This window comes from Salvelinus fontinalis, chromosome 29, assembly GCF_029448725.1.
Source record: "Salvelinus fontinalis isolate EN_2023a chromosome 29, ASM2944872v1, whole genome shotgun sequence".
Classification (NCBI taxonomy): Eukaryota; Metazoa; Chordata; class Actinopteri; order Salmoniformes; family Salmonidae; genus Salvelinus; species Salvelinus fontinalis.
In genome coordinates this window covers 25,905,168-26,011,416 of record NC_074693.1, presented here as the reverse complement: position 1 = coordinate 26,011,416, position 106,249 = coordinate 25,905,168, and the positions used below count along the sequence as shown (strand labels likewise).

Below are 106,249 nucleotides of genomic sequence, written 5' to 3'. Positions count from 1 at the left end.
AGCACAATTCTGAGTCTCATAGCAAAGGGTCTGAATTCTTACTTAAATAAGTTATTTAAATGTGCAAAAATGTAAAAAAAAATATTTTCGCTTTGTCATTATGGGGTATCCAGGCTCTATCACATGATTAGGAGTCCCATAGGGCGGCGCACAATTGGCACAGCGTTGGCCGGGGTAGGCCATCATTGTAATTAATAATTTGTTCTTAACTGGCTTGCCTAGTTAATATAAGGTCCCACAGTTGACAGGGAATGTCAGAGCAAAGACCAAGCCATGATGTCGAAGGAATTGTCCGTAGAGGTCCGAGACCGGATTGTGTCGAGGCACAGATCTGGGGAAGGGTACTAAAACATTCCTGCAGCATTGAAGGTCCCTAAGAACATAGTGGCCTCCATCATTCTTAATTGGGAGTCATTTGAAACCACCAAGACTCTTCCTAGAGCTGGCCCCCCAGCTGAACTAAGCAATTGGGTGAAAAGGGCCTTGGTCAGAGAGGTGGTCACTGACAGAGCTCAAGAGTTCCTTTGTGGAGATGGGAGAACATTCCAGAAGGACAACAGTCTCTGCAGCGCTCCACCAATCAGGCCTTTATGGTAGAGTGGCCAGACGGAAGCCACTCCTCAGTAAAAGGCACATGACAACCCGCTTGAAGTTTGCCAAAAGACACCTAAAGGACTCTCAGACCATGAGAAACAAGATTCTCTGGTCTGATGAAACCAAGGATGAACTCTTTGGCCTGAATGCCAAGCATCACGTCTGGAGGGAACCAGGCACCGCTCATCACCTGGCAAATACCATCCCTACGGTAAAGCATGGTGGTGGCAGCATCATGCTATAGGGATATTTTTCATCGGCAGGGACTGGGAGACTAGTCAGGATCAAGGGAAATATGAATTTAGTTTTTTATAAATTGATCAACATGACATTACAAAACACTAATAACAACAAAAACATAACACTCAACAAGACAGCAAACAAGACAGCACCTTTCAACCATATATCAGTGGTTGGAATATTAAACAGCAAATAAAAACAAATAACAATACTTTTTTTTAAATGCAAAAACCCCCACAAATTCTATATATATTTGTTCTAACTTATGCCCTAGCTTCTCACCCGCACGTCCCTTATATAATTCAAAAAGTGTCCCCATATCTTACTAAATTTCCCTTTCCTCTCCTGTAATTTTGCTATCATTGATTCATAAGATGCAGTCTCCACCATGAGTTTGAGCCAATCTGTTGATTTCGGACTATCTGCGCTCTTCCAGTTACGTAGTATGAGTCTAGCATGAGTCTAGTATGAGTCTATGAGTCTATGAGTCTAGTTGGAAAACCCACTGAGGCAAGACCAAACTCTTCTTTGTTAATACCTGGTGGTAAAATATATATATCCCCTAATAAGCACAGCTGTGGGGACTTACAGAGATATTATTGGTGAAAACTTACTCCAGAGCGCCAGGACCTCAGACTCAGACTGGGGAGTGGCTTCGGGACATGTCTCTGAATGTCCTTGAGTGGCCCAGCCAGAGCCCGGACTTGAAACAGATCAAACATCTCTGGAGAGACCTGGAAATAGCTGTGCAGCGACGCTCCACATCCAACCTCCCCAAATACAGGTGTGCCAAGCTTGTAGCATCATACCCAAGAAGACTCGAGGCTGTAATCGCTGCCAAAGGTGCTTCAACAAAGTACTGAATACATTTCCTTGTTTTTTAAAGAAAGTTTAAAAAATGGTCCATTAAAATAACATCAAATTGATCAGAAATACAGTGTAGACATTGTTAGTGTTGTAAATGACTATTGTAGCTGGTTGAGTATCTGGAGCATCAGCATTTGTGGGTTCGATTACAGGCTCAAAATGGCCAGAAACAAATATGTTTTTCTGAAACTCATCAGTCTATTTGTAACGGCTTTCCTCTTCCTCTTCATCAGAAGAGGAGGAGCAGGGATTGAACCAATATGCAGCGGAGTTTGAAGACATATTTATTAAAGAAAACACGAACTCGATTATACACTAACAAAACAACAAACGACGTAGACGCACCTGAACATAAGAACTTACATATAACGAAGAACGCATGAAACAGGAACAGACTGCATAAACCGAAAAAACAAACAAACCGAAAACAGTCCCGTGTGGCTCAACGACATACACAGACACAGGAGACAATCACCCACAACGAACACTGTGAAAACACCTACCTAAATATGACTCTTAATTAGAGGAACGCCAAACACCTGCCTCTAATTAAGAGCCATACCAGGCAACCCATAAACCAACATAGAAACAGAAAACATAGAATGCCCACCCAAACTCACGTCCTGACCAATTAACACATATAACAAACTAACAGAAATAGGTCAGGAACGTGACACTATTCTTGTTCTGAGAAATTAAGGCTAATCCATGCGAGAATTTGTCAAGAAACTGAAGATGTACTACTCCCTTCACAGAACAGCGCAAACTGGCTCTAATCAGAATAGAAAGAGGGGTGGGAGGCCCCTGTGCACAACTGAGCAAGAGGACAAGTACATTAGAGTGTCTAGTTGGAGAAACAGACGCCTCACAAGTCCTCAACTGGCAGCTTCATTAAATAGTACCCGGAAAACACCAGTCTCAACGTCAACAGTGAAGAGGTGACTCCGGGATGCTGGCCTTCTAGGCAGAGTTGCAAAGAAAAAGCCATATCTCAGACTGGCCAATAAAAATAGAAGATTAAGATGGGCAAAAGAACACAGACACTGGAAAGAGGAAGATTGGGAAAAGGTGTGTTATGGAAAGACTAATCTAAGTTTGAGGTGTTCGGATCACAAAGAACATTCGTGAGACGTAGGAAAAGTTTCAAGCATGGTGGAGTCAATGTGATGCTCTGGGGGTGCTTTGGTGGTGGTAAAGTGGGAGATTTCTACAGGGTAAAAGGGATCTTGAAGAAGGAAGGCTATCACTCCATTTTGTAACGCCATGCCATACCCTGTGGACGGTGCTTAATTGGTGCCAATTTCCCCCTACATCAGGACAATGGCCCAAAGCACAGCTCCAAACTATGCAATTACTATTTAGGGAAGTAGCAGCCAGCTGGTATTCTGTCTATAATGGAGTGGCCAGCACAGTCACCGGATCTCAACCCGATTGAGCTGTTGTGGGAGCAGCTTGACCGTGTGGTACGTAAGAAGTGCCCATCAAGCCAATCCAACCTGTGGGAGGTGCTTCAGGAACCATGGGGTGAAATCTCTTCAGATTACCTCAACAAATTGGCAACTCATTTCATGTATGTTGTCATGGAAAACAAGGACATTTCTAAGTGACACAAAACTTTTGAAAGGTAGTGTATGTAAATGTGACATTTCAGTGATTTTATTTTATTCATTTGCAAAAAAAAATAAAAAACTGTTTTTGCTTTGTCATTATGGAGTATTGTGTGTAGATTGATGAGGGGCAAAAAATATTTTATAAATTTTAGAATAAGGCTGTAAAGTAACAAAATGTGGAAAAAGTCAAGGGGTATAATTACTTTCCGAATGCACTGTAGCTTTGTCTAAATACTAGGCCATTGTAGGCCATTGTTGCTTTGGATAGAATGTGCTGGAAATGACTAATGACAACAAGCTAAAAGGAATGCAGAAAAACCGAGCATGATATGCATGTGTTCGACAAATGCACCTTAGAGCCAGCTCATTTCAAGACTGAATACTCTTCCAAATAAACAACAGCAAAGATCTCATTAAATGTATGGTTCATCACTACTCATGTGTTGTGCATTAGGGAGATGAGATGGACATAGCTCAATTAGGATTTTAAAGAAAGATTTTGAAAAACAGATGAGCGGAACAATGGAATGTCTGTGTGGAAGTCTGTATTTGTATCAGAAAGGCATGCCATTGTGGGAAACACTAATCAACTCAAAGAGATATTGCACAATGTTTACTCTATTCATGGCGTGTTTCCCTCCTGTCGTTCTCTATTTGTGTATCTGCGGGTAAACTGAAAACACACTACATGATTATCAGACAAACTGACTTAATCTGAAGATCTGCTTCCAGTTTTCACAAATATTACAGACTGAAGACTAAACTGGACTTGTAAACCTACATGATGGATTTGGTTTTCGTCCAAGATCTGTCAAAAACATCTTAGTCCTCACCGAAAATGTAATTGACTAAGTATGCCAACCATTAGGCAGAGAGAGAATGCCTGCATATTTATCCCTGCCAATCAAATGAAAAACTCAGTGAAACCAGCTCACCCGTGTTGCCACTGCATCAGGGAACACAGAGAGAACGCAATGCTGAAACCATCAGGGGGGCATGGGAAAAATGCAGAGACTACTTTGCCATAATCAATTCCGAGGAATGCCGCAGCTATTTATGAGCACAAACCCAAGTTTTTGGCAGGCTGCGGCGCTAATCCTGGTTGCCCAGACCCCTCTGGCTGGGTCTGGTGGTGCTGAAGCTTCCATTCGGAAGACAACACATCCCGGCCGCCAACCCACCAACGCCTGCTCTGTGTCTAGGATGCTCCCTGTCAACTGGTCCCCATGTTGGACATCACATCACTACTTCCTGTTGTCTGTCAGCATCAACCAGCCGTCCTCAGATCTGTGATGGTGAACGTGCGGAGTTCGGTTTTAGCCTCAACTCCTCTGGGTCTTATGCTACACAGTGCCAACATTTTCAGCACTTTTGTGTGGCTTAAATGATCATACATAATTCATGAATAAATGAATGAACGTGTAATCCCATCTCTTGTTTTCCCTTGTATTGATTTGCAGGCCATTCTCTTCAATGTCAGGCAACAGGGGCGGTCTGTTTAAGACAATGCAGTTACAGTAGAACAGCTTTTGGGGGATTCTATTGTCCAAATCAAATGATAAATTGGAGGGCTTTTATTTCTAGACCTCATTCTGCTTTGCCTTGAAACACTCTCGCAGATGCAATGCATTTTCTTTGCAGTCTAAATGGATTTTAGGAGTTTAAGTGAAAAAAACAAAAAGTGAAGACATTTATGTTCCCTTTAAGCCCCAAACTTCAGTCACTGTTTGTAGAGGAACCAGCTAATGTTTGCTGGAACTCTGATGGTCTATACACACAGTGATTCTTTCTCACACCCGTACGTACACCTTGTACTGCACCCCTGGAGTTTCCAAGTCCATTTTTGGGAGGAATCTTTATTTAGTTGCACTTATTGTTGCTTGTGATACTTCCTTGCTGCTTAAAGGTGGGGTGAAGCTCCAGCTAGTCTGTCTTTGCAGACAGCATCCCGGCCATTGTTCTGCTTCTAGGTGAGAGGAGGTGCGGACGTGACCCACAGTCCACCTTCTCGGGGCAAGGGGTCTGGGAATAGTTATTGGGCATTATTGTGTGGTGGATGGCTTCAAATGGGCACATGATAGGATTTCAAGCTGCTTTAATTTTCCCCTGATGAAGGGAATGTGTTTTGGCATGGTTTCAGAAGGCCCTCAATGTGTCGCCTCTGTTATAGTGATTAATGTAGAATTCTGCTACGAGGGGGGTGTCTGTATTTGTGGAAGTAGGATTTCAGGGAAGGGGGGAAATTTCATAAATACAATAGTTAAAGGAAAGAAAGGAAAACAGAGCTCAATAGGTGAGGCCCTTTAATTAGAGGCAAACTGGATGGGGTTTTTTAGGGTCCGTTTTTAGTTGTTGTTGCAGAGTCCATTGGGTTACCTGGGGCAACACGCAAACTGTGACTAACAGCTTGTTTTGTGTTGGCTTACAGTCAAAGCATTGTATTAATGATGCTTCATCACAAGCCCTGGGTGCTTCAGATGGCAGATTTATGTGTTTTTTTGTCATCTCTGTGTAGGTGGTTTATTAGTCATGTTTCTGATCACCAGGCAAACAATATACTCTGGTGATGGTGGGCTATGCTCACGACCTTGAGGAAAGCTGTTTTAGGGGCAACGTTCATGAGGAAAGCTGTTTTAGGGGCAACGTTCATGAGGAAAGTTGTTTTAGGGGCAACGTTCATGAGGAAAGCTGTTTTAGGGGCAACGTTCATGAGGAAAGCTGTTTTAGGGGCAACGTTCATGAGGAAAGCTGTTTTAGGGGCAACGTTTATGTTTCACTGTACTATCAAGATGGATGTTTTGATTTGAGAGGTTCTGTTACGAAAGACCACCGCCACTCAATTTATTTGGTTTCTGCTTTAACAATGTTTTATGTCTTTACTGGCAGAGCAGTTCCAGTAATTACACATTTCTCCTAGATCTATCCACTCATTGCATCATACAGTGCATTCTGAGACTATTCAGACCCCTTGACTTTTTCCACATTTTGTTACGTTACTGCCTTATTCTAAAATGGATTTAAAGAAAATGTCCCCTCATAAATCTACGCACAATACCCCATAATAACAAAGCAAAAACACATTTTTGGGGAAATATCAAATTTACATAAGTATTCAGACCCTTAACTCAGTACTTTGTTGAAGCACCTTTGGCAGCGATTACAGCCTTGAGTCTTCTTGGGTATGACGCTACAAGTTTGGCAAACCTGTATTTGGGGAGTTTATCCCATTCTTCTCTGCAGATCCTCTCAAGCTCTGTCAGGTTGGATGGGGAGCGTAGATGCACAGCTATTTTCAGGTCTCTCCAGAGATGTTCGATCGGTTTCAAGTCAGAGACTTGTCCCGAAGCCACTCCTGCATTGTCTTGGCTGTGTGCTTAGGATCGTTGTCCTGTTGGAAGGTGAACCTTCGCCCCAGTCTGAGGTCCTGAGCTCTCTGGAGTAGGTTTTCATCAAAGAACTCTCTGTACTTTTCTCTGTTCATCTTTCCCCTGATCCTGACTAGTCTCCCAGTCCCTGCCTCTGAAAAACATCCCCACAGCATGATGCTGCCACCAGCATGCTTCACCGTAGGGATGGTGCCAGGTTTCCTTGGCATTCAGGCCAAAGAGTTCAATTTGGGTTTCATTAGACCAGAGAATCTTGTTTCTCATGGTCTGAGAATCTTAGTTGCCTTTTGGCAAACTCCAAGCGGGCTGTCATGTGCCTTTTATTGAGGAGTGGCTTCCGTCTGGCCACTTTACCATAAAGGCCTGATTGGTGGAGTGTTGCTGAGATGGTTGTCCTTCAGGAAGGTTCTCCCATCTCCACAGAGGAACTCTGGGGCTCTGTCAGAGTGACTATCGGGTTCTTGGTCACCTCTCTGACCAATCCTGTCTCGGAGCTCTACGGACAATGCCTTCGACCTGATGGCTTGGTTTTTGCTCTGACATGCACTGTCAACTATGGGAACTTATATAGACAGGTGTGTGCCTTTCCAAATCATGTCCAATCAATTTAATGTACCACAAGTGGACTCCATTCAAGTTGTAGAAACATCTCAAGGATGATCAATGGAAACTGGATGCTCCTGAGCTGAATTTCGAGTCTCATAGCAAAGGGTCTGAATGTTTATGTAAATAAGGTATTTCAGTTTTTTATTTTTGATACATTTGCAAAACTTTCTAAAAACCTGTTTTCGTTATGGGGTATTGTGTGTAGATTGCAGAATAATTTAAGCAATTTTAGAATAAGGCTGTAATGTATGAAACTGTGGAAAAATTCAAGGGGTCTGAATACTTTCCAACGGCACTGTAGTTTATTGCAGCAATGGTGTCACATTGAATTCTGCCTGTATTAGAGTGCCATCCAAGGTTCATGGATGCATGTTAAAGGAATTGGTTTGTCGTATATTTTGAATTAACGCAATACAACTTCCATATCCATACCGTACAGTACACATTATGATAATATTTTATCAATATTCTGCACATTATTAGCTTCAAATGCAGTTTTTGCAATGTCAATTGTTTTAGGAGATTCCTATTTGACCTTACTCAGAAGTTATGACTGCTTAGTACTCACAAAGAGGCATTGTCTGTCCGGTGACCAGCCCTGAAGAAAGGCCCAGGGAGGTTTTCCTGCTTGTGTCTGTCTGTGGAAAACTACAGATGTATGATCTTAATTTGAGCCAGTTTGTTACAGCAGGAAAATAATCACACAGTAATAGGAAATGTGAACTATTACGTAAATTATAATTCATGGACATTTTTGTAGGGTTTGATACAGTTTTTGTTTGGGCAAATCAAGTCTGAAATTTAAAAGTGAAAATGACAAACTTTAGAAGCTTTTGAAAACTTTTGCATTTCCTGATCAAATTAAGATCCTACATCTGTACTAGGTGTGTGCGTAAATACTCAAACCCTGATGTGTTAAGGTCCCTAACCCCCAAAATGCTTCTCATGTTTGTTTACACTCTATTTTCCAGAATCAGTTTACATCGGAGCTGAACTGCTTGGCTTGAGACTTCAATTATCCACTCCGTTGGTCCTGTACATCAGGAGTGTTTTTGTTAAGCATTCTCGATCACCTATCTGTAAACACAGTGAATCTCCAGAGTGATGAGCGGAGACAGTGGAGAGCCCAACCTGTACTGCATGGCGTTCCCAGTGGACACACCCTGTGCCAGTAACATGGGTCGGGGGGGGGGGGGGGGGGGGGGCACCGTGGCCTCGTAGGAAGCCCCCTGCGTGGTGACGTACCAGGATGATTAAGGGCCCCTTCCTTTCCCGCTTCGAGGGGCATTGTCCCGGTGACAGGCACATTTTGCCCCGCTCAGGAAGTGTGTCTCGCTGGTCCATGGAGCAGGACGAGGGGAGAGTAGCCTACTGATGACACACACCAACGGTGGACACACGCCTCACCCATCCCCACATTCCCAGCCAGAGACAAGTTGTGCTACACACATTTTTAGAGTCTGTACCGTTGTGCTAGGTGCTCAAATAGTGTTGATGACCTGATGCCAGGACTTCAGAGGGTGGAAAACGGTAGAATGTCCTAGAGAAAGCTGAGGGTTGATATATTAATCAATGTTAGCAACTTCAGCAACTAGCAAAAAATATCTCTGGACTAGAAGTAATGCATAAATATATCGATCTTTATTCATTTATTCACTTCTTATGCTTAGTTAATAACACAAATACATTTAGAGTACAAAAATCTATATTTGATAGAAAACAAAATCAGTGCATACACTTTTTTCCTCCACAATGGACACAAGACCCAATCAGTCCACATTAACAATACAAACATCATTTGGCAGTATTTAAGGGTGTAGAGACAGCATTCATAATAAATCTTATAGAATTACGTATTGTGCGGCAAAATATTATCTAGCAGTTTACACACACAAGCTATTCCCTCTCTCATATGTGTAACGAAACACTAGCTGGAGTGACTGGAATTTTGATTGACCCAAACATTTTGAATTATCCACACCTTTAGACTCTTCATCCTGATCTTTCTCAGCCTTGTTTTAAAGGCAAGTAGGTAGGCTAAACGTGCTAAAGGAGTCACCAGTATAGTGACCAGCCTGGTGATAACAAGTAGGATTCCTGGAGCCTGCCCTGCAAGCTTTAGTCACACTTTTAGCACAACAAAATGCATCAGTAACAGAAGATCTCCATTACAAACATTCCTGCTTACAAACAGTAAATTCCTTCATCTTTACTAATGTAATTATAGTGTATTCAGCAGTGCAAACGGAATATACATCTGGAATTAAATACTGGAATGTTACATATCGGGTTGTCAAGGAGGCAGCGGGTACAAATCCTTTGGTTAAATCTTCAGTGTGAAATTAATAAGTGACATTGTAGAATATAAACCTAAATAAATATGCATTGTTTATTTCACTGGTGCTTTCATAGACACTCTTCATATGAAATTGTAACCCAAGCTCATGTTTTTAACTAGCTTTGTACACATACAAATAACCAGTCTCTCTCGTATCATCCAATTTCCCCTTTTCCACTCGGCCATAACAATAATACACAGAGTTAGTCCCATATCGGGATAGGGGAAGGAATCCAAATATAACTTTTCCTTTCAAATGGCTTCACGGTAGAGATATAGAATTAAATCCAAAGCAGTGTGGTCTTCCTCTCTGTTCTGCCCTCTCATGTCCTCTTCATGCCTTGACCCCATTCAGAGACGCTGGGAGCTGGGATTCTATTGGCTGTTTAAGGTATTACTACTCAGACTGAGCCTAAGGGACTGTGGGCCATATCCATCTACTGTAGACAACCCTGTCAACACATGTGTCTCTCCATCTGAGTTGAAGGGAAAAAAGATTCCAAACAACAACAACATGTTGACTGGGAATACTGGAGATTGGCGTACTCAAGTGAAAAATCTTTTCAGACGGGCACATTCGATTATTCACAAACTGTTCCTGTAATCTGTCTGACAGGCTCTTTTTTTAAATCAGGAGCTTTAGCTCAAGTCAACCTGAGGAATATGCTTGAAAAGATCAACTTTGTGACACAAATATTTCGTCAACCTTATATCAATAATCATTACATAATAAAATAAAATAGCACATTACTTTCCAGTTTTCAATTCTATAAAATATTTGTACAGAAATAAAATAGTATCAATGAAAACACCCTAATTCTCCCATCTTATTTCCTTCTCATCTACATTTTGTATCCCCATGGTAACACATTTTTCATTTACACTACAGTATAAACTGCCAATAATACATTTCATGGGACTGTCATTCGTTACAAGTCTGGAATCGGTTGTGCTTCTTGGTGTTGTTCACAGTGGATTATAGGAATACCTGAGGCTGTCTATAGGTCTACAGAAGTCTATAGGGATCTTTCTATAGGTAGCTGTATGTGTGGCTATCAGAGTGAGCTATGGAGAAGGCCAGCAGTACATAGGCGAACCTCTGGGTCAGGCTGAGACCTTTACAGAAGAGGGCAGGCTCTTCTTCCTCCTTCCTGCAGAGTGGGCTGATGGGAAGCAGGCAGGCTAAGTGCAGATCTACAGTAAGTTGTCTCAGAGTGTCCCTAAGTAACAGATCTCACGTTGTAATAAAGCGCCTCAAACGTGTCTCTCTCTCAAGCCTCGGGGAGGAGGAGAAATGGAAGAAGTTAAAAAGAGGGAGGCAGCAGCCGTTTTACAGTGCGCTGTGAGGCCCGGAGACAGAGTCAGAACAGAGGAGAACAAAGGAAAGGCCTCGAGGCATTTAGTCAGATAGATTCTCCCTGGGGCGGAGGGTGGACGGAGGGGCGTCTCCCACGGCGACGGCGTGGGGCTACACAGGTGGGGTGGAGTAGCGCACTACATAGCTGTAGTCAGGGGGCGGGCTGTGGCACTCCAGACCGGGCTCCAGGGACGAGTCGTCCAGGGTGAAGTCCAGAGAGGAGACAGGATGAGGGTACTTGTCCTTCTCTCCCTCAGTCAGCACCGACTCCTTACTCCTACTCACTGCCTTCATCCTAGAGAGAGAGAGAGAGAGAGAGAGAGAGAGAGAGAGAGAGAGAGAGAGACAGACAGACAGACAGACAGACAGACAGACAGACAGACAGACAGACAGACAGACAGACAGACAGACAGACAGACAGACAGAGAGAGAGAACGAGACAGAGACAGAGACAGAGACAGAGAGAGACAGAGAGAGAGAGAGAACAAGACAGAGACAGACAGACAGAGAGAGACAGAGAGAGAGAGAGAGAGACAGAGAGACAGAGAGACAGAGAGAGAGAGAGAGAGAGAGACAGACAGACAGACAGAGAGACAGGCAGAGAGAGACAGAGAGACAGAGAGAAAAACAGCACATACATGGTTAATAACAGACTCAGTAAAATATAATTGACTTAGCTGCTGCCTTGGCAGGAACTAATGGGGATCCGTAAAATACAAAAATATAACAATAATGCATTTCCATGGTAATTGTTCATAAAGCATATCATCAATCACGTTCTCTGGCCTCTCTCACGGATGTTGACTTCTTCTACTCCCGTAAATGCTCCAAATATGAGTAATTGACTACTATTGTCTTCTGGTTGCTAGGAGTTTCCAGAACCTCTCTCACAGGGGCCAAGGTCGGCTCTCAGTGGGGTAAATCGCATGACTGACTGGCTGCATTGACTATGAGAGTGGTGAAATGACAGGGTGGTGTATTACAATGATTATATTCTAGAATGGATCAGTAAATGTTAGATTGGTGAGTCAAGTACTGACAACAATACTATCCCAAGCATTTCCACACATCTACAAGGAGAGAGAGAGAGCTAGAGAGAGAGAGATAGAGCTATAGAGAGAGAGCGCTCTACAGAGAGAGCTACAGAGAGAGCTATAGAGAGAGCTACAGAGAGAGCTATAGAGAGCTAGAGAGAGAGCTAGAGAGAGAGAGATAGAGCTATAGAGAGAGAGAGCTCTACAGAGAGAGCTCTACAGAGAGAGCTATAGAGAGAGCTATAGAGAGAACGATAGAGAGAGCATTAGAGAGAGCTATAGTGAGAGCTATAGTGAGAGTTATAGTGAGAGCTATAGAGATAGTTATAGTGAAAGCTACAGAGAGAGTTATAGTGAGAGCTATAGTGAGAGCTATAGAGAGAGTTATAGTGAGAGCTAATGAGAGAGCTATAGTGAGAGCTATAGTGAGAGCTATAGAAAGAGCGATAGAGAGAGTTATAGTGAGAGCTAATGAGAGAGCTATAGAGAAAGTAATAGAGAGAGCTATAGTGAGAGCTATAGAGAGAGCTATAGTGAGAGCTATAGAGAGAGCTATAGTGAGAGCTATAGAGAGAGCTATAGTGAGCACTATAAAGAGAGCTATAGAGAGAGTGAGCGCTATAGAGAGAGCTATAGAGAGAGCTATAGTGAGAGCTATAGAGAGAGCGATAAAGAGAGTTATAGTGAGAGCTAATGAGAGAGCTATAGAGAGAGATATAGTGAGCACTATAAAGAGAGCTATAGTGAGAGCTATAGAGAGAGCTATAGTGAGAGCTATAGAGTGAGCTATAGTGAGCACTATAAAGAGAACTATAGAGAGAGTGAGCGCTATAGAGAGAGCTATAGAGAGAGCTATAAAGAGAGAGCTATAGAGAGAGCTATAGTGAGAGCTATAGAGAGAGAGCTATAGACAGAGCTATAGAGAGAGCTATAAAGAGAGTTATAGAGAGAGCTATAGAGAGAGCTATAGTGAGAGCTATAGAGAGAGAGCTATAGAGAGAGAGCTATAGAGAGACCTATAGTGAGAGCTATAGAGAGAGAGCTATAGACAGAGATATAGAGAGAGCTATAAAGAGAGCTATAGAGAGAGCTATAGAGAGAGCTATAATGAGAGCTATAGTGAGAGCTATAGAGAGATAGCTATAGAGAGAGCTATAGAGAGAGCTATATAGAGAGCTATAGTGAGAGCTATAGAGAGAGCTATAGTGAGAGCTATAGAGAGAGCTATAGTGAGCACTATAAAGAGAACTATAGAGAGAGTGAGCGCTATAGAGAGAGCTATACAGAGAGCTATAAAGAGAGAGCTAGAGAGAGCTATAGTGAGAGCTATACAGAGAGAGCTATAGACAGAGCTATAGAGAGAGCTATAAAGAGAGTTATAGAGAGAGCTGTAGTGAGAGCTATAGAGAGAGTTAGAGAGAGAGCTATAGAGAGAGCTATAGAGAGAGCTATAGAGAGAGCAATATAGAGAGAGCTATAGAGAGAGCTATAGAGAGAGCTATAAAGAGAGCTATAGAGAGAGCTATAGAGAGAGCTATAGTGAGAGCTATAGTGAGAGCTATAGAGAGAGAGCTATAGAGAGAGCTATAGAGAGAGCTATAGAGAGAGCTATATAGAGAGCTATAGAGAGAGCTATAGAGAGAGCTATATATAGAGAGCTATAGAGAGAGCTATAGAGAGAGCTATATGAGAGCTATAGAGAGAGCTATAGAGAGAGCTACAGTGAGAGCTATAGTGAGAGCTATAGAGAGAGAGCTATAGAGAGAGCTATAGAGAGAGCTATAGAGAGAGCTATATAGAGAGCTTTAGTGAGAGCTATAGAGAGAGCTAGTGAGAGCTATAGAGAGAGCTATAGAGAGAGCTATAGTGAGAGCTATACAGAGAGAGCTATAGACAGAGCTATAAAGAGAGCTATAAAGAGAGTTATAGAGAGAGCTATAGAGAGAGCTATAGTGAGAGCTATAGTGAGAGCTATAGAGAGAGAGCTGTAGAGAGAGCTATAGAGAGAGCTATAGAGAGAGCTATATATAGAGAGCTATAGAGAGAGCTATAGAGAGAGCTATAAAGAGAGCTATAGAGAGAGCTATAGAGAGAGCTATAGAGAGAGCTACAGTGAGAGCTATAGTGAGAGCTATAGAGAGAGAGCTATAGAGAGAGCTATAGAGAGAGCTATATAGAGAGCTTTAGTGAGAGCTATAGAGAGAGCTAGTGAGAGCTATAGAGAGAGCTATAGTGAGAGCTATAGAGAGAGTGAGCGCTATAGAGAGAGAGCTATAGAGAGAGCTATAGAGAGAGCTATAGAGAGCTATAGTGAGAGCTAGAGAGAGAGCTATAGAGATGTATAGTAAGAGCTATAGTGAGAGCTATAGTGAGAGCTATAGTGAGAGCTATACAAAGAGCTATAGTGAGAGCTATAGAGAGAGAGCTATAGACAGAGCTATAGAGAGAGCTATAGAGAGAGCTATAGTGAGAGCTATAGTGAGAGCTATAGTGAGAGCTATAGAGAGAGCTAGTGAGAGCTATAGAGAGCTATAGTGAGAGCTATAGAGAGAGTGAGCGCTATAGAGAGAGCTATAGAGAGAGCTATAGAGAGCTATAGTGAGAGCTATAGAGAGAGCTATAGAGAGAGCTATAGTAAGAGCTATAGTGAGAGCTATAGTGAGAGCTATAGTGAGAGCTATAGTGAGAGCTATACAAAGAGCTATAGTGAGAGCTATAGTGAGAGCTATAGAGAGAGAGCTATAGAGAGAGCAAAAGACAGAGCTATAGAGAGAGCTATAGAGAGAGCTATAGAGAGAGTGAGCACTATAGAGAGAGCTATAGTGAGAGCTATAGAGAGAAAGAGCTGTAGAGAAAGAGCTATAGAGAGAGCTATAGAGAGAGCTATAGAGAGAGCTATAGTGAGAGCTATAGTGAGAGCTATAGAGAGAGAGCTATAGAGAGAGAGCTATAGAGAGAGAGCTATAGAGAGACCTAAAGAGAGAGCTATAGACAGAGCTATAGAGAGAGCTATAGAGAGAGCTATATAGAGAGAGAGCTATAGAGAGAGCTATATAGAGAGCTATAGACAGAGCTATAGAGAGAGCTACAGTGAAAACTATAGAGATAGCTATATAGAGAGCTATAGACAGAGCTACAGAGAGAGCTATATAGAGAGCTATGGAGAGTGCTATAGACAGAGCTATAGACAGAGCTATAATGAAAACTATAGAGAGAGCTATATAGAGAGCTATAGATAGAGCTATAGTGAGAGCTATAGAGAGAGAGCTATAGAGAGAGAGCTATAGAGAGACCTATAGTGAGAGCTATAGAGAGAGAGCTATAGACAGAGATATAGAGAGAGGTATAAGGAGAGCTATAGAGAGAGCTATAGAGAGAGCTATAGTGAGAACTATAGTGAGAGCTATAGAGAGAGAGCTATAGAGAGAGCTATAGAGAGAGCTATAGAGAGAGCTATAGTGAGAGCTATATAGAGAGCTATAGTGAGAGCTATAGAGAGAGCTATAGTGAGAGCTATAGAGAGAGCTATAGTGAGCACTATAAAGAAAACTATAGAGAGAGTGAGCGCTATAGAGAGAGCTGTGGAGAGAGCTATAGTGAGAGAGCTATAGAGAGAGCTATAGTGAGAGCTATACAGAGAGAGCTATAGACAGAGCTATAGAGAGAGCTATAAAGAGAGTTATAGAGAGAGCTATAGAGAGAGAGCTATAGAGAGAGAGCTATAGAGAGACCTAAAGAGAGAGCTATAGACAGAGCTATAGAGAGAGCTATAGAGAGAGCTATAGAGAGGGCTATATAGAGAGCTATATAGAGAGAGAGCTATAGAGAGAGCTATAGAGAGAGCTATATAGAGAGCTATAGACAGAGCTATAGAGAGAGCTACAGTGAAAACTATAGAGATAGCTATATAGAGAGCTATAGACAGAGCTATAGAGAGCTACAGAGAGAGCTATATAGAGAGCTATGGAGAGTGCTATAGACAGAGCTATAGACAGAGCTATAATGAAAACTATAGAGAGAGCTATAGATAGAGCTATAGTGAGAGCTATAGAGAGAGCTACAGAGAGAGCTACAGAGAGAGCTATATAGAGAGCTATAGAGAGAGCTACAGAGAGAGCTACAGAGAAAGCCATAGAGAGCTATAGAGAGAGCTATAGAGAGAGAGAGGGCGCTATAGAGAGAGTGAGAGCTATAGAGAGAGAGAGAGCGCTAGAGAGAGCGCTAGAGAGAGAGAGGACTAGAGAGAGCGCTAGAGAGAGAGAGAGAGCGCTATAGAGAGCGCTAGAGAGAGAGAGGACTAGAGAGAGCGCTATAGAGAGAGAGAGCGCGCTAGAGAGAGCGCTAGAGAGAGAGAGGACTAGAGAGAGCGCTATAGAGAGAGCGCTAGAGAGAGAGAGGACTAGAGAGAGCGCTATAGAGAGAGCGCTAGAGAGAGAGAGGACTAGAGAGAGCGCTATAGAGAGAGCGCTAGAGAGAGAGCGCTGGAGAACGATAAATAGATCATTCTCTGTATACCCCATATGCCCACCTAGGCACAACTATGACAACATAACCAACAAAAACGGGTCACAACTCCTGCAGCTCTGTCGCACGCTGGGTATGTACATAGTCAATGGTAGGCTTCGAGGGGACTCTTATGGTAGGTACACCTATAGCTCATCTCTTGGCAGTAGCACTGTAGACTACTTTATCACTGACCTCAACCCAGAGTCTCTCAGAGCGTTCACAGTCAGCCCACTGACACCCCTATCAGACCACAGCAAAATCACAGTCTACTTGAACAGAGCAATACTCAATCATGAGGCATCAAAGCCAAAGGAACTGAGTAACATTAAGAAATGCTATAGATGGAAGGAATGCAGTTTGGAAACCTACCAAAAAACAATTAGGCAACAGCAAATTCAATCCCTTTTAGACAACTTCCTGGGTAAAACGTTCCACTGCAATAGTGAAGGTGTAAACTTGGCAGTAGAAAATCTTAACAGTATATTTGACCTCTCAGCTTCCCTATCAAATCTAAAAATCTCAAATAGAAAACCGAAGAAAATGAACAACAATGACAAATGGTTTGATAAAGAATGCAAAAATCTAAGAAATAAATTGAGAAACCTGTCCAACCAAAAACATAGAGACCCGGAAAACCTGAGTCTACGCCTTCACTATGGTGAATCACTAAAACAATACAGAAATACACTACGGAAAAAAAAGGAACAGCACGTCAGAAATCAGCTCAATGTAATTGAAGAATCCATAGACTCTAACCAATTCTGGGAAAATTGGAAAACACTAAACAAACAACAACACGAAGAATTATCTATCCAAAATGGAGATGTATGGGTAAACCACTTCTCCAATCTTTTTGGCTCTATAACAAAGAATAAAGAGCAAAAACATATACATGATCAAATACAAATCCTAGAATCAACTATTAAAGACTACCAGAATCCACTGGATTCTCCAATTACCTTGAATGAGTTACAGGACAAAATAAAAACCCTCCAACCCAAAAAGGCCTGTGGTGTTGATGGTATCCTTAATGAAATGATCAAATATACAGACAACAAATTCCAATTGGCTATATTAAAACTCTTTAACATCGTCCTTAGCTCTGGCATCTTCCCCAATATTTGGAACCAAGGACTGATCACCCCAATCCACAAAAGTGGAGACAAATTTGACCCCAATAACTACCGTGGAATATGCGTCAACAGTAACCTTGGGAAAATACTCTGCATTATCATTAACAGCAGACTCGTACATTTCCTCAATGAAAACAATGTACTGAGCAAATGTCAAATTGGCTTTTTACCAAATTACCGTACAACAGACCATGTATTCACCCTACACACCCTAATTGACAACCAAACAAACCAAAACAAAGGCAAAGTCTTCTCATGCTTTGTTGATTTCAAAAAAGCCTTTGACTCAATTTGGCATGAGGGTCTGCTATACAAATTGATGGAAAGTGGTGTTGGGGGTAAAACATACGACATCATAAAATCCATGTACACAAACAACAAGTGTGCGGTTAAAATTGGCAAAAAACACACATTTCTTCACACAGGGTCGTGGGGTGAGACAGGGATGCAGCTTAAGCCCCACCCTCTTCAACATATATATCAACGAATTGGCGCGGGCACTAGAACAGTCTGCAGCACCCGGTCTCACCCTACTAGAATCCGAAGTCAAATGTCTACTGTTTGCTGATGATCTGGTGCTTCTGTCACCAACCAAGGAGGGCCTACAGCAGCACCTAGATCTTCTGCACAGATTCTGTCAGACCTGGGCCCTCTCAGTAAATCTCAGTAAGACCAAAATAATGGTGTTCCAAAAAAGGTCCAGTCGCCAGGACCACAAATTCCATCTAGACACCGTTGCCCTAGAGCACACAAAAAACTATACATACCTCGGCCTAAACATCAGCACCACAGGTAGCTTCCACAGAGCTGTGAACGATCTGAGAGACAAGGCAAGAAGGGCATTCTATGCCATCAAAAGGAACATAAATTTCAACATACCAATTAGGATCTGGCAAAAAATACTTGAATCAGTCATAGAGCCCATTGCCCTTTATGGTTGTGAGGTCTGGGGTCCGCTCACCAACCAAGATTTCACAAAATGGGACAAACACCAAATTGAGACTCTGCATGCAGAATTCTGCAAAAATATCCTCCGTGTACAACGTAGAACACCAAATAATGCATGCAGAGCAGAATTAGGCCGATACCCACTAATTATCAAAATCCAGAAAAGAGCCGTTAAATTCTACAACCACCTAAAAGGAAGCGATTCCCAAACCTTCCATAACAAAGCCATCACCTACAGAGAGATGAACCTGGAGAAGAGTCCCCTAAGCAAGCTGGTCCTAGGGCTCTGTTCACAAACACAAACACACCCCACAGAGCCCCAGGACAACAGCACAATTAGACCCAACCAAATCATGAGAAAACAAAAAGATAATTACTTGACACATTGGAAAGAATTAACAAAAAAACAGAGCAAACTAGAATGCTATTTGGCCCTAAACAGAGAGTATACAGTGGCAGAATACCTAACCACTGTGACTGACCCAAACTTAAGGAAAGCTTTGACTATGTACAGACTCAGTGAGCATAGCCTTGCTATTGAGAAAGGCCGCCGTAGGCAGACATGGCTCTCAAGAGAAGACAGGCTATGTGCTCACTGCCCACAAAATGAGGTGGAAACTGAGCTGCACTTCCTAACCTCCTGCCCAATGTATGACCATATTAGAGAGACATATTTCCCTCAGATTACACAGATCCACAAAGAATTCGAAAACAAATCCAATTTTGATAAACTCCCATATCTACTGGGTGAAATTCCACAGTGTGCCATCACAGCAGCAAGATTTGTGACCTGTTGCCACCAGAAAAGGGCAACCAGTGAAGAACAAACACCATTGTAAATACAACCCATATTTATGTTTACTTATTTTAACTTGTGTGCTTTAACCATTTGTACATTGTTACAACACTGCATATATATAATATGACATTTGTAATGTCTTTATTGTTTTGAAACTTCTGTATGTGTAATGTTTACTGTTCATTTTTATTGTTTATTTGACTTTTGTATATTATCTACCTCACTTGCTTTGGCAATGTTAACACATGTTTCCCATGCCAATAAAGCCCCTTGAATTGAATTGAATTGAATTGAGTGCTAGAGAGAGCGAGGACTAGAGAGAGCGCTAGAGAGAGAGAGAGAGCGCTAGAGAGAGAGCGCTAGAGAGAGAGACAGCGCTATCGAGCAGAGAGAGAAAGAGAGAGAAAGAGAGAGAGAAGAGAGAGAGACAGAGAGAGAGAGAGAAGAGAGAGAGCAGAGAGAGCAGAGAGAGAGAGAGAAGAGAGAAAGAGAGAGAAAGAGCAGAGAGAGAGAGAGCAGAGAGAGAGAGAGAGAGAGAGAGAGAGAGCTACTACAGCCCTCCCTTGTAAACCTCCAGAAGGGCAAAGGTGACAGTGATCGAGCGGCGACCCAGTGAGGGTTCTCTCCCCTCAATAAATAGATCATTCTCTGTATACCTCTGGTGACTGGTTCTCCCATGGCAGCGGCCATGGCAACATGGGTAAGGCTGTGGCTGTGCTCACAGGTTGTGGTCTCGTCGCTCTCTGCCCAGCGTTGTGCATCACATAGGGGCACAGAGACGAGGGGAGCACTGTAAATTAGTTGATGGGTGTGTGGGGGTGGATTGTGGCTGGGAGGTTACAATGGTTGCCGAGGGAGAGGATCCAGAATATTTTTAATCATACCAACACCTTCTGGTATGTTCATTTGGGGTTCGGAAGAGTTTCATTAATCGTGGTGAAAGCCACCGGCCGGCCCCATAAAAATGATATCAAACTCCCCTCGCCTTTTTATTTCACGCTCCCTTTCTGTCAGTTTAGGATTATTGCATTAAAAAAAATCCTTTGTTAGTTGTCCTTGCTCATTTGAATATGCATTCATCCTAATCTTTTTTTTTGTCCAGGGAAGAGGTGTTTGTGAGCTGGGCATTTGAAAGATCTATATATCTATTTTTCACGCAATTCTGCTCCTTCAAGTACACAATGGATAATGTGTCATTTATGGCTGGGAGAGTATCTGCAGCCTAACCCGTCCTCAGCCCTGGTTCCTCTCTATTCCACAGGTACGACGGCTTATGACAAGGAGTGGTAGTAACTCTAAAAGTGGGTGGTTGCTCGCTGTATCACGAGAGTAAACTCTCTATAACCCGAACGCATCCCCTTGTTTACTCAGCTTGAACGCTGCTCGTTCTCTGAGCATGTTGAGGACCAGAGTGTAAGGAGAGAGAGCCCAGGGGTGTGACCGGCTACATTAACCCTGCGATTGGCCGACATTCAAAACGATAAACAATCTCTCAGACCTAAATCATCCACACAATGTACAGGCTGATCTGGGACAGTGGGTGTACAGTACATGCATAATTGAATGTTTTCTCTATCTGAACATCAGCTCTCAGGTCATTGCATAGTGGAGCCTCAAAGACGCAGGGCGATGGTAGACGTTTCCTCAGACACTACAGTCTGTTTATACCAGACCAGATAACATCCAGGGCGATGAGACACCTGAGTCCACAACTGTTCCTCAATCAATGACAGTGTTGTTCTGACGACATCTGTTATATTGACTCTGGACAGAGTCTGTATCACAAACCGCTTATGTCATCTCAAACTATGGCGGTTGATTGACGTATGAAACACTGCCTTTACTCTGAACCTTGACAAGTAAGCTGTCGGAGGACGTCTCAATCAGACCCGGGCAGCCTTTTGGCGAACGCCAAAGCGAGTTTTAGTGCATGCTCTTAAACCACCCAGGCACTGAGTCACACTTCCACTGGGCTTTTGTTCCCTGTCGTTTGGGTTGTCACCTTGGGGCAATATTCCTCCCCCCAAGTCCTTTGTCTCGCTGGGGCTATAGCACGCTTTCTTTTGACAAAAGTGAAGACCAGTCATTGAGGTTAAGGGGGTGAGAGGGACTGTGTGTGTGTGTGTATATGAGTGTGTGTATATGAGTGTGTGTGTGTATGAGTGTATATGAGTGTGTGTGTGTGACAATTCCAACGTCGACATTCCAGGCCAGCAGGTGGGTTTCCAAGGCAGGGCCAGCGGCCTTCCTCTCCTTTTCCCCCTGGCACTTTCTGCCTCCCCTAACTCTTTATCCTGCTTCTCTACCCCTCCCTGCCTCCAGTGCCTCTGCATGTGGCTCCTCTGCCTCTTTCTGCCTCAGCCTGTGTCTCTGGATGCTGTCAGTGACAGGGATAATGTGGACTCACGCCAGGGCCATGATGCTGAGTGGTCGGGCCAAGGACTCCAGGCGCTTCAGGGTGTTCATATCATCAGACGACAGGCCCATCCCACTGTCCGACTGGCCCCCCTGCACGTGCAGACAGAGGGAGGAAAATGGGAAAGAGAGGGATAGAGAGAGAGCACGAGAGAGAGAGAGCGATAGAGGGAGAAACAAGGATGAGAGAGAGAAAGAGAAAGTGTCAGAGTCCACCAAAATGGTCTTACATGTCTATTCTTATAGGCCAGATGTTTTACACCCTACTAACGTGGCAGCTCTGTACGGGTGGTTCAGAGAAATCATCATGTTAGCACGGCAAACCAAAATTGGTTCTGTGAAAGTTCCCAGAAAATTCATTAGGTCGTGGCAAATGTTCTCATAAGGCAAAAACTTTCCAGTCTGCTGATGATCATAGAATGTTTGTATAAAACATTCGCCCAATGTTGCGAGAACGTTCCTAGAAAAACATTTAATCTGTTCTTTAAAGGTTCCCATAATGTTTCATCAGGTGAATATTTTTTGCAACCTAAAATAAACATTGTAAATTCAGCAAAAAAAGAAACGGCCCTTTTTCAGGATCCTGTCTTTCAAAGATAATTCGTAGAAATCCAAATAACTTCACAGATCTTCATTGTAAAGGGTTTAAACTCTGTTTCCCATGCTTGTTCAATGAACCATAAACAATTAAGGAACATGCACCTGTGGAACGGTCGTTAAGACACTCACAGCTTACAGACGGTAGGCAATTAAGGTCACAGTTATGAAAACTTAGAACACTAAAGAGGCCGTTCTACTGACTCTGAAAAACACCAATAGAAAGATGCCCAAGGTCCTTGCTCATCTGCGTGAATGTGCCTTAGGCATGCTGCAAGGAGGCATGAGGACTGCAGATGTGGCCAGGGCAATAAATTGCAATGTCCATATTGTGAGACGCCTAAGACAGCGCTACAGGGAGACAGGACGGACAGCTGATCGTCCTCGCAGTGGCAGACCACGTGTAACAACACCTGCACAGGATCGGTACATCCGAACATCACACCTGCGGGACAGGTACAAGATGGCAACAACAACTGCTCGAGTTACACCAGGAATGCACAATCCCTCCATCTGTGCTCAGACTGTCCGCAATAGGCTGAGAGAGGCTGGACTGAGGGCTTGTAGGCCTGTAAGGCAGCAACGTCGCCTATAGGCACAACGTCGCTGGACCATTCAGGACTGGCAAAAAGTGCTCTTCACTGACGAGTCGCAGTTTTGTCTCACCAGGGGTGATGGTCGGATTCGCGTTTATCGTCGAAGGAATGAGCGTTACACCGAGGCTTGTACTCTGGAGCGGGATCGATTTGGAGGTGGAGGGTCCGTCATGGTCTGGGGCGGTGTGTCACAGCATCATCGGATTGAGCTTGTTGTCATTGCAGGCAATATCAACGCTGTGCGTTACAGGGAAGACATCCTCCTCCCTCATGTGGTACCTTTCCTGCAGGCTCATCCTGACATGACCCCCCAGCATGACAATGCCACCAGCCATACTGCTCGTTCTGTGCATGATTTCCTGCAAGACAGGAATGTCAGTGTTCTGCCATGGCCAGCGAAGAGCCCGGATCTCAATCCCATTGAGCACGTCTGGGACCCGTTGGATCAGAGAGTGAGGGCTAGGGCCATTCCCCCCCAGAAATGTCCGGGAACTTGCAGGTGCCTTGGTGGAAGAGTGGGGTAACATCTCAAAGCAAGAACTGACAAATCTGGTGCAGTCCATGAGGAGGAGATGCACTGCAGTACTTAATGCAGTTGCTGGCCACACCAGATACTGACTGTTGCTTTTGATTTTGACCCCTCCCTTTGTTTAGGGACACATTATTCAATTTCTGTTAGTCACATGTCTGTGGAACTTGTTCAGTTTGTCTCTGTTGTTGAATCTTGTTATGTTCATACAAATATTTACACATGTTAAGTTTGCTGAAAATAAACGCAGTTGACAGTGAGAGGACGTTTATTTTTTTGCTGAGTTTATAATTATCCACACCACTGGACAGTTTTTTGTGTTTTGGGAACATATCTTTTGTGATGTTCCAACAATGTTTCCACCAGACTCTTCCCACAACCTAATGAAACATTCTGGAAACTTTTAAATTACAGATAAAATGTGTTCTGGGAACGTTCTTGCAACATCAGGCGAATGTTTTATACAATCATTGTATAATAATCAGCACGACTTGACAGTTTTTGTGTTATGAGAACATCTACCGCAACCTAACGAATGTTCTGGGTACTTTCACAGAACCAATTTTGGTTTGCTGGGAAAACATTAACACTCGGCTCCCGAGTGGCGCAGCGGTCTAAGGCACTGCATCTCAGTGCTAGAGGTGTCACTACAGACCCTGGATCGATTCCAACATTCTTTGAATGTTTTTGGGATGTTATCACGCTAATGTTAGATACAACCCTAACTAGAACTTCATGGGAATCTTAGCTAATGTTCTGGGAATGTTCCCGGTTTGCTGGGAGGTTTGGGTCACTTGGTGTTCAGCGTGAGAGTGGGATAGGGGTGATGGGTTAATTCACCTCATGGTTGTCGTTAGAACCGTTCTCCATGGTAACCTCATCAAAGGTCTTCACACTTGCTGGACGGATCTTAATGTTCCTGAAAGAAAACAATTTCTAAAGTCAGATCCTAATGTAGGAAAAATGTCCCAGTCAGGGAAATCCAAGATTACACAGGCGCCAAAAAGCATTGAAAAAACACAATAATCGGGAACCTAATCAATTCAATCAACAATTACATAGTGTCGGGGGAATTGATCTTTAAAAATAAACCCTATTTTCTTGGCTTTCCAACACAGAGAGAGAATCAAATAACTGCTTAATTCAGCTTAAGGGATAACTGACATTAAAGCATTTTAATACATTCTCAATAAACCCACTCGTAGGACCTGTGAAAATACGAGGGTTTAACAAATATTATTTTAAGTGGACATATATCCTGGTGCAGGGTCTGTGGTTTGGGAGGAAAATCTTCGAAGGGGCCACAATGCTTTGGGCTCCCTCACCATCAGACTGCCAGGTTATATAGTTCTCATCCCAATCTTTATCAGGTCTTTCATTGTCCTCAAGCAGATCTACTTGCACTTCTTTAAGAGTAATTACCTGACCCGCCAAGCAAAGCATATGTAAAGAAAATGGAGTGTGCTTTGGACAATGTACTGAATAAAGAGTGGGGAAATGATTGGTTGTTATCTTAACACTCAGTTCAGTTAAATATAACACAGATTTAAAGAGAGATTAACGTTACCATTAAGCCAAGATGCCCGTGGAGACATTACATTTCACTGTTGAAATTTCTCTATTAAATGGTATATAATGTACATAGACTTACGGCAGAATTCTTCAACTAAGCGCTCTTCAATATGTATATCGCTGAAGCGTTACAGATTGCGTGATAGAAATGTTAAGATCATTTCCCATTGAGCCGACTTATGCAGTGTTTACCGCGAATGCAGTCTCCACTAATGCGGGAACATTGCCTTTAAAATTCAATCACGCTGTAATGCTGAACTTCCACAATACAGATTGAATAGAGCCCTAAATTGCAATACAATAAATGTGAGAGCCTTATTCAATACTGTTGTGAGCCACAGGTGTGAGTGTGATCTTGTGTGTTAGGTTGAGGGTAATATCTCTCTGTTAGGTTGAGGGTAATATAGCTGGGTAATGTAGTGTACCGACTGGCCAGCTGACAGACTCATCCTTCTTACCAGGTGCTCCCTGAGTCGCGGTAAGAGAGTGGCCTGGTGTTGGTCTCCTCTGACAGGGCCGTATTGGAGGGGTCTCCCTCCTTAGACAGCAGGGCTGCTATAGGGATGTAATGCTTTCCCTCCTGAATGGACAGAAAGAGGAGAGAACACAACATGTCAGACCAGAGGCCTAGCTTGCAGCTATCATAGACGAGAGGTCTAGCTAGCAGCTATCATAGACCAGAGGCCTAGCTAACTGCTATCATAGACCAGAGGCCTAGCTTGCAGCTATCATAGACGACAGGTCTAGCTAGCAGCTATCATAGACCAGAGGCCTAGCTAGCAGCTATCATAGACTAGAGGCCTAGGTAACTGCTATCATAGACGAGAGGCCTAGCTAACTGCTATCATAGACCAAAGGCCTAGCTAGCAGCTATCATTGACCAGAGGCCTAGCTAGCAGCTATCATAGACCAAAGGCCTAGCTAGCAGCTATCATAGACCAGAGGCCTAGCTAACTGCTATCGTAGACCAGAGGCCTAGCTAACTGCTATCATAAACCAGAGGCCTAGCTAACTGCTATCGTAGACCAGAGGCCTAGCTAACTGCTATCATAGACGAGAGGCCTAGCTAGCAGCTATCATAGACTAGAGGCCTAGCTAACTGCTATCATAGCATGACGGAAAGCACATGTGTGTGATAAGCGTGTGAAGCTTAGGGAGATTTGAGCTTGATACTGTTTGTGTGCTTCACAAAAATCCATCCAGGACTAGCAGGGAATGTTGCCAAAGAAACCAAGGTCATGCCTAATAAATCCAATGTGGAATGTCTGAGGAGGGGGTGATGATGCTGGTGGAGACAAGATCGCTGACTGGCCTGTAAAGGAATTAGTCTGTATGTAACAGACCTATATTAATGAAAGGGTTGAAATCCTCCCTGTTCAGCTCTTTTCTGTTGTCAGGATGGGTTCCCATGAGGTTGGTTTTCAGCGAGAGGGATCTGTTATGTTATAGAGTGTTTTAGTTCTGTGGTTTTATTCTGATGGGAGGTCTGGCCTGCTATCATCTCTTTACTATCCCCACCACAGTCTGGTCTCATTTTAGTCCTGTCTGTGTGTGTCTGGGTCTGTCTGCAGTTAATGAACTATCTGGACCTGGGCCCAGTTGCATAAAACATCTTAAAAAAAAAATATATATATATATTTTTTTTACCCCCTTTTCCCCCCAATTTCGTGGTATCCAATTGTTAGTAATTACTATCTTGTCTCATCGCTACAACTCCCGTACGGGCTCGGGAGAGGCGAAGGTCGAAAGCCATGCTTCCTCCGAAACACAACCCAACCAAGCCACACTCCTTCTTAACACAGCGCGCATCCAACCCGGAAGCCAGCCGCACCAATGTGTCGGAGGAAACACCGTGCACCTGGCGACCTTGGTTAGCCCGGCCCGCCACAGGAGTCGCTGGTGCGCGATGGGACAAGGATATCCCTACCGGCCAAACCCTCCCTAACCCGGACGACGCTAGGCCAATTGTGCGTCGCCCCACGGACATCCCAGCCGCGAGGCCGGCTGCGACAGGCATAAAACATCTTAAGTGTTACCTAAGTGAATTGTTTAATGACGTTGCATAGAGCCCCTCAAATATTTCCTTAGGTAAGGGCATACTTAAGGGGTTTTACGGTAGTTTCAAGGCATGTACGGCAGAAAGAGTATCTGTTTACCATGGATACGGCCTGAGTTCGCATGTATTTTGTGAGATGGCAAAATAGTACTTCTACAATCAAGACAGGATAACCAAATTGATTCAGAAGATAATAAAGCATGTTCTTGTAGGGATTTTTTCTCTCAACTTGTTTCTATTACTTTCTAGCACATCAAGCGAACTTACAGAGTAGTATCTGTCCTTCTCCCTCTCTTACTATCTACGCAGCTCCTATAGCTTTGTAGCCATGGATAGTGCACCTTCCATTGTTTAGCTAAGTAGCTAACTGTTAGCTAAATAGCTAGCTGGTTGATGTTTTCCTTTTGAAACCAGGGCAGAGGAAAGCAAGATTCACCTCCATTCTGAATGAAGCACCCGTAACTTGTTAACTTCATTTAAGGGGGAAATGCACCTTACAATATTTTGTGCAACTGACTTAAATTTAAGGAATCTTTAAGTTAAAATGAAAGCTAACTTAGGGTGTTTTATGCAACCGGGCCCTGGGCCTTATGTCTGGGAGAGAGGTGAAACTGGGAGCATGGCTGTAGATATCTGAGGAAGTCTCTTCCATTCTCTCAGTGACTTTGTTTTAAACTGTCTTTTAAACTCAAAGTTTTGGGCATTATAAGGACTTGATGGGAACCTATTGTTTTGTTCTCGCTGGGGAAACAGACAATTTTCCATCAGCACTCACAATCGCTAATTTCCTTCTCCCTCTCTTGATTCCATCCCTCATTGTCAAAATCATTCCATTACCACAAAAGCAGCCCTTTCTTTATTGATAGTGAAGGAAAGTATAACACAAGACTATATTTTTGTGTCATGGTTTCATGGCCTAAATGATTTAGATGTGTTCAATCTGGTCATCTTTCAGCTGGTGGTTGGGGCTGGTGATGAGGAGTGATGGTAATGTGAAATCTGTAATCCTCCAGACCTTCTGTCAGTTTTTACGATAAAAAGTGATCCTCCTCATTCCCTGCTGGGTTTGGGATGTTTCCATTGTCATAAATGGCCGTTGTGCTCAAGTTCTCCAATGTTAAATCCTCCCCAAATGTACAGCCTCCCTCCCACATATACTACTGCTGCACTAAATTGACCACATTGTGAATACCTTAATACAGAGCTTATGATATTGTGTCATATTAGTATTACTGTTGTTTTTCCTACAGTTTTGAAGTGTGGTTCCTCTTACGCGCTAGCTACTTTTTCAAAGGGAGCCGAGGGGGATGTTGAGTGTGACTTCCCCTCCAAGTTCCCGTGAGCACCCCCCCGGGCCAGACCCCTTCGCATCATCTCCAGTCTGTAGTGCTTTACTCAGAGGAGCCTGAATAGTTGCAATTTGTGTGAGTCACCATCCAGAACCAGGGACTAATTTCATTGTTAAAAGTGGTTTTGTAAGGACAATGTGGCTCAAGTACTTCACTGGGTTTTAGCTTACCCCACAGAAGTGGTTTTGAGCTATTTGCCTAAACTTGACTTACTTAAACCCTTTTACTCCGTGAGGAGCATACGTCATCCACAAATGTTCTCCTCCACACTGTTTTGGCTCTTGCCTCAGCTACAGACGTTTGGTCAGAAGAAAAACAGTACGTCACACAAGCCTTAAGCACTTAGATGAAACAAGGCCCTATCCACAACTCTGCTGACCTCTGATCTCCTGGTCACCTTGAACCTGGTCTTCATCATGTGACACACCTTAACCCTTCATGGGTTCAACCACCTTCACCTAGTCACTCATTTCAGATTAGTGGTACCCTCACGGGTGGAAGGAATGATAGAACAAAGCCATGGGGATCTTACCTGCTGTACGCTGGCCTGTAGCAGGTCTCCTAGTCTCTCCACCAGTTCAGTGAAGGTTGGCCGGTCTCCTGGCTCAGCCTGCCAGCAGTCCAACATGGTCTGGTATCTGAGGAAAAATACACATCATGTAATTATGCTGGCTCGCAAGTGCACATTAATAACAAAGACACACTGTGTAGCTATACTGTTAAGCTAAACTCAAATAAATTATGGTAATAACATGATAATCGCAAGTATTCACATCCATGTGGGTTGCTAGACTTGCTTCGCTCTGTAGTGCCTTGAGAAATTTAACCATAAGGCAAACAATACTCAATCTTTTACAATCAGGAGTGTTTTGACATTCATAGAAACCCAATGCTCTCCTCCTCCACCAGACATGCCCTGTGTGTGTGTGGACGCTGACTGACACGAGAGATGACCTGTAGCTGGAATTCACCCAAATCAACTGTCATCTACAATACTCATATACCAAATATTTCATTTTCCAACGATCATCTGGTCTCTGGGGCTGTATCTCGTTCTCTAGGTCTCGGTGTGAACATTAGGAACCCCCACCCCTCAGCTCTTTGACGAGCTGTCAGCGTCTCTGCCCATGTGGGAAGACTCAGGGCCGTTATGTGCTGTGTTTTCACTGCAGCAGTGGCCTGTAATAATGGCCGGACTCAGACGTGGAGGAATTCAGAGACGGAGCGCCGGCCGCTGCTGCTGTTTAAATCAAACCCCATAGCCAACGTGGTGAACGAGCTCGGCCGGGGTGTTGATGAATCCCTAGCTCGCTTCATACCATGAAGCGCGGCCCCCAAACACAGAGGCCCTTACGTAAACACAGCCAGGTGCCCATTAGCTCCATTATGTTCCTCTGATTGGCACCAGATTGAGTCAATTTGAGTTTGGAGAAAATTACAGTAAAAAGCAGATGGTCCATTACGCCCTCGATCCTCCCCCATACCCTCGCCTTTTGCCCTCTCCATCTGTGTTTGTATTCAGGACACCTAGACCTTGGCTTGGCAAGACGTCTCCTCTCCCCTCTGTGCGGTGGAGATTGGCTGGAGGAAGCGGCTGGGCTGTGATTCCCATGTTCATGAGTGTCCTTGGCCAGGTGGAGGGACTCCTAACATCCTCAGTGACAGGATGGAAGCCCAGAGTAGACCACCATGGCCCACATGGCCAACAAATCAAGAGGAGGGGATGTAGACAGCATTGTAGACAGCACAATTTCAACCCTGCTTCCTGTCTGCTTCGTAATGGGAAAAAATTGGTTCCACCCCTCTTCTGTCTCTTTAGGGAATACGCTGCCGTGGGGGGCCATTGTGGTGGTACGAATTCCAAAGTCCACTTCTCTCTTCCCTGCAGGAAAGCTGTGGGACGTTGGGAGGTGGACATCCGTTTTTCTTGATTCCTGCGTCTTGAGGAGCGTCTTGCACATTCTGATGAGGATGCATCAGATCAGAGCGCCGTTAGGCTGATGGAGGAAGTGGACCTTCCAATCTTCTAAACGGAGGGACACATTCCTGATGAGCCAGTGCAGCAGCAGCAGGGTAGATTTACCACCCCATATCGCATGGCCCTACGGCCCCTTTCATCATCCATATAACGGGGGGTTGGGGTCAAGGTCAGGGGCTCTGGATCCCAGGCTCCCACACACATGATCAACATCAGGCCTGGGAGGCTCTGAGGAGAAGTGTGGGAGACAGGGGGGTATTACCCCTGTAGAATAGAGTGCGTACCGTGTGTACAATAAAGTGCGTGCGTTTCCATTTAAACTGATATCAGCAGGTTGTAGTTCATGGTTCCTTGGCATGAGCTTAGCAGAGTGTTATCTGCTCTCTCTATCTTAATTCGGTCAATGGAGCACTTTGCTTTGAACCAGAATTGAAAAGATCTTAGAGAGGAGAACTTGGCACCAGTGGGTCTGACTGGATCTACAGAGGTGCTATTTAGTTCTATTCCCAGTCCCCACGCTCTAAGACTCCAGTCTGGATCATATTTTTGCAGGTCAACTCTAATCACCATCTCCCACGTCTCCGTGATACATCCATTCAATTGGCTGCAGTTGGCACAAGATGTTTTAAACATTCTGGACATCCCGGTGGTAAAGGGTTATAAAACATAAGTACAGGATTGATCCTTTCCAAATGAATAAGACAGAGGGAGTTTAACTCCACCACGCTTTGTCACAAATTAAAACCAAACGCTACGCACAGAGACACACACACATAGATTGAGAGCAGTGCTCAGGGTGTGAGAGCGAGGGGTCCGTTGGGAGTAGGTTGTAAAACTCGCAGGGTTGGGTGCGTTACTTTCTAACTGTAATCCATTACAGTTGCTAGTTACATATTCAAAATTGTAATTAGTAACGTCATTTTTGGATGACAAAAACTCTGTAACATAATCTGATTACTTTCAGTTACTTTTAGATTACTTTCCCCATAAGAGGCAATATTACCAATTGAAAAACATCTATTGCGGGATACATCAGTGTTAGAGTTTACATAGCTGGCCTTAAATGGATATTGCATGTTATTTTATGGGTTGGTTATGTAGGCTTCTTCTAACCCATTGCTTTCTACTACAGATAATAATATATTAGCTAGGTAATATCTTTACATTAAAAACCAAAGTCTCTCAGATTTACAGTCATTCCAATTAACACCTTGATCTTCAAGAATACGAATTGGAAATAAAATGTTAAATAAAATGATTTGGGGCGTGCTTATATTTAGACTATTTCACACATGTTCAAGTGTGTATTAATGCACATGTGTGAATTGGACATGTGATTTTTGCATATTCCACTCTCCCTGAGACACCCTCGGAGAGTGGGGTCACAACCAGGGAGCAATTAAGGCTATGTGCCTTGCTCAAAGGCACATTGACCTATTTTCACCTTGTTGTCTTGGGGATTCTAACTAGCGGTCTGACCTTTCGGTTACTGGCCTAACTTTCTCAGTGCTAGTTTACCTGCCACTACCTGGAAATATAGATTAGCCAAATTGTTTTACCGGAGCATAACCCAAAAACTAAAGACTAATTATACTACTCTGTTGTTTATGATTTTGTTGTCATGGAGCAAGGTTTCCCAAACTTAGTCCTGGGGCATCCCCTAAGAACATGCTTTTTTTTGTTTCCCTAGCACTACACAGCTGATTCAAATAATCAAAGCTTGATGATGAGTTGGTTAATTCAAATCAGCTGTGTTATGCTAGGGCAAAAAAATAAAATATGCCCCCAGGGGGGCCCAGGACCGAGTTTGGGAAACCCTGTCATGGAGGACTGATTGGGCTCATTGCTTCAAGTTGAAAAATAAATGCCGCTCTCATGGAGTGGCATGCTTTGAGCAGTACCGATATCTCAATCATTTGCAGCTGTTGAAGTCTATCAAAAGTGTGTGAGTTTGAGCATTTGTCCATTAGGCCTATGGATATTAAACAAATTATATCAGCAAGAATTAGATTGAGCAATAAAAGCCCCACTCGTGGTCTTCTTAAATGAAACTTGTTGTTGACACTGTGGAGCACAATACCACGGAGGAGTTTAGAAGGGAGGAACTCCCTCAAACTTTGATTCCACAGGCTGGGATCCGCACTGTGCAGCTGTTGCAAAAGCACATTTTTAACTGTCTGTCCACTGGTCGCAAAAACAATGATTGATAGGCAGCTTAAACCTCTTGAATTCATCATTGGGTTAAAATACACTTTTGTGAACAGCCATCCACAACATCCACAATTTGCAAGGCGCAAAAAATAACTTAATGAGAGAGTAGCAGAGTGATCCACATCTTTGCACTATGTACAGTTGAAGTCAGAAGTTTACATACACTTAGGTTGGAGTCATTAAAACTCGTTTTTCAACCACTCCACAAATTTCTTGTTAACAAACTATAGTTTTGGCAAGTCGGTTAGGACATCTACTTTGTGCATGACACAAGTCATTTTTCCAACAATTGTTTGTTGGAGGTGTACCTGTGGATGTATTTCAAGGCCTACCTTCAAACTCAGTGCTTCTTTGCTTGACATCATGGGGAAATCAAAAGAAATCCGCCAAGACCTCAGAAAAAAAATTGTAGACCTCCACAAGTCTGGTTCATCCTTGGGAGCAATTTCCAAATTTCCAATTTACTAGGATTAAATGTCAGGAATTGTGAAAAACTGAGTTCAAATGTATTTGTCTAAGGTGTATGTAAACTTCCGACTTCAAGTGTAGATACTATATCAATAATAAGTGATATCTGATATCTACACTCTTAGAAAAAAGGGTTCCAAAAGGGTTCTGCGGCTATCCCCAAAGGAGAAGCCTTTTTAGTTCCAGGTAGAACTCTTTTGGGTCCCATGTAGAACCTTCTGTGGAAAGGGTTCTACATGGAACCCCAAAAGAGTTCTACCTAAAAAAAACAAAAGGGGTTCTTCAAAGGGTTCTCCTGTGGGGACAGTCGAAGGACCCTTTTTGGTTGTCGTGAGCATCTTCTTTTTCTAAGAGTGTACACCACTGCTGTCGTCCTTACCTCCAAGCGTTGTATAAAGTGTATGCATAATCTTTGGACGCCGACATCAGTCGTAAGACATTAGCCTAAAAAAAGGCTATTCCTTCTCTTTTCACTCGATCAATCAAACGCATTTTGTGAGTCATCATAGAGGTCTCTGACTTGTGGTCACACTTGCTCAGGGGGAACAAACAAAAATGTTTGTCTTTTTCAATTACGCTATTGTCTCATCGCTGCAACTCCCCAACGGGCTCGGGACAGGTCGAGTCATGCATCCGTGACCAGCCAAACCGCGCTCCTTAACACCTGCCCGCCAGCTGCAGCAATGTGTCGGAGGAATCACCGCTCAACTGACAATCGAAGTCAGCCTGCAGGCGTCCTACCCGCCATAAGGAGTCACTAGAGCATGATGAGCCAAGTAAAGACCCCCCGGCCAAACCCAACTGTGCGCCAACCTAAGAGATTCCCGGTCTCGGCCGGTTGTGACACAGCCTGGGATCGAACCCAGGTCTGTAGTGACACTACAAGCACTGCAATGTGCCATAGACCGCTGTGCCACTCGGGAGGCCAATATTTTCCCTTTTTTCAATGTTGTCATTGAGAAAACAGAAAGGTGTCATAGGTTCCTTTCTGAATTTAAAAGTAATCCTAGAAGTAATCATCTAGTTTTTCAAAAGTATCTGTAATCTGAAAACAATATTTTTGCTGGTAACGTAACAGATTAAAGCTGCAGTTTAAAAAAAATCTGTTACATGTAATCCATTACTCCCCAACCCTGTAAACTCGGACGTGTGCCATAGCCTGGGACAGTGAATGAGAGAGAGCCCCAGGACTTCGTCCTCCCTGCTGAGAAGCCACCCAGTCACCTCATAAAGGCAACAACAACCCCAGATCCCCCTGTCCAATGACCTCATAAAGGCAACAACCCCAGCTCCTCCTGTTCAGTCCACCTCTCTGCTAGACTAACAGCACTGACACCACAGGGGCAGGAGAAACCACCCTAGACTCCCCCAAAGATATTCTGTTTCAGCAGCACCGTCCACATCTGCCCTGCGTCTGATCCCCCTTGTGTGGACAAGGGAGGGGAGTCTCCCGCTCCTTGCTCTCATTACCCTGTGTCCGGCTACCCCCTGGCCACTCCCCACTCCCACAGCCTTTAATGTGGGGCTCAATTACGACCGCATCGATGTCAGTCTGAAAACGGATCCGCACCTCGCCGCCCACCACATCCCTCGGTAAACTGCCAATCAGCAGCACCTGTCTCTCCTCCGCATTCAGAGCTGGATTACCCATGATGCCTATCAAGCCCTGTCACTCATTCAGACCAATGAAGGAGCAGATACAAGCACTCTTTTCAGCTCCAGTATATCGATATGGGAGGCTTTTCTTTACTGCCCTCTAATGTGTTGCCCTGAGTAAGAGTTCCTGGTGGATAATTACCCTCAGGAGAGGTTGGGGGATACGTTGAGAGGACTAGAGGCATGCGTCGGGGTCTTTACAAGTTTCACGAGCCAAGGGAGCTCGATGCATTATGCACTGCCAAGAGGTGAGAGAGCTTTCTGACATGGGCCACTCTTCAAACTGCAAGTGTGTTTTTTTTTGCCCTGAGTTAGATGATGAGATTGGGGTTTGTATGTTAAGTAATGGAGTAACAAAGATCGCTTGATCCTTACATTTCAGAGGAGGAGTATTCCGGAGCTCTCATCCTGGTCCCTTCCTTCAGTCGGCAGCAGAAGTCCTCGTCGATGTGTAAGCCGGGATACGGAGAGGCACCTGGGGGGTGGGGGATTATCAGACACAATTTGAATTTATGCTTGGCTCAGCCGAAATGAAAACAATAATACACGACTAAGCCAACTTGCATCGAATATCCAATCCAGTTGGAGTTTTGGAAAATATTGCCCACGCCATCTAATCCATAAAAATGTCCAGACTCATGAACCAATATTTTCATGTACCCGACTGACATCCCTGACACAATATCAGATAGCATCGAAAGCTCCAGAGCACTATGTCGATACGATGTAACATCTACTAGTACGCCATGTTATACTTTCTCTCCATCACATCAACCGAACATGCTAAGTAAATAGGCAGATTACCGCGTAACACATGTCTAACACAGAAACCGAAGTGTAGTTGAAGGTTTGGCACCTAAACTAACAAGACGGTGAAATCCAAAAACACAAGGCAAAACTCAAGCTGCTAGACTGCGGGTCACGTTGCGATATGCACGTTCCAGCACCTTGGGACTGCAGCAAACTTTTGACCTCTAAACACCTATCTGTAACAGATTGCCAGACTTGAGTGTTTGAATTTTTTTTGCAGTTGTTTTCGTGTCCTAATTTATCTTTCTGAGACCATGTTAACACCACCCAGATGTGTGAGTGAGTGGTTCTTTGAAGGTATATGTATCAGTGTCTGTGGTTCTGTGTGTGTGGTTCTGACAGAGAAAGATTATGGGAGAGTGAGAGAGAAAGAGAGAAAGAAAGAGAGCGAGAAAGAAAGGAAGAGCGAGAGAGAGAAAGAGAGAGAGAGAAAGAAAGAGAGAGAAAGAGAGAGAGAGAAAGAATGAGTGTTTCAATGCCCCCCATGTCTGGGTATTTGAAATGTCACACTTTCTTTTGGACCGAAGTCCTCGAAAATGATGGCAGAGGTGGCAGAGGTTGAAGTGTAGATGCCCAATGAATCCCCAAGCCCTGAATCGATGTACTGTTCTTTCCTTACACTTTTGTAACATTTACTCTGAATGTTGTCCTTGCTACGTATGGTGACATTTGAGCATACAATATGTCATGTGGAGTCTTGCTATAGAACAGCTTGGTCGGGTGAGGTGCACGGTGCATAGACAGTCATGGACCTACATACAATGGCATTTTAAAGGTGTCAGTGGTTTCACAGCAGGGGCAAACATTTACATTGATCGGCTGCTTGGATACACGGCGTTTGCATTGCCAGCTGGGAAGGCAACGGCCGGCTTAAATGGGAGGTATTCTTTCTTTTTAATGGCCCTTGCCTGTGATAGAATTCACAGTCCAAGTTCACTAATGTTTTTGCAGGAGCAGCATGAAAATAGTTTTCGCAAGCTGACAATGCGCCCCTGTTTGTCCCAGAGGCACAATTACGCAGTAGCCGAAGCCAGTTATGACCCAGTGCATCTGGAGGAGCTGCATGGCTAGGGGCACCTTGCCTCGCCTGGCTAGCTGACTAGAGACTTGTCTCCTCGCTGAACCTTGCTGGCTGATGACAGAAAGAAACCTCTCCCTCCTTTGGAAGGAATACTGTGTGCAAAATTTTAAGATTACGTGTGCAAATAATTATACAGACAATAGTGTTTTTCAAACTATTTTGTGACTATTTTATAAAAAAAAATTATAAGCAGTAACATTTTTACTGAGTAATAAAAAAATCATAAATAGGGTCATAAGAATTCTCTGATATAAATCCATTACAGGCCAGAAAAGATCAAGTGTGCACCAAAGCAGTCTAAGTTTGCAGTTTCATTAACAATCCTAAAACAATAGTCCTCGTAGACGTGATTCAGGACCTACACAACAGAGGAAATCTGCATTGAATATGTCTGTATTGTTCCAAATGGCTGTGCACAGATGTTTGTTAATTTTTGCTCATTCATTCTGCTAACGGGGAGGTCAGGTGAGGTATTTGTTTTTGTATTTGTATTTATTATGGATGACCATTAGTTCCTGCCAAGGCAGCAGCTACTCTTCCTGGGTGGGGTCCAGCAAAATTAAGGCAGTTACACAATTTTAAAAACATTACAATACATTCATAACAGATTTCACAACACATTAAGTGTGTTCCCTCAGGCCCCTACTCTACTACCACATATCTACAACACAAAATCCATGTGTACGTGTGTGTATAGTGTGTATGTTATCGTGTGTGTGTATGCATGTGTCTGAGAGACTACAAGGCATGGTGAGTCATTCCTGGTATGTATATTTACCCAGAGAGAAGATCTCCCACATCAGAACTCCAAAGGACCACACATCGCTCTGAGTGGTGTAGATCTTATCAAAAATGGCCTCTGGCGCCATCCACTTGAGGGGCAGTCTGGCCTGTGAGGGGAGAGATGGAGATAAGAGACAAAAGCTCTTTTAAATGAGTATCTCATCTCACCTGTGTGACTGGCTGTCTCATCAATACCATCAATAACCAACCTGTCACATCTGAGGAGAAGCAGAAGGGCTTTTTGAGTAAAGTAGGGTAAATGCCCTCATGGCATAGTACTACCAAACATCCTCAACAACAAAACGTCCTCTAGTCTATGTAGACAGACACGTTTAATAAATATTCAGACAAACAGTGAAATCTGCCCAGAATATCTGGCATTTCCCAGATCTCCTGCATTTATTCGATCGCTCTTTTGTTTTTGCCAAGTCGGTAGTAACAGAACACGTGTTCTGGTTCTTTTCCATCAAGCTGAGTGTTTTTGAATGTCTCTCTCTCTCACACAACAGGCGATAATCGACGTCAAGTCGTTGGTGCGTTTCATCACGTGTAATTGACTTATTATGTCAGATGAATAGCAGCACAGCATAGCATTGTAAAAAAGATCAGATTGCTGTTCATACTTACATCTCCTTTGCGAACGTAGTCTGGGTCTTTGTAGATGTCTCTGGCCAGTCCAAAATCGCATATCTTCACAACATTATTCTCAGACAGTAGGATGTTTCTTGCAGCCAGATCACGATGAATACACTAACAAAAGGAAGAGAAATCATCCAGTTAGATTTGGATTGACATCGATGCATGACTTTACATGAACGTTTGAGTTATGTGGACATATCTCAAGTTACGATTCAGCCTAATGTGATAAAGCATGGCTAGGACTATTTCCTGACCATGTGACCTGATAGGAAACACTCAATGCATGCATGTGCATGTCAGCTAAGACAACCATATGGAACAGTCATCAATTGTATTCGGAATGCGAAGTGTTCCATACCCAGGTTAAAGCCTTCTCTCTAATATTGACAACAATGGGTTCACTAATTAGTACCATCCGCTCTCTCAGAGCTTGTGACAGACCTTTAAATCTGAATGAGTTTTAGACTGATTATAGCCAATAGACTCGCAAGGAACATAGTGTTCTATGAATAAAAAATGTGAACAAAACAACTTCCCCAGCTGTCAAAATACAACAGCCTTTTAGTAAATCTAAAGTCAACTGGACTGAATAAAGCTTTATAAAGTGGTATTAGATTAATACCCAACATGTGTGTCACAAGACTACCTTTAGCAAAGTATTTTGATACTGTCATTTGCCTGGAGGAGGTACATACCTTGCGTGAAGCCAGGAACTCCATGCCTTTTGCAACTTGGAAAATGTAGCAAATCAAATCTTCCATTGTCAGCACTCTCTTGTACAGATCCTCTGGCTCTGAGGGCAAAACGGAACATAAAGTGGAAATGAATAGTACGGTGTAACACGTACAGTGACCTCCAAAAGTTTTGTCATGAAATTATATGATACAATGACTATGAGGTTAAAGTGCAGACTGTCAGCTTTTATTTGATGGTATTTTCTTTATCCATATTAGGTGAACCGTTTAGAAATGACACCACTTTTTGTACATAGTCCCCCATTTTAATGGAGCAAAAGTATTGGGACAAATTCACTTATATGTCTATTAAAGTAGACAAAAGTTTAAATAAAAAATGTAAATATAAAAATAAATAATAAATAAATTGTTTCCACATTCCTAGCACGCAATTATCACATTTGTCACATCAAGCTTGTGACTTTACCATTTTTATGCATTTGCAGTTTGTTTTGGTTGTGTTTCAGATTATTTTGTGCCCAATGGAAATTAATGATAAATAATGTATTGTCTCATTTTGAAGTCACTTTTACTGTAAATAAGAATATACTTCTACATTAATGTGGATGCTACCATTATTACGGATAATCCTGAATGAATCGTGAATAATGGTGAGTGAGAAAATTACAGAGGCATAAATATCATACCCACCCAAAAATGCTAACCTCCCCTGTTATTGTAATGGTGAGAGATTAGCATGTCTTGGGTGTATGATATAAAATGCTAACCTCCCCTGTTATTGTAATGGTGAGAGGTTAGCATGTCTTGCAGGCATGACCTTTGTGTGCCTGTAACTTTCTCACTCATCATTATTCACGATTCATTCAGGACTATCCGTAATCATGGTCGCATCTACATTAATGTGGAAGTGTTTAGAAACATATTCTATTCTTATTTACAACAAAAGTGACTCCAAAATGACAATACATTATTTACCATTCATATATATTGTTATATATTATATTTAAAATGGCCGACGCGCCAGCAGCAGGCAAACAGTCAGGACAGAGGAGGATGTCAACAGAGGCCTCCTCCTCCACTCCATCTTTTCCTCCAGGCCCAGTGGGTATCAGCCCGGGGTTCCTGTCCTATCGATTTAATTTATGAATAGGAGGAGGAAACGTCCCATCAGGCCCAGGGAAGAAAACAATCAGGGGGCATGGGAGTGTGGGTGGAGGTGAGAGGGAGGGGTGAAGGGGGCGGTGAGGGGAAGGAAGACGCTGTTGGCTCATTTAGTTTACCTTCCTCCTCTTCCTCTGAGTCGCAGTAGCTCTTATCTTCCACAAAGCCGGAGCTGGCCGAGCTTCCGGTGCTGGCCACGCTCTCCAGGCGCCGCTTGATGAGCTCGCTGAGGTCACAGCCCGACCCCGACGTCACCACCTTACCGTCCTGGCTCTGACATACGAGACACACACCAGATCAAAAATACAGATGCAAACCTTGAGTCACTTTAGAAAACGGTTCTTCTGACAATCTGGGGTTTTCCTATTAGGTTGAGAAATGTACTGAATCATGAAGGTTTTGACAGCTAAGTAGACTAAATCATGAAGTTTTTGACAGCTAAGTAGACTAAATCATGAAGTTTTTGACAGCTAAGTAGACTAAATCATGAAGTTTTTGACAGCTAAGTAGACTAAATCATGAAGTTTTTGACAGCTAAGTAGACTAAATCATGAAGGCTTTTGATTTGATGAGAAAGCAGGATTTCTGAAAGCTGCTGATTTACCTTATAAACGATGAAATCAGCCCTCTTGCTTCTCAAGTAGTTTGACAAGTTTCCATATTTGCAGTACTCCACTATCATCATCAATGGACCTGAGAAGAAAGAAGCACGGAATTCAAAGAAGATTCCAAACAAGTAATGATTCATAAACAGTAAAAACAGGATTTTCTCTGAGATTCCATCAATTTATAAACGTACTTCACAAATTGTATGCAAGTCATACAGTGTGACTAAGTTTAAAGAAAAGAGTTAACCCTCTCTCACCTCCAGGCTTGGTGCAGGCTCCCAGCAGGTTGACCACGTTCAGATGATGACCAATGTGGATCAGGATCTTCAGCTCCGACATCAGAGCCTTGCGCTCATTTGTCGTAGCTCCTCCTGTTTCAACATCAACACAGACTATTTACAGAGATGAAGGTTAAATGTACATGTCCTACTGCGGGGATACTGTTTCATACAACTCCACAAAAGAGTGGATGTTTTTTGGACTTTAAATTAAATGTCATATAAATTCTTTATCTTCGTTTAAGATTACTCCAACTGATGTACGTTCATGGACGTCTGGAAACCAAACAGTATAGATGGAAAATAAAGAACAGACTTGTACGCATGCGGAGGAGATTTTAGATAGGCAAGACATTTTTCACATAAGGTAACATGATTATCTGCATGAGAACATTCAATGTGCAAAATTAAGATGGTATGCAAAGATGGACAGCGGGAAATAAATTAAGTCATCATGGGAAAATATAGGACTTAAAACACAAACATCAGCATTCTCTCACATTAAATGAGATACTTGCATACATGAGGGCACAACCCAAAGCACAGCAATACATTACATCACAATAAACACTGCAGCACACATGGAGAGTCATAATGACAGTAACATAATTTTTTCCCAGATTTAAAATGCTGTTTTGTTTCTCAGTTGTATAGCCAGTCTACACATCATATAAGAGGCCGATATCTTGGTCAGGAATGCTATGAGGTCAGAGGGAGGGTTTTTCTTAACCACATAAACTAAACACCATCAAAGTGACTCATCCTTTTTTTGGGGGGGGTATGGGGGGGGGGGGCATCGACGCAAAGATTAACGGTCCCTCGAAACCTCTCAGTAACATTGATCTCAAAGACTGTGGAATACCAACTAGTCAATGTTGGGTGGCAGCCTAATGCGTCCAATGTGCCTGTGTAATGTCTCTCTTTTATTATCTGAAAAGCTCTTCTGGACACAGGTGGTTGGAGTTAGCGTTGTAGTGGTAGTGGTACCAATAATGTCCCTAACTGATAAACAGAATGAAAACATTGACTGAACAAAATGGTGTTGCGAAATAATCTTGCTCTCAGCCATCACGGACTCCCTGGATGTGGTTTACTCTAACGGGGATTTTGGTCGATTTAAATAATGAATCAACGACTTGAATTTTAAAAATGAATGAAGAACTTCCGATGACCAAATTACCAAAAAATGGAGGGGAAAAAACAACCAAATTGTCCTCTAGTGGCCTCATGGGTGGAAGGTTACTCATATTTTCCATAATTTCATAATTAATAAACATGAATAAACATGTTATATTTCAGTCTTCTGTGATGTATATAAAGTGTAATATTGGGATGCAAACTCAAAACTGAATACATTTCAACTCTATATCTGACATGGCACAGGTGTCTTCTTTTTAAAGCCCATAACCATGTGTGTGAGGTGTATACTTTATTTGTTTAGAACTACCAAGAAACACTCTGTGCGACCCTGATTTAGCCCACTGCAGTAAAAGGTTTTAAACAATGAATCAATTACTTGGATTTAAATAATAAATGGAGAACTTGTGAATTGTGGGACTGTACTTCTGCTCTGTCTTATGTTGGCTCATCACAGTTGTTCCAGTCTGCTCTGGAAGCTGGAGTTGACTGACGGTGAGTCTACACGGAGGGTCAGTTTAGGGAAGTGAGCTGCTTTTCATTATGTTTGACCTGGGGGGCCTGGAGTAGAGCAGTAGAGCAGCGTAGCAGCAGCCGGCCTGGTGAGCTTGGTTCCTCCATGATTAATGGAAAGAGATGATTAATGCCTTGACACTGACAGAAATATCTAACAAATGGCCTGATTTATCATCCCCATGTAGCTAGATCTTTCACAACACCATCAGCATCCATCTGTGGTCCCATTACTCTACAGAGTTAGAGTTGAATATCCTAACAGAACCAGGAGGAAAGTTAGTTGGACCACATCAACCCTAAGGGGATACAGTCAGTGTCAGTGATATTGGGCTGAAATGTTTATTCTGCTAAGATCACTAGGTAAAATTCCTTGGACAGTCTCTCTCTCTCTTCCCCTCCCTCCCTCCCCTTCTCTCGGAGTCTCTCTCCTTCTGCATTGCTTTTGACTGCTTTTTACTCAATTGTTGATGGGATAAATATGCTCTGCCAGATTTAGAAAGACTGAAATGACCATAATTTATGATGAACATAAATCATATGTGGGAAGCAGGTGGGGGGGGGGGGGGGGGGGGGGGGGCATTGTTTCCAATTGTTTGTGTATCTCCAAAGCATCTGGGTTACAATTATTAATAACCACTTTTATTTTTCAAACCTTTATTTTACAACTTTTTTGTTTTTTACACTTTTAAACTTTTCAATCGCTAACACCAAATATAATGCTATCCTGATTCCTGTCTTATCTGCTGACTGTCATCCTCATCAGGGACACCAAGGTCCTAATCTCACTCAGGCCAAACAGTGAGAAGCAGCCAACGCACGCCTCCTTTGAACAAATAGCCTGTGCGCGACTGTTAATTACACGCACGTGTGCTAGCACGGCTTTTGAATTCGTATCATGCGCGAGAAACCAAATTGTCTGCTGAAATGACAGATGGCTGTTTTACATCTGTTACACCCAAAACAATGGATATTGTGTTTGTATTTGGCGAGGAGCACCTTTATCAGTACCATTTCCACCAGGTGTGAGCAAAAGGAAGCTATGTGGAAGACAGCCTGTATGACTTTTCAACATGGTTTTTCAACATGGTTTTTCAACATGGTTTTTCAACAGAAGTGCACATGAGAGTACTGTAAATTAGCATATATAAAATGTTCATATGAAAGTCTTGATAATAATGTTTCTTCCATACCTTTCAGCATTTTGACGGCCACAGTCTTGCAGGTCGAGAGCTTGTCAATCCCAAAAGCAGAGGCCTCCACTACTTTCCCGAAGGCTCCATGGCCCAGAGTTTTGCCTGGAACAGAGAGCGAGAGAGAGAGAGAGAGGGGCCAGTGGGTTACAATAGGTCTACATGTAAATGAAAGTGGCTGGCCCCTGGGGAGTAGTAAATCTGGTTGGGTCCTCTATCAGGGGAATTATGGGTAATTAAAACAACCTGCTGAGGTTCTGACCACTGGGCCCGTGAAGCGCTCCTCCAGGGGATTTATAGTGCCGTTAAGACCAGGCGACAGTGGAGGGTCGCTAATGAGCAAAGACGCTACACCCTCTTCACAGGGGGGTGACACCTCTGCCACATACCATCCTCTCTGGCACTATATTCCAATGTAATGGGCAAACAGGGTCACAGTTTAAGAGGACCCAGAGTTATGGGTGCCACCTTATCACCATGACATTAACCTGTGGATGTGAAATGTAGGCTGGACAAGTAAATACGCTTACAGTAGGTGCCAATTCATGGTGCGTATAGGCCTTTGAGTTACAGCGTGGTCATGGTGAGTGACTTCTTAGACTGTACCAGTGCTGTATGGTGTAGTAAGGTACTCACCCAGTCTGAGGCGGTCTCGGGGAAACTCCCACTTGCTGCCATCGTACTGCAGGCGTTCACACTGCTCGTCCAGAGGACACTCGTCTGGGTCAATGATGATGGATGGACCCATCATGTAGTCCGGCTGGAAGGGGGGAGAATAAAATAGAATGTAATAGAATATAATAAAATGGTGATGGAGCGCATTGTGCAGTAAGTATGTTAACTAAAAGACAAGAACACATGCTCTACTATCACTGTTAACATCAATATACTATTACGGAAACTATTCAAATCAAATTAACGTTTATTTGTCACATGCACAGAATACAACAGGTGTAAACGATTCAGAGAAATGCTTCTCCCCCCAAAATAAAATCCAGAATAGAATCTAAAAAAAGCATGGACTGGCCTCCCAAGTGGTGCAGTGGTCCAAGGCCCTGCATGGCAGTGCTAGCTGTGTCACTAGAGATTCTGGTCTTCAAGTCGCAGCCGGCCGCGACCAGGAGACACATGGGGTGGCGCACAATTGGCCCAGCGTCGTCCATGTTAGGGGAGGGTTTGGCCCGGCAGGGATGCCCTTGTACGATCGCGCACTAGCGATTCCTGTGGCGGGCCGGGAGAAGTGTACGCTGACACGGTCGCCAGGTGCACGGTGTTTCCTCCGACACATTGGTAACGGCTGGCTTTCGGGTTAAGTGGGCATTGCGTCAAGAAGCAGCGCGGTTTGGTTGGGTTGTGCTTTGTGGGACATATGGCTCTCGACCTTTCGCCTCTCCCGAGTCCGTACGGGAGTTGCAGCGAAACAAAACAATACACGCAAATCCACCAAATCTAAAGAAAGGAATTAAGAAATATATATATGTATATATGTTAGAACGAGCAATGTCAGAATATAAATACAGTATACTGTATATGTACAGTGCATTCGGAAAGTATTCAGAACCTTTTTTCCCATTTTGACACATTCGAAAGAATAGTCCATAGAGCTCCGAGACAGGATTGTGTCGAAGCACAGATCTGGGGAAGGGTACCAAAAAATGTCTGCGGCATTGAAGGTCCCAAAGAACACAATGGCCTCCATCAAATGGTAGAAGTTTGGAGCCACCAAGACTCTTCCTAGAGCTGGCCGCCTGGCCAAACTGAGCAATTGGAGGAGAAGGGCCTTGGTCAGGGAGGTGACCAAGAACCCGATGGTCACTCTGACAGAGCTCCAGAGTTCCTTTGTGGAGAAGGGAGAACCTTCCAGAAGGAGAACCATCTCTACAGAACTCCACCAATCAGGCCTTTATGGTAGAGTGGCCAGAAGGATGCCACTCCTCAATAAAAGGCACATGACAGCCCGCTTGGAGTTTGCCAAAAAGCACCTAAGACTCTCAGGCCATGAGAAACAAAATTCTCTGGTCTGATGAAACCAAGATTGAACTCTTTGGCCTGAATGCCAAGGAAACCTGGCACCATCCCTACGGTGAAGCATAGTGGTGGCAGCATCATGCTGTGGGGATGTTTTTCAGCGGCAGGGACTGGGAGACTAGTCAGGATAGAGGGAAAGATGAACGGAGCAAAGTACAGAGAGTTCTTTGATGAAAACCTGCTCCAGAGCGCTCAGGACCTCAGACTGGGGCGAAGGTTCACCTTCCAACAGGACAATGATCCTAAGCCAACAGCCAAGACAACGCAGGAGTGGCTTCGGGACAAGTCTCAATGTCCTTGAGAGGCCCAGCCAGAGCCCGGACTTGAACCCGATCGAACATCACTGGAGAGACATGAAAATAGCTGTGCAGTGACGCATATATATATATATATATATATATATATATATATATATATATATATATATATATATATATATATATATATATAAATAGTTGAAGTCAGAAGTTTACATACACTTAGGTTGGAGTCCTTAAAACTAGTTTTTCAACAACTCCACAAATTTCTTGTTAACAAACTATTGTTTTGGCAAGTCAATTAGGACATCTACTTTGTGCATGACACAAGTCATTTTTCCAACAATTGTTTACAGACAGATTATTTAACTTATAATTCACTGTATCACAATTCCAGTGGGTCAGACGTTTACATACAATAAGTTGACTGTGCCTTTAAACAGCTTGGAAAATTCCAGAAAATGATGTCATGACTTTAGAAGCCTCTGATAGGCAAATTGACATCATTTGAGTCAATTGGAGGTGTACCTGTGGATTTATTTCAAGGCCTACCTTCAAACTCAGTGCCTTTTTGCTTGTCATCATGGGAAAATCAAAGGAAATCAGCCAAGACATCAGAAAAAAATTGTAGACCTCCACAAGTCTGGTTCATCCTTGGGAGCAATTTCCAAACACCTGAAGGTACCATGTTCATCTGTACAAACAACAGTATGCAAGTATAAACACCATGGGACCACACAGCCGTCATACCGCTCAGGAAGGAGACGCGTTCTGTCTCCTAGAGATGAACGTACTTTGGTGCGAAAAGTGCAAATCAATCCCAGAACAACAGCAAAGGACCATGTGAAGATGCTGGAGGAAACAGGTACAAAAGTATCTATATCCACAGTATCGACATAACCTGAAAGGCTGCTCAGTAAGGAAGAAGCCACCTCTCCAAAACCGCCATAAAAAAGCCAGACTACGGTTTGCAACTGCACATGGGGACAAAGATCGTACTTTTTGGAAATGTCCTCTGGTCTGATGAAACAAAAATAGAACTGTTTGACCATAATGACCATCGTTATGTTTGGAGGAAAAAGGGGGAGGCTTGCAAGCCGAAGAACACCATCCCAACTGTGAAACACGGGGGTGGCAGCATCATGTTGTGGGGGTGCACTTCACAAAATAGATGGCATCATCAGGCAGAAAAATGATGTGGATATATTGAAGCAACATCTCAAGACATCAGTCATGAAGTTAAAGCTTGGTTGTAAATGGATCTTCCAAATGGACAATGACCCCAAGCATACTCCCAAAGTTGTGGCAAATGGCTTAAGGACAACAATGTCAAGTTATTGGAGTGGCCATCACAACGCCCTGACCTCAATCTTATAGAAAATGTGTGGGCAGAACTGAAAAACCTGACTCAGTTACACCAGCTCTGTCAGGAGGAATGGGCCAAAATTCACCCAATTTATTGTGGGAAGCTTGTGGAAGGCGACCCGAAACGTTTGACCCAAGTTAAACAGTTTAAAGGCAATGCTACCAAATACTAATTGAGTGTATGTAATCTTCTGACCTACTGTGAATGTGATGAAATAAATACAAGCTGAAATAAATCCTTCTCTCTACTATTATTCTGACATTTCACATTCTTAAAATAAAGTGGTGATCCTAACTGACCTAAGACAGGGAATTTTTTTAAATGTCAGGAATTGTGAAAAACTGAGTTTAAATGTATTTGGCTAAGGTGTATATAAACTTCCGACTTCAACTGTACATATAAAGTGGGTAAAACAGTATGCAAACATTATTAAAGTGCCCAGTGTTCCATAACTATGTACATACTGTAGGCCAGCAGCCTCTATGGTGCAGGGTAGGGTACCGGGTCGTAGCCAGGTAGTAACAGTGACTAAGATCAGGGCAGGGTACAGAGCGGAGGCTAACTAGTGGTGACTATTTAACAGTCTGATGGCCTGGATATAAGAGCTGTTTTTCAGTCTCTCGGTCCCAGCTGTGATGCACCTGTACGGTCTCCTCCTTATAGATGTTAGCAGGTGAACAGGCCGTGGTTCGTGTGGCTGAGGTCCTTGATGATCTTTTTGGCCTTCCTGTGAAATAGGGTGCTGTTGATGTTCTTGAAGGCAGGCAGGCAGTGTGCCCCTGGTGATGCGTTGAGCAGACTGCACTACCCTCTAGAGAGCCCTGCGGTTGTGGACGGTGCAGTTGCCGTACCAGGCAGTGATATAGCCCGGCAGGATGCTCTCAATTGTGCATCTGTAGAAGTTTGTGTCCCGAGGTTGAAGAGATGTTGTTGCGCCTTATTCACCATACTGTCTGTGCGGGTGGACCTTTTCAAGTTGTTCGTGAAATGTATGCCGAGGAACTTGAAGCTTTTCACCCTTTCCACTGTGGCTCCGTAGGTGTGGATGAGGGTGCCCTCCTCCATCTTTCTCCTGAAGTCCACGTTTAGCTCCTTCATTTTGTTGACATTGATGGAGAGGTTATTTTCCTGGCACCACTCCGCCAGGGTCTCGTCGTTGTTGGTAATCAGGCCTACCACTGTTGTGTCGTCTTCAAACTTGGTGATTGAGTTGGAGACGTTCGTGGCCATGCAATCATGGGTAAACAGGGAGTTCAGGAAGGGGCTGAGCATGCACCCCTCTGGGGCCCCCGTGTTGAAGATCAGCGTAGTGGATGTGGTGTTGCCTACCTTTACCGCCTGCGGTCGGCCCATCAGGAAGTCCAGGACCCAGTTGCACAGGGAGGGGTTCACACCCAGTGCTCTGAGATTAATGATGAGCTTGGAGGACACGATGGGGTTGAAGGCTGAGCTGTAGTCGATGAACACCATTCTTACATCAGTGATCATCTTGTCCAGATGGGCTAGGGCATTGTGCAGTGTAATGGCGATTGCCTCATCCGTGGATCTGTTGGTGCGGTATGCAAATTGTAATGGATCTAGGGTGTAGGGTAAGGTGGAGGTGACATGATCCTTAACTAGCCTCTCAAAGCACTTCATGATGACAGAAGTGAGTGCTACGGGCGATAGTCATTTAGTCAAATCAAAATCAAATCAAGCGTTTTCCTTGTCCGGGAGCAACGCGTTCATGTTCACGACATGGCTAGTTTTCCCTTTATAATCCGTCTGGAGTCCCTGCCACATACGTCTCGAGTCTGAGCCGTTGAATTGCGTCTCCACTTTGTCTCTGTACTTACATTCAGTTACCTTCGCTTTCTTGGGTACAGGAACAATGGCGAACATCTTAAGCAAGTGGGGACAACAGACTGGGATAGGGAGAGATGTCCAGCGGCAGCGGCGGCACTGTGTTTTCCTCGAAGTGAGCAAAGAAGGTGTTTAGCTTGTCTGGGAGCAAGGCGTCAGTGTCCGCAATGTGGCTAGGTTTCCCTATGTAATCCGTGATTGTCTGGAGTCCCTGCCACCTTTGTCTGAGCCGCTGAATTGCAACTCCACTTTGTCTCTGTATTGACGTTTTGCCTGTTTGATTGCCTTGCTGAGGGCATAGCAGGACTGGTTGTACTTGTCCATGAGGGGGGGTGTGTGTGTGTGTGTGTGTGTGTGTGTGTGTGTGTGTGTGTGTGTGTGTGTGTGTGTGTGTGTGTGTGTGTGTGTGTGTGTGTGTGTGTGTGTGTGTGTGTGTGTGAAAGTGTGTGAAAGTGTTAGTGTCTGTATCGTCAGTATGTGTGTGTGTGTGTATATGTGTGTGTGTGCGCGCGAGAGTGAGAGTATAAGTGTTCAGAATAATGGAGCTGTTTGTAACAAATTTTACGTCTGTTAAGACGAGGGGTGGGAGTGTGTGTCTATTTGTCAATAAATGCCTGTGCACGATGTCTAATATTAAAGAAGTCTTGAGGTATTGCTCACCTGAGGTAGAAAACCTCATGAGAAGCTGTATACCAATCTATCTACCAAGAGAGTTCGCATCTATATTATTCGTAGCCATCTATTTACCACCACAAACTGATGCTGGCACTAAGACCGCCCTCAGCAAGCTGTATAAGGGCCTAAGCAAACAAGAAAATGCTCATCCAGAAGGGGCACTCCTAGTGGCCGGGGACTTTAATGCAGGCAAACTTAAATCAATTTCATTGAGGAGTATACCACCTCAGTCACCGGCTTCATCAATAAGTGCATTGACGATGTCGTCCACACAGTGACTGTACATACATATCCCAACCGGAAGCCATGGATTACAGGCAACATCCCCACCGAGCTAAAGGCTAGAGCTGCCGTTTTCAAGGAGCGGGACACTAATCCAGATGCTTATAAGAAATCCTGCTATGCCCTCAGATGAACCATCAAACAGGCAAAGTGTCAATACAGGACTAAGATTGAATCCTACTACACCGGCTCTGTCGCTCGTCGGATGTGGCATGGCTTGCAAACTATTACGGACTACAAAGAAAAACCCAGCTGCGAGCTGGCCAGTGACGCGAGCCTACCAGATGAGCTAAATGCCTTTTATGCTTGCTTCAAGGCAAGCAACACTGAAGCATGTATGAGAGCATCAGCTGTTCCGGACGACTGTGTGATCACGCTCTCCATAGCCGATGTGAGCAAGACCTTTCAACGGGGCCAGACGGATTACCAGGATGTGTACTCAAAGCATGCGCGGACCAACTGGCAAGTGTCTTCACTGACATTCTCAAGCTCTCCATGACCGAGTCTATAATACCTACATGTTTTAAACAGACCACCATAGTCCCTGTGCCCAAGAAAGCGAAGGTAACCTGCCTAAATGATTACCGCCTCGTAGTACTCACGTCGGTAGCCATGATGTGCTTTGAAAGACTGGTCATGGCTCACATCAACACCACCATGCTAGAAACCCTAGACCCACTCCAATTCGCATACCGCCCCAATAGATCCACAGATGACGCAATCTCAATCGCACTCCACATTGTCCTTTCCCACAGTGACAAAAGGAACACCTATATGAGAATGCTGTTCATTGACTACAGGTCAGCGTTCAACACCATAGTGTCCACAAAGCTCATCACTAAGCTAAGGACCCTGGGACCAAACACCTCCCTCTTCAAATGGATCCTGGACTTCCTGACGGGCTGGCCCCAGGTGGTAAGGATAGTCAACAACATATCTACCACGCTGATCCTCAACACTGGGGCCCCTCAGGGGTCTGTGCTTAGTCCCCTCCTGTACTCCATGTTCACCCACGACTGCGATGCCAAGCACTACTCCATCACCATCATTAAGTTTGCAATGACACAACAGTGGTAGGCCTGATCACTTGACAACGATGAGACAGCCTATAGGGATGAGGTCAGGGACCTGGAAGTGTGGTGCCAGGACAACAATCTCTCCCTCAATTTGACAAAGGAACAAGACAAAGGAACAAAGGATCTGATTGTGGACTATGGGAAAAGGAGGGCCGTACAGGCCCCCATTAACATCGACGGGGCTGTAGTGGAGCAGGTTGAGAGTTTAAAGTTCCTTGATGTCCACATCAGCAATGAACTATCATGGTCCAAGCACACAAAGACAGTTGTGAAGAGGGTACGACAACACCTTTTCCCCCTCAGGAGACTGAAAAGATTTGGCATGGGTCCCCAGATCCTCAAAAAGTTCTACAGCTGCACCATCGAGAGCATCCTGACCGGTTGCATCACCGCCTGGTATGGCAACTTCTCGGCATCTGACCGTACAGAAACTCCAGCTGCTACTCGCTGCTTATTATCTATGCATAGTCACTTTACCCCTACCTACATGTCCAAATTACCTCGACCAACCTGTGCCCCCGCACATTGACTCGGTACTGGTACCCCCTGTATATAGCCTCGCTATTGTTATGTAATATTCTTGTGTTACTTTTTTATTATTTTTTTAACTTTATTTTATTTAGTAAATATTTTCTTAACTCTATTTCTTGAACTGCATTGTTGATTAAGGGCTTGTAAGAAAGCACTTCACGGTACACCTGTCGTATTCGGCGCATGTGAAAAATACAACTTTATTTTATCATATTTGAAGTGTGTGTGAGTGTGTGGATAGAGACCTATAAGTGTGCATAGAGTCAGTGCAGATAGAGTCAGTGCAGATAGAGTCAGTGTGTAGGTAGCCATTGATGAGCTATTCAGCAGTCTTATTGCTTGGAGACAGAAGCTGTCTCTGAACCTATTATTTCTCAACTTGCAGTACACAAGCACTTCTCCAATGACAGGAAATGTGGAAACCGTAAACATAGAGATAAAATTATCCAAAGTAAATTGCATTTCGCAAGAGAAATGACTCAGTGATGGCAGTTTGTGGAATTTGTATAACGAGATTGCTTCCACTCCTGAAACACATACAAAAACCTCAAAAATGTAGTGTGGGTGTTTGAATAGGTCTTGAGAAGAATTTTCTTTAAATGGCATGATGCAAAGTGCTCAGTGCAGTATCCAAACAGTTTACACTCTCAAATGTCTTCACAGTCAAGAAGAGTGAGAGACGCTAGAGAACTAGCTGTGATTGCTGGGAGATCTCTTGTTACCTTCCTCAGCTTGCGGATGAAGAGGATGAGCATGAGCCAGAGGAAGGTGGCAGCAGCTCCTGTACACACCAGGACGATCACCTCAATGTTGGGCTTCCCCTCATCACCTGGAAGGAGACCACAGGAACCGTTAGTCAACTGTTGTTGCATTGGGTGTTTTATATGCTTGTTGAAAAATGAATACGATATGATAACTGGCAACAAATATATACAGGGAAATACACAACAGAGGAATGGTTTTGTTTGTATTACGACATATTAGAGTAACATGACACTGACCTACTTATGCAGAACTTGAAAGTCCATTTTGCCAAGTGAATCCAAGGACGGGAATTAAACAACGCATTTCTCTGAAAGTTCTTTGTTTTTTTTCTAGATTAACTTATTTCCGACAAGTTGGGTACGCACTAAAAGTCAAAACACACTCCATTGTTTATTTCTTAGTTTGTTTGGGCTATGCATCCGACATTGTTGCACATTCATCTCACATGAAACTATTTTCTTAACTATCCATCTCAACATTCACTGTCCTAGCCAGCTCACATTCATAAAGCGTTACGAAGTTGTCAAAAAGTTTTGATAGAGTAATGCCACATTTTTGACATTTTCTTCTAGTAATGTAATGGATTGTGCTGACACTGGGGTTGGACGTTGAGGGAAATTGACATTTTTTAGGGGAACAGGAATTCATGTCTGGTGCCAAGTCTAGTCGTCAGAATACCGTCACATGACCTTGCCCCCCCCCCTCCCCCCTCCCTCCCAGTCTGTGTCATCATGTTTCCAGTCCCATGGTTCTTTAACGAGAGGACTTCTCCCCTGGCCGTGCCCACAGTCATTAGTGGGAACTCTTCACACACTTCTTGCAGGTCACGTCCCATGGGTGGAGACCTCAGAGCTCCATGAGCACCCCCCCCCCCCCCCCCCCCCCCGGCCAGTGGAGGAATTCGCTGGGCATTCTTGGCAGACTCTTGGCTTCTCTCTCTGGGGAGAGTTTTCATATTGAAGTCTGGCCAGAGCTATTTGTACTGGTGACAAGAAAACATAGCCCAGTTTGGCCAAGAGCTGTGATTGGTCCGGCTTTGGCTGTGCTGGTTGAGTTCATGGTGTGTTTGTTCACTGGTGTGTTTGTTCATGGTGTGTTTGTTCACTGGTGTGTTTGTTCACTGGTGTGTTTGTTCATGGTGTGTTTGTTCATGGTGTGGTTAATGTACTGTAGTTAGATTCATTGTGTTTCGCTACCAGCATGACATGGATTATCGTAAAGACCATAATGACAGAAATAAAGAGGTAAGTGACTCACCCACGACAGTGACGACAGCGCTGGCTTTCACACTCCCCTCATCGTTGCTGGCCAGACACTCGTACAAGCCCTCATCATCTTTCTTCACTCTCTCGATCGTCAGCACCCCATCCTCCCTCAGAGTAATACCTGGAACACAGCATGAAGTCTACAGCTCAGATTTTATGGAGAAAATTATAATCAAACACATTTCAGGGGATGGGGTGTAGATATATATATATATATATATATATATATATATATATATATATATATATATATATATATATATATATATACACACACACATATATATATATATACACTACCATTCAAAAGTTTGGGGTCACTTAGAAATGTCCTTGTTTTCCATGAAAACATACATGAAATTAGTTGCAAAATGAATAGGAAATATAGTCAAGACGTTGACAAGGTTATAAATAATGATTTTTAATTGAAATAATAATTGTGTTCTTCGTCAAAGAATCCTCCATTTGCAGCAATTACAGCCTTGCAGACCTTTGGCATTCTAGTTGTCAATTTGTTGAGGTAATCTGAAGAGATTTCACCCCATGCTTCCTGAAGCATCTCCCACAAGTTGGATTGGCTTGATGGGCACTTCTTACGTACCACACGGTCAAGCTGCTCCCACAACAGCTCAATCGGGTTGAGATCCGGTGACTGTGCTGGCCACTCCATTATAGACAGAATACCAGCTGGCTGCTACTTCCCTAAATAGTTATTGCATAGTTTGGAGCTGTGCTTTGGGCCATTGTCCTGATGTAGGAGGAAATTGGCACCAATTAAGCACCGTCCACAGGGTATGGCATGGCGTTGCAAAATTGAGTGATAGCCTTCCTTCTTCAAGATCCCTTTGACCCTGTAGAAATCTCCCACTGTAACACCACCAAAGCACCCCCAGACCATCACATTACCTCCACCATGTTTGACAGATGGCGTCAAGCATCTTTCATTTTTTCTGCATCTCACGAATGTTCTTCTTTGTGATCCGATCACCTCAAACTTAGATTCGTCTAAATGGACAACAATACTTAGTCTTCTACTTCCAGCTTCAGCTCCCCTCAAACCCCTCCCATCTATCTCTGAGACCATCCAGTCCCACCCTTCAGCTCCCCTCAAACCCCTCCCATCTCTCTGAAGACCATCCAGTCCCACCCTTTAGCTCCCCTAAACCCCTCCCATCTATCTCTGAAGACCATCCAGTCCCACCCTTCAGCTCCCCTAAACCCCTCCCATCTATATCTGAAGACCATCCAGTCACACGCTTCAGCTCCCCTAAACCCCTCCCATCTATCTCTGAAGACCATCCAGTCACACGCTTCAGCTCCCCTAAACCCCTCCCATCTATCTCTGAAGACCATCCAGTCCCACGCTTCAGCTCCCCTAAATCCCTCCCATCTATCTCTGAAGACCATCCAGTCCCACGCTTCAGCTCCCCTAAATCCCTCCCATCTATCTCTGAAGACCATCCAGTCCCACGCTTCAGCTCCCCTAAACCCCTCCCATCTATCTCTGAAGACCATCTAAAAACAATGAGTAGGGCCCGACCATGGAAACCTCAGGGCCCCTAATCACGAGTCATTTCCAGCAGTCCTTACCTGGACCCTCCTGTACTGGTAGCTTGTCTTTGTACCAGGTGATGTAGGGTGGCGGCACACCCAGGGCGTAGCAGGCCATAGTCAGAGTACTGCTGCTGTTTACATCCTGATTGGTCAGGTTCTGTCTCAGCCACGGCCTCTTCCTCTCTGAATCAACCACAAAAACATATCTGAATTAGATCACTCTGCTTTTCAAGACTTTCCCAGACAAACTCATCCCCTTACTGGGTTGCATAATCACGAGTGTGATTATATCCAGCAACAGTCACCTTTTACCGAAATACGATGTAATACAACCATATTACTCTAAGAAAGAGTTGAGCAATACCCGTATGACATGACAGTGGTGCGGCAATTACTGTTCTGATAGATCTCATTGATCACCCAGCAGGCAATACTCCTCCTGTCTCCTACTCACCATCCACAGTCAGCACAGTCTGGACTATGACCCTCTTGCTGTGGAGGTTACCCGCCCAGCACTGGTAGCCTGTTGTGTGACTCCTGGACACGTTGTGTAGGGAGAGGGAGAGAGAGATAGCGTAGGGGCTGAGCTGCAGGGCCGTGACGTTGTCGGGGGTGACAGTGTAGTTCTGAGGGTTGTGCCACTGCAGGTCTGTGTACAGGTACCGAGTGCCGCGACAAGTCAGAGTGACGTCATCACCCTCGATGGCAGTCTGGGGCTCGATGGCCAGGTGCTGAGGGTGATCTGGTGGGGGAGAGGGGAAAAACACATTAGGTCATAAGGAGTGTTAGAGCATCTTTTTTTTTGGGGGGGGGGACACCCCATTTGGGTACCTAGTCAAACTATCAAGCATAAGTATTGGTTAGATTATGCAATACATGAACACATTGTCCAGTATGTAAGTGGGTTACAAGAGCATCAATGTTACTACAACTCTCTCTTCTCACTCGGGGAGATAGACACGTAGCATGAGATAGTCAGCTGACTGAAGCTGTTCTATCCTGGGAAAGTACATCTCTAAAACATCAAGCTGCACATCACCATGTTAGGAATTTCAAATTTGCAGTTATTTCCTGTTTCATCACTGTGTTAATTGGAAGCAGGTTGGTGGTGTACAGCTGTCCATTAGGAGTCAGTCTGGGGGCCGGGCCTGAGGTGAGCCAGACTGCTCTGGGAAGCATTCTGTGTTCCGTAAAAGAAGACAGCTGTTATTACAATTCCGCCGTCCTCTTTTTCAGCAGCAATCCAGCGCTCTCAGTCACCTCCACCTCAGGAATGGTGGTACATTTCAGCGCTTCTTCCTGAAAATGATCTATATTCTCATCCGGGTCTTCAGAGTTTGGCATCAATAGCAGTGTCCCCAATCACAGTGTCACCACCATTCTCAATTCCAAACTATCATCAATCAGCTTTCTACTTCAAATCGTTCAAGTTTGTAATTCTTGAGGACAAAAAGTGATGACTGGTTGCATGGCCTGCCAGCTGATTTCTCTTGTCATTACACAACTGGACTAGATGGAATTTTCATTTCATGAACATTTGGAACTGTTCAGATGCATATAACAAGTGAATTATGCAGCAGCAGGCTCAAAGAAGAAGATGAATGACCTGCCGGCGCTACAGTGAATGCTCAAAGCTGTTTTTAGACTGTAGCATATGGCTCAGGACGTTTGACCTCTTCCGTTCGGTCCTGAAGCCTGCCTGCTCCGGAGGAAGACGGTTTCAATTAATGTCCACCCGGAGCAGCTCTCCTTATTACACAATAGATCCTGTGCATTTTAGCGATTGCCTTGCGATTCATTACAGTGCATATGTGTAAGTCATTGGAAACTAAACGTCATGTATGTTACAGCTATTCTGTACGCCTGGCCCGTAGAAATAAAAACCAACCAGCATTTTGCCTTATGCTATACAAAAAATCTCCAATGTTGATCTTTCAACCAACTCCCCATGCTTTATAGTGTTAGGTTGACCCACTTACCGTCCACATAGAAAGGGGTTCTCAGTGTGCAGGTGCCAAGTTCATTCTCGGCCACACAGGAGTAGATCCCCGAGAAGTGAGCCACTCCCACCACTAGCGTACTCACAGTCTATGGAGGAGAGAGAATAAGTCAATCATTAGATCTACAGTACAGCCAGCGAATGCTGTACCTATCTGCTGTACATGTATCTCCTGCAAAATAGATTTCACCTCAGTGAGACCAACCTGTATAAATACAGTTCATTAACATTTTTCCGATTGGCTTCATTATACAGTACCAGTCAAAAGTTTGGTCACACCTACTCATTCAAGCATTTTTATTTATTTTTTGTATTTTCTTCATTGTAGAATAATAGTGAAGACATCAAAACTATGAAATAACACATATGGAATCATGTATCAACCAAAAAAGTGTTAAACAACTCAAAATATATTTTATATTTGAGATTCTTCAAAGTAGCCACCCTTTGCCTTGATGACAGCTTTGCACACTCTTGGCATTCTCTCAACCATCTTCATGAGGTAGTCACCTGGAATGCATTTCAATAAACAGGTGTGCCTTGTTAATTTGTGGAATTTCTTTCCTTCTTAATGCGTTTGAGCCAATCAGTTGTGTTGTTTCAAGGTAGGGGTGGTATACCGAAGATAGCCCTATTTGGTAAAAGACCAAGTCCTTTTTATGGCAAGAACAGCTCAAATAAGCAAAGAGAAATGACAGTCCATCATTACTTTAGACATGAAGGTCAGTCAATCCAGAAAATTTCAAGAACATTGGAAAGTTTCTTTAAGTGCAGTCGCAAAAACCATCTAGCGCTATGATGAAACTGGCTCTCATGAGGACCACCACAGGAAAGGAAGACCCAGCTTTACCTCTGCTGCAGAGGATAAGTTCATTAGAGTTACCAGCCTCAGAAATTGCAGCCCAAATAAATGCTTTACAATATTCAAGTAACAGACACATCTCAACATCAACTGTTCAGAGGAGACTGCTTGAATCAGGCCTTCATGGTCGAATTGCTGCAAAGAAACAACTACAAAAGGACACGAATAAGAAGAAGAGACTTGCTTGGGCCAAGAAACACAAAATCTGTCCTTTGGTTCCAACCGCCGTGTCTTTGTGAGATGCAGAATAGGTGAACGGATGATCAGCGCATGTGTAGTTCCCACCGTGAAGCATGGAGGAGGTAAGATGGTGCTTTGCTGGTGACACTGTTAGTGATTTATTTAGAATTCAAGGCGGACTTAACCAGCATGGCTACCAGAGCATTCTGCAGCGATACGCCATACCATCTGGTTTGTGCTTAGTGGGACTATTATTTGTTTTTCAACAGGACAATGACCCAACACACCTCCAGGCTGTGTAAGGGCTATTTGACCAAAAAGGAGCATGATGGAGTGCTGCATCAGATGACCTTATTTAACACTTGTTTGGTTATTACATGATTCCATATGTGTTATTTCATAGTTTTGATGTCTTCACTATTGTTCTACAATGTAGAAAATAGCAAAACATTAAGATAAACCCTGGAATGAGTAGGTGTGTCCAAACTTTTGACTGGTACTGTACCTCAGAAGACTTTCCATCAACACCAGTGTGGTTATTTGCCATTAGCAGGTGGGTCAGAGGTCTGCCTTAAGCCTGTTTTATTCTCTTGAGTTAGTTCACATTAATGGAAGGATACATCTGGACTTTTTAAAACCTGCCGCGTCTCTCCTAGCAGCACCGCTCCACAGAACGAGCGCCTGGCCCTCCATGTTATTTCCTGAAGAGCATTTACAATGCCACACTAGATTCTATCGCCGTTGGAGTGCAACCCATTTAACGGCTTAAGTAGACATAATAGTGAGTAAGATTTGGGCAAGGGGCCAGATTGCGTGGGGTTCTGTTTTGTGTTCAGAACGACATCTGTTTTCAGAGCAGCTACATCAAAGGTGCTGAATGCTGTGGCTGTATTGTCTAGGTGGTGTCAACTTCCTGGGTTTCTAGCGGCATTGTGCTCTGACCCTCAGAAACAGGGCTTTGGTAATGAGACTTGACTGTATGTGACACATTTTCACTGTTTCAGTACGTTTTTAACATCCCAGCTCATATTGTGCGGTGTTTAAACATCTTTGGATGGAAAAGCTAGCTAAGTTGTTTAAAGTTGTGTTACGTTGTCTACCCTGAGTTGCGATGACATTGGTCAGAGTATTGATGGAGTAGTTGTGTGGTGTTGCGTTACTGCCATTACCAATGATAATGTAACTTGAGCTGGAAAACAGTTGTTTCAGAAAGTGCACTCTGTCCCTAAGTGGTGACTTGACCAGACGCACTGTGACCCTCTGAGGCCAGCCCTGCAGCCCTGACCAACACTTTACTCTCGTTCACGGAGCACGGCGATTTATGAGGGGTGACAGAGAGGAATTCACTCCCAACAAATCCCTCTCTTTTAAACCGCCACTTGTTATCACTGACCCTTAGTCCTCACCCCTATAAAGCACCGGTGTTTGGGCCGCAAGCGCTTGTAAATAAGGAGAGCCTCCCTATTTATGTCAAACAGAGATCGGTAGTGCTGGAAGTGAATGAGGCCTAGACTCTCTATTACTACTTGTGTATGTATACAATTAGCATGATTCTAAATGCCATCAACCATGTATCATCAGCCGGGGGAAACGCCTTCATAAATCTCCCTTTAGGGTAAAGCAGGAGAAATACCATTTAATAAAAGTTTACTACACCAGTATATGTGTTTGGGTAATGGCTAATTACCAGTATTTTCTTCACTGGTTGGTTTGCTTGTGCTGTTGAAATATTTATATGCTGACTGGATTTATGCCCCAATTTGACCCAGTGTGTTGGAACGGCTGTCTTTCAACTAATCCAATAGGCTTTTGGGGAAAGCAGTTGAGGCCTGCACTTAATTATGTTTGGGGTGAATGGTTTTGGTAACAAGCTCCCCTAGGATATGTGCTGCAATGTCTACAGTCTCCATGTTCAGCTTTGGGAACGCATGCCAAGATGTGGGCCATTTTCAGTGAGAGGAGATTTAACCATTACCTTCAGCTATACCATAGTAATACAGATATGACAAAAACTATGAAAATAACATATTATTCCAATTTCCAAACTTAGTTTCAATATTTTCAAATCAAATCAAATGTTATTTGTCACATGCGCCGAATACAACCCTTAACCAATAATGGAGTTCAAGAAAAATAGTTTTTACTAAATAAACTAAAGTGAAAAATCTAAAATCTAAAAGTAACACAAGAAAATTACTTAACGATAACTAAGCTATATACTAGGGATACCGGTACCGAGTCAATGTGCAGGGGTACAGGTTAGTCGAGGTAATTTGCAAAGTGACTATGCATAGATAATAAACAGCGAGTAGCAGCAGTGTAAATAGTCCGGGTGGCCATTTGATTAATTGTTCAGTAGTCTTATGGCTTGTGGGTAGAAGCTGTTAAGGAGTGCTTTGGTCTTACACGGAACCCAGACCGGCTGCGCGCGTGCGCCATCGTGCATAAATGTATTTTGTCCCCCCACACCAAACGCGATCACAACACGCATGTTAAAATATCAAAACAAACTCTGAACCAATGACATTAATTTGGGGACAGGTTGAAAAGCATTAAACATGTATGGCAATTTAGCTAATTAGCTTGCACTTGCTAGCTAATTTGTCCTATTTATCTAGCCTGCTGTTGCTTGCTAATTTGTTCTGGGATATAAACATTGAGTTGTTATTTTACCTGAAATGCACAAGGTCCTCTACTCCGACAATTAATCTACACATAAAACGGCCAACCGAATCGTTTCTAGTCATCTCTCCTCCTTCCCGTTTTTTTCATCTTTGAACTTATATGGTGAATGGCATCTAAACTTTCATAGTATTACCACGAAAACCGGCAAAACATTTCGTCTTTCAATCCCCCACGTGGGTATAACCAATGAGGAGATGGCACGTGGGTACCTGCTTCTATAACCAATGAGGAGATGGGAGAGGCAGGACTTGCAGCGTGATCTGCGTCAGAAATAGGAATGACTTCTATTTTAGCCCTTGGCAACGCAGACGCTTGTTGACGCGCGCGAGCAGTGTGGGTGCAATAATTGAATAACATAGATTTCTACATTTATTTTGCAACGCTCGCGCACGCGACGCTAGCGGTGTGGTCAGCCTATTTAGGCATCAGCGTATTTGGTTTCAGCGTATTACAGCTGATCTGTTCACAGGTCAGTGGAGTTAGGAGGGAACCTATTAAAGGCCATTCTCCTCTGTCTGCACACGCATGGCTTGAGCCGTATGGCTGTATTGTGCCATCTACACAGAGCTCCACAGCCCTCAGTGATCCAACAGACAATGATCCAGTGATGTCAGAACAAACGCTGCTCTCTGGCTGAGCAGGCAGAGCCTTGGCTGGAGCTTCAGGCCTAGCTTCTTTAGATCCAATTACCTGCGTTTTGTCTGAGGGTGTTTTTCACTCCAGCAGGGTGAAATGAATGGTGTCTGTCAGTTGAAGGGCAGACGAATGAACGACTCAGGAGAGCAGCCCTGAAGAGAGCCAACATGCTTTTTCTTCATGGCAGTTCTGGCGCTCAACTTGCTTTGACTATAATTGAAGGTTAAGGGGCTTCTTTTAATCAAAAGCAAATAATGACAGATTTGATGGTCTATTTGTTGCTGACTATATATGATTTGACTTGTGAGTTGCTTATAAATGCCTGGCAGTTAAGACAGCGTAAACAATAAAGTGGGATTCCTTGTCATAAATATACCTACTGATATACAATAAATGTCCTTTACCATATATTGCTTTCCCCCTGTACATACTGTATTTTATACAACAATGTATAAATTAACTGTATTTACGATGTACTGTACTATATTTCATTATTGACCCTTGTGACCTAAATAATTATGGCCTTATTTATAAACGTTCTTGCCAAGCTAAAATATTAGAATCCTTGATTAATTCTCAGCTAAGATCTTCCTTATCTAAGAAATGTAATCATTAATGTACATCAGTCAGGTTCTAGACCAGGTCATAGCACTATCTCTGCTGCATCCCTAGTTATAAATGATGTGGTTAACTGTGTGGATAAAAGGCAACGTTGTGCTGCCCTCTTCATTGACCTGTCAAAGGCCTTCGATACTGTTGATCACTCGCTGCTAATTCAGAGGCTTTCCTTAATTGGCCTAGACCAGGCTGCATGTTATGGTTTAAAAATTACTTGACAGAAAGAACTCACCCATTTACCGATGGTGTTAAATTAGGTTTCCTGAAAATTACAAAAGGTGTCCCGCAGGGGTCGATTCTGGGTCCTGTACTTTTTACTGTTTACATTAACAATATCGACTTGTCTGTAAAAAATTGTAACCTGTACTTGTATGCCGATGATACTGTTGTGTATGCTATTGCCCCCTCGGTTGACTAGGCTCTATCTGAACTACAGTCTGCCTTCATTGTATTAGAGAAAATCATTATTGACCTGAAATGAGTATTGAATGCAGGTAAAACTAAGTATATGCTGTCCTCTAGAGCGCATCAAAATAACTGATTATTTCAGCATATGTACTTTGGATGGTGTCCATATTGATCATGTCCCTGCTTACAAATATCTGGCCATATGCATAAATAAAAAGCTGTCTTTTAAAAAGCACATTGATGAGTTAGTTAAGAAGCTGAGAATAAAAATGGCTTCTTCTATAGAAATAGGTCCTGCCTCTCGCTAAATAGTAGAAAGCAGATTATTCAGTCGACGTTCCTATCGGTCCTAGACTATGCCACTTCATTCAAGCCGCTAGATGCAGTTTATCATAGAGCACAGTGCTTTATTACGGGCAACAATTTTAGTACTCATCACTGCATTCTCTACCAGAAAGTTGGCCTTCTTTCATTTCAAGTAGGTTGATACATTGCTGTGTTGTCATCTATAAAGCAATTGTACAAAAACTCCCACTTTACCTAACGTCATTACTAAACTTAAGACAGGATTTACCACACCTGGTCTCAGGGACGGCTGCCTCTGGACATTCCTTTGCTCTCTACTGAGTTAGGTAAATCAGCTTTTAGTTTTCTTGCACATTATTTGTGGAACAATCTTCAAAACATTCTTAAAATGTGATGTTCTGGTGCCTCTAGGGCAATTCAGAAAGATGATAGAGGACCTTATTAGTGATGAATATGTTAGTTTTTTTATGCCCGTGGTTTTCTTTCTGCTTACATTTTGTATTTATATTTTGATGTGTCTATTTTCTGTCATTTACGGTGCATTCGGAAAGTATTCAGACCCCTTGACATTTTCAACATTTTGTTATGTTACACCCTTACTCTAAAATTGATTTTAAAAATGTTTTTACTCAACACTCTACACATAATACCCAATAATGACTGATCAAAAAACATTTTTATTTTTTTTTAAATTAAATAAAACAATTATAAATGCATATTGATGTTCCTTCCATAACTTTTGGCTACATTTACATTAGTCGAAACTATTGCAGATAGAATGAACCATTATAATAAAGTGAAATAATAAGGCATATTGTAAAGTGTAGATGTTGGCGTCTCAAAGAGAACGATCGTGGAGAATCCCACTTCAGTGTTGATCTCTCAGAGAGCTCTCTCTCTCTATCTGGACATTTAATCTAGATCCATTTTTCATATAAATCTTTAAGTAATTGTTGTATTGACCGACCCTAAAGGACTATTTTGTCATGGAAATTGATGCTCAGTATCAAACATGCATCATATATGACAAGCACACATACATGAGTCATTGTTCTATGTTGTCCAACGTTAAGAAGTGTCAGTTTCTCTGAGTATATAACAAATCTAATGACATCAAAACTATACTATAAGCATACCTTGTTCTTCCCTTTTACCAGTTCAGTTTTGTTGTATATGTTCTCAATCCAGTTGTGTGAGTAGTTCCCCTTATCGTCCATTTGAACTGGGATTGGCTCAGTGTAAAGGGTACACCTATAGGACAGAGGAAACCAGTCATTACTGATCTAGATGAAACGGCTGCAGGTTACCTAAAGTTTAAAGTCCGTTTTGAAAATTAGTACAGAACAGTGGACAAATCAGAAGACATGCTTTCCTATATTTCATTAGTGGGAATCAGAAATGACACTATGGACCAGCGAAAGCGGTACAAACAGTTTTACAACGTGTCGCTCTGAACGGTCAGGCATTTAGCCTTATGAGGCTCTGACTAACATTATAGATTTTGTGTGGCCTTTTAGGGCGGGTAACAGCACAGGCTGCCTAGGCTTGTTAAACCAGACAAACACCAGCCAGCCTCTCCTCCTCTCCTCGCTTTCCTCCTGTCTACTGAGGGGAACAATCAGACTGATGAGGAGTGAGGCGGCCAGGCCAAGCGGGCTGGGAGGCAGGAGGAAACGGCAGGGTGATAGGAAGGGCTGTGCTATGCGTCACCTCGCACAGGAAACCCCCTCATTCTCTGACTAGAGAAGATAAGGCTAATCCCCAGACCTTGGTGGGTCAACAACAGACAGCTGATACCTTCTTACCCTGCTGCTGATAAAGAAAGAACCCTTCCTGCCTCCTTCACCTCTTCCATCCCTCTTTCTTGCTATCTAAGACGTTACGCTTCCCCAACCACAAGGGGACTGTGATTTATACGAGGTCTGATCCTGAAATGGTAAATGGTAAATTTGCAATGACAGGTACTGTACTTGAAGGGGGTCTGAACTGTATAAACAAACATTTGGCTCAATCTGCCTCCAACTAGGCTGTGGCTGGGCTGAAACCTCTATTTGATGCACCTCCCTCATTAGCTGTTGAAAAAACAGGCCCTTTTCAGCTTCAATCGTTTATGAGCAACTTTTTCCAATGCCAGAGCTGATTATCTTTAGGGCTGCAGAAATGAGGCACCTTGACACAGCTTGAACCTCCACCATAATTTCTGTTACAAATTTGGCAACCAGGAGTGTTATTTTATTATTTTAACGATATGATGGATAATTAACAGAAGCATTTGTCAAGTTACAGCGCCTGAAGTGTAACATAATTCAGGCCCTCCATTGTGAGGCCGTCCCGAGCCGTGTTATTCTAGCGGTGTTGGGTCCTGATAACCAACACTTGATAACCCCGCGGTAATGGCCCATTGTTTGCCTGAGTTTTCGCCTCAGAAAGGACCCCTGCTGTCACTGACAGGGGTATGGCAGCTCTGGCTCTCAGGGAATGTTCATGTTGTTTATGAAGGTTCACTAGCCGCCCAATCACTCATACCACAAGCTCTGTCCCGTTCAGCTTTATAAATATGGAACGCTGTTGGGTCTTTGCATGTCAAAAAACATATACTTCAAATAAGCTTGTTGACCAATCAGAACCTGCATATGACTACACGCCACATAATCATTTAACACGCTGATAACATTTTAAAGTGGTTATTACATATTGATTACACTATCACTCATATTTCATATGTCACAGCGATTTACCGATACGTATGCTATGATGCTGGTAAAGTTTTGTCTCACACACCTGCCGCTGCGGCACAAGCTCTGGGACAGTGCTGGTCAGAAAAAAAAGATAGCTAGTTGATGGACGCAAAAATGTTCTTCCCCAAAAACATAGCAAAACGACATAATCTGTTTCAGTAGCTATAGTTAGTTAGCTGACTATCTAGCCAGGTGTCATCATCTAAAAGACCCCTAATTTATACAACTGTTTGTATTTGATTAATGATGGTCGGACCCACCTATGTGAAGCTAGCCAAAATAATGATTGGCCCCAAAAGTGGAATTTGTATTTCGCCTTCAAAATAAAAGTCACTCATAGAACGTGATGCAAATTAAAACAAATTGTGGAATCATACCATAATGGAATAGATCATGCTAAACAAGGTTGGAATGTTTGTTATATAAATTCAACAAAAGGCAATGATTTGTTCATTTGACAAAAATCTGTTGAAATCACACTGGTTGTATTAGACTTTAGAATTGCATTGGGGGCATACTTATTTCACTGTACAGCCTTACCTATGGATTGTGGATCAATGACATGGGGTATCAGTCTTCTCAGTGACACACCACAGAACCCAATTGCGAAGAGATTACACAAATATTAGCATTTTAGCTCTTATTGCAGGACTCTCCAGAGGAAAAACAATACAACGTGGATGTTTTGGAGTCTGAGAACTCTGAGGAAGACTTTGGGGAAAAAGCACTTGGGTACAGAGTAGACTGATATGCCATTTTATTGACCCCCAATCCGTATGTGAGGCTGTACAGTGCAATATGAAAGTCAATACGTACAATAGGGTGACTGGAGAGGTGATTTCCATTAGTCAAAGTCTCGCAATGAGAGCTAATATTTGTGTAAACTCTTCACAGTTGTGTTCTGTGGATGTCACTGAGTAGACTGATAACCCATTACATTGCTCCACATACCAACACTCCAACCTTGTTTAGCATTATCTAGTCTAAATATGGCATGATTCCACTATTTGTATCCATTTGCATCACGTTCAAAGAGGGACTTTTACTTGGAAGGCAAACCACAAATTCCACTATTGTGGCTTATCCTTATTGTGGCTAGCTTCACATAGGTGGGACTGCCCATCATTAATCAAATACGAACTGTCTTATAAATTGTTCATGTTGTTTATGAAGGTTCCCTAGCAGGTCGACATTCACGCCCATACCACACGCTCTGTCCCGTTCAGCTCTATAAAAGCTTGGGGAGTCTGAGACTAAAATATCCTCTCTCCCCACCCACAGAGCCACTGGCCACAAATGAGTGGGGAATTCTCCGGGGCTGCATTTCTTTGACAAATGTCTGTATTTTGGGACAGAGTCAATTAAATGGATGCAAGCCTGTTTCTGGAGAGGGAGCCTCGGGCTAGCCCGGTGGTTCTGGACTCCAGACTCACAGACTCAGTGTGTGTGTGTGTGCGTGTGTGCGTGTGTGCGTGTGTGCGCGCGCGCGCGCGTGTGTGTGTGTGTGTGTGTGTGTGTGTGTGTGTGTGCGTGCGTGCGTGCGTGCGTGCGTGCGTGTGTGCGTGCGTGCGTGCGTGCGTGCGTGTGTGTGTATGATCCAGTTCCAATACTCTGACAGCTGAGCTCAGCATCAACAAACCCTAATGTAACGCAGCAGGCGTAAAAGTCCTGATCAGAAGAAATAAACTGCCGGGGGAGGTTCTCTTCTGCACTGTAGAACCAATCCAGTAAATGTGGAGGAGGAGTTAAGATGGAGTGTTGCCTTGTTAACACCCAAAAGCGTAAGTCGCGTCAAAGGCTCTCTTTCCATTTCCCCTGAACACCTAATGCATCCGCTTGTTGCCGGCCCCCCTGAGGGTGATCAAACGTAAACACTCGTCCAAAACATAACCAGGATGTGCGCTGGCAGGGACAATGCTGGTCTGCTTCACTAATCATGTCCATTGATAGAGACCAGAGAGAGGACAATAAATCTCAGGGTCTGTGTGGACATATGGACGATACGGGGATGTATGACTGTCTTGCACTTCCAAGAACCAAAACAATAAACTCAGAATACCCAGTTTATGTTACAGAAATAACTAGAAATGCGCAGTGACCCTCCCCGTGATCCGGTAGTTTCTGTCAGTCAGATGATTCTGGTGACTCAGAACATTTTGATTCATAGACTGGATTTTTGAGAAAAAAAGATATGACTTCATCACAGTTCGGAATTTAGTGCTTTGTTCCCTGGAAGTGGTGCCTTGTGGTTGTTTCCTGGAAGTGGTGCCTTATGGTTGTTTCCAGGAAGTGGTGCCTTATGGTTGTTTCCTGGAAGTGGTGCCTTATGGTTGTTTCTTGGAAGTGGTGCCTTATTGTTGTTTCCAGGAAGTGGTGCCTTATGGTTGTTTCTTGGAAGTGGTGCCTTATGGTTGTTTCTTGGAAGTGGTGCCTTATGGTTGTTTCTTGGAAGTGGTGCCTTATGGTTGTTTCCTGGAAGTGGTGCCTTATGGTTGTTTCTTGGAAGTGGTGCCTTATGGTTGTTTCCTGGAAGTGGTGCCTTATGGTTGTTTCTTGGAAGTGGTGCCTTATGGTTGTTTCCAGGAAGTGGTGCCTTATGGTTGTTTCCAGGAAGTGGTGCCTTATGGTTGTTTCCAGGAAGTGGTGCCTTATGGTTGTTTCTTGGAAGTGGTGCCTTATTGTTGTTTCCTGGAAGTGGTGCCTTATGGTTGTTTCCTGGAAGTGGTGCCTTATGGTTGTTTCCTGGAAGTGGTGCCTTATGGTTGTTTCCTGGAAGTGGTGCCTTATTGTTGTTTCCTGAAAGTGGTGCGTTATGGTTGTGCAAGATATTGATACTACACAGTTCTAACATATTCTTATGGTTTACAATAAATAACAGAATATATCGAAGTACATCAGGAACGAAGGAACATTGTGAAAACTTAAAACAAGAAGTGCAGAACACAGAATTGTGTAACTGGAAGGCTCAAAGGCACTGACACCGTAGGTGAATACCAACAAAATGGTCTTCACAGTTTAGTTAACGATTTAGTTAATATAACCACCTGGATTGCCCAGGATAAACAGCCTAGGATGGCTCACTCTTTGTTAGTGACTCACTCTTTGTTGGTGGGGTCAGGATGGCATGGTTGCCAGAGCCACGTGATGTCGGGCATGGGCACTCCAAAGGCGGTGCAGGTTAGCTGGTGCTGCTTGCCGAACATGTAGGGCTGCACGTCCTCCGAGGCCACCTCCTCTTCGGAGATCTTTGGCCTCACTGTGGGAGACACATACACACATACAGACAAAGAGATCAGACACTGTTGCATCAACAGTTACACCTGGCCATTGGCGGTAATAATGTCTTTATAATGAGAGAGAGGTTTGTCATCATGATGAATAACCATGGAAAAGGTCCCATGGACACCAGTTGTCTTCTAACCTCTGAGAGTCGGCTGTGAAGTGCTTGAAAAAGGTTGAGTAATTACATAGCCCTGATACCCTGGGGGTTGTCCATCACATCAGGGTGTCAGTGTCTCAGAGCTTGGTCCAGTCTCTACCCAGCTGCCTTTGGGCCAGATGTGGCCCTATGCCCCGTCCCAGGTCAGTGGATCAGCAGTGTGGGAGAGCACAACAGTAATCAAAACCAGACTGACGGCCTTACTGACTGGATGCCACCTCAAGAGGAATGCTCTGCTCACATCAGTTAATCATTCTCCACCAGTCAGTGTGTGTGTTGTGTGTGTGCGTGCGTACATGTGTGCGAATGTGCAAAGTCGTGACATGGTTTCTCTCAGTAATGTCCTCAGTTCAAGCCCCGGCTGCTGAATCCATTTGAGATCTGGAACACTGGGGCTGGACTTCAAACGCTTGATCAACGATGTTTAAAATAGTTCCCTAACTGTTCCCAGGAATTTCCTTTATATTTCTCCTTCCATTGTTTGTGTCTGTGAGAGTGAGTATTTGTTTTTGTCATTCAAATAATAATGATTCGTGGAGCAAACGGGAACGTGAGGGACTATAAATACAATTTATATGGGGCTGACCTTTACACTTTGGCAGAGTAAGGGGATTCTTGGATAATGTGCAGGGAACGGAATGGAATACTTTGTGATGCATTTTTTTGCCCCCCCCATCGACAGCTTGGAGTAGTATCTGAGTGGCACGTGTTGCTCAACACAGTTCTTAACGGCAAGCACATTGCACTCCCCGACTCTCCATCCAACACACTATCAAAGCCCCATAACATAATACCGACCACATTTATAACCGCTAGTGTTAACGACCATCAGTATTTACATGGCAATCATTACAATATATTTGTTTCAAATGCTATGCTAAATCATATACAGTACACATATAGCCCTGTATCATGTTGTTTACATGAGCGGTGCTGTAGGCTACATACACATAAATAAATGTAATAAATGTAAATAAAGGTCTAGAGTGGGTAGAGTGAAGAGACAGGGCCGTTTACACAACCCGCGAAGCCTCTTCAAAAAGAGCCTGGCTAATCAACACCAGCTGGCCCGGCTACGTCAATCCACTGCTGGAAACAACAAACCCCACAAGCCCCCAGGTTCCTGTCATGCTGGAGCTTTTGCTACCTGCAGCCCTGCACTAACCAGGGGGTACACAACCCAAAGTGCTGAGACTGCTCGAAATGCTGAGGCCCAACGTCCAGGGCATTGCTTCATTTCCTCAGGATCGCCAGTCATTTGGAGGGATAAAGGACGGATATAAGACGGGATATCATGGGGATATAAGAGCTTTACCTTGGACTATCAGAGTGTAGCTGAGATTCCTGTAGAGGCCTCTCTCTTTGTTGCCCAGGGCGATGGTGAAGACCCCGGCATCCTTCTGCTTCAAGTCCTTGACGAAGAGGTTGTAGCCTGAAAACTCGTAACAGGTGGAGTTCTCGTTGATGGGGATGCCATCCTTATACCTGGGAATGGGATACACCCACATTTACTTTAGAAGTTCAGCAAACCGTAACATACTGATATGAAAGTTGTGATGATAATAGATCAGCAACTCTACGTCCCAAATCGAACACTCCAGTTTAGTGCACACAGTCACAACAGTGCCATTATACCACCCTGCATATCACTACTGGCTTGCTTCTGAAGCTAAGCAGGGCTGGTCCTGGTCAGGCCCTGGATGGGAGACCAGATGCTGCTGGAAGTGGTGTTGGAGGGCCAGTAGGAGGCACTCTTTCCTCTGGTCTAAAAAATATCCCAATGCCCCAGGGCAGTGATTGGGGACACTGCCCTGTGTAGGGTGCCGTCTTTCGGATGGGACGTTAAACGGGTGTCCTGACTCTCTGAGGTCATTAAAGATCCCATGGCACTTATCGTAAGAGTAGGGGTGTTAACCCCGGTGTCCTGGCTAAATTCCCAATCTGGCCCTCAAACCATCATGGTCACCTAATAATCCCCAGTTTACAATTGGCTCATTCATCCCCCTCCTCTCCCCTATAACTATTCCCCAGGTCGTTGCTGCAAATGAGAACGTGTTCTCAGTCAACTTACCTGGTAAAATAACGGTAAAATAAAAATAAAATAAAAATAAATATTCATCAGGAGTTGACAATACATTCAGTGAATAGTCCCAGCAACTGAACTCAGTCTTACCATGTCATAGTGTCGGGTGGTGGCAGTGCATTGACCTTGGGTTCAAACATCAGCTTGTTTCTACCCTCGGTGTAGACCACTCTCCTGGCCCGTTCATTCTTATAGGACACATTCAGATATGGATGTTCTGAAATCACACAGAAGACCAATAGTGAGAGCATGAAAACGACTGTTGAAAAACAACACCATAAATGTATTATAAATGAGATCATAAACTGGGTGGTTCGAGTCCTGAATGCTGATTGGCTGACAGCCGTGGTATATCAGACCGTATACCACAGGTATGACAAAATATTTATTTGTACTGCTCTAATTGCGTTGGTAACCAGTTTATAATAGCAATAAGGCACCTCGGGGGTTTGTGGTATATGGCCAGTATACCACAGCTAAGGGCTGTATCCAGGCACTTCGCGTTGCGTCGTGACTAAGAACAGTCCTTAGCCTTGCTATATCGGCAATACACCACACCCCCTCTGGCCTTATTACTTGATCACACAATCGTTGCCGAAGATTAACATTACGATCGAGTTATGTCTGCCTCTGCCTTAGCTCATTGAGACCTTGCCTTCACGCAGTACCAGTTCCTAACACAGTGACCCACCGTAGATGGTGACTTTGGCTGAGGCGTGCTTCTTGTTCCGCATCTCAGCGTTCCCTATATCAGCCGTGCACCTGTACACGCCCCTGTTGTCCATGGTGATGTTGGACAAGGTGATTGCTTTGTACATACTGGTGACCAAAGCTGGATCTTCTTTGGACTTGTTGATGATAGGGTTCCGATTGACCTGGGGACACAAAGGCACTCATCAACAACCCTGAAACAGCGGATTCATCGACCAGTAATCTTAAAGGATGTTGAGTGACTTAGAACTTACCATCCTCTTTGGGTATTCCCAAGTCAAGTTGATCCTTCCATTGAAGGTGGTCTCTGCGGAGCAGTTGAGGACCAGGCTATCTCCCACTAACAGCTTGATACGTCTTGGGTTAATCTTCACGTTCCTCAGCAAGATAGCTATGCAAGCAGAGATAGAAGGGAAGACACAGTGAATTATCACCATCAGTAGTTTCCCTGTCGCTCTAAGAGCTCAACAAGAAAAGGAGAAGATACTCACTAGTCCTCAGAGGGATATAATTGGACTGGACCCGTTGGCCGTTGACGCTGGTGACACAGGTTAGAAGATTATAGGATTTGTAGGGACCGTATGGGATCTTGAAACCCATTTTGGGGTCCCATTCCTTCCCTTGTTCAACCTCCTTTGATAAGGATGGCCACTGAAAGAAGAGACAGGTAGAAAGGTGTTTATGAAGGAGCTTATATGTTTAGTGGAGCTTCTAGTTCTGCAGTCTTTAAAAAGCACTCAGCCAGTCAGACTGAAGTACGATGCGGGCAACTGGGTTTGGTATGAAACTCCACGCTCCAATGAGCTCAGCTGGCGACGCCTGCCCGTCAGAACCGACATCTAATTCCTTTTTGCGGTTTTATGGAGTGTAACCATCGCAATTATCCACGCAGTGATGCGCGGAGCACTGTTGACTTTGAACAAAGGATGAAATGGATGGATGTGGCCAAGGCCTACTACTGCGGCTGTTTGTTCTCCAGCCAAGTGTTATGCTGCTAGGAGAGAGAGGGGAAGGAAGGAAGCAGGCAGGAAGGAGAAATGCCATAGATCTTCCAATAGCAAGGTCACACAACCCACTATCTTTGCCCTCTGAATAAGACTTGTTTGTCCATGTCCAAGGCATTGTGACACGCAGCTATATATCAACCCTGTGAATACAAACACAGCCATCTATTGTTGAGGGCGGTGGCTCTGAGCTGTGTCATCGTGAAGGAAAAGAGACACTCTGTTCACTGTTGCACGTGATTTATAGGAAGGCTGTCTCGTGTTAAAGGCTACTGCAAAAAGACAAGGAGCTTGGTCACATCGAGAGAGATTTCCTCCTAATATAATTGTATTAAAAATCACTTAACTATACCCAGGAGCATCATCGGCCTATTGTTTCCTCTGATTGGATATGGATTGTTTTTTAGATCCGCATTTCCTGGACAAGATGTTTAAAAAGAGGTCGTCTATATTTAGAGAGAGATTCTATTCCGAGGAAAATCTGTCTTGGAGGACCTTCCTGTTCTTAACAGGAAGCAGACAGGATGACTCCCTTTTCTGTCCCTGCCCCTGAGCCTCCCTTCTCCCTGGCCACTGTCCTCCGGCCATTTCCGCATGCCTGAATGGCCTACCGTTTGATGGGTGTGAGAACTCCTATGTTGTCCATTGTGCAGAGGGCCTTTGTTTACCATGTCTCTTTGCGATCTTGGCTTTATAGATGTCTTTCAGACATTGTCAAGGTACACTCTGGTAAAGTAATCAATCTCATGCCCATACTATCTCATACAACTGGTCAACATTGCAAAGTCTCATAATAAATATTAACATTTGCTCTACTTTGAAAGACAATGTGAATGATATGCCCATTTCAAATTACGTTTTAAGGTACAGAAACAAATGATCATGAAAAGTCTTACCGCTTCAAGAGTGACGATCTGGTCAGGAGAAGTTGTCCTACAGGGAATCACTAGGGTGGCTTCATGTCTGTAGCTAAACAGGGTGGATGGATTGCGGAAATGGTGCTCCACAAATGGATGTTTTTCATCTGTAGAACAAATCAGAAAATGTCAATAATTATTTAAGGTCATAAGTTTATAATATCGTTTAATTTAACTAAATTATTTTGCTGTATTAAGTTGAAAGTTGTGGTCCTCAGCCTAAAGTGAAGCAGGAGAGAACATTTTCTTTTAAAATCAGGTTTTAAAAATCAGAGTGAGGGTAATGTTAGGCCATCCATCTCACACAGAGATCAAATAGAATTTTCCAGACCAGTGAGATCCGCTCCTACCCTAAACCCCCTCCTGCTCCTCCTGCTAGGTGCAGATCTGGATAAAGAAACAGGGTGGAGACAGAGCTATCATAGCTATCACAGCTCCAGTCTTTCTCACCAGGGCAGGCATCCAGAGCCTCTCTGACTGGCTGTTCCTTCACAGACCTGCTGTGGGAACTTCGTGGTTACACAAATACTTGAGTGATTTGTGGCAGGCTGAGCTGTTTAGGCATGATAAAGGGACTAGTATTTGAAAAATAAACATGGAAAATTATGTAATAAACAGTTGAAGGGCTTTGAAAGAGTCCTGGTTAGACTAAACACTTGGCTACCAGGCTGTCAGATCGCCAGGGGAGACAGAGAGAGGAGTCAGGCTAGGACCTCAGTAGGAAGACACTCAACCTGTCCAGTGCTTTTCTGCGTCACAGTGTTACTTTGGCCACGAATATCAGCATTTGTTCTAAAGGTCAAACATTAAGAAAAAGTAGTGCACGCACATCACAGGAGCTGGAGAGAAATATGTGCTGAACAGAAATGTGTCCTGGAGAGAAATATGTGCTGAACAGAAATGTGTCCTGGAGAGAAATATGTGCTGAACAGAAATGTGTCCTGGAGAGAAATATGTCCTGGACAGAAATATGTCCCGGAGAGAAATATGTCCTGGAGAGATAGAAAGGACCTCTCTGTTTTTCTTCTAGAAACGGTTATTAATCAGGCTTGACATATATATCTCTCTCTGCCCAGATATTCTCTGCCCATGAGACGTATCCCCACCACAGTCCCTCAGACTAAGACTAAGATTTTTAAAGGGACACTGATGTCAATCTCAACTATGACAATGTTTTAAGATATTTAGTGTTGTCCTGCATTGCTCTCACAGAGTAGAGCCAATTCTCCACGTTTTAAGGGAGGACTAGGCCTGTAACATGGGAGAGACCATAGCCGGTATCGTGAGAGGCTCCAGGACAGACTGACTGGAAAAACAGAAGCCGGAGGGAGCAGGAAATAATAGTCAATGACCAGGGCTTCCGATGCGATCACACTCTCCTTCCCTGTTCCAGAAGGAGTCGGGCAGCGGAGGAAACCTTCCTCTCTCTGTTAGAAGCACAACTCCTTCTGCCTGGCTTTGAATAAACCACCCCCCCACTTTTATATATACTCATATACCTGTAGTGACATCCTCTTTATAACATGTGGAGAGCTTGGCTTTTGTTGCTAGGCTAAATTAGGTGTGGAATGGATGGAGCCTCTCCTTTATAATTATTATTTTTCTCTTATTAAAAAACTTTTTTGGGGGGGGGAAATCATGCAGGAAAACGTCAGGCTGTTCAGTGACCGTGGCCCTACCCTGGCCGTTAAGAGACTCTAAGTTTTGTTGTATTTGTTGGCTCTGTTTACACCACACTGCGCTGGAAGGTGTCGGCCCATTTAACATCACCACCCATTCTTAGAGAGAATGTCTTGAACTTATGTTGCTGTGAAACAAACCAACTCAAACAAAAAAATGATGGAGGAAAACATCAAAAATGTGAAAAAGGTCCTTATCGGCGTTAAAGTTAACAGAATCCAACAACTGATTTAATGTGAGATCCCTTTCATTTCCATTTTCACACGCTGGATTTCAATGGACTTCATTGGAGAATGTCATTATAGAACTCAACAATGAGGATCTACTCTGTCAGCATGTACATGTAAAGCAATTTGGGATGCAAATACAGTATTGTATGTATGAAAGGTTCTATACCATCATCGTTACAATGTCTGAACGGTATAAAGCGGGTCTCACCTTTGACATATATGTAGGTAGAGCTGATGTTGGCGGAGAACTGGGCGTACCTGCAGCTGTAGAGCCCCGTGTCGTTTGGGATCAGGTTTCTCACCAGCAGCTTACTACAGTGGGCGTTCACCCGGGGCTCACACTCCTCCACATGAACCCCCTCCGAGGTCACGTTCCGCCAGGGCAGCCTCCAGTGCAGCTGGGCCGCACCTCTGATAAAGACAGCAGAAGTTATCCATAAGAACTGACACAGGATCAGATATTATTTATTATCCCTAATGGTTAAGATTTAGATTGAGGATAGGGACATCTGATTGGAGATCTGTGGTTAAGGGCAACTTCTAAGTCAAGTGACAAAGTAAAGAGGGTCCATCTGAGAGGGTCAGCCAGACCACCTGCATCATCACTATCTTATTATCTCTTCAAAGGGGGAGACACCCTGGACCCAAACTGTTACAGACCTATATCCATCCTGCCCTGCCTAGCTAAGGTCTTCGAAAGCCAAGTCAACAAACAGATCACTGACCATCTCGAATCCCACCGTACCTTCTCCGCTGTGCAATCCGGTTTCCGAGCCGGTCACGGGTGCACCTCAGCCACGCTCAAGGTACTAAACGATATCATAACCGCCATCGATAAAAGACATTACTGTGCAGTCGTCTTCATCGACCTGGTCAAGGCTTTCGACTCTGTCAATCACCATATTCTTATCGGCAGACTCAATAGCCTCGGTTTTTCTAATGACTGCCTTGCCTGGTTCACCAACTACTTTGCAGACAGAGTTCAGTGTGACAAATCGGAGGGCATGTTGTCCGGTCCTCTGGCAGTCTCTATGGGGGTACCACAGGGTTCAATTCTCGGGCCGACTCTTTTCTCTGTATACATCAATGATGTTGCTCTTGCTGCGGGCGATTCCCTGATCCACCTCTACGCAGACGACACCATTCTGTATACTTCCGGCCCTTCCCTGGACACTGTGCTATCTAACCTCCAAACGAGCTTCAATGCCATACAACACTCCTTCCGTGGCCTCCAACTGCTCTTAAACGCTAGTAAAACCAAATGCATGCTTTTCAACCGTTCGCTGCCTGCACCCGCACGCCCGACTAGCATCACCACCCTGGACGGTTCCGACCTAGAATATGTGGACATCTATAAGTACCTAGGTGTCTGGCTAGACTGCAAACTCTCCTTCCAGACTCATATCAAACATCTCCAATCCAAAATCAAATCTGGAGTCGGCTTTCTATTCCGGAACAAAGCCTCCTTCACTCACGCCGCCAAACTTACCCTAGTAAAACTGACTATCCTACCGATCCTCGACTTCGGCGATGTCATCTACAAAATAGCTTCCAATACTCTACTCAGCAAACTGGATGCAGTTTATCACAGTGCCATCCGTTTTGTTACTAAAGCACCTTATACGACCCACCACTGCGACCTGTATGCCCTAGTCGGCTGGCCCTCGCTACATGTTCGTCGTCAGACCCACTGGCTACAGGTCATCTACAAGGCTATGCTAGGTAAAGTGCCGCCTTAACTCAGTTCACTGGTCACGATGGCTACACCCACCCGTAGCACGCGCTCCAGCAGGTGTATCTCACTGATCATCCCTAAAGCCAAAACCTCATTTGGACGCCTTTCCTTCCAGTTCTCTGCTGCCTGCGACTGGAACGAATTGCAAAAATCTCTGAAGTTGGAGACTTTTATCTCCCTCAACAACTTTAAAAATCTGCTATCCGAGCAGCTAACCGATCGCTGCAGCTGTACATAGTCCATCTGTAAACTACCCACCCAATTTACCTACCTCACCCCCATACTGCTTTTATTTATTTACTTTTCTGCTCTTTTGCACACCAGTATCTCTTCTTGCACATGATCATCTGATGATTTACCACTCCAGTGTTAATCTGCTAAATTGTAATTATTCGATTTATTGCCTACCTCATGCCTTTTGCACACATTGTATATAGATTCTCTTTTTTCTACCATGTTATTGACTTGTTTATTGTTTACTCCATGTGTAACTCTGTGTTGTTGTCTGTTCACACTGCTATGCTTTATCTTGGCCAGGTCGCAGTTGCAAATGAGAACTTGTTCTCAACTAGCCTACCTGGTTAAATAAAGGTGAAATAAAAAAAATTAAAAAAAATTACCCTCCTACACCCCCTAGAGCTCTGGGTCGTCATCCTCAGGTCAGCATGCCATCACCAGGTCAAACACCTTCATTGTCTCACCTGATTTATGCACATAAACATGCTCTTACAGGGCACAGGCACCAGCTCTCAAGATTCAATCTCAGTATTACTTAGATATAGAATTGATAGTGAAATCAGTGTTAAATGCTGGCTTTGACCTGACTTGACTTTGATAGTGGCCCCTCCCCTCTGGACCTCTCAAGTTGCGTTTATTTGGAAGTGTTCGAAGGCTGTTCCAATAACCTGGAGTCATCTTGATAACAGGGACTTTTACATGGGAACATGGCTGGGATCTCTGGGACAATGTGTTCAAATAACACATTATCTCCAGTGTTCGTTTTTAAGGTCCCATTAAAAGCGATCCCGGTGGAGCTTGAAACATGTCTCACTGCATACCACTGCATCTGCCTACATTGCCTGGGGTCAAGAAACTCTCATCCAGAGGCCAGAACCCATAGACAGTTATCGTCCGGGGCCTTTTTAGCACATGGCCTTGTAGGGAAGCGTTGCATTGGGCCACAGGGGTTAGCATTCCTGGCGTGCCTAGAAAATGATGCAAGGCTCTCTAAACGCTTAACAAATGTGTGAACTTCAGAGAGACAGGGGTCCCACCGGCCCCCCGAAGGAAATTGGAACAGATTGATAAATTGGGACCACACTGTTTGCCTGGCTGGGAGAGTCACTGCCTATCTGCCTCTGTGGTCTGATGCTCCAGCAATCCTTTTCATATTTACTCTCTCTTCCCTTTATCCTGGCCTAGCTGTCTAACGGGGCCAAATCAGAGCCTGGGTCTTTATTGCTTCAGTGATAGTCCAGAGAACAGCCATCAACTGGAGCAGGACCAGGCCTCACCTCCTGAATGACCCTGATCTAATGAATAACGGGGGAGGGGGTTGCATGAACCTGTTGGTTTGTTGATGAAAGCCTTGACAGGGAGTTGAGATTATTTCCTTTACCTCTGTCATCAAAATGAATGACACATTTTAACAGTCATCCCCCCCTTTGTTCTGTCCATATGGCCTGACCAAGAAAAACTTGTGTGGTCAGGAACAACTCTTGTTGTTGGGGAACTTGGCATTAAGTCTTTTGGTTCAGTGTGTGTGTGTATAATACCTGCAGGTGAGGTTGAGTGAATTCCCTGTGTGCAGAAGGTGTGTGTCCTCAGAGGGCAGCAGCAGAGGGGCTGGAAGGCTGACCTGACCTGTACAACAGAGAAACACACACACACACACACACATTCAGACATTGGCTAACACTCTGAGTCATTGGATACAAGAACACACTCTGAACACTTCAAAGAGGCGCTTCATAGTACTCTCATACAACAAATTACACCATGCCTCCATTTACAGTCAACCAGTTCCTCTCTCTCTATGAATCCTACAGTCTGACTCACCAGTGGTGTGATAAATGCATTGGGAGTTTTCTCCTGAGTACAACCCATGTGTATTCACTTAGTGCTGGTCTATTCTGCTGTGAGGGGGTGGGAGGTGTTTACGGGGCAGTCCGTGCAGAGTAGGGTGCTGGAGGATACTGGTCTGGTCTGGTCTGATAGTGATGAGTTATGTGAGTGTGTTTGAGAGGAGTGGGTGTGAGGCAGATGAGAAGGGGAGGGGGGACATGGGGAGCAGCTGTGCCCCTCAGCCAGAGAGGTCACTCCAGTCAGAACCGGGGAGAACTGGGCAGACCCAGATGAGCTCCGCAACATGTCCACAAGTACTTCCTCCAGCTCAATCAGTCAATCTAGTTTGGTGGGGACTCTCTCTTCCTTTCTTTTTCCATTATACAACAATGCTGACACACACTTACAGTATATGGGCAGATTCACTTTTTGATTGACCTCTGACCTTGCTGCATGCGCTGTATTCTATTATTACATTTATAGAGAAGAGGAACAAAAGGGGAAGTTGAAACGGTGGATTAAAAATCCCAGTTGTTGGTGGGCCGGCTGAAGCTGTTGATAGGTGCTGCTCGCGGTGCCCAGCATAGGAAGCATTGTCATTCTCTCTGCTGTCCGTGAGTTGTGACCGTCTCGCAAGTGATTTCCTTCCTTTGACTCTCTACTCCCCAAGCAGCTTGTGTACAGTCAACATGTGGTTTCCAGGCAAACACGTTTATAAAATGTTCTCTTTAAGAGCAAATGTCTGCCTGCCCAGCGCTGACAGTATCCAGAAAGACAATGGAATTACACAACAAGGCCAATTCCCTGGGTGGACTCCAGAAACATAGACACACACAAATGCAGGTGAACGCACCAAACACACACGCATACACACTCAAAAGTACACAGAGTAGCAATTTGTTTTATTGTGGGGGTCTGAACAGCTGTTGTCCAAGAATGAACTGCCCATGCCAATGTTGGCACTCAATATCAACTTCCTTCCAAAATGTTGTAACATCATTGTTTCATAGTCCAAGGTTATTTGGAGGGGAAGGGATGTGGTCAAAGGTTTTCAAAGTGATGAAAACATTCCTCTCAGTATGACAGAGTACTACCAGTATAGGGTCTAAGTATACTACGTCGATCTCTTTAATACTTCTACTTCTGCGAAAACATAATCAGAGATCAGAATCTCCAGACAAACACGTTATTAATAGTCTGTAGATATTACTCAGTTGTTATTGCCCATGGGTGTATTTACATATGGATAGATCGATGTGCATAAACAAAGGCCTTGAAGAACTTGCCGGTGCATCTTGAACACGAGCTGAGAAAAAAGAATGTACACTGAGATTCCTAGAAAACTTTCCATTAATGTTTATATATATATATATATATTCCTAAAAAGATTTATTTACGGTTCACAAATTGCCTCCAGGATGTTTAGGGTTGGACATGCATGGGTCCTTATTGGTGTCTGGGACACTACTGTTGATATTACGTTACCACGCTAAGGGATGGACCTAGAGAAATGCAACCACTATCATGGATGGTCATGGACTGAACATCCATGATATCAAAATGAGAGTTTTAACCATGTTTTGAGGTTATACAGTGTTTGTTTACATTTACATTGTTTACAAACATTGGAGTAAAAAAAGCTTATATTTGGGGTTCTGATCAGGTACAACAGTTGAACTAAGCTCATGAGGCATTTATAAGTTATATTATTCAAGAATCAATGCGTATATTTCGTGTATTTATAAGTTCAAAAATGAAGTCCAAAAATGAATGTAGCAACTTTGGAACCAAAAACAGTTTCCCCGCTCTGCACTATAACAAACTACAGATGGATTGGTTCAGCAGGGGGCCCCGGCAGCCCACTTAAAAAGCACCCCCCCCCCCCCCGGCTTACCCCCTTCATCAAGCCCTCCACTCCCTGCCCTGTCCCTGTCTCTCTCCACCCACAGCCTCCCATCCCATCCTACCCCCACCTGCCTGCCCAGCGCTGACCTCAGCAGGCCCCCCGCCACAACCCCCCCGAACAGCTGTGTGCTGCATTCCTCCAGTGGAACGCCTGAAAATGCTAGAAATTGTGCTTGTTGTGCTGGTTCAGTTCAGAGGACCTGGTTCTCATTAGGAGACATTAAAGAAGAGGACAGACATGGAACCAGACCATGCCTCCATTTACAGTCAACCAGTTCCTCTCTCTCTAGGAATCCTACATCAATGCATTGGATTTTATGGACATGGAACCACTATATGATGTCTCTCTAGGTTGCCATACTCAGCTCACTCTGCTGGCTGGTGTTGGGCTCTTGTGCAAGGTTATCAAACAGCAGTTGACATTGTCAGTGTTAGTCTGGGACCCCCATTCATAAGTCCCAAGCCTCCTGTGCAGAGCTGGGGCACCCTCAGCAGGGTCGGTACAAACTGGAAGCATCAGATTTTCAGAAGAAAAGCAAAGAAGATGCTTCCCGTTTCATTTGACCCCGCTCAGGTGTTTCTTTTACGCCTGGTACGTTACAGATGTAGGATTTTCATTTGATTACTCTTTTGTTGCTGAAAATTTTCAGCAGGAAATGCTAACTTGTACTATAGGTTTAAAAAGGCTTCTAAAGTTTACAATTCCCACTTTTAAATGTCAGACTTGATTTGCCCTTATCAACCCCTATAAAACAAGTCCATTAACTATAATCAACATAATAATTCACATTTCCTGTTGCTGCAGGATTATTTTCCTGCTGAAGCAAACTGGCTCAAATTAAGATCCTACACCTGTAGGTTATGTCACGTCCACCCCAGCTCCCCCTCTCCGGCGCTCGATGTCGCCAGTTTACTCGTTATTACACACACCTGCCGCCATTGTTACACGCACCTGCACCTCATGAGAATCACCTGGACTCCATCACCTTCCTGATTACCTCCCCTATATCTGTCAATCCCTTTGGTTCATTTCTGTTTCTGTGTTTCATGTCTGTACGCTACTCGTGTTTCTTGTTTTGTTTTATGTTCCGTTATTTGTTACATTTAGTCTCTGTACTTGCTTCCCGATTCTTAGCGTACACGTTACAGGTTAAAGCTGGGAAAACAGCACAGGACATTGCAGTCGCTACATTTCTTGCAGTCGCTACATGACTTTTGCTCCCAAATGATGTGATTCCAAGTTCTATTCTGAAGTGTTTGTGGTCAAGCCAAACAGAAAACAAAGAACAGAGAACAAACAAGGCCTCCAAACAATGACCAATTCCAACATTGCTAATTTGACCGTTTTTAAACTAATCCAAACCCTATCTTTGTGTCTAGTCCCCATGGAAATCAGTGTTCTCTTGAAAAAACCCAAAATAGTTTCAGCTGTGCTGCCAAACACTTGTGTAATACAACAACTATCTCATGATGTTGAATCCTTTGGGTAAGAAACTGCTGAACCCAATGTGAATCTGCTTAAAGAGGAAGAGAGAGAGACAGAGAGAAAGAGAGAGAGAACAAAAGCAAGAGCGGGTGAGAGAACAAGAGTGGGAGTCTGAATGTGGCTGTGCCAGGCAGTCCGGGCTAGCGGCCAACAGCTCATGTCTGATACTATGTAATAAAACCCTATTTATTACGGTATGAGATGACTGTACTGTCACTGTGTTTGTGAGGAAATCCCCAATCATACCTTAAAGTGCAGGGTATAATGTACGGAATTCCCTCATCTGCGGCTGGTACACGTCTCCCTGTGCTTCCCGTCCTACCATGTACCAGCAACGCCATCTCTGGAGTGAGGAGGAAAGGATCTTTTTTGGGGTCTTCAAGGCAAAAACAACAATGTGGAATAATGGCTCCCTCGTTTAACCTTGCCACTCCATCTCTTTGTATGTCCAACATGGAGAACAAAGGGAGAGAGAGGATGGTGGGGGGGCGCACTCCTTTATGAAAGAGAAAGGTCAGAGGCTTGTGAGTCATCTTCGCTGCAGTGTGTCCATGGATATAGCAGAGAAGCACAACAGTAGTCAGCGGTAGTCAGTCAGTGGCCACTGACATGATCACTGGCTTCCTGTATCGCACTGTGGTGCTCAGGGCCACCATTTTTACCTCAATGGAACATTACAATATTTCCACACATTTATCACAATATATTTTGGTTAAGCAACTGGCTTTAATGCTGCTGTGAATTTCCCAGAAAAGGAACTTAAAATGTTCCTTTTCCAGGTTTTACTGGCTCAAAGTTGGTGGGCTATACTGGTTTTGTAAGGTTACATTGGGGTTAACCTGTCCTGTACTGTTATATTCCTCAAGTTGATTGCCTCATAGTGTGAGGATACAGCCATCCCGCTGAAATGTTGTTCTGAGACAGTGGTATTTCACGGTGAGTTGTCTCTAGTTTGAGTCTTTCAGAACAGAAAAACAGAAAGACAAACTCACAAGATGTTTTATGCTCTGGTGGCAGATGTACAACGGAGACCTGAAAACCATGACAAGAGTACTGCCAAAAAAAGAAGTTGCAACTACTATTTACTGTGCAGTTAAGAGTTTCTAACTGTTGTGACTGCACTCTCACGCTGGGTCCTTCAGAAAGCACTGCACTCTGCCAACAATATGGTTAAGACAACAGTAAGAGAGAGTGACTTTTTTATTAGTCCGTAGATTAGCTTTGGGAGTTTGGAGACAGAATGCCTTAGCCTCCCCTTTAAAAAAGCTGAATAAAGGAACATCTGGCCAAGATGGGTGGCCAGTCAGCTTTTCCTGGTTATATAGAATTAAACGTGGTTAACTATAGGAAGATCCTGTATATTGAGATTCCTACAAGCTCTTCCACTGTGTAAGCCAGGAGGATTCTTGAAATTGAAATCCCATGCAGGGATTAAAACTAAATATACAGCTGGCTCAGCAAGAGAGATGTATGTCTTATAGAGGGGGATGCTGCTATCATCCCTGTTAACAACAGCAATAGCAACTGAACATCCAGACTCAACTGAAGTGCTTCTGCTGTGCTGGTAGAAATCTCCCAATACAAGAATCCATCATGCACAGGAGAGGTAAGAGATCTGAGGAACCTGCAAACACCAACAGCTCAGTTCATATTTCACCTTGGAATGACACTGCACTGGTGGCTATGTTGGCAGTCAATCAAAGAGAAACAGAGACGCTTGGTGTGTGTGTCAGGAGGAAAAGCAATAGGAAAGAGGATTTACCAATTTCAAGCATCTACAGTAATCAACGCTTCCTATTTCACCTATCACCAGCATTGCCTTACAAATCCACCAACAATCTCAATGCTAAACAAAGTAGCACCACCAATACTATAATGGGAAGGGGATACCTAGTCAGTTGCATTCAACCAAAATGTGTGTTCTGCATTTAACCCAAGGAATAGATAGATGCCTGTTATTCAACTTAGTTGCGTTTATTTCAGATTGTAGAGGACAAATCACCCCCCCATCTCTGTGGTGCTGTACCGTACCTGTCCCACTGACCAAACCTCTCCACATCTGCCTCAGTCTTGAGATGAGTTTACTACGAATGGCTCTACCATACAGCCTACCGCCATGCAGAAACAATGGTCCACCTTTGCTCAGCCTCATTGTCTTGAGATTGGGGCTTGACATACATTGGTGCTTCACTGAGAGCGTAGCGTGTCACGTTTCCGTGACCTCTATTGGCCAGAACAATTCCAGGGTGCCTCCTGCCCTCCCCACCCTTGTCTGTTTCTTCCTTGTGTTTTCCCATGCTCTGCGTGTGGACAGTGAAGGAAATCTACTTGGAAACAGTGTAGATAAAGCTAGAGGGACGGAAAAATATTTGGACACTGGGAGGAAGACATATCTGTGTTGCACACCGGGCAAGACAGAATGTAGAGAAAGTACTGCTACATCTTGTTTAGGGACAGATCGAAATGTACAGAATGGTTACCTGGAGGAAAATGGGGGAGGGTCATGCTTTTTCAATTTCAGTCAAGGGGAGGGTTTAGTATTTTTTAAATCTAGTCAAGGGGAGGGTCATGCCATTTTGTAATTGATGAAATGTCTATATTTCTCAGTGTTTAAAAAATAGTTGCTTATTAGGCTATATATTGATGTGTGCCCAATGCCGCCCCTGATCTCTGATTTTCCGCTGGCCGCGAAATATCAAATGCGCCTATAGGATATTTAGTGTGGTCTCAATCAAACGATTACTTAGCCTATAGGCTATAGGCTACGAAGTGCATGCATTTCTAAAATAGCTGCTTTGGGATGGTGTAAATAAAACTAGGCTGCATTACACACTGCAATGAGTATTCCAATCCTGGGCCCCGGCCTGCTCTGCTCATGCTGATCAAAGAAAAATGTGTGTGCTGCCTAAGCAATGTCTGTGCTGTGTAGGCCTACTGTAGCAGTTCAGGAGGAGAGTCAAAAGCTTCTTCTGGTTTTATTTTATTTTTATTAGACCTATTCCAAAAAATGCTATTTAAGAAATAAGAGGTAGGCCTACCTCTGTGACAGACAATATTAGGCTATAGTGCTATATCCATAGATTTGTCGGTCAATTCCTCCACCCACCATGCACTCTTTAAATAGCCTACCTCTGTGTCAATGAAGGGCTGTTAAGTTAAAACCGAGACTTGAATTTAGGCGGTATGAGAGGGTATGCCATTGGTCTACGTTTATATTAAAGAAAATGGCAAAAAGCATTTGCTAGCTTAAGATTTGTAAGAAAATAAAACGGATCCAATTTAATGAAGTGATCTATAACAACGCTTTGGTCCGCAATACTATATTCTAGAAACAACCTGTAAAATACTCGGGAAAGATGTGACTCCGATGCATATGGGAACATGTTGCTCAACATTATTGCTCAATGGGATTGACATCCAGGCTCTTCGCTGGCCATGGCAGAACACTGAGATTCCTGTCTTGCAGGAAATCACGCACAGAACGAGCAGTATGGCTGGTGGCATTGTCATGCTGGAGGGTCATGTCAAGATAAGCCTGCAGGAAGGGTACCACATGAGGGAGGAGGATGTCTTCCCTGTAATGCAGTGTTGAGATTGCCTGCAATCTCAGACCACGACGGACCCTCCACTTCCAAATCGATTCCGCTCCAGAGTACAGGCCTCGGTGTAACGCTCATTCCTTCGACGATAAACGCGAATCCGACCATCATCCCTGGTGAGACAAAACCGCGACTCATCAGTGAAGAGCACTTTTTGCCAGTCCTGTCTGATCCAGCGACAGTGGGTTTGTGCCCATAGGCGACGTTGTTGCCGGTGACGTCTGGTGAGGACCTGCCTTACAGGCCTACAAGCCCTCAGTCCAGCCTCTCTTAGCCTATTGCGGACAGTCTGAGCACTGATGGAGGGATTGTGCGTTCCTGGTGTAACTCGGGCAGTTGTTGTTGCCATCCTGTACCTGTCCCGCAGGTGTGATGTTCGGATGTACTGATCCTGTGCAGGTGTTGTTACACGTGGTCTGCCACTGCGAGGACGATCAGCTGTCCATCCTGTCTCCCTGTAGCACTGTCTTAGGCGTCTCACAGTACGGACATTGCAATTTATTGCCCTGGCCACATCTGCAGTCCTCATGCCTCCTTGCAGCATGCCCAAGGCACGTTCACGCAGATGAGCAGGGACACTGGGCATCTTTCTTTTGGTGTTTCTCAGAGTCAGTAGAAAGGCCTCTTTAGTGTCCTAAGTTTTCATAACTGTGACCTTAATTGCCTACCGTCTGTAAGCTGTTAGTGTCTTAACGACCGTTCCACAGTTGCATGTTCATCAATTGTTTATGGTTCATTGAACAAGCATGGGAAACAGTGTTTAAACCCTTTACAATGAAGATCTGTGAATTTATTTGGATTTTTATGAATTATCTTTGAAAAACAGGTTTCTTTTTTTGCTGTGTTTATATAGCTAGGTGTCGTCATATAAAATAACCCTTGTTCATAAGACAGTTCTTATTTGATTAATGGTGGTCGGACCCATCTATGGGTTAGCTAGCCACAATAAGGATTAGCCACAAAAGTGGACTTTGCGGTTAGCATTCAAAATAAAAGTATGGCATAATTCTACTATTTATATTCATTTGCATCACTGTCAATGACACACTTTTATTTTAAAGGCAAACTGCAAATTCTTCTATTGTGCCTAATCCTTATTGTGGCTAGCTTCACAACACATAACCCGATCCGGTCGAGCCTCACTAGCCAGATGAAGTTAGCTGGCTGCTTATAACGTTACCTTTGGGCAACAGGGTTAAGGAGCTGGCTAGCTATTTATTTTCATGAACTGAAGTTTAATTTTAATAGGTGAACAACAAGTGGCAACCTAGTTAATACTTACTCGCAAGGATTCCTAAATCATTGCTAAGAATAATGAAAATGACTGCAGTTTCTACTGGTCATTGTTTTCAGGCTGGTTGTATTGGTGCTAGCTAGGTACCAAGCTAAAGCTAGCTATCCCAGAAGTTGCGGTCAAACAAATAATGCTGTATTACCAACGCGTAATTGTAAACACATCTTTCGTGGCCGGTGTTGGCTTATTTGCAGACTTTTTTGTACAGCTTTGATAGTGCTACTGTATCTTATTTGACACGCAAAGACCCAAACGGCGTTCCATAGTATGTATGTCGTGAAGCTAATAGCAGTGACGCTATTACTGTGTAACCGTAATAGGGCAACATCTGAAAAATAGCGCACTTGGTAGTGTGTACTGGTGCTTGACCAGTCGGCGAAGGCCAACATCACCCACGACAGAGAACGGTTGATTGTCAAGGGCAATGAATTCCATTATCTTGGCTTTAATGGATTTCGCCTTTGAGTTGTCTTGCTGAAATGTTCTTCCTCTTTCAAATGACTGCTCGACTTGTTGACTGCTCGATCCACATAGCAGACATTGTGGGCTAGGTTAGGGATGCTGTGTTGCATGTGTGGAGCAAAATGTTATGTGGCATTATTACGTCATGTAATTGTAAACATTATATAAGCATGCACGGCAGCTTTGACATCGGTTTTTAACATCGGCGTTAAACTAGACATCGGGCAGATACCGATGTTGGCATTTTTAACTAATATCGTCCGATTCCAATATGTTCACCGATATATCGTGCATCCCTAGTTTAAACCCAGACAGTTTTTGGGGAAACACTTCTCTTATTGGGTTAAGCAACGGAAGAAGAGTAGCCAGCAGTTAAAAATTACATTTTTCTGTGTCTAGGCCTACTCTGTCTGGGGTGGAAAGGTAGGCATAACTTTTGAAAGTACCATGCACAGATTCCTAATGACATTTCAGATTTAATTATTTTTGTTGCAAACAAAATTTGGCAGTAGAGAAATATGATGAGATGAACACATTAGGCCTAGCTCTCTGTCCATTCTTAGCCTGTGATTTCGGTAATTTTTGTGATATTAAAAAGATACTGCTAATATGTAAAATAATGTAGAATTGCATGAAATATTTATTAATGGTCCTGTGTTCTCAGACATGCAAATACAAGGATAGATTAATTCAATGCTTTTACAGATCTTTCCAACCCTACTCTTGTGGTGGTCTGCGAACCCACAGCCTTCTGGCCCGAAGCCCTGTGCGCTATCAAAATTCCTGCAATGCCATGTGATGCTTACAGGACAACAAAACTGTTTTAAAAACTGCATATCTAAGGCTCTGGTCTGTCCAATAAGTGAGGATAAACAGTAGGCATGTTCTTTGCTATCCAATTTATGTGTTAATTATTATTTTGGTATAGGGGAGGGTCACTTGTTTTTTTTTAAGCGTTCAGGGATGGTTTGCATAAAAGATATCATTTCCATTTCAGAGGTCCAATTTTCTCCATGTAAGCCTTATTATAAATAATGTTCACTCCCTTATGTGGAGAGGCATCACGATCCTGGAACTGGCAGGTGATAACAATGTGGCTTACTTTGTGAAACACATTCTATTCTCAAGATGTTGAACAACCTTTCACTCTGGAGATCCACATGACAACAATGCTGAAATAAATATTTTCACCATAACTGTAAACACTGGTTCTGTTTTCAAATATATTTCACCTCCTCCAGGGGCCTAGTTAACTGTAACACATCTGAGAACTGCACCAATGTCCAATATAGATTCTTTATACACAAAAAACTACATGAACAAATTTGAGATTAAGTGGGAACAGTCAACTTAATAAGGTGTAGATAATAAACTCTTAATTATATGTAAGAAACTCATAGGTAGGGTAGGTATAGGTAATAAACTCATAGGTATAGGTAATAAACTCATAGGTAAGTATAAGTAATGAACTCAGGTAGTAATAAACTAAAAGGTAGGTATAGGTAATAAACTCATAGGTAGGTATAGGAAATAAACTCATAGGTATAGGCAATAAACTCATAGGTATAGGTAATACACTCATATGTATAGGTAACAAACAAATAGGTATAGGTAATAAACTCATCGGTATATGTAATAAACTCATACGTATAGGCAATAAACTCATAGGTAGGTATCGTAATAAACTCATAGGTAGGTTTAGGTAATAAACTCATGGGTAGTTATAGCTAATAAACTCATAAATAGGTATAGGCAATAAACTCATCGGTATAGGTGATAAACTCATATGTATAGGGAAAAAACTCATAGGTATAGGTAATAAACTCGTAGGTATAATTAATAAACTCATTAAGTAGGTATAGGTAATAAACACATAGGTATAGGCATTAAACCCATAGGTATAGGTAATAAACTCGTAGGTATAATTAATAAACTCATTGGTATAGGCAATAAAGTCATAGGTAGGTATAGAGTACAAGTCAAAAGTTTGGACACACCTACTCATTCCAGGGTTTTTCTTTATTTTGACTATTTTCTACATTGTAGAATAATAGTGAAGACATTAGAACTATGAAATAACACATAGTGAATCAAGTAGTAATCAAAAAAAGTGTTTTATATTTGGATTCTTAAAAGTAGCCACCCTTTGCATTGATTGGCATTCTCTCAACCAGCTTCATGAGGCAGTCACCTGGAATGCATTTCAATTAACAGGTGTGCCTTGTTAAAAGTTAATTTGTGGAATTTCTTTCCTTCTTAATGCGTTTGAGCCAATCAGTTGTGTTTTGACAAGATAGGGGTGGTATACAGAAGATAGCCCTATTTGGTAAAAGACCAAGTCCATATTATGGCAAGAAAAGCTCAAATAAGCAAAGAGAAATGACAGTCCATCATTACTTTAAGACATGAAGGTCAGTCAATGTGGAAAATTTCAAGAACTTTGAAAGTTTCTTCAAATGCAGTCGCAAAACCCATATGATGAAACTGGCAGGAAAGGAAGACCAAATTTCACCTCTGCTGATAAGGATAAGTTCATTAGAGTTCACTGCACCTCAGATTGCAGCCCAAATAAATGCTTCACAGAGTTCAAGTAACAGACATCTCAACATCAATCGCTCAGAGAAGACTGCATGAATCAGGCCTTCATGGTCAGATTGCTGCAAAGTAACCACTATTAAAGGACACCAATAATAAGAAGGTACTTGCTTGGGCCAAGAAACATGAGCAATGGCCATTAGACAGGTGGAAATGGTCTGGAAATCTATATGGTCTGGTCTGATGAGTCCAAATTGACATTTTTGGTTCCAACCGCCGTGTCTTTGTGAGATTCAGAGTAGGTGAATGGATGATCTTCTCATGTGTGGTTCCCACCATGAAGCATGGATGAGGAGGTGTGATGGTGTGGGGGTGCTTTGCTGGTGACACTGTCAGTGATTTATTTAGAATTTAAGGCACACTTAACCAGCATGGCTACCATAGCATTCTGCAGTGATACACCATCCCATCTGGTTTGCACTTAGTAGGACTATCATTTGTTTTTGAACAGGTCAATGACTCAAAACACACCTCCAGGCTGTGTAAGGGCTATTTGACCAAGGAGGGTGCGTGATGGAGTGTTGCATCAGATGACCTGGCCTCCAGAATCACCCGACCTCAACCATATTGAGATGGTTTGGGATGAGTTGGACCACAGAGTGAAGAAAAAGCAGCCAACAAGTGCTCAGCATATGTGGGAACTCCTTCAAGACTGTTGTAAAAGCATTCCTCATGAAGCTGGTTGAGAGAATGCCAAGAATGTGCAAAGCTGTCCTCAAGGCAAAGGGTGGCTACTTTGAAGAATCTCAAATATAAAATATATTTTGATTTGTTGAACACTTTTTTGGTTACTACATGATTCCATGTGTGTGATTTCATAGTTTTGATGTCTTCACTATTATTCGACAATGTAGAAAATATTAAAATAAAGAAAAACTCTGGAATGAGTATGTGTCCAAACTTTTGACCAGTACTGTACAAAATAAAATCATAGGTAGGTATAGCTAATAAACTCATAGATAGCCCACGGGGGGCCAGTACAAAAAAAAAGTATGAATGTATGTACTTGTAAGTCGCTCTGGATAAGAGCGTCTGCTAAATGACTTAAATGTAAATGTAATATAGGCAAAAAACTAATAGGTACATGCAATAACTCATAGGTATAAGTAATAAACTCATAGGTAGTCATAGGTAATAAACTCATAGGTAGGCATAGGTAATAAACTCATAGGTAGTCATAGGTAATAAACTAATATGTAGAGGTAATAAACTCATAGGTAAAGGCAATAAACTCATAGGTATAGGCAATAACCCAAAGGTTGGAAAAGGTAATAAACTCATACAGTAGGTAGGTATAGGTAATAAACTGATAGGTAGTTATAGGCAATAAACTCATAGGTATAGGTAATAATTCGTAGATAGGTATAGGGAATAAACTCATAGGTAGGTATAGGTAATAAACTTATAGGTAGGCACAGGTAATAAACTCAAATGTATAGGTAACAAACTCATAGGTAGGTAAAGGTAATAAATTCATAGGTATAGGTAATAAACTCATAGATATACATAATAAACTCATAGGTAAGTATAGGTAATAAAATCACAGGTATAGGTAATAAACTCATAGGTATAGTTAATAAACTCATAGGTATAGGTAATAAACTCATAGATAGGTATATGAAATAAACTCATAGGTATAGGTAATAAACTCATAGGTATAGGTAATAAACTCAGGTAGGTATAGGTAATACAATCAAAGGTATAGGTAATACAATCATAGGTATAGGTAATAAACTCATAGGTATAGGCAATAAACTCAAAGGTAAAGGTAATAAATGAATAGATATACATAATAAACTCATATGTATAGGTATTAAACTCATAAGCATAGTTAATAAACTCATAGGTATAGGTAATAAACTCATAGTTAGGTATATGTAATAAACTCATAGGTATAGGTAAACTCATAGGTATAGTTAATACACTCATAGGTATAGGTAATAAACTCATAGGTAGGTATAGGAAATTAACTCATAGGTATAAGCAATAAACTCATAGGTTTAGGTAATAACTCATAGGTATGCATAGGTAATAACCTCATAGGTAAGTATAGGTAATAAACTCATATGTAGGTATAGGAAATGAACTCATAGGTATAGGTAATAAACTCAAATAGGTAATACACTCATATGTAGGTAAAGGTAACAAACTCATAGGTTGGTATAGGTAATAAACTCATAGGTGTAGGTAATAAACTCACAGGTATAGGTAATAAATTCACCCAGGTAACACACTACAGCAGCGTTTACTCAATTACATCCTCTCTTCAATGGAAAGTGACTACCTCTACTGGTGACAAGTTGTACTGCAATGTCCATACGTATATGGATTCCTCACTGCCGAACCTCAACCTTGGATTGTTGGACGTTTCAATAAACTTGAATTATCATATTGACTCAATTTCAACGACATGGAATTTCAATCCCAAGAAACAACATGTGCATTCAACTTCAGCAACAGGTGACATTTTAACTCAGTTGGATTGTGTGATATGGTCATGCTTTAAACAAGATTATCCTTGCCGCATCAACATCATATTTCGTAAAAGGGTACAAGTTCAAAACAAATGTAGTTAATCTCTTCAAACCATTCGAAACAAATTGAATAGAAAAACGCCTTCTACTAATTAATAAGCTGCATTCCAGCATAATAACAGACCAAATGTGAATATCAATCTTAATTTATTCATACAGGAATATAAATCACCAAATGTAGAGGCATTAACTTTAAGTGATTTCAAGAAACATAATTATACTGCGGTCCAACTCGAATAGCCAAATAATAAAAGGAGAAACCTTCTGTGGATACATATGGAATAATTCTTACCGCTTATAGTTGTGATTAAATGAAAGACGACTGAGAGTTTGGCACAGTTGAGCGGGGCCATTCTTTCCACCACCGATGATACCCCCAGAAAATCCCAAGAAAGAGCCACAAGTGTTGGCTGAGAATAAAAAGCGATATAGTCTCTCAGGTAACAGTCCAAAAGTGATATAAATGAAAATATGTCCTTTTAGTTTTTCATCCCAAAAAATCCTTAGATCAAAATGTAAGAAACTCAGCAGTTTTCCATGTATCCCATAGCTTGTTTTGCAGGACAGCTCCCCTGTGCAGTTTTGGTTCCACTCTGACTAGTACTTGCAACTGAAGAGACAGATGAGTGCAGTCCCAGAGGGCAGGTGCGACCTGTGCGACGTTTTCCCTCCACTCTTTGGAACTGAGTGAAAGGAATTTAAACAAGCCTTGCCACCAAGTGGGTGATTCTTAAAATATTTGGTAGAATAAAACAAAAGCCTCAGATTTCAAACAAACACAGAGCAAAATCAGCCGTTCATCCTCTGAACAACGGTAGTGTAGATTAATTCATGTGCAACTGTCTGAGAATTTATTATCCCGCCCCTGTACTCAGCACTGCTTGCAGTCCACGCGCTGAGTCTTTATAGTGAAAAACAGAGGAAGGACGCAACGTCAAAGACAAACTGCAGTGACAGTGTGACGTTCTAGAATCACTTTATACATTATTTCACTGTATATGACATGTGAATAGCCTACATTATTTTTATATTTATTGATGACGTTTTTATTTTTATTGATGATCACCTATTCTACATCAAACATTTGTATTGTTTTATTGGTTTTGAATGACGTGAAGAACCTTTGAAAGAATTCACTGACAGGAAGAGAAAGAATTTTAATGAACCAGTCAGACACCACAAACAGATGCATTTAGTGCAACATCAACATTACAGTGAATTTAAATTCTTGAATTTACTGTTTCACAATTCACCAACTTACCCAGCCCTTTATTGCCCAAAACAAGTCACAATGTTATATAAAGTGAATGTAAAACCAGCTACTTTGGTTTTGTGCCTGCCCTTGACCTTGATCAATTGAAAATAGCAATCCTAGTATCTAAAAGTAGAGATGATCTTGTCTGGGGTACCCATCAGCATGTCAGAGGTGTTTTTTTCTTTCAAAAAGTAAACAACCATTGTCATATATGATAGAAGGTATCGGTCCGAATGTTTACAATAAATATTTGCTGGATTTATTTTTAACTTTGGAAACAGGATATGCAGCTTTTTATATCAAATGTAAATACCGGTAACACTCTGTACATGGCAGGAGACCTCTGTTCCCAAGCAGCACCCCATGGTGTGTGGATGTGCAGCAGACTGTTTTCCTCAATCACTGCAACAAATGGCTCTGGCAGCTCTCTGTGGCAGGAACTGTAAATAAGAACATCCTGCCTCACCTTTCCGCCCATCACAACTCAAGACCTGCATGACCTACCATTCTGAGGAGTTGAGCAGCAGTGCAGTACCGCAGAGCCAATCTGGGCTGTGTTCCCTCATGGCCCCTGGACAACTGATAGGTGAGACCCACTACTTACGCCGTGATCTGTGAAGAACAACATTCTTCCTTCCCCTGCAGTGGCAAAAATGGTGATATGGTACATGAGAACATGGGAAAGAATTGATAAAGCTCGAATTGTAGTGGGAGTAATGCCATTTGCTCTGCAAGTGTGTGTGATGACTTAACTCTCCCTCTAGATAGAAGGAATTAATCATGAATGTGACAGTATAATAAATGTCAAAACCCTTACCAGATTATTGAAGGTAAATAATATGTCCAGAAATGCAGGTTCAATCACTTTTACTGACGCACATAAGTCAATCATACATCAAGATTACCCTGTCCTGTGGTATGTTTTATGTCTACTTTTTCGATTTTACGTATCAATAAAAAAATCTAAAAGGTTGAAAAAAATAACTCATAGATTGGCCTACCACAAGATTATGGGCTACATAATCCTCTAAAGAGGCCATGATTATGGGCTACATAATCCTCTAAAGAGGCCATGATTATGGGCTACATAATCCTCTAAAGAGGCCATGATTATGGGCTACATAATCCTCTAAAGATGCCATGATTATGGGCTGAGTGAAGAATAAATAGAGACATCTCACTGACCACAGATAATGGAAAGAGGACAAAAAGGCAGGAGCATATATTCAATTTGTATGTAATCTGACTTCATAATATGATGAAACAATGTTATTTTCTTCATCAAACCTTTTGTTCCTGACCACATGAGAACGTGTGAGACTGGTCATGTGGTCACCATGTTCCACCCAGAGTGAGGATCTAGCTGCTATGCAGTGTGTTCACTAATATGATGGAGTCTTCAGAGAACAGAGCACATTACCCTTGGGAAAGGGAGGGCAGCAAGATAAGACTCAGGCAGAAACAATTGGTGGAAGTGGAGAGCTGAAAGGAGAGGGGTTTTAAGACGTTTATTTTAGAATCTGCGGTAGGAAACACAATAAGGCCAGCTCTACACACGCAGCTTGCAGTCTTTCCTCTGTTCCAACAATAAAAGGCTTAGTAAAATGAGCGCAAGTAGCAACAAAGACTTTCTTCAGTGAGGCCCTGACCGCCGGTGACCAAATGACCATGATGGGAATAGGATGTAAATGATACCCCTCATTCAAAAAGTCTCTTTGTCATACGATGGCAAAGGAAGGTGGAAAACCTCTTGACATATGCAGTACACTGAACTATGTCCTGGCCATCAGGTTATGTTCAGTTTGTTTTGATTGATGTTTACAAAGCATCATCCAACAATCATCCCTTGATTAATATGTAACTTTTACCTGTTCTAACCTTGACCTGGAGTAATTGGGAATTGCATTTTATGTAGGCGATGTCAAGACGTTTATATTAAAGTTATATTAAAGCCATTTGATAAAAAATATAAACATGATCAAAAGGTTGCTGTTTTTTCTTAATAGTTTATTATCCTCGTTGCATCTTTATTAACCTACATAGACCATGGTTGATAGCCAGGCTCAGGGATAGGCAGCTGGTGGCCGCTGCCCCCTTTTTGTATTGCCCCCCCCCAAAATAAAAATATATTTTTTGGAACTGAGTTGGGGTCTCAACATACTGTTGAGAGTTAGAATAGTAAAATACACAAGGTGCAATTTCAAAATTTGGTAGTGCATCAGCAGTTTTCTTGTTATGACAGTCAATTGGTGAATTAGTCTAGCGGCAAGCTACCTAAACTTGCAGTAATCATTACCGACCAGGTGGCCCCCATTGATTTAGTTAGCCAACAAAATTTCACATATGAATGAATGTGGGTAAGCAGACCTGCGAGCCACTGCGGCCCCTCATGAGTTCTTAATTTTTGTGGCCCCCACCCAAATCAACAATGATCATCCCTGGCCTAGCTCAATAGACTGTATTTTGGATCAGAGCATAGATAGGCTACATTAATGACTGCCGTAGGCTGTTCAGTGCTCCAGTATATGACACCATCTTGTGGGTGTAAAATAGAATTGCACCAAAAGTTTTCACTAGAAGAGGGAAAGAACAGTATGCTTAATTTTTCAGCTCTAAAACGTTTACATTCAATTTCATTTACAAAATAATTTTGACAAAAATAAACACTATTTCTATAAAAAGTGAATTAGGCCTGCCTGACAATTTGATGCTTCAATCATAAAGACAAATCTAGATTTCAGTCTGGCAGGTGGCTCACCTTCATTTTGGCTGCTCTCCACATCCCTGTGCAGTTCTTCATCACCTCAAGAGAGTAGCTCGTGCTACGCCAAGATTACAGCTGTCATTGTGACATCTGACTGGAACATTAGCTAGCAGTTAACATTGACTAGCGAGATAATAGTTACGTTAGCTACTTAGTTACATTATTTGTATTTTTAACGCCATGTTACATTGAAACCTGACCCTGTCTGTCTCAAATGGGAAATGTGAGTTCATAGCTACTTTTTTCGAAATTTGAGAGCGAACTCTGGGTAGCCTAGCTAGCTAGGTAGGCAGAGATGGCAAATTAGCATTTAAAGCTACCTTCACTTTTTGCTGTGAAATACATGATTCATGCCATTGTCATCATCACTGACTTCTCCTTTTGTGACGTGTTCCTCCCTCACTGTTTGTCGTCAGTGCTTCATGTGGCATGCAGACTGCTGTTCCTGTGCAGGGTTGCCAGGTCTAGCTAAGAGTTTTAGCTCAATGACCAATCAAAAACCACCCAAAAGCCCTGAAAGCTAGCCCAATTTTTCAATATTTTATTGAGCAAATTAATCAGGGAAATCAATGTAACTTGCAACTATGTTAGAAGCAAAATTCAGTTGATCAAAATAATAATTATTGCAAACTATGACATGACTGAATAAACAAATGTTAATATGTTGGAAGAGAAAAGATAATTTGCCGCCTCCTGAGTGACGCAGAGGTCCATGTCTCATTACCCTCTAGTGACTCCTGTGGCAGGCCGGGCGCAGTGCACGCTGACACTGTCACCAGGTGTACGGTGTTTCCTCCGACACATTGGTGCGGCTGGCTTCTGGGTTAAGTGAGCATTGTGTCAAGAAGCAGTGCGGCTTGGCGGGGTCGTGTTCCAAAGGACGCAGAGCTGTCGACCTTCGCCTCTCCCGAGTCCGTACGGGAGGTGCAGCGATGGGACAAGACTGTAACTACCAATTAGATATCACGAAACTGAGGAGAAAAAGGGGTAAAAAAAAAATCTATAATAATATATATTATTAAAAAAAGAGATAATTTGCCCCCATTTTCCATCAATGGATGTCAACTTATTGTCTGTTTCATATTAGTTCACTGTTTGCTGTTCTACGTTTCATCATTGGAGAGGCCACTAAACTTTCATGGCCATTGTTTATTTGTGGTTGTCACCTCTGCCTTTTCTCTCCAAAGTGTTACTGTTTGCATCGTGTGTGTGCTTCACACCTATGTGAGTCACTGTACAGATAAAGTTTAGGCTTGGTGTTTTTACTTTACAGTTATGTTGTTTAGTAAATTTCGTCAACTGTAATTCTGGGCGTCTTACAACAATATATCCCTTTATTTTAGTCACCATAGAGTGGAGGATGCAGAGGATTTGGATGATGACGTTTGGTAGCCACCCCTCCCCATCAAGCGCCCTTTCCAGTCAAGATCTTCACCCCACACTGCTATGTCAATCATCCCGTCTGATAGTTTTACATCCACCACTCGACAAAGACCCCACTCCTCTTCAACCACCCCCACTGCAGGCCCTGGCACCACTCCCCTCTCTGCAAGATCATCTGGAGGTGCGGGGGTAGGGAGGAGATCTAGGCCTCAACAGAGAAGAGGGAGAGGCAGTGGAAGCAGCACAACAGAGGGAGATGAAACTGAGGACAGGTGGCATACATTCCTTGAAGATGATGAGGAGCCATTACAATTTAGGTTTAAACTCTAATGACCTAAAGGCCCAGTTGGTTAGTGATGAAACATACACCCCCTTACAGCTGTTTCACCTCTACTTTACCACCTCTGTACTAGGAACACAAATTAGTAATACCAACAAGTATGGGGACAAGAAGCAACAGGGGGGAAGGAAGATGTCCTGGAAATCTGTCACCGTGGGTAACATGCTCAACTACATTTCCTTGGTGATTTACATGGGACTGGTAAAGGTATTAAGACTAGATGGCAACTGGAGCAAGTCCCCACTCTATCGGTTCCAGTTCCCCACCTCCATCATGAGTGAAAACCGATTATTGGCCATCAACCGTACTCTTCACATGAGTGACCCACAAAAGGATTAGGAGAATGACCAGAAGAAGGGGACTGCAGGGTATGATTGTCTTGCAAGAGTCAAGCCCCTTTATCATGACATGGTAGAGGCATGCAAAATGTACTACCAGCCTGCTTAAAATCTATCTATCACACCCACTGGTATGGGCCTTAGTTATCTCTGTAATGCATCTGATGGACTTGCCCTTACTTGGAAGTGGGTACAAGCTCTTTGTGGACAATTTTTATACTCCTCCCATGCTTTTCATAGACCTCTCGAAAAAGAAAAAAATAGGGGCTTGTGGCACCATTCGTCCTAACAGAACCGGTTTCCCCAAGACCAAGGTAAACAACATGACACAGACATCGGAGAGGTGGACCATGTGTTGGATCAGGTCTGACAAGCTGCTTTTTGTGAAATGGAAGGACACTAGGAAAGTAACCATGCTCACCACACAGCATAAGGCATTCAATAACAACCATGTCTCAAGGAGGGTGAAAAATGCCAATGGGGCATGGGTGAGGAAGAATGTCCCCATTCCTGATTCTATGAAGGACTACAATGCCAGCATGGGCGGTGTCAACCTATCTGATGCTCTGATAGGCTACTACCAGGTCCTCCACAAGACCAGGAAGTGGTATAATACTTTTTTTTTACCACTTTGTGGACATTGCTACAGTAAATTCAGTAGGGCTCCCGAGTGGCGCAGCGGTCTAAGGCACTACAGACACCCTGGTTCAAATCCAGGCTGTATCACAACCGGCCGGGATTGGGAGTCCCATAGGGCAGTGCACAATTGGCCCAGCGTCGTCCGAGTTTGGCCAGTGTAGGCCATCATTGTAAATAAGAATTTGTTCTTAACTGGCTTGGCTAGTTAAATAAATCTCCACAAGCAGATAGCCAAAGCAAAAGGTCAAACCCCTCTCCCCCAGTTGGCATTCCGAGAGCAGCTGGTATTGGTAATCGCTGAATTAGGGGCCCAAAGCAACCTCACAAACATCACAATACCCCCCAATCAAAGTGAGCGCCACTATCCAACACACATGCCAAAAGACAAAGAAAGAACTGCAAGCATTGCACAAAACACAGTGGTAAAAAAATTGTGAAATTCGCTTTTTGTTTCCTGGCAGAGAGGGACTGCTTCAAAGACTATCACGACGTGCACAAGCTATGGTGAAAGTGAAATCTAATCATCTACACCTAAAACCAACACGCATGCCATTTGTAAATAGTTCAGCTTATTTCTATTTTCAGTGAGGAACACGTGTGTAACTATCATGACACAAGGCGAGACCCAGATGCAGACACAGGAGGCAGATGGTTGGAGTATTACAATATTTATTAATCCAATGGGGGAAGGCAGGAGAATGGTCGTGGACAGGCAAAAGGGTCAAAACCAGTTCAGAGTCCAAAAGGTACCGAAGGGCAGGCAGAATCAAGGTCAGGGCAGGCAGGATGATCAGGCAGGTGTAAAGTAGTCCAGAGTCAGGTAGGGGTCAAAACCGGTCAAAACTATCAAAAAGAGAATAGCAAAAGGAGTACGGGAAAAACACGCTGGTTGACTTGACTAACATACAAGACGAACTGGCACAGAGAGACAGGAATCACAGGGATAAATACACTGGGGAAAATAAGCGACACCTGGAGGGGGTGGAGACAATCACAGGTGAAACAGACCCAGCACCTTTCCTCCGGGCCATAACCCTCCCAGTCAACCAGGTACCCCTGCCCCGTGGTCAAACCTTCAGGAGGTGTCTCACTGTATACGCTGGCTGGCCACCGATAACCCGAGGGGTAGGGATGGGCCTGGAAACAGAAGACAAAGGACAGTGAAATACAGGCTTAATCCTAGACACATGAAAGCTAGGGTGAATGCGGAGGGTACAGAGTAACACAAGACGGACAGCAGTGGAACTCAGGACTCTGGAGATAGGAAAAGGACCAATGAAACGAGGGGACAGTTTGCGGACTCTACCTGAAGGGGCAGGTCCCGTGTGGACAGCCATACCCTCTGCCCAATGTGGTAGTGGGGAGCTGGGGTCCGGCGACGGTCCACTTGTTGACGATACCTGGAGTTAGTCTTGAGAATAGCCGCCCGGCTCTTCTCCAGGTACGCCGACAGCGGCGGACAAACATCTGGGCCGAGGGTACGCTGGCCTTCTGCTCTTGTTCAGGGAAGAGTGGAGGCTGATACCCCATGGAGCACTCGAAATGGAAGAGTCCCGTTGCAGAACTGGGAAGAGCGTTCCAGGTATACTCCACCGAGACCAGTTGACGGCTCCAGGTAGTGGGGTTGGTTGAGACCAGGCACCTTAAGGTGGTCTCCAGATCTTGGACTGACCGTTAGCTTGGGGATGGAATCCGGATGACAGGCTGGCCGACGAGAAGGCAGAATGCCTTCCAGAACTGAGACGAGAACTGAGGACCCCGATCAGAGACCATGTCTACCGTGAGTCCATAGATCCGGAAGACATGCTGCACCATAAGTTGGGCCGTCTCCTTGTCAGCAGGTAGTTTGGGGAGAGGGATGAAATGTGCGGCCTTGGAGAATCGGTCAACTACCGTCAGAATGACAGTGTTGCCATCAGACGGAGGGAGCCCAGTGACAAAGTCCAGAGATATATGAGACCAGGGACGATGAGGAACCAGTAGTGGCTGTAGGAGGCCAGAAGGAGCTTGCCGTAGAGTCTTGTTTTGAGCACACACAGTGCATGCAGTGACGAAGGCAGAGACATCAGGGACCATTGTGGGCCACCAGAAACGTTGTTGAAGGAAGGCTAGTGTACGACGGGACCCTGCCCCTCCACAGTACAGACAACAGTTATTATTCATCCTCCGTGAGGGCTCCCAAACTGATAGCTTAGTTCTTCCCAACTGCATAGTCTCAGGAGTATCCAACTCACCCGTCGAAGATTCACGAGAGAGCTCAGGTGGCTTCGACTCCTCTCGGAAGAGCTGCCTTCGGAAACTTCCGGATTCCATAGGAGGTGAACACGCCATATCGGGTGCACGAGTGTGCCCGAGACCAGACCTCCTCTCACTCTTGCGTTCCCTTAGACGTCCATCAATTTTAATGGTTAAGGCGATAAGGGAGTCGAGGTCCACCTGCTGTTCCCGAGCAGCTAGCTCATCCTTAACCTCCTCAGATAATCCGTGCAGAAAAGTATCGAAAAGAGACTCCGGATTCCAGGTATTCTCGGCGGCCAACGTGCGAAAGTAAACCGCGTAGTCTGCCACACTACGTAAGTCAAGCAGTTTGCTGGCCACCTTTCTCCTGATTACCGGAGACTCAAAAACTTTTCTCACCTCTGCTATGAATTCCTCCAAATGCCCGCAAATGCCAGATTGTTGTTCCCAAACTGCCATAGCCCAGGAGGGCGCCCTTCCCGACATAAGCGTAATTATATACGCTATCTTCGATCAGTCTGAAGAAAACGAAGATGGCTATAGCTCAAAGATAAGCGAGCACTGAGAAAGAAAACCCCGGAAGGCACCAGGATTCCCCGAATATTGCTCTGTAGGAGGTAAGCGGGGTTCACAGGGAGTCAGGATAGGCTGTACCAACTCACCACAGATAGGGGAAAATTACTGGGTGATTGGGGTTTATCAGAGGTGGCAGACAGTCTCTGAGCTAGCTCCCTGATTTGCTCCATAATAGCCTTTAACCCATGGTCGTGGCGTTCCGTCAAGGAACTGAGCCCTTCCAAAAGGCTCTGTAGCAACTCCTGATGTCTCCCAATGGTGGCTTCCTGCAGGGAGACAGCGTGGCGGAGCTGATTAAAGTCTGCTGGGTCTGTCATGGCCAGTTTGTACTATCATGACACAAGGCGAGACCCAGATGCAGACACAGGAGGCAGATGGTTGGAGTATTTCAATATTTATTAATCCAATAGGGGAAGGCAAGAGAATGGTCGTGGACAGGCGAAAGGGTCAAAACCAGTTCAGAGTCCAAAAGGTACCAAAGGGCAGGCAGAATCAAGGTCAGGGCAGGCAGGATGATCAGGCAGGCGGAAAAGTAGTCCAGTCAGGCAGGTTTCAAAACCGGTAAGACTATCAAAAAGAGAATAGCAAAAGGAATACGGGGGAAAAAACGCTGGTTGACTCGACTAACATACAAGACGAACTGGCACAGAGAGGCAGGAAACGCAGGAATAAATACACTGGGGAAAATAAGCGACACCTGGAGGGGGTGGAGACAATCACAGGGACAGGTGAAACAGATCAGGGCCTGACAGTAACCAAGTTTGTGTTTGATGATGGTCAAAGATCAAAGTAAAAAAAATAAAGTCAGGGTTCGAATCCAGGCTCTGTCGCAGCCGGCCGCGACAGGGAGACCCATGGGGCAGCGCACAATTGGCCCAGCGTCGTCCATGTTAGGGGAGGGTTTGGCCGGCAGGGATTTTCTTGTCCCATCGCGCGCTAGCGACTCCTGTGGCAGGCCGGGCGCAGTGCACGCTGACATGGTCGCCAGGTGTATTGCGTTTCCTCCGAAACATTGGTGCGGCTGGCTTCCGGGTTAAGTGGGCATTGTGTCAAGAAGCAGTGCGGGTGGGTTGTCTTATGGAGGACGCACAGCTCTCGACCTTCGCCTCTCCCGAGTCCATACGGGAGTTGCAGCGATGAGACAAGACTGTAACTACCAATTGGATACCATAAAATTGGGGAGAAAAAGGGGTAAAAAATGTATTAATAAATAAAGTCCAAATAAAACATAACAAAATGTAAGCTTGAATGACACTGTGTTGTTACAGTGAATGCTGGTTTGCCTGAGGCTGATGCCGTGCAGGTCTTTGTACACATGCAATATACACACACTCTCATTCAAATGCACACATGTGCACATACACGGACACACATGTAAATAGTGCCATACATGCACTCAAACATATTCAGTTGGCCTTGCTGTTATGATTTTAGTTGTCCTTGATGTCTTTTGTTTTTTGCATTGTTGTTTTCTGTTTTCCCTTTGTCTTTCTCTTTTGTTAATTTTGTTGGTTGTTGGTGCATTGGGGGACGGTCTTGGGGGGTGGGGAATTAATTTATTTTAAAAATTCAAGGGGAGGGTGGGTCTTGGATGGTTGAGGGGCAGCTCTTGGGGAACTGTGAGGAGGATCTTGGAGGGCTGGTGGCCTGGTGATTGGGAGCTTGGGCCGGTGGCTGATGGATCGCTGGTTCGGGTCCCCGTTTTTGACCTTGTAGGAGATCTGTCGACATGCCCTTGAGCAGGGCGTTGAACCTTGTTGCTTCTGTGTGTCGCTCTGGATGGGAGACTGTTAGATGACTAATGTGATGTAGTTGTTGAGCGGCTTCACTGCAAGGATATTGTATATTTTAAATATTCAATAATATATATATATATTTTTAAAGATTACATTTTTATATATTTTTTTAATGTATATCTGTTGCTTTTAAATTGTTTTTGTAAACAGTTAATTTGTATGTGGGACTAATACTTTGGATATGCATAGGCTAAAAGTTCAGGCAATTTGGAGAGGTTGAAAAAACACTTGGTATGTCCCTGACACAACCACAATGCTTGAGAGAGGTTGGTGTTGTAGAACTTTTGTTTTTATAGTTAACAATAACTTTTAGGCACATCCAGTGTGCAAAACCAGTGCAATTACCACATTCGGACACTTTGGAGAGGTTGAAAGGACACTTGAATGTACCCTGGATACAGCCCTTAGCAGTGGCATATTGCCATATACCACAAACCCCTGAGGTACCTTATTGCAATTATAAACTGGTTATCAACTTAATTAGAGCAGTAATCTTCTCAAATTTCTGTCATAACACTCTGCCATAATACTGAATTCACATAATATATTCCATAACATTATTTGACCAGAGTTTGCAGACATTATACAGCCAACTTACATCCCGAGGCGATGGAGGGACAGACATCAACACATCGGAAGGAGATGTGGAGAAGGACCTGGTTTGAGTTATGTCTAATCAAGCAGAGGTACAACAATGTTAGGCTTATTTTTTAACTAAAAGTGACATTTTCACACACAAATTCAGTATTATGGCAGAGTGTTATGACAGAAATTTGAGAAGATTATCAGCTCTCTTATCTACTGTAGTCATCATAGGGTATAGTTTGACATATTCAAGTTTACTTTGACAGCAAGACTTATGAAGTTATCAGCTAGCTGGGTTCTTTTTTCAATCTAGCCAAGTTCTTCCTGTCTTGCTGGCCATCTGTAAAGAAACAAGAATTCGGAGTTTTAGTATAATTACAGTAACACAGACGTATGCCTTACAGCGCAGCGGTTTATTTCATGTGAGACGATTCACTGACAGGATGTTTGCGCATAGCGCCCTCTATTGGATTATCAGGCACACAGGAGCAGGGTTGCCATGTTCGCGGTTTTCTTGAAATTGGGCTACTTTAAAAATGATGTCGCGGGTGAAAATGTATTAGTTGTAGGTTTTTGGGCTACTTGTATGTTGCCTTTTCTCAAAAAAAAAAAAAAAAAGTATTCCACAGTGAACTGCTGCTGCTGACTATCAGGCAAGTGGACATTTCTAATGGAAGTTATGGAACTCCTTCTCGTGCTTCTGTTATGGTGGAAAGTCCTCAATGAAACAGACCTTGAACGTGGAGAATGATACATTTGCATCTGTTGGCCATCAAGTAGC

At 43.4% G+C, this 106,249-nt stretch overlaps 1 protein-coding gene across 1 annotated transcript; it reads right to left on the bottom strand.

The window, feature by feature from the left end:
* Positions 1-8,922: 8,922 nt before the first annotated feature.
* LOC129827705 (vascular endothelial growth factor receptor kdr-like) lies at positions 8,923-94,435 on the bottom strand. The gene is made up of 30 exons (XM_055888794.1): positions 93,847-94,435; positions 79,391-79,478; positions 76,089-76,291; positions 73,950-74,077; positions 72,541-72,700; positions 72,304-72,440; positions 72,030-72,213; positions 71,429-71,555; positions 70,571-70,740; positions 68,916-69,072; positions 64,215-64,329; positions 57,364-57,472; positions 55,839-56,126; positions 55,421-55,567; positions 53,823-53,951; positions 52,523-52,629; positions 44,380-44,503; positions 43,744-43,848; positions 40,880-40,993; positions 40,619-40,707; positions 40,134-40,287; positions 38,854-38,951; positions 38,147-38,269; positions 37,515-37,626; positions 35,221-35,320; positions 29,065-29,170; positions 25,586-25,707; positions 24,396-24,474; positions 21,826-21,926; positions 8,923-11,293 (listed from the first exon to the last, which is right to left on the bottom strand). Exons 1-30 carry the CDS (start codon positions 93,905-93,907, stop codon positions 11,110-11,112), a joined length of 3,921 nt encoding a protein of 1,306 aa, XP_055744769.1. The 5' UTR covers positions 93,908-94,435; the 3' UTR covers positions 8,923-11,109.
* Positions 94,436-106,249: the final 11,814 nt, after the last annotated feature.

Excerpts from the sequence above, each read along its gene's own strand:
- LOC129827705 (XM_055888794.1), bottom strand. The coding sequence starts at position 93,907 with ATGGCCCCGCTCAACTGTGCCAAACTCTCAGTCGTCTTTCATTTAATC. Across the intron at positions 79,479-93,846 it reads TTTAATCACAACTATAAGCG|GTCAGGTCAGCCTTCCAGCC; the intron begins GTAAGAATTATT and ends TCTGTTGTACAG. Across the intron at positions 64,330-68,915 it reads CCTGACCCCACCAACAAAGA|GTGTACCCTTTACACTGAGC; the intron begins GTGAGTCACTAA and ends TCTGTCCTATAG.